The sequence below is a fragment of the Artemia franciscana genome, chromosome 20 (genome assembly GCF_032884065.1).
Source record: "Artemia franciscana chromosome 20, ASM3288406v1, whole genome shotgun sequence".
In the NCBI taxonomy this organism is placed as follows: domain Eukaryota; kingdom Metazoa; phylum Arthropoda; class Branchiopoda; order Anostraca; family Artemiidae; genus Artemia; species Artemia franciscana.
This window is the reverse complement of record NC_088882.1, coordinates 24,512,457-24,656,635: the sequence shown is the minus strand read 5'-3', so window position 1 is coordinate 24,656,635 and position 144,179 is coordinate 24,512,457. Positions and strand designations below refer to the sequence as shown.

At 35.2% G+C, this 144,179-nt stretch overlaps 5 protein-coding genes across 9 annotated transcripts in view; 1 reads left to right on the top strand and 4 right to left on the bottom strand.

The window, feature by feature from the left end:
* Nucleotides 1–22,627, bottom strand: part of LOC136040030 (guanylate cyclase 32E-like) — a 265,444-nt gene extending 242,817 nt beyond the window's left edge. Inside the window, exons 1-2 of the mRNA XM_065724096.1 lie at nucleotides 21,484–22,627; nucleotides 5,949–6,086 (exon numbers count right to left, since the gene is read on the bottom strand). Coding sequence (XP_065580168.1) covers nucleotides 5,949–6,086; nucleotides 21,484–21,846 — 501 coding nt within the window. The 5' untranslated portion in view covers nucleotides 21,847–22,627. The remainder of the gene's footprint in view (nucleotides 1–5,948; nucleotides 6,087–21,483) is intronic.
* A 9,002-nt stretch (nucleotides 22,628–31,629) lies between these two features.
* LOC136039949 (uncharacterized) lies at nucleotides 31,630–38,861 on the bottom strand. The gene is made up of 3 exons (XM_065723956.1): nucleotides 38,705–38,861; nucleotides 33,939–34,045; nucleotides 31,630–31,856 (listed from the first exon to the last, which is right to left on the bottom strand). The coding sequence occupies exons 1-3, from the start codon at nucleotides 38,814–38,816 to the stop codon at nucleotides 31,689–31,691; spliced, it is 387 nt and encodes a 128-aa protein (XP_065580028.1). The 5' UTR covers nucleotides 38,817–38,861; the 3' UTR covers nucleotides 31,630–31,688.
* On the top strand, nucleotides 38,848–45,735 carry LOC136039948 (uncharacterized). Its single transcript, XM_065723955.1, has 3 exons — nucleotides 38,848–38,954; nucleotides 41,013–41,144; nucleotides 45,434–45,735. Exons 1-3 carry the CDS (start codon nucleotides 38,934–38,936, stop codon nucleotides 45,704–45,706), a joined length of 426 nt encoding a protein of 141 aa, XP_065580027.1. The 5' UTR covers nucleotides 38,848–38,933; the 3' UTR covers nucleotides 45,707–45,735.
* Nucleotides 45,736–56,087: 10,352 nt separating this feature from the next.
* On the bottom strand, nucleotides 56,088–65,425 carry LOC136040277 (uncharacterized). The gene is made up of 3 exons (XM_065724520.1): nucleotides 65,268–65,425; nucleotides 60,389–61,143; nucleotides 56,088–56,290 (listed from the first exon to the last, which is right to left on the bottom strand). The coding sequence occupies exons 1-3, from the start codon at nucleotides 65,330–65,332 to the stop codon at nucleotides 56,160–56,162; spliced, it is 951 nt and encodes a 316-aa protein (XP_065580592.1). The 5' UTR covers nucleotides 65,333–65,425; the 3' UTR covers nucleotides 56,088–56,159.
* A 3,658-nt stretch (nucleotides 65,426–69,083) lies between these two features.
* Nucleotides 69,084–133,232, bottom strand: LOC136039947 (poly(A) polymerase type 3-like). 5 transcript variants are annotated; one of them, XM_065723952.1, is made up of 14 exons: nucleotides 133,191–133,232; nucleotides 124,178–124,529; nucleotides 117,371–117,605; nucleotides 109,959–110,109; nucleotides 103,985–104,196; nucleotides 102,286–102,497; nucleotides 94,705–94,872; nucleotides 93,068–93,168; nucleotides 90,888–91,012; nucleotides 88,828–88,920; nucleotides 86,187–86,267; nucleotides 78,090–78,167; nucleotides 75,176–75,295; nucleotides 70,767–71,106 (listed from the first exon to the last, which is right to left on the bottom strand). In XM_065723952.1, the coding sequence occupies exons 2-14, from the start codon at nucleotides 124,519–124,521 to the stop codon at nucleotides 71,017–71,019; spliced, it is 2,010 nt and encodes a 669-aa protein (XP_065580024.1). In that variant the 5' UTR covers nucleotides 124,522–124,529; nucleotides 133,191–133,232; the 3' UTR covers nucleotides 70,767–71,016. The 5 variants fall into 5 exon arrangements, 3 of the variants coding, with proteins under 3 accessions (XP_065580026.1, XP_065580024.1, XP_065580025.1); XM_065723953.1 differs by having other exon boundaries at nucleotides 133,151–133,212; XR_010620598.1 differs by lacking the exon at nucleotides 75,176–75,295 and having other exon boundaries at nucleotides 69,084–71,106; nucleotides 78,033–78,167.
* Between the last annotated feature and the right edge of the window lie 10,947 nt (nucleotides 133,233–144,179).

The window sequence follows — 144,179 nt, the reverse complement described above, 5'->3', positions numbered from 1 at the left end:
ACCGGGCACATCGATATTAGTATCCTGTATTTTTTTTTTCAGTCATTTTCTAGGCTGATTTTTAAGACATGTCCCGGGAAGGAAATTTATATCAACATAAAACAAAGAATTAAGGATCTATATAACGTTTTTAATGAAAATAAACTTATTTATAATACCATTATTCTACCTACACAACAAATGATCTTTTTTAAAATTTCGATTCATTTCTAAGTAACCAGTGCCTTCTCAAACAGTTCGTGGTAACGAACTGTAGTAAGGAGCGACCCGGCTGAATAGTAACCGAAACTTAAAAAAACGAAATTTTAACACAATTATATGTATCAAAAGAATTGCATTTTTATTCTGATTTTAAATATATAAGTTTCATCAAGTTTAGTATCGCCCATCGAAAGTTACGAGCAGGGGAAAATTTGCCTTATTTTAGAAAATAGGGGAAAACACCCTTTAAAAGTCATTGAATCTTAACGATCACACCATCAAATTCAGCGCATTAAATAACCCTACTGTAGAAGTTTCAAGCTTCCATCTACAAAAATGTGGAATTTTGTAATTTTTGCCAGAAAACAGATCACGGATGCGTGTTTATTTGTTTGTTTGTTTTTCAGGGGTGATCGCATCGACCCAGTTGTCCTAAAATGTCGCGAGAGGGCTCATTCTATCTGAAATTAAAAGTTCTAGTGCCCTTTTTAAGCGACCAAAAATCGGAGGGCACCTAGGCCCCCTCCCACGCTCATTTTTCCCAAAGTCATCGGATCAAAATTCTGAGATAGCCATTTGTTCAGAATAGCCGAAAAACTTAATAGTCATGTCTTTAGGGACGACTCAATCGCCACAGTCCCTGGGGGAGGGGCTACAAGTTACAAACTTTGACCTTTGTTTACATATAGAAATGATTGTTGGGAAGTGTACAGACGTTTTCAGGGGGAATTTTTCGTGTTGAAGGGGGGAAGGGGTTACGTGGTAGGATCTTTCCATGGATGAATTTCCATTTCATGAGAGAAGAGAACTTCCATGAAGGGGCTGCAGGATTTTCTAGCCTTATTTAAGAAAAACAATGAGAAAATAAATAAATAAAAAATGTTAGCTGGAAGTAAGGAGTAGGATTAAAACCTAAAAGGAACAGAACTTAAATAAGGGGGTTCATCTCCTCCACAATACTTCGCTCTTCACGTTAAAGTATTTTTAGTAATTTCAACTATTTATTCTACGGCCTTTGGGATTCAGGGGTCATTCCTAATGACCTTAATGATCATCCTAATTCACAGAATTATGACAAAATCTAAGCTTTAGTGTCAAGAGCGAGGTATTGACTAGGGGGCGAACCCCCTCATGTACGTAATAAAAATAAACAAATATTGAAGTTCATTACGTAAGTTAATTTTTAAGTTACGTATAGCCTATTTATTACTAATAAAAACGTTCGTAAAAAAAATAAAAGTTCTAATTGCCTTTTTAAGTAACCAAAACCGGAGGGCAACTAGGCCTCCTCCCCCACCCCCTTATTTGTATCAAAATCTTCTGATCAAAACTATGAGAAAGCCATTTAGCCGAAAAAAAAAATTATATGCAAATTTCGTTTTAAATGTTTATGTGCGGTGAGCCAAAATCAAAACATACATTAATTCAAAAACGTTCAGAAATTAAATAAAAAAAAAGTTTTTTAACTACAAGTAAGGAGGGACACTAAAACTTAAAACGGACAGAAATTATTCCGTGTATGAAGGGGTTGTCCTCTCCGCAACGTCTCGCTCTTTACGCTAAAGTTTTTATTGTTTTAAAAAGTAGAGTTGTGAGAAAGAGTCGAACTTTAGCGTAAAGAGCAAGGCGTTGGGGAGGGGACAACCCCTTTCATATACGGAATAATTTCTGTTCGTTTTAAGTTTCAGTGTTGCTCCTTACTTGTAGTTATAAAAAAACTTCTTTTTTTTATTTTCTATTTAGGGACAGGTCAAATAACTCCCTAAGCCTAAATACGCATTTCTGCTGAACTTGCAAAATTTACCACAAATATGTCTGAATATACAAAGCTGTCGACTTAGTTAACCTTTTGCCGAAACTACTCGCCTGGTGCAACTTTCTTAATTGCTACTAAATTTAAGTTTTAAAAACAAAGGAAATCTATTTTAATATTAAAACAAAGAATGAAATATCTATATCTTGTTTTCTAAAAAAAAAATTCATGGTTGCAGTAGTAGCTGCAACCTAGTAAAAAGCGAAACACAGCCCATAGTAACCAAAAGTTGAAAAACGTGTGTTAAGAAAACTACCTAGTGAAGACATATTGCCGTCTGACACTGAATCAGGAATGGTAACTGTTGTTTTGGTAAATCTTAAAAGTAAAAGTTGATTGCGAAAAGAAATTTATGGTTCTTTCAAAAAAGAGCCTGAAACCCCTTTAAAACGGTGTCAGATCGAAATGAAAAGTGCACCATTAGAAGCATAATGATTAAAGATCTTTAGTAGGACAATTAAAGTCCTTCGCCTAGAACTCCAAGGAAAATCCCTTTTTTGCATGGGTAGCACTGATGTCTCCTTTTTTTCTTTCTTTTTTTTTCACCAGCGCTAGTAAATGACCAGAACACCATAGAGATGTTTAATGGCTCATTTGAACGGAAATTAAATTGGCTAGTGCCTTTTTTAAATGACCAAAAAGATTGGAGGGAAAATAGCCCCCCTCCCTAAAAGACCCCTCCCCTTCCAAAGTCGCCACATAAAAATTTAGAGATAGCTATTTTGTTTAACATAGTTCAAAGGTCCAATAAATATAGTTTTGATGATGATATGACCCTCCATAGTCCCTGGGGAAGGGCTACACGTGGTATTGGGTGCATCGGTATCGTATTATCGGTATTGGGCGTATTGGCATCAAATATATGTTATCAAATATATCGGTGTCGGTATCCTTTGTTTTTTTGTTTTTTTTATCGGTCACTTTTTAGGCTCATTTTTAAAGCATGTCCCGAGAAGGAAATTTATTTCAATATTAAAACAAAGAATGAAAGGTCTATATCATGTTTTTCAATAAAAACAAATTTATTTTATAATATCATTTATCCTACCTACACAAAAAATGATTCGTTTCTAAGCAATGAGTGGCTTTTCTATTTAGGGACAGGTCAAATAACTCCCTAAGCCTAGAGGCGCATTTCTTTTGTAGCTGCAACCTAGTAAAGAGCGAACCACAGCCCATAGTAACCAAAAGTTGAAAAACTTGTTTTTCTGCTAGCAAAAGCTATCAAAATTTGCCACAAACATGTCTGGATACGCAAAGCTGTCTACTTAGTTAACATTTTGTGCCGAAACTACTCGCCTTGAGCAACTTTCTTAATTGCTACTAAATTTAATTTTTTTAAACAAAGGAAATCTATTTCAATATTAAGACTAAGAATTAAAGATCTACACCTTGTTTTCATGGCTGCAGCAGTAGCTGAAATCTAGCAAAGAGCGAACCACAGCCCAAAGTTTTTCTGAGGGATGTAAAGAACGAAATTAAAACTTAAAAAGAACAAAAATTATTACTTCCCGGCCTATCTAATATATATCAATAAAACTAGTGCAAATAAATTAACTGGTGATATTTCCCTATGTTTGTAGGATAACAGAAAACAAGTGCTTTACTGAAAACACAAAAGCCAAGCATCAAAAACAAGAATATTGATTTAGGACTCAAAAGTAAATACGTAGCTTTACAACAAAAAACTAATCTATAACGGTTTTCATAGTCTTACAGGAATTGAGATATCAGCAACTTTCAGTATATAATGAAAATTAATTTAAAAACTTGGGCATAAAAATAATATGTTTAAACTCATTAAACTGCATGCAAAATAATCGATTGATTTGTCAGGTAACATTTTGGTTTCACCCAATATTACTCGAAATGAAGAACGTATTAACAGTAATATGAACTCTGGAAATTCAGTTATTTCTCTCTAAGAAACGGAGAATTTCAAGTTGAGATACAAATTCTAAAGCGAGTCCGTGGTCTTAATACTATTAAGATTCCTTCAGTTCGAACCTGTCTACAAAAAAATCATGAAAACTCCTTTTCAGATCCGAAACGACAGTCAATCATTGAACTGAGCTCATTGTGTAGAAGTGATGCCAAATTAAAAAAAAAATAATAATAAAGCAACAATCTAAGAATGCTTTACTTTTATGCTGTTAAAAGTCTCCTTAAATGGTTTACATTCACTGTACCATAACTCCTACATTGTTATGTGTTTTCAGTAAAGCGCTAGTTTTTTGTAATCCTACAAACGTAGGGAAATATCACCAGTTGATTTATTTGCACCAGTTCTATTGATATATGTTCTATTAATATAAGCCATATTGATATATGGCTGGGAAGTAATAATTTTTGTTCGTTTTAAGTTTCAATTTCGCTCTTTACTTCCCCCTGAAAAACTTTTTTTTTCAATTAATTGAAGTCAGCTTTAGATGGCCAGGGCAGACCTACTTGGTTTAAAGGTAAATTGGCCCTGTTTAAATACAAATAGATAGAACAAGTACAAGTGCCATGAATAGGATTTTGTTTAAAAAATTAATGGTCAGCAAAAAAATTCGACCTGCATCGACTTAGGAACCACTTGGGAAACATGAGGCAGTTACATTCTACAAATTGATGAGCAGCAAGTATTTGTTTAGAAAAACTTCAAAAATGTGTGAATATTAGCAAAATTCAACAAAATTTCGAAATCCATGCGAGAAATGGACTTGGTTCCATTTCCATGGAAATAAAAATGGAAATGAACTTGCTCTTATTCCACTGATTTGTGATGTCTGGAAAATTGCAAGAGCTTGCTTTTTATTTATCCTTGTTTAAAGCTACACTATTCACTACCACTTATAGTGCAACTTCAAAACTTTAAACTGCAAAGAAATTTGCTTTGATTTTGTAAGGATTATGCCATCATTCTGCCATCATTCTGTCATCATTTAGTTTCGCTATGTCAGAGTATATCCATTCACAAATAACTCAGGTTTCATTCAGGCTCATCCACAGAGAAACAGAGAGTTTTCTACTAGGGCCTTTCAAGCTTAAGAACTTCTATTTACCATAAGCACCACTGCATTTTAACTTTGAGATGGAGTGTTACCACTTACTTAAATGACAGGGCAGGCCTACGCCCAGAAATAACGTGAATCAGATAATTTTTTTAAGTTTAAAGCCCCAATACAGTCAACACTATCCTCTAATGATGATAAGCGGGTGAGGTGCTATCGTCCTGGTCTCCACGTGTCATAAAATTAGTCCCTTAAAAAATTAATTGATACCGGTTCCCAAAAAAACTGGACTTTGGATACTTGTGTTGATCAAGATTATATTTGATATTTAGGTTTCTTCTCTCAGGATGTATTTCTTTGAGCTGCTTTTCGATCCCGCATAATCTTTTTTTAGTTGCATTCTCTCTTTCCAAAGCAAACATTATTGTTACGACATCCCTCCCTTCGTTCACTACTGATATGTAACACTCAAAGCTTACACAAGAGCTTAAAGAGCTATCAAAAACAAATAAATGCAATCGCGACGGAAGAGCTACAATCTTAAGGAGAATTAAGACAAACGTTTCGAAGTGTTACGGGCGGTGTATCGTCACTGCAGGAATAGTAGCGTTATATAAGAGCTTCAGCAACATTAAGCGTTCATAAGAATTTTGAGATTAAATCTACCGCTGGCAAAGGATTGATTGCATGACATTTATAAACCGCCACCAAGGAATAAGTGATTCTCTTAAAACACTTCTTAAAATTATTCAATTGTTGTAAGCTTATATATGAAATGATAGCTTAGAGAAATGATAGCTTATATATGAATCCAAAATCAGTCTTAAGGCCAAAAGGTTGTCCATGTGGCCACGACACGACTGTATGCAACAAGTAGAATCTGAAAATTTCCATTATTGCAGAATTTATTATACTAAAAAGAGGGGAAAAGATCTTACAAAAGTAATCATGGGCAAGTTCCATGCCGCAGCAACAAGTGCTTCAGAAGTGCATGTATCCTCTGGTCCAATAAATCCAATCGCTCCATTATCCCGCATTTCTGTCATCCTTTTGATGGCCAGCGAGGCGAGAGACTCCTAAATAAAATGCAAAATAGTTAGAAGCATTAGAAAATACGGAAGTTTATTCAATACAAGGTTGTCGATTTGTGGATGAGCTTTGCATAGCTTCTTATCAATTAGTTACATGTATGCAAAGACACCATTTGGGGGGAGGGGTATTCAACACCCTCTTATTGTCAAAAACTTTATAAGAAGCACAAACGAAAAATAGCCTTCAAACTAGCAATTTGTTACGATTGAGGTCCTCTCACTTGGAATAATCGTGGTCCTTGATCTTTTCAAGGACAACTTGGAACAGGATTTCTTGATATGCAACCGTCTTGACTTAAAATTTACTTGTAAAGTGTGCTTAAACGTAATTTTGTAGCTCTCGTTGATTCTTTAATTTACAAAAAACAATGGACGGATATTTAGGCAAACACAAGCGGGGAGGGGGATTTTTAGTGGTACTTGTTAATTTTTCAGAACACACACGGTAGAAAACCGGTTTCATAGCTACAAAGACAGGTGACGAGAGACAGAATGCATTGGACTTAAAAACAATTTGGGCTATATATTTCCATATTAGGGGAAGGGGTAAAGTATTTGGACAGCGTGGAGTTAGAAAACAATGCTTACTTCATAATATACAGAATAATTGTAGCTAATACATTTTGCATGTCGACCCACTACATCTTACCCACAACCCTCCTAATGTGCAAACATATCGCCCAAATTATATAAGTCCAATGCATTCTGTCATCCGTCACTTGTCTTTGTGGCTATGAAACAAGTTTTCTCAGATATTACATTAAGATCAAGAACTTGAGTGTGTTCTGAATAATTAACAGGTCCTTTTTGGCAAAGAATCTCCCCTTAGAGGATTTAAATATAATAATAACCGTATTAGTATTATACCCTACCTCCCAGCAATAGAAAAAATGACGATTATAATATTAACCTAACCGAATCCCGAATCCGAATCGAATATTAACCTAGCCCAGACTGACATTAGATTCTGACTGATGTTAAGTAACACCATGGAAGAATTCTGGTTGTTAGAAAGGTCTTACTGTTGGCAGATATGGGCTTGATTTTCAGGTTTGTTTTGGATTTCGTTTTGTAAGTCGTTATGGTTCTATTTTTTTATGTTTTAATGATTAAGAAGGATAATAGTAATATTTAAACCGGTCTAACGGATATTGGTAAATGTACCTGTCATTGTTTTCTTTGCCGAGATTATATCACCCCTCTGACTTTCTTTAAAAGCACTTTATATAATAAAAAGTTCCAATGTTTACTTCTGGGTAATGTAAATTGTAAAACAACTAATATTATTTATCTATTGGAATATAAAATCTGTCGTTTATGATACGTGGGGGAAAATATTAACAACATGTATATGATATTTTCGGGACATAAAAGTACAATTAACGGGAAAAAACTAATAATTATCTAGTGCAACACTGTAATAATTGTACTTACTCTTTAACTATTCTAACTATTACGACTTTAGAAAATCTGGATTTAAATAATTTAACTAAAGAAGAGAAAAATAATAAATTGCATAAACGGAAGATTATTGAATCCATGCTCTTGGTACAACTTATCTTTTTGGGCTGAATGGTCGAGTTGCTAAATATGGAGACATGCCTTATGTCATTATTAATTGTATAAACGGATTAACGGATCATCTCTCTTTTAATCACCCCATTAAACGTAAAAATTACATAGGAAAAAAAATATTGATTTAAATAATTATTTGATGAATCTGTGCCAGCTATTTGAATCTAATGGTATGGCTAGTACAATAAAATGTTTAAATAAGTTACCAAGGAAAAATTTAATGAAATTATTTTGGATTGTGAATAATAATAAATATAATCCAATAAAAATAATAAAATTGATTTTTAATAATAAAAATTGAATGTAATTCAAAAATTAAATCTTTTATGATACGGTGTGTATTTTTGCTAAAACTAAATGTGTTTCAAATTATAGAAAATCTGAGAAGAATGTTAATAAGGAAAAGAGACTATATCTATAAAATTTAGTAGTAAAAAAATAGAGGATATAAATTTACGTGGAGTTTTATACCAGCAGGAGGTGAAACATGTCCTTCCTAATAATTTGAATTAAGAATAATCCAATTATAACACATCAGTTCTCGAAAATGTTAGGGCAAATGATCTTTAATTATAATTTAATACTTAAGAAATTTGATAATGATAGTAATTGCAGACCTGTTTGTAATTGCGAGCAATTTTTATCGTTTGCAAATCCAACTTACGAACATATTATGACAGGTAATTTGGCAAAAATAAAGCAACTTTATATTCAGAGTATAAAGAAAATGGGGGCTAAATTCCGTCTGTCTAATCATATAAAACCCTCAAATATTCTTAGTGGCTAATATAATGATTTAGATTTATTTGTTGGTAAATGGTGCAAAAAAAAAGAAAATTAATCAAGATAGTTTTCAGAATTGGAAAAAGTAGAAAATAACTAAAGTTAGAAATACGATTTATACTAATGCAAACAATCTTAATAATGGCGCAATATTTTATAATGCTAGATAAAACAAGCAATCGCTAATATACAGAATGAATTTGTAATTAGAACTGTTGATAAAGCTAATAATAATTTTGAAATAATTTGTCAGAGACACTATTGTGATATTTTATCCAAGGGTTTACGTAATGAAAATTAAATATATTAAGTAATATAGAATAAATTAAATAAATATTTAATATAAAATAAATAATATAAAATTACTAAGTAATATAAAATTACGCGTTGATTATATATGAGAAGGTTCAAGACGAGAATAATAGTTTAATGGAAAAATAGAAGATATACTTACTTAAAAATTTAATAATAAAATTAATTATATAAAAATGTTCCTTTTTTGTACTGGACGGCAAAATTTCATAAGAATCCCCCTAAACCACGCTTTATTGCTGGTGCAGTCAGGTGCCCAGTAAGAGTTGCGGCGACTGACCTGTCGTGTATTCTAGGGGAAATTAGAAATAAACTTAAGGTATATTGCTGGGGAATTAAAAAAAATTCTGATTTTAATCCGTATTGGAGTGTCATTAATTCATAACAAGTAAGAAAATTAACGCTTATAATAAGAAGGCTAGATAGACTAACTTCTTTAATAGTACTATTAGTTCAAGATGCTATAGCTTGGACATGATAAACGATTTACTAGAATTTGTTCTTTTTAATATTTTTTATAAAGTTTGATGGTCATCTTTGTAAGCAAATTATTGTAATTCCTAAGGGGGGTAATGCCAGTCCATTTGTTCCAAACTTGTTTTAAGCCAATTAGAGTACGTGTATATGATTAAAAAAAAGAACCCAGCTAATGTTAAATATTTACTTTCAAATAAAAAACTTAGATGATCTTCTGATGATAAATTGTGAAGAGTTAATGGATATTTCAAACAATATTTATCCACCGAGTTAATTCAGGAACCGAGACATGGATAAGGTAATTCTGACCACTTTTTAGATTTAGATATTAATGTTTTGCATAATAATAAATTAGTTTTTTTAATATATAATAAACCGGATGGTTTTAATTTTGAAGTAGTCAATTTCCTATCCCTTAAAGCAATATACATTCAAATATCACATTCAGCTTTAAAATATTCAGCTTTATCAAATATTCAGCTTTATCAAATATTCAGCTTTATCAAATATTCAGCTTTATCAAATATTCAGCTTTTTTTCCCAACTTTTTAGATATGCAAGAATTTGTAGTAACTACTTGGATTTTAAAAATAGAAGTCAAATACAAATACTTAGTCATAGATTAATCTTAAGAGGTTTTTCCGCCAATAAACTTACTTGGTAATTCAGAAAACTTAGTTTTAGATACTAATCTTGGAAATAAATATAATAAAAGTTATCACAAAATATTTTTCCCGTAATTTTTTTAAATTAGGGTAAGTTTCAACTCAAGCAGGTGTTTGTTACCAGTGGGTAGGGTGAAATAATTTCTTGGGAGGTTTTGCATGAAAGTGAAAGGGGATTTTTTGACGAATGGTTGTTATGCAAATAGGAAGGTAAATTGGCCAGGATGGTATTCTTTCAGATTAGTGTATAAACTATTTCTGTTTAGTTCTTGGTGAATGGTGTTGATGAAAGCTGCTCAAAATTGGATATATATATATATATATATATATATATATATATATATATATATATATATATATATATATATATATATATATATATATATATATATATACATATATATATATATATATATATATATCTTCAACGCCCCGCTCTTTACGCTAAAGTTTCTTACTGTTTTAAAAATAGAGTTAAGAGAAAGAGTCAAACTTTAACGTAAAGAGGAGGAGGAAAAACACCTTTCATATACAGAGTAATTTCTGTTTGTTTTAAGTTTTAATGTTGCTCCTTACTTTCATTTAAAAAAACTTGTTTTTTATTTAATAGTTAAAAGAAACGGAAATCAAAATAAAGGAATAAGCGAAACCTAAAACGAATAGAAATTCAAATAAAAAACCCAAAATGAACCTAAGAAATCAGAAATTCACAAAAAGGCGTGGCGCTGAACCCCTCCAAAAAACAAAGGCTAGATGGTTAATTTCTACTTTATTAAAAACAAAAGGTATTCTGAATAATTTTTCATTTCTCTTTATAACACTGAAAAGTTCCAAATCGCCAGTAATAAAACTTAAAGTAATTCCTTTTTTTATGCATTAACATATTTGAAAAACAAATTTAGTTTTACAAGTAGCCAACATTACAGAATAAATTTCATTCAATATAATCTTCTTTTTAAATCTATTCCGTACAAGTGTATAGAAAATCAGTTGACAAATGACTAGAACTAGTCAGAACGCTTTAGAAAATACCAGTTGATGTTTTAAAAGTTTATTTAGGGATCAATCTTTTATGCTTTTGAAGGAAATGCAATCAAAATAAAAAAATTTGTGAAAAAAAATGTATCCTTTTGAAATAATAAAATTGAAGGCAACATCTGTTTTTATTCTAAGGACATACTTTTTTTATTCCCAGTAAACTTGATTACTAATCTATTCTGAATTTGGAATTCTATTCTGTCAAACAGTTCGTGTTAGCAATACTGTGAGTAAGGAGCGACTCGGCTCAATATTGAACAAAACTCTAAAATACAGAATTTTGGTAAAAGTTTATACATCACAATAATTGGCTTTTTATGCTGATTCCAAATATATAAAGTCCATTAAGTTTATTCTAGCCTTCAAAAGCTACAACCCTGAAAAAACTGTCTGGTTTCAAAAAAGTTCGGAACACCCACAAACAGTCAAGCGACCTTAATGAGAATCACACCGTCAGATTCAGCACATAAGAGAACCCTACTGTAGAGGTTTCAAGTTCCTTTAGACAAGTTTTTTAATTTTTTTTTTTTGCCAGAAGAAAGTTCACGGATGGGTGTTTTTGTATTTTTTTTTTTTTTTTTTTTTTTTTTCCAGAGGTGATCGTATCCAACGAGTAATCCTAGAAGATCGAGAGAGGACTTGTTCGATCAGAAATCAAAAGCTCCAGAGCCCTCTTTAAGCAACCCAAAATAGTGAGAGGGGGCAATGCCCCCCTCCCACGATCCCTGTTCCCAAAAGTTATCCGATCAAAATTTTAAGATAGCTATTTGATTCACAATAATTGAAAATTTCATTAACTATGCCTTTGAGGATGACATGACCCTCCATAGTCCCTGGGAAAAGGGCTGTAAGTTGCAATTTGTCCATTTACTCATATACGTTATTTATTACTGGGAAATGGACAATACATTTTATGGGGTTGGGAGGAATTTTATGCGGGTAGGGGGGGAGGGCATGGGAAAATTTTTTGGTGGGAGGAAAATTTCCAAAGGAATTCTCCAAGGCAAATTTTACACGGGAGAGAGGGAAGTGGATTTTCAGGCAGTATTTGAAAAACAGTCCGAAATTCAATACATATAAAACAAGTCTTTTCAACTGAAAGTAAGGAGCAACATTAAAACTTGTTCCCTTTTTTTCAATTCAAAAATCAACGGACTCGGTCGAGGCCTTCGGCCTCGACCTCGTACAAAAATTATTCAGTACATGAGGGGGACTGCCCCTACCTCAACCCTCAATCCTTACCTTGAAGCTTGACTTTTTGTCCCATTTCTTTAAGAAAGACTGTTTAAACGCAAGGGTTGTTGAATTTTAATGAACTGTATTTTTAAAGAACTTAAGACTTCAGCGTAAAGAGTGAGGGCTGAGGAAGAGGCAGCCCTCCTCATATACGGAATGATTTCGTTCGTTTTGATGTTGCTCCTTACTTCTAGTTGAATAAAACATGTTTTTATTTAATAGTAAATAAAGAACACACTATCCGAAGCATATATCGTTTTCAGTAAATGACATTTCAGCCTTTGAGGGTGTAGTTGCGTAAGTTTCTGTTTGTTTTATAGTAGACTTAATTGTTGATTTTAGTTTCTGTTTGTTTCGGGTTTTATTTATCCATTCATAGTGAATTCTGTTCGTTTTTTTATTCATTTTAACTTCCGTTCGTTTCTCGTTCCATTTTTTCACTCAAAATAATTTCTGTTCGGTTTAGATGTAACTTATTAAATAACTTTATTTCGCTCGTTTTTGGTTTTAATATTGCTACTTTGCTTTGAAAAACTTTTTAGGAAAAGGTTTTTAAATCAATCTTGAGATATGCATAGAATAGGAAACAAGTACAACTTGGGGATCCATAAAAAAGTTTATTTTTACATTTAATATATTCTGTGAATAAGATGCTTCCAAGAAGTTCCGATAAAATAGTTCGTGATAAAAAAAAAAACGGTTGGTGAGCACTGACGCAGCTCAATACTAACCGAAACCTTTAAAGATTAGAGTAGATACATCAGAAGAATCGAATTTTAATGCTTATTCCAATTATACTAAGTTTAAATATTTAAATTGGATAAACCCGTCCAAGTTAACAGCCTGAGAAAATTTCCCCAAATTTTTGAAAAAGTAAGAAAACTTCCCCGAAAATTCTCATGGCCTTAATAAAAAAAAAACACCATCAGTTTCAACCTATCAGAGAGACCTACTGCGGTGGTTTCAAGCTCCTATATACAAAAATGTGGAATTTTGCATTTTTTGCCAGAATATAGATCACGGGTGCGAGTTTATTTGTTTTTTTTTTTTTTTTCAGGGGTGATTTTGTCAAACCAGTGATTCTAGAAAATCGGGTGGGCTCATTAGATCGGAAATCAAAAGTTCTAGTGCTGTTTTTAAGTGACCAAAAAGATTGGAAGGCAAATAGCCCCCCTGCCACGGTCCTTTTTCCCAGAAGTTCTTCCCGACCAAAATTGTGCAATATCAGTATCCATTTTGTTCGGCATAGTTTAAGGTATAATAACTATTCTTTTGGGGATAACATGACCCCACACCTGGATAAATAGCTGTAAGTTACGAAATTTGCCCATTGTTTACGTGTAGTATTTCGTATTGGAAAGTATATAGATGTTTTTTTTCTTTTGGAGGGAGTTTTCCACGGAGAGGATTTTCCGTGAAAAAAATCCGCAGCAAAAATTCTCCATAGGAGAATTCGCGGGATAAATTTTCCGGGGGGTAAAATTTTCCAAGGAGAAGGGAGGATTACCGGCACGGTTTGAATAACAATCCGATATGGAAGTCTTTTCAAATGAAAGTATGCTAAGTAGAATTATTAAGGTGTAATCTTGCGCAAGAAATCTTCCACAGGGAATTTCCAGCGAGGATAGTAATGTACAAACGGGGGGAATTTCCCACGGGGATATTTTATGCGTGAGAACCTCTAGGTGGAAGAAGTTTCCGTGGAGGAAATGAGTTTTCAATGGATGAATGATAAATTTAAGTTTTAATGTTACTCCTTACTGTCAGTTGAAAAAAAACTTGATTTTGTTTATTTAATTTTGAAAATGAAGGAGAGCAGGAAAAGGAAGTTGGCGCTCTGTATCATTCATCTTGAAATCTTAGGTGGGACCTACAGTTTGAGCTGAACCATTAAACAATACTCACATAAGAATTTCGTGACCCTTAGGCATGTAGGCTACTCATAAATTTATTGCGAGGAAGGGGAGTAAAATTTAACAGGGGGGGGGGGAATAAAAACAACGCAAAAAAGGTGAGTTGTGTGAAAAATATAAGAGACATAAATATTAAGAAATATTTCATAAGACATGTGTTTATATATAAATAAACTTATGCATGAAAAAAATATTGCCCGCATTAATACTGTTTACACTGGCTCAGCGGCCGTGTATCACGATGACGCACCGTTTGTAATTAAGCAGTCCGGGGTCTCAAACCTATTTAGTTTTTGGGTCTTTTAGGCAGACCATGCTTTATTGGCAAATGAAATTATATGCACAACAGAGCCTAAAAAGAGGTTCCTTACCTAAAGTTTGGGATTTTAGGTTGAGATCAATCCTTTCCAATAATGGATCCAAATTGAGGCCAATCATTTTAATAGGATATTCACGTGTACTAGGTTTTATTTTTTAAAGAATTTGTATTACTTTAAAGTATTCTATTAATTCGTAGTCCAAAATAGAGACTATAGCGCTAGCTACATCTTGGCACTTGTAAAATCTCGTTATGAATAGATCTTTACCGAAAGATGTAAGCATTTGGTTATTTTATCAGCCTCGTTTTAGGAGAGAAGCAAGTTGGTATGGGGAGGAGGGTGGTTACCAATTTACCTTTCCCCTGAAATTTTTGTCCAACTCACCAACGTAACAAAAATGCATATAAAAGGTTTTTGATGCGTCTTTGATGTTTTTAGAATCCCCCTCCCCCTAAAGGAAAATCCTGGACAGGCTCTTTGAAATAAGTGAAACTGAATAAGTATTTTTGCTTGGGCTGCAGATTCATTCCCAAAAGCATTAATCACCTAGCACATAATACACCCAAATTAATAAAAGCTTACTGTCCTTGAGGGGGTTGAGGGTGGTAGGTTAATTGAAAATGTCCTTCCAGCATTAACTTGTGCTATAGATCCGACCTAGAATTTTATCTATATCTTAGAAAACTTCTTGATTTTCCCTTATTAATCCGGGACTGTCTTCTTTGTTTTTCTTTTCGTTTGTAACCCCTGTTCTGTGATCGGTCTCCTCAGTTCCAATTTATAATGGCTCTTTTTTTAGCATTATCTTTGATATGAAGTCGATTTTTACTATTATCTTTTCTCTCTCTTCTGCTTTGCTAGTTTCATTAATTTCTTATTTCTGTTTGCTGTTGAGAAAGGACCTCACAATTGTTCCCAAAATATCTTGGTGTATTTTTTTTCTTTTCTTTTTTTTTTACTGTCGAAATAAAATATCTTATATGACCCAAAATTTCCTTTGCACGACCATTTTAAAGATGGAGTGGCCATTCATTGGTACAATTTGATAGTATTGAAGCAGCATAAACGGTTATGATATCAAACTACAAAGAGTTTTGGGTGAGAAAACACAAATTAAAAAGTTAATAAATAAACTCAAACTATAGTTTAAATTTGTTTATGATTTACTCCACATCAATCCTCCAAATAATTCTAGTGTTTGCAAATACATATAAATACATTCGAATTGCTTCTACTGGGGGATGATTCCAAATATCATTTGTTAGTTGCATGTAATTTTATGATAAATAATCCCGCGTAAAAGCTTCCTGGTTGTAAATGCGAGTAAATTACGAGTTAGGTTCATTGCCTAACACTGGTACAGGTTATGTTGGACATTTCCTCAGAAACCCACTACAATGACTCTTGAACCAACTATCAGGGTCTCGCGCCGTCTGAAAGGGCCCCACGCCACCATTAAAATGAACAATTGATTTTCGTAATTGTGAAATGTTCTTAACAATTCCAGTAAGTGTTGATTCTGGAGAGAGATCATTTTCCAGGATAAAACCAGTAAAAAAAACTATCTGATATCAACAATAAATCAGGACAGACTAAAAGTTTAGCAATTATGTTGATTGAAATAAAGAAGACACAAGGAAAATAGATTTTAAAACCGTTTTAAAAGCATTCACACACACACAAAATTTGAAATATCTAAATTGATGGACCCATATTCGGTGATGTAAACATCAAAAGGCATTTTCAGCAGTTTCGTAATATCTAGGGAACAGAAATGTAAATTAATATAAGCACAAAATCAGTACAAAGAAGAACAAAAGAGGACAAAATCGTAAGCTCAAAATGAACAAACTGGACCATCCAACGAGACAAGAACAACACAACGACCTGAGAAATATAAATGTAAGACGGTTGATAATGAACAACGTAGACCATCAAAAGTGACGAGACCAATACAAGCAGCTAAGGCAAAAGGCACTGAAAAAATGTCTGAAGTAATGATAAACGAAAATAAAGATCAACGAGATATGTAGTTAGAATACTAGTGAAACGGTCAATTAGAACAAGTCAAAAACGAAATTGAATAACATAGAAATATGCAGTTAAAAGATAAGTGGCAGCGAGAATCACAACGACTCAAAAACGAAAGTAAAGACCAAAAAAAATATGGGGTTACAAGACACGAGACAGTGAAGATCAGAACGAAACAAAATAAAAATTAAGAACAGAGAAGTGTTTGGTTAGAAAATATATGACCACGAGAACAAAGAAGCATGCAGTTAGAAAATTATCAGCAGCGAGAATCACAAGCAACAGTAGGAATCAGAACGTGTCAAAGATGAAAGTAAAGAGGAAAAAAATGTCATGTTAGGACAACAGCACCATTACAATCTTCGTTGCCAATAAATTATGGCGTAAAAGACAGTAAAAAGATACAAAGATGCCGTAAATTACGCAAATGTTATTTACAAGTATTTGGGACCCTTCAACACTATATGTATTCACTATGGAGTCCTTCATTCTCCCCCAGGAAAAGTAGCCAACAAAGCTAATTTATCTGGGGACTACTGCCTGCCTGGTCGAATTGCATTCTTGCATGAACAATTTCCAAATGTATTTGTTTGGCCTTTTATAGGATATCACTTGCTCTCTAAAGAGTTTTACAAACAAATACTGAACTAGAACTCGTGTTTTGCTTTAGCTTCATTCAATTTAAGCGATGATCGAACCAAAAATAGTCGTAGTGTTTTAAGCATTAACATATCTAGACAAATTTATCACAAAATCAGTGTAGCGACACAGCCAACACAGACACCTGAAGGTAATTTTGAATCACCTTCATTTTCACCTTGATTTTGAATATATATATATATATATATATATATATATATATATATATATATATATATATATATATATATATATATATAGTAAAATATTTTGTTAGATCATTTTTACTTAAATTTTAGTAAAAAGAACCTTTCCCCTAAGTCCCTATTTAAGAAACATAATGATTTATTTTGAGTCTAATCTCGATTGATTGCCGAACCACCTTTTTTATCCCCAAATCATTACTTGTGAGAAAAGACTTTTCAAAAAGTATTGTTTGGCTCGGGTTATCAAATATATAATTAGCTAAAGCAGAATCAAGGGAGTTATTAGAACTATTAGACATTCATGCTAATTAGCTGTCTTCTTTATGCTGGTGTAGCCGTTTTTCAAGATTTTAATGAGTTCTGTCAACATAGTAATTGCCACAGTCATATGGTATTTGATAAGCCCCTCTTTGGCAAGTAATTGGGTTTTATCTCTACCAGAGATTAAGAAATTTGCGATTTTAAAATTATTAGTGAAAACTGGATACAGATTATTTTTTGCGCAAACATTTTTAAATTTTATGTGATTTTCGGGATGAACGGAATATAGATTGTATTTGACGGCCTGTCAGGAGCCTAATATTATTAAACATCTTTGGATGTACGGGAATGTGTTTTAGTCTATGGTTAAATTGTATTATTGACAAAAGAAATGGGGTATCCGTTACCAAAAAGAATATCTCTTATAAAATTTATTCCTCCTTTTATGTGCGAATTGGAGCGAATTCAGGGCACGACCAATGAGAAAAGTTACAACTGCTCTTTCAACTTGCGGAGGGTGATTTGAATTAAAATGAAAATATCTATTGTTTTTCGTTGGTTTTCTATAGATAGTAAAATCAATTTTATCAGTATTACGAATAATTAACACATCTAAAAACAGTAATTTATTTTCAATTTCTAGGGTAAACTGCAAATTTCTATCATAAGTATTAGGATCATCAAAGAAACCCCGAAGCTCAATTTCCCCATAATTTTAAAGTGAACTACGTCATCCATGTAGCAGTCCCAATAGACATATTTATAAAAATAAGAATTTAATGCCCAATTTTCTAGGTTCTTGACATAAATATTTGCCAGTAGCCCGAATAAAGGCGCTCCATTGATAGTGCCCTGATATTTGCTCCGATTCGCAAATAAAAGCAGAAATAAATTTCATCAGAGATATTCTTTTTTAAGGTTTTTTAATTGTTGCGAATCCCTTGTTAAAATATATGCCAATATTTTTTGCAATTACCAGCCAAAGGGCCTCGGCACTCGGCACGCGGCAGGCTTCTATATATGGATTCTCATTGTCACTTGTCTTCTAACCGCTGACAATTTGTTGTCTTTTCATACTCTTTCAAAGTCTTTTCAAACTCTTTTCAAACTCTTTTCAAAGACATTTGATCATTGAAGCTATTCTGATTTCTAACAACGATATGTACTAAGCTTCAAACTTTTGGTTTTCAATTTTAAGGTTTTTGAATTTTTGCAATCCCTTGCCAAAATAGAGAATCATCATTTTTAATAATCGTAAATTTTTTTAGGAGGGCCTTTCTATTGTAATTATGTAACTGATGGCCTTCAAAATGTTTTCTTTCTTAAGGCTTTTGAATTGTGGTAATCCCTTGTTAAAATATACATAAATATTTTTGCAATTTCACTTTTTTGCTCTTTACTCGATTTAATGCCTTCATACTGTTATCTTTTCAAAGATGTTTGATTATTGAAGCTAGTCTGATTTCTATCAAAGATATATACTAAGCTTGAAACTTGTGGTATTCATTTTTATGAGTTTCAAACTGTTGTAATCCCTCTTCAAAATAGAGTCCAGTGCATTCAATCATTCGTTATTTGTCTTTGTGGCTATGAAACCGGTTTCCTTAGATCTTACATTCTGCAAACTTCTCGAGTGTGTACTGGTTAATACGGAGGTACCAAGAATTCCAAAATACTTACTTACATCGATCAAAAATATGATTGAAAAACTGGAAATATCAAGGAGACACACTCGTGCCTCTATAAAGAGGCGACACACGACAATGTTAAGCGATCTTCTGTTCCAGTGGTCGCAGAGGGATGGGGAGGGATGCATTTCGTAGCCCGAGCTCCAACTAAGAAACCTCCCAAATTTCATCCCCCTCCAACTTTTCCTTCATGGGGAAAATCTGGCCGAAAGTTTCGACCCGTCAACCCCAGCCCCCCTTTAACGTTGTCCGATCGGGCTGAAATTCACAAGTTAAGGTTCCCTAGGGCCCAGGAGCTTATCCACGAAATTTCAGCTCGATCCGATAACTCCTTCCCTGTTTTCTAGAAACCACGCATAGGCACTTAAATTTCATTTTCTTTTTTTCCTCGACGCCTACAGGTCACAGCCGACATCGGATCTGGGTGTACGAGGACTCATTCGATGCGGAATTCTCCGAGTAATTTTCCTGGAAAGTTTCGTAGGAAAATCTTAACCCCCCGAAAGTTTCAACCCCCAACCCCCCCCCCCCCCCCTTTTAACGTTGTCCCATCGGGCTGAAATTCACAAGTTAAGGTCCCCTACGGCCCAGGAGCTTATCCGCGAAATTTCAGCTCGATCCGATAACTCCTTCCCTGTTTTCCAGAAACCACGCATTAGCTACTTAATTAACGCATTTCTCTCCATAAGAGCCCATGTTAATTTGAAATTTTTAAAAGTTATTGAGAAGTTATATTTACACGCATGCAAGTGATTAGCTCAGTCGGTAGAGCGCGGGACTTTTAATCCTCTGGTCAAGGGTTCAAGTCCCTGACGGGCGATTTTTTTAACAACATCAAAATAAAAGTGTATAATTTTGATAACACCTGGACAGCTTATCAATTGAGAGATAACAGAATATTAGCTTCTTATGAGCAAAAGAAACATTTCGGTCATTCTATCTATTTTTTTTTCTATTTTATACAATGATTTAAAAGCGGGGGGGCGGCAGCCACTCAAGTTCCTCTCCTAATTCCTGTACGAGGAGTACAGGAATTATTAAATTACATCCACCATGGATTGTAGAAAACCGTACAGAAATAATATGAAAAAAACTTCGTTTTCTTAAAGAGTTAAAGAGGCTGCGTCCCAAAGTCGAACCTTAAAACGTACAGGAATTAGAAGAGGCAGTTGGGGGGCTGCCGCCCCCCAAACCCCCAGCTTTTAAAGACTCTTTTGTACAGGTTTTTTGTTTTTTTGCTAACCCCCCGCTCTTGGCTTCGGAAAGGCCCTCTTTTAATTAACAAAAAATTGAAATGAATGAATAATGGAATAACCTCGAAAAATATTAAACACAAGAGGACAGGAGAACCATTGCGCCGAAACTAGTAATTAGTAACAATGAAGTCCCCCCACAAAAAAAACCTGTACAAAAGAGTCTTTAAAAGCTGGGGGTTTGGGGGGAGGCAGCCCCCCAACTGCCTCTTCTAATTCCTGTACGTTTTAAGGTTCGACTTTGGGACGCAGCCTCTTTAACTCTTTAAGAAAACGAAGTTTTTTTCATATTATAGTGAAAGAAGTGAAGATAAAGGTTCTCCCGCTGGAAAATATGTTAACTAGGATTATTTTGTATATTAAGAAGTAAGAATTGGGTTCTTATCATGTCTCCTTATGTACGGACTGCTCATGCATTTACATCCTTATGTCATTCCTAAGAACACTTTACTTTAGACCCAGCCCCTCCCTTATAGTCAAGCATATAGCCCAAATTATATAGGCTATTCTCCCTGATTTTCCCGTCAACTGATGTAGTCAGGTTGTTTATTTGCAGTTAAATTAATTTAAAAAAAAACAGTCACGCATCGAAAATTCATTGAGAATGTATAATTTTGACTGTTCAGAATTTCTTAGCGTTTCCTTCTAGAGAGGCCAGTCCCTAAATCCGTACCTTTTAAATGGCGTAATTTTGTCAAAAGCCTTGGGGGGGGGGCAAAGTTTGAGCCAATTTTCATAACTTAAGTGAAAATGACAGTGAAAACTGAAAAATGAGCCATATAGTGGTTGATGCTTGAATTATGCTGGCTTATCTAAGCTTTGACAAGATTTTTGAAGAAACTAAATTTTGGCTAGGAGGTAAACTGGGGTTTGTTAGGGAGGCAAACCAAGGTCTTGGAGGAGCAGCTCCCCCCACTGACCCATAGCAAATTACACCCCTGTCCGCAATACATCACAATGCTCTCAATTTAAAATTCTAGACTACCTTTTCTTGGCTCCCTATGTCAGCGGCATAGAATTTCAAAGTTCTTCCCGGCAAAAGACTCGGGTCAGCGTTCACAGCTTCAACGGCCAAAGTCAAAGCACCCACAGCCACTTTGTTTTTGATATAAGATGTCAAAAATCCAATAGTTATATCCATAAGATTCTCGTCACTTCGGTCACATTTTCTAATCATGTTATTCTCGTGTTTATGATGTGCAACTTCTTGACATTTTTCATCCGTTTCAAATGAAATATTTTCATTTTCATAATCAAAATTCAAAAAGTCAGAATAGCTTTCCCAATCGGAAAAATACTGTTGACACAAAATGTGATCCAATGTTAATAATACGATCAACAGTTGCATAACTCTACATATCCTTATTATGAAACTTTTCTGGCGGTTGGATTTATCTTACACCAAATGCCAAGAATCACTTTTAATTGTAATTTCAGACAATATTTTCTTCGGTTTTGACAGATAATGTTATTCCGCAATCGAGACAACTGCTGACAAACACAATGACAAGTATCCCTCTTCGCCCGTAAACTAATGACCAACTTAAGCGTAAACAATATTACACACTTCAGCTAGTGGGCCAATGTGCCCTTCAAGAGTAGGGCCAGTATTTTTAGGGCCCTCTTCAACGTAATTGAAGCTTGATGTAAAAAAAAATGTCTTGTATTCGCTCTCTTTACTCTTAGAATAAAAACTTTAGAAAGACTAGATGGAATGGATATCTCAAACTAGGCGATCAGCTTAATTGTAAAATTAAAGACAGGAGAAATTCCGATCGTGCACCATCGCAAGAAGCTATATCCAAATGGGAGTCAAATAACAGACTATAAAGTTCTCCAAATTTTACTTTTTACTACCTTCATATTAAAGTCTGGTAATATTTCTAGATACAGAGGTTCCAAAATGCCGCGTCTGACTTTAAACTCTATGCTATCTATCTTCAAGATGTGCCAGCTTTTGCATAAATCCTTAGTGTGTCAGTGTAATTTTTATTTTGAGATAAGACTTACTTCTACACAACTTATGGTTTCACAATTAACAGCCTTCGAAATTTCCTTTGTATTCTTTCTTAAGGTGATAGTTCGTTAAGACACAAAGTAATACTGAATCAAACAAGATGTTCATTCAAGTTTTTATAAACCACTAACTTGGTGAGAGAACTTTGTCCACACCTTTTTACTCGTCCACGGCGACGCGTAAATGACTTGAAAGCCAAAGTCTAAATCTTAGGAGACAAAAATTTCCAAAAAGAAGAAATTGGTCTTGTCAAATCTGTTTTGAGATTGTCACTCTGGTACAACTATGGGAGAGATATGGGTTACTAAGAGCGCAGTTCCCTTTTTTAAAAGGGGCCGTGGGTCGCCAAATTTATTGTAACAATATTCGATCGTGATAAAACCAAATCAGTTTTAGAGCCAATAGAACCTTTACAAGCTTTTTATAGGAGTTTTGTGCCACCAAAGGAGTGTTTTGGAGGAGGATGTATCCCTTAGCTTCGTCTTCCCAAAGTGCTTACTATGCATGTAATAAACAAGAAACAGGGCCGTTCCTAAGGTTTGTGGCGTTTGTGGCAAAATTAATAACGGCATCCTCTAAAATAAAAAAAAGCCCCAGCCACATCGTTCCCATAGCTTCGGCGCCTAGGGCAGCTTGCACCAGTCATCCTTCTTTAAACATCCCTACCTACAAAGGTGAAAAATTACTTTGCTTAATAGCAAATATTGTAAAGAGCAAATTTAAACTAGCTCAACTCAGCTTATTTAAGATTAAATAGAAAATCAAATTTTTCAACTGAAAGTAAGGAGCAAGCAACATTAAAACTCAAAAAGGACAGAAATTATTCCGTATATGAGGGAGTTTCCTCCCCCCTCCTCGAATCCCCACTCTTCACGATAAAGTTTTTTAATACTTTAAAAATACTTATTATTCTACTTAAACAGTTCTTGGGTTTCAGGAGTCGTTCTGAAAGAACTGGACAAAAAATCAAACTTTAGCGTAAAGAGTGAGGTAATCAGGAGGGGGTAGCTCCCCTCATATATAACTTCGAATAATTTTAGTTTCTGTAAGTTGTACGGTTGCTCCGTATCTTCAGTTGAATTTTTTTTTTTTTTTAATTTAGTTTGTGATCAAATAATTTGGAAAATCCACCTCTTGCCCTCCAATAAAAAACTCTTTGTAAAATCCCACCATGGAAATTTTTTCCTATTTAAAACTTTCCCACCTCCCCCCCTAAGACAATTAAATTCTTTCTGAAAATTCCCACTTGAATATATCCTGCGGCCCATTCCACCTAGAAAATATTCCTTGGCCTACTTTCATCTAAAAGCAGCTTTTTAATTTCTAATCACTTTCAAATAATTCCAGCCCCCCCCCCCTCTCTGGAAAAGAGTTCACGGAAATATCTCCTCCTCTATGGAATATTTCTCACGCGGAAGATTCCCCGTGGAGAATTTCTCTCACAGAAAATCTCCCATGGGGAATTTTTCCCGCAGAAAATCACCCCTCTTGGAAAAGTCCGCCAGATAAGTCCAAACCCGCTGAAATTCCCCCTCGACAATTCCCCAGATAATCTGCACATGTAAAAATGAGTTGCTCAAGAGAAAGTAGGACAAATAAAATAGAAAAATCTTGTTTAGGAATTCTGCCAAAGTACCTGGTGTAAAGTTTTCCTGGAAAGTTCATCCCTGAAAACTTCCTTCCTCATGGATAATTTTCCATGTAGAAAATCCCCCTTATAAAATGCCCTCCCCTGTAGAAACATCTTCCTTCGAAAAAGGTATGTTTACTTCCCAATAACAAATACTATATGTAACCAAAAGACAAATGTAATAACTTAAAGCCCTAGGGGGTTATGTTTTCCTCAGAAGCATGGTTATTGAACCCTTCAACGATACTGAACATAAAGTCTACCTCAAAATTTTCACCGGAGGACTTTGGAGGGGAGGGAGTGAAAGCGGACTAGATGCATCCAATTTCTTAGGCTACTTAAGAAGAGCATTTGAAATTTTAATTACGGCTCAAATGAGCCTTCTTCCGATCTTCTAGAATCATTGATTCGACACCATTACCCCTGAGAAGAAATAACAAACAATAAAAGTCGCATCTGTGATTCTTTCTTCTGGCAAAAAATGAAAGATTCCACATATTTGCATATTGCAGTTTGAAAACTATACAGTTGAGTTCACTGATTCGCTGAATCTGATGGTGCGACTTTCATTAAGATTCCTTGACTTTTTAGGGTATTCCCCTTTTTTTGAAAATCAGGCAACATTTCTAAGACACTTAGCTATCCATAGATAGCATTAAACTTTATGACTTTTATATATCTGGAATGAGCATGAAAAATCAATTCTTTTTATGCATCTATTGTTGTGAAAATTACACTATTAGGATTTCGGTGGCTATTGAGTCGAGTCGCTAATTGGGCTTGCTTAGAGTTTGTTACCGCAAACTGTTTGATATTAGGTTTAGAACAAACAGAAATTATTATGAATGAGTCAATGAAATCTAAAACAAACAGAAATTGCAGTCAGCATTGAAGTCAAACTTAAATCGAACATAGATAACGACCAATATGTTTTACGATAAATATGTATACTGTTGCCCCTCTCCCCACTTTCGAAACCCAAAAGGCTGCCCTATAACCTACCTGTATCAGGAAACAAAATAGGCCCATATTTATTGCTTAAATTTGAGATTCTGTTTTGCCAATTGAGGTTTCTAAGGAATAACTTTAATCGGAGAAAACGGGAACGAAATAAGATTTTTTTTTTTTTTTTTTTTTTTTTACAGCATAACTGGATTTATCTTTCCAAAGACTTTTAAATGGAGTGATTTTGTCTTTAAAGATTTGAGTACTTTCCTTTCCTATCGCATTTTTATTAAATTACAAATGTTACTTTAGCCTTTTGAAGGTTTCTCGAGTTAGCAACCCCGCTCATGCTCCTTGTGATTTTTATTTGTTTCAAGTTAGACTTTATTATCAAATGTTTTGCTCAATAAATTGTTCCAAGCACAGTATTACGAATTGATACTTCGGCAAGTTGTAGTGAATTATTTTTTCATTTGGACAAAAAGGACTTAAAAGGAGAATTGACCTGATGAAAATTAGGCCTTTTTAAAAATTAAATTTAAAAAAAAAACAAAAGGAATTTTTTTTTGAAAACAAAAACACTGAACTGATTGTGACAAGGTAATCAAACTTGTGACTTTTTTGTGGGGAGTTTGATAAGGTCGAACAAAATACATTCAAGCATTTTGTAATGTTCCACGGGTTCAAATTATGCATAGGTCTATCTAAGATGTGACGGGAACAACCGTATTCATAAATCTCCTCGTTTTGCTGTTAAAATATATATGTCAATACTTATAAATCGATTGGTGGCGTCCTAAACTAGTGGCATAAAATATGCCTGAGGATTAACACAATTTATCGGAAAATAAATTATTTTATGAAGTGTAGTGACTAAAGCGATCGAAGGCATTCGAAAAAAATGACAAGAATGAATTTAAAACTGATGTCAATGCACGAATGAAAGAACATAGTTGCGAAAGTTTTTCCCTTTTTTTATAAATTGGATCAACCCCTGAGGCTCGTTACATAAGTTCGGTGACTTTAAACCTAACGAATCTTATATTTTCGCAATTACCATAAAAATTAGATTCTTTTAAGACATGAATTGCTATTAAAAATTCTTTTTAAGTTTTGCTTACTAAATGCGTCAGTCGCGCCATACTAACAATAGTTTGTTGCTGCAATAGTGTTTAACATATCAAGGCAGCGCAACAGCGCTGCCTAAGTAAAGAACGGTGTGGGCACAATATATTATTTGTTTACTCATTTTTTTTTGTCTTAGGCCAGGGGACTTCGTATCGAAGGACTTGTCGTAGAAACTTCTAAAAGGACTCATTCGATTGGAAATTGAAATGGCTAGTGCCCTTTTTAATAATTGAAAGTGATTACGGGCAACTAATCCCTTCCCACTCCCACCATTCCCCAAACACATCAAATCAAAATTTTGAGATAGTCATTTGTTCAAGGTAGCTGAAATGTCCAGAAATATGTATTTGAAGATGACACCCCCCGCCCCCTCACAGCCCTCGGGGCAAGGATTGTAAGTTATGCTCTGAGAGCATTTACGACTTATATAGAAAGGGTTATCGTACAAACAGAGAGGGCTCATTGGACTGGAAATCAGAAGTTCAATTCCTTTCTATAAGATTCAGAGTGATCAGAAGGTGGATAACCTCCCCCCAAACCTCGTATTTTCCTGAAATGCACCTGATAGAAATTTTGATATTGAAATTTGTTATCGTAGAAACTTCAAAAAGACTGATTCGATTAGAAATTGAAGGGAATAGTGACCCTATTATTAGTCGAAAGTGACTAGAGGGTAACAAACGCCCCTGCCAAGCCAACCATTGCCCAAAACACATCAAATCAAAATTTTGATATAGTCATTTTGTTCAGAGGAATTGAAAGGTCTGAAAGTTATGCCTTTGCGGTTTACAGCCTCCCTCTCCCCGCAGCCCTCAGGGCAAAGGCTGTAAGTTACACCCTGGGAGCATATGAAGTTTTTATAGATAAAATGGTCGTAAAAACTTCGGAGGGGGGGGGCTCATTGTATAGGTAATCAGAAGTTCTAGTACCCTTTTCAAGATTAAAAGTGACCAGAGGGTGGATAACCCCCCCCCCCACACACACACACACACACCTCATATTTTGCTGAAATGCATTTGATAGAAATTTTAAGATGGCCATTTGTTGTCGAAGAAACTTCGAAAAAGACTCATTCGATTGGAAATTGAAAGGACCCTTTTCAATAGTCAAAGTAATTGGAAGGCAACAAGCCCCCCCCCAGGCCGATTAATTCTCAAAGAGCATCTAATCAAAATTTTGAGACTGCCATTTTGTTCAGCATAGATGAAAGGTCTGGAAATTATGTGTTTGAGGATGACAACCACCCCCCGAAGCCCTCAGCGCAAGGGTTTTAAGTTATGTCCAGAGGGCATATAAGGTATTGATAGAAAGAGTTGTCGTATGAACTCAAGAGTGGGCTCATTGGATTGGGAAAATGTTCTAGTTCCCTTTTTAGAAGTTACAGTTACCGGGGGTACCTGTTCCCCCTCTACATTGAATCTTTCACAAATGTATTCGATTAAAATTTTGAGATAGCCATTTGTTCAAAAATAGTCCGAAGATCATATAATAAGGCCTTCGAAGTGAACAAAATTCACCAGAGTTTGGGGGTAAGGGTTGTAAGTTATGCCTCAGGGGTTCATAGGGTTTTTATGCAAGGGGAGGTCTTGTGAACTTTAGAAGTGGCTCGTTTGATTTGAAATGTATAGTTCTAGTCCTTTTTTAAGAGCCAAACATGATGGAGAGCAGCTAACCCCCTCCCTGACATCCTCTTTTCCCAAAACGCATTCAAGTGAAATTGTGAAATAGCCAATTTGTTAAAAATAGTCCAAAAACCTATAACAATGTCTTTTGGGTGAACACAGTCCTCCAGAGCCCGTTGACAAGGATAAGTTTCTTATGGAACGGGTAATCGTATAAACTTTGGATCCGATGGAGCTCATTTGACTGGAGGTTGAAAGTTTTACTGCCCTTATTAAGAGTCAAAAGTGAGTGGAGGGTAATCAACCCCATCCTTCAAGCCCATCACTCCCCAAAACATATCTGATCAAAATTCTAACAAAACAATTTTGTTAACCCTTGTTGAAAGGTCCATAACTATGTTTCTGGGGATGTCAACCACCCCACAGTCCTCAGGACAAGGACTGTAAGGTAGGCCATTCGTTCATTGTTTGCACCTAGTATATGTTATTGAGAAAGGTATGCATGTTCTAACTTTACTTTCCAAGAAGACGAAGGATATTTAGATGAGGCTTTCAGAGAATTTTAAGGGGAGTGCTGAGCTAAATCAAAACACATTATTTGGATATGGATTGTCAAAAGGGTGCAACACAGGAATAACTGAGTATATTAATTTCGAAAATTCGGGATATTATAAAGGAGATTATCAAAAAGGCAATATTTGAATGCTAACAATACTACTAAGACTACAACCACTACTACTACCACACTACTCCATTTATAGTAATAAGGGGATATTTGAACTAAATCAAAAGACGCTATGTCCATGCATTTCGTCTAAATAGTGTACCTCAAGGATTTAATTGGGTATTAAGTTAGAACTTCCAGAGAATAATTTAAGGGACGATCATCTCACCAAAAGGCAATGTGTGCACACTTCTGCTAATACTAGTGCTACTGCTACATTCACTATTACTGCTACTACTACTACTTCTATTGCAAATAATAGTAAGGCTAAAAGCATTGAGATGAAAATTTCAAGAAGTATATGAGCATACAGGTTATCAAAAAGACATACATGCAATGTCATAGCAATGGCTAATTGTGTTAAGTTGAAACTTCCAGGACTCGATGAGAAGAATGTTCAACTGACCAAAAGGCAATAGGTTAATACTACTGCTACTAGTAGTACTACCGCTATTCAATACTATTACTAGTAATATCAACACTACTACAATACTATTACTACTACTATTACAGCTGTGCCTAAGAGCATGATGGTGAAATTTTCAAGAAATTTTGAGAGGGGAAGATGAACTGAATCAGGACTCGCCCTCTGTATGCAGTTGTCAAAAGGGTGTAACAGTAATATCTTAGGAACAGACTGGGGTGTGAAATTCAAACTAACAGGGCTTGTTGTGAGGGATGTTGAACTAACCAGAGAAGAGTATTTGCATCCTAATGCTAACGCTTCTACTCATACTACTGCTACTGTTACTATTATTACTACTTCTACTAATAATATTGCCACTAAAGCTAATGTTACTACTACTGATTCTACTGCTGCTACTACTACTACTACTATTGCTGTTAAAACTAAATGTATTAAGGCAAAAAATTTGGGATATATTGAAACCGTAAAGAACAAAATCGAAACACACTATGCCCACACAGGTTGTCAAGAAGAAGAAAAAGAAGAAGAAGAAGTTTTTTCAATACAATGCAATACAAAACACAATACAAAATGGAAATACAATACACTTATTCCCCCTAAAAAGGCTCCATGGCCAGGGATACAATGGGGATACAAGAAAATACAATATAAGCAACGAACAATAAAAAGAAAAAGAGAACAATAGCAAAATAACCCATAAGATGAAAAAGAAAACGTATCATCAATGCTTCACGAACGGTGGATGCATTAAGTTGAAAAGCGCATACTGCCACTAAACCGAAACAACTATTGCTACTGTGCAGGCTAAGAGTATTAAGTGAAGATTATAAGAAATATTAGGTAGACGTTAGACTAAATCAAAACACACTATGAGCTCGTGGACTTTCAAAAAGTTAGCAAAGCAATATCTGAAGAGCAACTTGAATTATAAATTCAGACCTTTAAGGGTAAGTTGTGGGGGACTTTGAACCAGCCAGAAGGCACTATATGTGTATTTTTAATACTACCACTACAGTTACTGTAACTGCTGACTCTAAGGGTAATAAAATGAAGCTTATAGGGAACGTTTAGGAGTTTCAATTAAACGAAAAAAATCTATGCATGCAGGTTTCGAAAGGAGCATGTAAGCAATAAAAGGTTCCAATGCTCCACCTCCTATCCTAATATTTGTTGTGCATCTACACAATACTACATATAAATTACTGAAGCCTCAAATGAATCAACTCAGTCAAATGAAGCTTAAGAATTTTTTATAATTACAGTTCATTTTATATAGACTGCATACATGTTTGGGGCAAATGTACCACCACACGGCCATATCACCTCTGAAATAGATGTTTATAAATAGATTTTTGATAGCTCTATGTTGATGAAGCGTCCCACAATTTTCACTCTAAAGTATTTTCGTCCTAGTCCGGAAAAATTTTCAGTTTTATGGCACTAAATAAAGGATTATGGCTAAATACTGCGGTGCGATCTTTTTTTGTATGAGATGCAAAACATTAAATTTCAGTTAAATGACTCCTCTTCAAGTAATTCGTGGCATCCAAGTCAAAGCGAACTCGACAAAAAAAGAAAAAACTAAATAAATAAACATGGTAAAATACGAAATTTTGAATCTTTGTCAAAGGGGACTCGAAAAGCCCGATTGAAGATTCTTTGGCATGTACAATATGATGGTGTAGATTTAGTCAAGTCACCTATTTTTAAGATATGTTCCCCTACGATCGCCCCTTTTTATACAACCGGATAAATATCTTGTGCTAATACCTTTTAAATAGTCATTCACTTAAACTTTATAATCAGCCTGAAATGTATATAAATTCAGTGAGCATATTGTTTTCAAATAGTCATTATTCAGAACTTGGTTATTATTGACAAGGGTCTTTCTCTACTTACTCTGTCTGGAACAGGGCTGCTGCCCCCCCTGGATGCTTTTGAACTAAGAAATAAAGATGTACCAGCTATCGATGAATTTTGAAATATCTTTCCCAGATTCCTTTTGTTGGGCTAGTTTTGTACTTTTAGTGCTGATTTACGTTTCGTTTGTTTTTCTTTATATTTTTTAGTGACTCAGTCGGTCATATTTCTGGTGGGAAATAAAGTTATACATAAATCCATACATATTATTTATTACCGTAAGACGGTTTTATTTTTTGAAATCAGGCAGATTCTCATCAAAAAAGGGTAAAAAAGAATACAGAATACAGACTTCAACATTACAGGTAATATTTGGCTTTATGTTTTAAAAGGAATATTTTGACTGTATTAGTTACATTAGACAGCGTTGGTTATATTATTCTGGTGTGAGTGAACTACATGGGTTTCATCTCTTATCAGTTTCTTACACCCTATTTAAAGTTTTAAGTGTTTTAGCTTTAAGACTGAACACTATGTAAGGAACAAGTAGATTAAGCATATGACAAGGCCTTTGTACATTTATCTAAATTATTTTTTCTTAATCTTCAGCCACAAAGCCTACTCCGAAATTTGAAAATTAATGTTCTATTTTAAAAACCATAGATTGCTAGACCCAAAATCCGTAGCTTATCATAAATTTTGATAAATTACCATTCTATTGATGAGTGGCTTATTTTTTCTTAAGTACATCTAAATCGAATTTTGATAATAAATCACAAACTTTCCAATAATCTTTTCTTAACTTTTGTAATAGATATAAAATTTAAAAAATATAATTTAACTGGATTTGCAATGACACTTTTTCCTGTTTCCAGACCATTTCTCTCTGTAAGATGACATTCTTTTTCGAAATTCTTCTTCGAATGTCTCGTAAAGAACTTTTCCACTAAAAGGTAATCCTCCTCTATTCTCCACAAGGTCTTCTGGGTATTCTGAGTTGTCAACCTGAAAATTTAAAGAAGCCTTTTGGACTGAGAGATTGTAAGTGAGATTGACAGACATAGAGGGAGAACGAGAGGGGGGAAGAGAGAGAACAAGAGATGTGGTGGTGAGGTGATATTCTTGTCTTCTCTGTCTTCTTTTCAATTTTCAGCCAAGTAACCTATCAAGATTCTATCATCCATGATGCTTGGGTAAAAACAGTGGCACATGCAGCTAGGACTACTGACAGCTCACTGCAATACTACAAACACTTCTATGCATCCTCTTCCCTTATCCCAATTTATTACAAGCCTCCGTCTTAACACAATCCTAAGAAGCTCCCACTTCCCTTAAATCTTTCCTTACGACCTCTTCCTATCCCATTCGGGGACGACCTTCATTTCGTTTGGCACGCCAACAAGGGAGATTTTTGCTGATCGGTTATAATCGGTGGTAACAATTCACGGAAATATTTCTAGGGAGGGGATCAAAATTTAAATATAAAATCAGTTTAAGGTTTTAAAATAATAACCGTGCACATATGTCTGAGCATTAATTTTTTTTCAATTTTCTTTAATAAAAATACCAAAAATGTCATTCTTCAATGAGAACACAAAAAAAAATATTTCCTTCAATCCAGAGGGATGGGTGAAAAATCTAGGGGGAGAAATGCCTATCCTATAATTGGTCCGCTGTAACCTTAAAGAAACTTAACCCCCCCCCCAAAAAAAAAAAGAAAGAAGTAATAATGGAAGAATTAAACTGGGTACTTGTGCCTAATCATAGATGTGTAAATACATGAGATTTTTGCCTTCAGTTTTTGAGCTAGTATAAATAGCAAAGGCTCTCTTTTTGAGTAGTGCAGAACTAAAAGCTTGGTAATAGCAATTCATTATCCAAAAAAATTACACAGACAAAATCAATCGGCAGCACACCAAAAGCGTCGCTTGTGATGGTGTGCTACAAACAAAAAACAACAAAAAATAGACGAGAAAAAATAACAAAAACAAAGAACAAAAAAACAAAAAACAACAACAAATAAATCTATAATAAGCAGAAAGGTGAAACCGTGTACTGAAAAAAACTTACATAAATAATTCATATACAATAAAACATCAAAATATCATGATCCTGAAGCAAAAAAAAAAAACAATTATTGTCATTTTTAATTCCATCAATCTCAGTTTGTTTTGAAGGTATACTTACCAAACAACCCCACACGCAGCTTAGCTTATTCCACAGCGTAACCCCTGTGTAAATAACTGAAAAAACAGTCCTACTTTGAAACTAGGCGAGGAACCTCAGTATCTCCACTTGTCCGAGTTCCATGACTATGAAGTTTAGACCTTTTCCGAAATATTCCTGTAAAAGAGTCTGGAACGCACCCATAATAATACTTGTACACAAAAACCAGTGTATAAAAATCACGCAATCCAGCTGCAGGCATTATATTGACTATACTGTAAATTGACCTGACCAAATGCCGGTTCCCTATTCCAGACCTAATCTAATGGTCTAATGGCATTATTCTGCAGTACGCGGATTGGGCGAAGTATTGAGGGGAAAGTAACAAGCCATACAGACGAACAATACAAAATATACGGATGTATCAGAGATAAATATAATAACTGTAAAACATATGAAGGAAAAAGTGTTTTAATTTACCGATAACCCCTAAATTCCAAGATAGTGTTTTACTTATAGTTTTTACATGGTACTTAAATGATAAATTATAGTCAATAATAATCCCAAGGCACAAAACGGAACTTGACCATTTAACAATGCCGTTCGCGAAGCTATTTCAGTAATTCAAGAATAATAATTTGGAGACGGTGAAAAGATAATAAAATTTGACTTACTTACATTTAGGTCAAGTCAGTTTACCTTCAACCAAAGACATGTCTTAGTCATTGCTGCATTAATTGTAGAGGTAAGTTGTTGTTCAGTTGAAGCAACATACATCAATGTCGCATCATCAGCAAATAAGGGTGTAGTGATCCAGGATCCAGAAGGTGCAGGATCGACTAGATCCCTAATTCTAGAAGTAGTTGAAACAGCATTTGGCATATCATTAATAAAAATAAAAAAGGAGTTGGATCTAATTACCAGAAAATCCCTAATACTCTCCGTCATCGGGTCCAAATAAATTCTTCTGCTAAATTCTATGTCTTCGGCAAGGGTGTAGGCTATACAAATTCTTGGCTCAGGAGAAGCTATGAAACAAAAGACAATTAAAATTAGTATATCAAGCGATTCCTTTTACAGAAAATATATATTAAATATCACATACATTTTCAATCACACTTTTGTGACTTGTTGGCAAGTTATACAATTCAGCATTACAGTATTATCATGGATAACTCATTTATCTACGAACTTTTTTTTGTGTAACGTACATTTTAATTGTAAATCAAAAAACTGTTCAAAGGGCAATCTGACCAACCCCATAAGACGGACAGTGGAGAAAATTCCCTACGTGGTAGTTTTGTTATACCAGTCATCGCGCGGAAACAACGTTATTAATTTTTAATGCTCTCTTATGTCCATGAGGTTGAAAAACTACCTCTCTATGGAATTTCATAGTGGATGATTAGAGCTAAGATACTAGAAAGTACTTTAATGAAAAGATGTTTAAAAAAGATGTAAGCTTGGTTTGATTGGCATTAAATGCACTTATGTGGGTAATTTTCTGAAAGCATTTAGCTTCTAAAAAGATTGGCAAAGGAAAATAAGGATCTGAAGAGAATTTTATTTACATCCATGTAGCTCGAAGCTAAAAATTAATAGCTAACAAAGTTTACAGCCTTTTCCAATTACACCAATAGGTAAAAATACCCATTGCACTAACACGGCGTGCAGCATAGCGGTGCAGAGCAAAATTAACCAAGTCCAGTCATTCCTAAACGTTTTTCATAGTCGTCCATATTACAGCTAAAGGTATTGTCTTATATTTTTATATTTTCTGGGATAATTGCTAAGAAAATTGTTTGCTACGCACAAAGAGAGGGGTTCAGCAGGGCACTGTCGATTAGTGCAATCATAGTGTGATTGAACATATATTGGCCCTTCCAATCTTTCTCTTGAGAGTAGCTTAGTAGGTATTTTTTCAGAAACTATCATAGAATTGTAAAAATTTCAGATACGCCCTATAAGCATGACAGGGACAATTTATACTTTGTACCATTTTATTCTCCGAAAAAGGAGGAGGGGCAAAAGCGCTATTAATTATTCGCTCAACTTATTTGGTTTTATTGTGATAAGCTCTTTTTCATCGTCTTCCCAGTCTTTTCAAAAACTGAGATATACTGATCATGAATGATGAAACTTACATAAGGTTAATCACATAATGTTTATGGATTCTGCTTGAGCCTCTTCTAGTTTAGGACTGAACAAACTTCAATGTGTAAGGAATACATATACTAATATATTGAAACAAATAGTTACTAGAACAACCCAAATAAAAAGGTTTATAAAGAAAACAAGCTATTATACAGTCAATATAACCCTTTAAATTACCAAGGACAGTGAAATGAAGTCGGGTTGCTTAAACTTGCCAAGTGGAAACTTAAACCACCATAGATATCTTGAAAATTACAAGTAAATTATTTCTTTTTTCAAAGTCTTCCATACAAAACTTTCTTGTTTCTCGCCCTAAGCTAAGTAATAATAACCGGGAACATTTTATTTTTTTTTTTAATGTTTTAACTCTTGGATCGATTGTTTTTATTATCATCAATTTTAATCTTTCTATTTTGTTTTATATAACTGGCGAAGTTTGATATCTACACGTTACTGCAGTTAAGTCTCCAAAATCTGTGTACATATGTTACAAATGAAAATTTTGTGTGGTTTTTCTGTGTACCCCCCCCCCAAAAAAAAAAAAAAATCGGGAATACACCTTGCCTTCTGGTCTTCCTTGTCGGTTGGAGAATCGGGGCACAGTACGCGAAAGCTCTAGAGAGGGAAGTGAATTTATGTACTTATAGAGAAAAGCGGATTTATTTTAAGTAAAGCAGTGACAAGAGTACTAAAAACGTACTAAAAACAAGAACAACAACAAAATAACACTTAATAAGAAAATTTCGAATATTTATCGAGAGCCTTTATCAACAGGAAAAAAAAGAAAACAAAAAAGGAAATAAAACAGTTAATCATCTAAAGAAAAGACAAAGAATAGCACAAGCAAGAGAAAAGAAAAAGAGAGAAAAAAAAGAACAACCGACTAAAAAAATAAATAAAATCACATCTTAATAAAACTTCCAAAGTGCGGCAAAACTGTTTAAAACCCTTGAACTATTTGGATATGGCAAACAGGTCAACAAAACTGATGCATTACAAATTGAGTGAATTTTTTGATTTGCAAATTTAGCTGCTATCCAATGACTCCTGCCAGCCTTGACTTCTTCTTGACTTTCGCTTACACGGTTGTGACCTGTTGAAGGGCTGTCATTTAAATTACCACTGTTGGAAAATTTTACCTGTCCCTTATTAAACTAATTCTAAAATCTCCTTCGTCTCTACTAGTACTAACACCCCCATAGATAATTTTTTTTTAATTTCAATAATCATACAGTTCGTGGTAAGGAACTGTAGTAGCCTAAGGATCGACCCGGCTCAATGGTAACCAAAACTCTAAAAAATGAAATTTTGATACCAATAGCTACATCAAAAGAATCGCATTTTAATGCTGATTTTAAATATATAAGTTTCATTAAGTTTAGTCCTACCTATCAAAAGTTACGAGCCTGAAAACTTTTGTCTTATTTTAGAAAATTATTTTAGAAATATTTTTTGCCAGAAGGCAGATCACGGATGCGTGTTTATTTGTTTGTTTTTTTGTTGTTTTTTTCCCAGGGGTGATCGTATCGACCCAGGGGTCCTAGAATGTTGCTAGAGGGCTCATTCTAACGGAAATGAAAAGTTCTAGTGCCCTTTTTAAGTTACCAAAAAATTAGAGGGTACCTAGACCCCCTCCCACGCTAATTATTTTCCCAAATTCAACGGATCAAAATTCTGAGATAGCCATTTTATACAGCGTAGTCGAAATACCTTATAACTATGTCTTTGGGGACGAGTTACTCCCCCACAGTCCCCGTGGGAGGGGCTACCAGTTACAAACGTTGACCAGTGCTTACATATAGTAATTGTTATTGGGAAGTGTACAGACGTTTTCAGGGGGATTTTTTGGTTGGGGGGAGGGGTTGAGAAGAGGGGGATATGTTGGGGGAACTTTCCATCGTGGAATTTGTCATGGGTGAAGAAAATTTCCATGAAGGGAGCGCAGGATTTTCTAGCATTATTTAAAAAAAAATGAAAAAATAGTTATGAAAAAGTTTTTTCAACTGGAAGTAAGGAGCAGCATTAAAACTTAAAACGAACAGAAATTATTACGGATATGAGGGGCTAACCTCCTACTAATACATCACTCTTTACGCTAAAGTATTTTTAGTAATTTCAACTATTTATTCAACGGCTTTTGTGATTTAGGGGTCATTCTTTACGAATTGGGACAAAATTTAAGCTTTAATTTAGAGAGCAGGGTACTGACGAATGGGTGAACCCCTCATATATGTACTAAAAACATGAGAATACGAAAGTTCGTTACGTAAGCTAATTGATAAGTTACGTATATCTTTTGCTAATAAAAACATACGTAAAAAAATTAAAAGTTCTAGTTGCCTTTTTAAGTAAACAAAAATTCGAAGGGCAACTAGGCTTCCTCCCCCACTCTTTTTCTTCTCAAAATCATTCGATCAAAACTATGAGAAAGCCATTTAGCCAAAAAAATAAATATGCAAATTTCGTTTTAATTATTCCTCTGCGGAGAGCCAAAGTCAAAACATGCATTGATTCAAAAACATTCAGAAATTAAATAAAAAAAAACAAGTTTTTTAACTGAAAGTAAGGAGCAACATTAAAACTTAAAACGAACAGAAATTACTTCGTATATGAAAGGGGCTGCTTCCTCGTCAACGCCCTGCTCTTTACGCTAAAGTTTTTACTGTTTTAAAAAGAAGAGTTGACAAAGAAGAATGACAAAAAGAAAGTTAAAATAGTGATTTATTGTGTTGAACATGTAAAGGACTTTTTTAGCAAAATACCAAATTATTAGTACTTAAAATCATTCTTACAAACGCTAACACTTGTCAAGGAGCTATGGTTCTTCCACAGTGGACCGTAGAGCCTTTCACGCTAGGATAACTTAAGACCCTTTGGTAGGTTGTGTAATCTTACGGAAATAGGCAGAGATTTTGTCCGTAGCATTGGCTCTGCCAAGTAAACATGAGCTCTACATACAATTTTATGTTACGTGAGTTTAATTTACAGTATGGAAAAGTCAACACAGCAGCAACAGAATGGAATTATTCGAGGAGCAATTGTTAGTTTGAAAATAAGCTGATAATCATTTCCTGGAAAGCCCTATCTCAACTCCACACTTTTAATTTGTGGACTGTTTGCTTCTGATGATTTGGGAAATTTTAGATTATGAGTATGTTGGTATTATAGTCTTTTATGTTAGTCTAGTGTTAACATCTTGTGTTATTGTGTAATTGTTTTGTTAATTTTGTTAACTTGATAGCACACTAAAGTCTTAAGTTATTAAGTGTGAAAGGAAAGAACTATTTTGCATAGAAAATTACGTACTTAGTGTGAAAGTCGCTTTACTGTCCAAGAAGTTTCCTATCGCTAGTGCATTTGCTTCTTTATTTGGCCATACACTACAAATGGCCTAAATTTTTAGCAGCCTAAATTTTTATCTCTGTGGTATTACTATTATCTTCACGATCATTCAGGATTCAACATTGAAACATTCCTTAGCTTCAAAAAGACTGACAGAGGCTCAGTTGACCAAAGTAAGAATTTCTACCAACCTTTATTCAAGCTTTCTATCAAGGGATTCTTAATTTTGCAAACTCTATCACTAGCTATTAGAGTAAAAACAACAATTAAAAAAAGCAAAGGAAGTTTTGCTATCCAAGTCATTTCAAAATGTTATTTGGAAACATTCTGAAAAAAAAATCCATAAACTGTTAGTAATATTAATAAAATACGATCAACACCTGTGTGTTTTCCATCTGCTAAAATAGTCTTACTAAAAAGATGAGGCGAATATATCTACTTGTGAGTTAAATTATCTTATTTTTCCACTTTTTTCAATCAATACAATTTATTCTATTTCAGAAGGAGTTATAATCGCGTTTTATATCATAAATATAGTCAAACTGCTCGTGACTACGATTGGCAAGTAAATACTGCCTTATTTACCAACCATGTTGACTTCTTTAATTTCATTGGCTAAGTTAAACAAAAAAATTTTGTAAGGTTTATAGCTTGTACTTAGAACAAAATATTTTTATAGGATTAAAGAGAAAAAAAAAATAATTGCTTTGGAGAATACGCAAGGTATACCTTCAAAACTAGGTCAAATAAACTGACTCAAGATATTTCTCAATATCTCTACAATTTTCAGTAAAGCTAGCGCTTTACTGAAAATAGATTTGATTGAAGTTTCTAGAGAATTGTAATTTCATAGTAAGATTTGTTTACATCACAGCCACTGAAGGACTATAAACAGTCTTATAAATTACTCTTCTATTTTCTGCAGGCTACTTAGGGAATTTTCTGTCCCTGAGAAAACATTTTATCTTCTGGGTGTTGGTTCTGTGTTTTTAGTATTGTAAATTTTTGGAAATCCACAGATACAGCTGTAAGTGTTCTTTTGGATAACCAGAAAGTCGAACCAACGGCTATAGCCCTCATATGTATAATATTAGGCTATACAGAAACACACTTCGCAAAAAGCGTCCAACATGAAAAATATGAAATTAAAATTAATAGTATTTTCACCTTTTACTGCTCGATGTTTTTTTTATTAGACTTTATAATTACGTCGGGGCCTCTAACCCCGTAATTTTAAACGTGGGGTGTAGACCCCACCGTTGGGGCATGGCAATAATTTGGTGGGTTATCGGTAAGACGTAAAAGATATTTCGTACAGGCAATATTTTTCGTTAGATTTTCGTTAGCATATAATTTAAGCACAAAGGGGTGGATACCAGGATTTTTGAAACTCCTATATAGTGTGGCATGGCCTGAAATCGGTTAGAGACCATTAATCTAACCCCAAACGAATTAAATTATTTACCCTAAAAGAAAGCATCTAATGCAACAAAAAAGTCCCCAACTATAAAATTTTATCGTTTTAGACTCAAATTAAAAAAAAAATAAGGAATTTTGGCTCTTTAGAAAGTATACATCCAAAACGAAATATCATTTTAGTTTTTTAAGACAGGATCTGACAAAGTATAAAGATATCTAACTTTCCCATCGTCGATGCTAATGAAGAGCAATCCTTGTCAATCGAAACTGAAGCTTAAACTTGAAAAAATATAAACTGAAATATTTCGATTTTTATCAAAACTAAAGTTACGCGTTAAAAGTTGATAGCATATGAAAGTCCGCGTGGTTTCATCAAAGGAGGAAAATATATTTACAAAACGGCAGACAGTAACGCAGGGTAGTAACAACCCTTACTGATTTGTCACTATTTCTAGTGATTTTTATATTGCCTAAATAAAAAAATCACTAAAGCAGCACATAAATCACTAGTTTATTGAAGAAAATCACTAAATTAATCAAAATGTCACTAAAATCTAGCGATTTTTTTTCCTCACCGGGTGTCAAATCTACAGTGACACCGTACATTTTCAGGAAATGACAAGAAATCACAGATTTTGAAGAAATTACTTCAAAATAAAAGTTCTGTACCTGAGGTAACAAGGCTCGCTCAAAAAGGATACGAAATGTTGTATTTTTTCTAAGAAGTGCAGTAACGGATATGCGGGTTTTTGCTTTTGCCTCACCAGGGGACGTTTTATAAACGCTGATTTTATCCTACGAGTAAAAGGCTCATATGAACCAATATTTAAGATGTTACTGCCTTTTCAAGTAGAGAAAGTAATGGCATCCCAACTAAGTGCTAATTTCTACTATTTGGCACCGCAAAGCTTCACCTTTTACTGTAATAAAATAAGTCGTGTTTTAATATCGACTTTTTCGAGCAGAGTCGGCTAAAACAACTTTTTATTCAGAAAATATCACTTTTCCTTAAAAAAGATATCACTTTTTCCTACAAATACTTGACGCCATCTAATAAGTTTACCGAAGTGGCTTTTTTAGGCTCTATTTCTACATATCTTAGTAGCAGCCTCTAGAGCATTACCATGTTTGGCTTTTGACCGAAACGCAGGTGTAGAAACACTTGACCAATCAAGAGGTGCGTCAGACGAGTCAGAGAGTGACAATAGCAAGGTAATTTTAGTCCTTAGTTCTAGTTGCAATTTCCCTGCCCTTCTAGCAGCCTTAAATGCAATGACCCCTTTTATAGTCTAAAATTCCCAAAAGCAGAAAAATTAGATGGGGGAAAATGTATCATGGTTAAATTATTCTTTCATTTACTCAATCCTGCATCGATATATTACCTTTTAAGTGATTAATTGAAAAACAAAATATAAAGGACAGAAATCTACAAAAGTTCACCAGAAAGTTCGAAGGACAGAAATATAACATATAAAAGATAGTAAAAACCTAAGAACATATAATTTGCGACATACGAAAAATAAAACTGGATAAATTTTCATTTATAAAATTAAATTTCTTATTTTTTTCGTCAGCTTTCTCCATACTTTCACAAAGTTCACCGCAGCCATTGAGTGGAAATTATTTTTTGGAGGATTTTATTTTCTTCTATAGATTCCTGAAACTTACTAAGAATTACTCCTACTAAAATCTAATAATAGAAAAAAATGGCCATTCCAACATTTCTATCAGATGCATTAGGAAGATACGAGGTATGGGGGAGGGGGGCATATACCCTCATATCACTCTAAATCTTAAAAATGGTATAAGAACTTAGGATTACCTAATGAGCCCCCTCCGAATTTATTCGACCACTCTTTCTATATATACCTTTATATGGCCTTCGGGCGTAACTTATAACCCCTGCCGTGAGGGCTGTGGGGAGGGGTAGTTTTTATCCTTAGAGCCATAATTTTCAGAGCTTTCAATTGCGTTTAACAAAATGGCTATCATTAAAATTTTGATTTTAAGGGTTTGGGGAAATGGTGGCCATTGTTTGGGGGTTAGTTGCCCTCCAATCACTTTCGACTATTAATAAGGGCACTAGCCCTTTCAATTTCCAATGTAATGATCCTTTTGAAGCTTCTAAGACAACTCCTTCGATACGAAGTGCCCTGGTTTAAAACCAATAAAAAATATTTGCCCCCGCATAGCTCTTATTGCCCCATTGCGCTGCCTATGATTAGAAAACCACTAGGAAATAGAAAACCACTGTCTTATCAAATTTTGTTCAGTACTTTCACTTCATTTTATACATAAATTGAAATATAGTGTAGTCTAAGAAATTATTATCGAAGAAAAGTATATATGTGAATGATAATGGTCAGGGGAAGAATGAAGTCAAGAATGGGGGGGGGAGTTCGGGTCATCTTTTGCTGAAAGTTATCCAGGTGAAAGGATAAATACGGAGAGAGGTAGCGGCACTGTTCTTAAGTGTGAAGGAAAGGCAAAGAAGTATAGCTGTGGGAGGAATAGGGGCCAAGGATTCACTGGCTCCAGCCTTAATACAGATGAGAGGGGAGCAGTGACAAAGTTTACCCTTGGTCCAGAGTTGGGTGAAGGAGTGTGAGTTGCAAGCTCAGGGGAATAATTATCAGCCTTCAATAGGGGAGTGGGAGTTTAATTTTTGGTAGGGTATCTGAAGTTGAGGTTAACGAAGCAAAAATAGGTGTATGTTGAGTGGTGTCATTTCGTGAAAAACTAGTATCCTTTGGATTCTCAACTGAATCAGTTCCCTTTTGGATTTTCACATGGTTTTTCATGTTTGTCCCGGCCTCTAGCCTCTAAAGGGAAAATATCCTCGTCATCATTTGAGGTTGAAACCAGGAGAGAGTGAGCTAATGTAGATTTGCCAGCCCAATCCTGACTCTTTTGATTGAATCTAATCAGAATGTTGACAGGAGTGAGTTCCACTTTCTTTTTAGACCCATAAAGTCTTATAAAAAATCCCTCCACTCTGTCAGTGTTTAATACATGCTTGTTGTCTCAATCTATCAATCAGTCAATATTAGTTGAATATAATGTAATAGTTATTAAATAAATAAGACATAAAGAGCTAATGGTTATCTTGAGAGGGATGAAATAAGACAAAATAAAACCTAGTGAAGGAGAGAGATGAAATTGGAGATTGAGAGGGAGGGGGAGAAAGAAAGGAACCTAGGGATAGGGAGAAGAGAGAAGGAGAAAGAGAGAGACAGAGAAAGGGAGAGAGAGATAATGGAAACCACAGGAGATTCAGAAAGAGAAAGAAAAGAGGTAGAAACTGAAAAGCCAAAGAAAATGCCTGCAAACAAAGAAGCATAGACTAAAATATATTCTAAGAAAAGTGACATGTCAAAAATCTCAGCAGACCTAATTTAGAAAATTAAAAGGACCATTTAGACTATCCGAGTTGCAATTCAAAAGATGAAGAAAAGGCACAGTGATCGAATAGCAGTATTTTCAATATCCCCACATTTTTGAGGGTTTACCTGAATTTTTTCAAGATTAAATTTGCTTCTCCAAAATCTACCTAAAAGCAACATTTGTAAATGAGTGAATATTAGCGTGAAATACAAATCGATTAATTTTAGTGAAGGTTATTTTCAAGGAAATCTCTGAGAACCCAGTTTTCAGTCCTGTAAATTCGGGGAAACCTAGATAATCGAAGATGATTATCATTATAACCCCAATACCTAATGAAATAATTATAACAAAAACTAAACTCTTAGGGGTCACACTGACTAGCAATTTGAAATCGGATGCCCACATTCGTTTTATTGTTAAACAGGCTAGTACATCTCTGTCTCTACTTAAGATATTTGCTAAATTTTCGTGCCCAAGAGCACATATCATCTGCCTTTATACAATTTTATCCGTCCACAGCTTGAGTATGCTTGCCCGGTGTGGCATTTCAGTCTTACGATGAATCAATCCGATAGACTAGAATTTATCCAGAAGATAGCTCTGAGAATTATTTACGGTCAGAGCAAAGTGCTTTACAATTTTCCTTCTCAAGGAATTCCACCTCCCTACCTTAGCAGCCCTACGTGTAACTCTTTGTACCAATTTTGGAAATAATCTGCCTTGTAACCCTTGGCTTTCAATGTATACTCCCAGCCCATTGTTGCCCTCCCAAGCCCCGTTTACCTCGATCAAAAGCACAAAAAATCCCATTTTTAGATCCTATTAATGGAAGAACTGAGCGCTATAGAAAGAGCTTTGTGCCGGCGTTTGTTGAAATTATAAATAAATGAAATTTGTAATTCATCATGTTAATGTGTCATTTATATTGTTAATGTGTTAGTTTTTTGTTTCGTTTTTATCTGACAAGCCAGTTGGATTTATCGGTGTATGTTTTTTATAATGTACTTATGGTTTTACTTATGTCCCCATTTCTTTTTTTCACTTTATTCGTTGTACTCGCTGTATTTGACAGGCCAGTTTAATTGACAGGCCATCGCTGCAGGCAATGTAATAATATTTCACTTATGTGCTTATGTAGGCTAGCTGACTGAAGGCAACAAGTTCGGCAGTTTTATGCTGTGAGAGTTTGCTAGATAATAAAGTAGTTCTATTCTATTCCTATACTCATTTTTATTCATTTTACTTATGTCACTTATTTTTTACTTATGTGCTTATGTTTGTGTGCTTATGTGCTCATTTTTATTCATTTTACTCATTTTTATTTAAAAAGCCAGTTGGGCTCATTGCTGTAGGCTATGTTTATATATTGTACTTATGTGCTTATTTTTTTTATATACAATGTAGGCTAGCTGACCGAAAGCAACAAGTTCGGCAGTTTTTGATGTTGTGCGAGTTTGCTTGGTAATAAAGTACTATTCTATTCTAAGTTCTTTCTATTCCAGTTCTTTTAATATTGTTAATCTGCAACAAGCTACTTGGTAGCTTCTTCCAGAATGAAAATGTTTTTTTTAAATATTGATGATTTTGTAAACTAACCTTTTAGATTTCTGGACGAAACTAAATTTTTAAGAAAAAAATTAGTAAAAACAAAATATCACAAGCTACGTATCTATAAGGAACTAGAATCTGCGATCATCCAGATGCCAGCAGGTCTCATGCTATTAGCTTGTTCAACCTACTAATAAATCTAGCCTTGCATGTTGTATACATGATGAATTTAAAGGCCGAGATATAGGAGTATGTTGGAATTCAAGGTTGAATTTGAACATTCATCATGAACAATTATCAGTGATAGTTAAAATTCATACTTCTTGATGTTGACGTCCACCAGTGATAGTTGACATTTGGCAATTTCGGTCTTTCAGTGTAAATTGTTTTGTAAATAAAAGTGCGGTAAAGGTTGTGCTGACTTGTATGCTATTCAATTTTTCAAATTGATCATTTTGTTTTTTTAATGCACGTAAGCTTCAGTATTTTAAAATGATTTATATCTTTTCTTCTCAGTTATTCAACTTAGTGTTTTTTCTTGTTTAATGTAAACATAATTTTGGCTTTAGGAACGAGGTCTGGTCATATTTTTTCCATGGAGGACGAAAAACAGAATGTCTAAGAAAAATACTGCTGACAATATAGATGATTCGAAAACATTAGCCAATGTAAAAACGACTTTGTTTGAAACTGAAGAAGAAAAAGCAACAGAAAGCCAGTTAATGAGGGAACCTTTGGTTACAGAAAATATTGTTAATATAAATGACATAGCTGCTGGATTTTCAAATTGGATGGCCAACAATGAAGAAGAAGTACCATTTAACCTAATCATTGTCCCTTAATAAATGGGAAATATATGTCTTATCCTATCCATCTTTGATCTCTTTTGGTAAGATTATATAAGGTATCACCGTTGATGTTAGATTTACTACATAATCGTATTCATAGGTGCTTTCAATTATAACCAGAGGAAATATTTCTTATGGATTCAAGACAAGATCAGAAACAGTTCATGACCGTCAGTTGAAAAGAGAGCATAGAGAGAAGGATATTTACCCTAAACTTTCTGTATCCCTCCTGTTTTTTGTATTATCCATGGAAAATTTCTTTTTTGGTATTCTTGTAAGAAACAATTAAAACATTGAAAAAAAATTGTCCTCTCTTATATTTTCATTTATTAATGCCACCATTACAGTTATGGATTAATTTAGATGAATTCTTCGATTTTCTTATGCCACCAACATTGATTAGAAAACATTTGCAGAAAATAAAGACCTGAACATTCATTTTGTTTTAAAAGACACTTTTTTTCATGGCTTATAGGTAAACTTTATATATGATCCTATAAATGGATATTAAAAGCTATATAACAAGTAAAGATAACGACAGAAAGAGGAAGTAATAAAAATATCTGGTGTTTACATCGCCATTCTGTAACACAAACTACTCAGCATGAGAACCTACAGTGGATTATAAGTTCATAAGTTCAATTTTTAAAATTATTTCAGATACAAGTTCAATTTTTCAAAATCTAATGGAAACAATTTTGCAGATTTTTTAATGAAAGTACCAATAAAAATGTCATTTTTCAAGGAATATACCAAAAATAGTTTTTTCCACAAAATCTAGGGGCTCTCTGAGGGTTGGAAAGAGGAAGTAATAAGAATCCCATGTGTTTACATTGCCGTTCTGTAACAGAAACTACTTAGCGTGAGAATGTCTTTTAATCAAAATTCAGTTCACATTTTCCTGTAGCTTCAGTGGCGTCAATTCATAGAAATAAGGGAAGGCTAAAAATCAATTTTTCGAAATCTAGTGGAAATAATTTTGTAGTTTTTTTCAACGAATGTACCAACAAAATGTCATTTTTAATGAATATACCGAAGAAAGTTTTTTCCCAAAATCTAGAAGCTCTCTGAGGGTTGCCCTATGCCTCCCCCTAAGCTGATCTTTCTGTAGATTTTAAGTAAACAACTATCGTAGACCTCCTTTATCAATGCGAAATAACTGTTGTTATGCAATCACAGCGGTGAACTGAAAAATGCACTTTTAATTTTAAATAATACAGTGCCATCTATTCTTTCTGAAAACAGAATCGCTTGTTAGACCCCATTATGAATGAGAACATCATTGCAGAACTCAACTTTCGAAAGTCGCACATATTTGTGGGTTTTCTGAAGTTATGAGCATAATGTAATACACCTTTCCAAAAAAAAACTTCAACACCGTTGAAATTTATGTTAATCTCAGAGAAGAAGCAAAGTTCGTTGTATTTTAAAATTTTTGTATAAAATTCATCTACCTGTAATTCATTGAACTTGTACTCTTAAAGAATACAAATTTCTTTCAAGAAAATTCAATATGATTAGAGTCCAATATCAGTTGAGATTTTCCAAATTTCTAAGTTCCCAACGGTCTGTACTTCCTCTTGAAAACGACGACAAAATTTTGAATTTGATGAGGGTCTATTGCAGCAAAGTGTACAACCTACTGCAGCACCATCTGCTGATCGTATTGTAGTTGTATCAACATTGTAATCCACCCATATGATACACATTTTAAAAAATTTATTTTAGACTTGGATTCGTTAATCTTTCATATTTTCCCTCAACTTTTATAATGAAACGATGTGACTTATAATTACATTTTTATTGCTCTTAGGGAAGTTAAATTTGACGTTAACCTTACAGAAGATAGAGCAAGGACGCAAACAGCGTTAATGTGTTTGTGCTCACTTACACTCTTTTCTTTAGCTTTGTTTTACTTGAGTAACTGTCTAAGGTTTCTAAAGTGGTTCGGCCACCAAGACCGTTTTCAGCGGAGAAATTAGAGGTTTGAAGCCCCTTCGTCCCTGCAATTTTTGCACGACTTATTAAAACGTAATAAAATGCGCAATAACTCATTTTTGATGCGTTTTTCAAAATTCTTTGTACACCCCACTAAAATCTACGCCCCCCCTGAACAAAAATCTTGGATAGGACCCTGTTCTATGAAAAAAAAAATAACAGAAGAAGCGCTGTTAAAGAACCGGGAGAGAATGTTCTATTAAGATTTTCACTCTTAGATTTAAAAATTACAATTATACGAGCCATCAGACCATTTCAGTTGTCAGTTATGTAGAGTATGAAAAGGCATTTGACTCAGAAGAGCTTTAGTGTGGTTTTATCCCTGCATGGTATACAAGATGAGAGCATTAAAGTAATTAGTGCTATATGCGAAAGCAATAATGCCCCACTTAAGGTTGGAAGTCTGGAATCGTGGTCGTCCTTGAATAGGGTGGAAAGAGACCACAAGGAATAACTTAAAAGAAATTGAAACTTCATGAGAGGGGCTAAAGAATAAAACTCTGAATAGGTTGGGGTGGAGGTGGTATGTGCAAAACTATGTTAACCTCGTGCAGCTTGGCGCCGCAGTGGGTTGCTAGTAGCAGTACTAATAGTATAATGCCGGCTGAAATTACTCATTGACGCAATTCACAAATACTGCTATCCCCAGTAATTTTTCTATTCAGTCCTAAAGTTAGGCTTTCAATATGCATTCTTAACAACAAAGACTACTAAAGAAGTTTCAAGGCCGCAATTTATAACTTGAATATCGCTTTGTTCAAGTAAAAACAGGTGTTAGATGAAATGCCACTATTTGCGGTGTTAGCTCTTTTCTTAACATATGAGAAACTTCAACTCAGATATTATAGATGCATTATAAAATGCATGTCTTCTTAAGGACTTCATTTATTTTTCTAATTTCTAAGACATTGATGACAATATCGTGTACCTTTCATAGTAGGGGTGCCAATTTAAGGCGAGGACAATTTCCCCGTAGATTTAGAAAAATACTTCTTCTTGTTAGTTTGTTAAAAAAAAAGACAAAAAAAAAACTCAGTTCTCTCGTCCAAGATTTTGAAAAATACCTTTTTTGGTATTTTCGTGAATTTGTTTCTAAATCCTTGCCTACCCCCCCTCCAATTGTCATGAATTTGTGCCCCATCCATTAAAAAAATTACTTTATAGTTTGTCCCGTGTAGATTCTTTGACTCTCAGCTCGAATAATCTTATAAGAATTAACGCGACTGGCCTAGCTATGCCATCGGTGCTTCAATGAAAAAGGTTTAATCCGACAAAAAAAAGGTATATGAATTTCAAGACCAAACTCGATAGACATGACAGTGAATACAAAGAAAGGAATTAAGAAAATAATTGAACAATTATTTCCTCCGTCTTAATTGAAGCGTTTTTTTTTTTTTTAATTCAAAGGTCTTTTTCATCTTTTCAGGTCAGTTTTCTCAGGGAATTCTGTTTTTTTTTTTTTTTTTTTTTTTTGCTTAGAACAGGTTTCGCTTTCTTCGTCTTGCCTATTGTTTTTTAAGCTCCAAGCGCTGAAAAGGTTTTAGCCCAGCACTTTGGCAAAAAATTTATGCTTTTCTAAAATTCTCACTGACAGTCAAGTTTCCATTCACAATTTTGCCAACAATTTTGAAATTCTGTAAGCAATACAGCATCAACAGTAGAATTTTATCGGTTAATTCATTCTGGGAATGTGATTTATGTCTAAGCCAAAATAAAAAATATATATCCAAATTTGTTTTAAGAATTCTCATGGTGAAAGCAACGCCCTAATTTTCAATTTCACTCAAATTTTGTTATTATTTTCTTGTGTTTAATTTTTTGTATAATTTTTATACTGATATATTCAGTATTCATCAACTGGACACCCTTCATTTATTTTAGCAGTTTTGTTTTAAAGGGTTTCAATAGCTTTTTCATAAAGAGAGGTCTGCTGAAACTTTCAAAAATCAATTAAGACATAAGTTATTTGTGACAGGAAAACACTTTAATCGTTGGGGGAGGTCCCAGGCACAAGCAATTTTCTCATGGATACTAAGACACTTAGAGTTTCTCTAGAGAAAGGACAAATTCCTGACTGTGAAAGCTTCCAATTTCATTCCACCAACGGAACATATGTTATATTGCTTCATTTGACTAATATTATTTGACTTGACTAATATTTGACTAATTTATTTAATTTTAATATTTGACTAATTTATTTGACTAATATTGTAGGTTTTCAAATAAATAGCTCTCTTTAGACAACGATTGTTTCTGGAGATTCTTAGAATTGATACTTTATAATAACATACCATCATGAAGCGTTATAAACTAAAACATGGTTAATAAAACATAAAATAAAACATGGTAACAAAACATAATTTCAAATTCAGTTGCAGCATTTATTTCTTACGAAACGAAAGTTTACATAGAGTTACTTTAATTGAAACAACTAAATAAAATTTATGTTGCTCAAAATGTATAAAGCAAATGAAAATTCTTAAGCCGAACTGGCCAGACATGACAACAAACAACAAAGAGAGATAAAACTCAAACGAGACTGCGGCCAGTAGAGAGAAAAGAGATGAAAGTCTAAAATAACGCGGATATTTCAATTGTATCTAAACTATGCGTCCTCAGTATAAAAAACCCCCACTAAAATAAAAACAAATAAAACCACCACCGATAATAATAAATACAATTGTCGCTACTGATCCACGTAAAGAAAAGAAGCTATTAGAGTTACTTAAATGAGAACATCAAAGTAACTGAGGAAGAATTATGAAAATTGAAACTAAGTTAACTATTCTTTTGCGAAATAATATTCTTGTTAGCTAATATTGAAGCAACTCCTTTTGGTCCAGTAGGTAATCTTATCCCCTAGTGATAATGTAAAATTTTAATTCCCTTATTGACTATTGGTTCTTTTTTCAAAAGACAATCATAGATTGGGTCAATATTTAAATTCCCCGTGTCTCTATTTATTGAAGGATTAGCAAACATATGTTTTTTAATTTCTATAGCCTCCCTCGCCCATTGAGAAAAAGCTGTAGCCTCATCAAATTGCATAAAATGTTCAGGATGAAAGAATGTATGTTCAGCTAAAGCCGAAACAAAAGTTTCAGGGGGCATTCTTAATTGTAGGGTTTTTTTCTATTGAGTTGCGATGCTCAATAGATCTTTCAATAAATTGTTGGTGAGTTCTACCAATATAAAACTTCCCACAAGAACAAGAAATTTAATGCACCCACTAACTAAATCTCCCCGGGTTAAATCCTTCCCAGAATTAAAGAAACTACCTAATGGTCTCACTGATTGGAAACAAGTATCAATGTTATGTCTATGAAAAATTCGCTTAAGCATCTCCCCCCAAAAAAGGTACATAAGGCAAAGAAATGAAACTTTTCGGCATATTTAATTCTGTACACTATGAAACTCCAATAACCCTATTGTTATGTTTAGTGCGTCTATTTTCTATTATTTTATCAATGAATTTAATCGAGTAACTGTTACAAAATAATACTTACCCGAAATTTATGAATGTTTTTTGAAAAAAGAAACAATTGTCAACAAGGGAATTAAAATTTTACATAATCACCAGGGGACAAGATTACCTACTGGACCAAAAAGAGTTGCTTCAATATAAGCTAACAAGAGGATTATTTTGCAACAGAATAGTTAACTTAGTTTCAATTTTTATAATTTTTCTTCAGTTGCTTTGAAGTTCTCATTGAAGTAATTCTAATAGCTTCTTTTCCCAACGTGGACCAGTCGCGACAATTGTATTTATTATTATTGGTGGTGGCTTTATTTGTTTTTAGTTTAGTGTTTTTTCTTTTTATCGTGTGCTGAGGACGCCTAGTTTAGATACAGGCAAAATATCCGCATTATTTTAGTCTTTCATCTCTTTTCTCTCAACTGGCCGCAGTCTCGTTTGAGGTTTTTTTTTGTGGAGTTTTATCTCTCTTTGTTGTTTGTTATAAAGCAAAATTTTTTTCTTTCTACAATGTTTCTACTGAGAGTTCGAAATTGGGTATAGTTCTTGTCTGGCAGCAATTCACTTTATATAATCTTAAAAATTTCTTTAAAAGCGAAAAGCAGAAAGAAAGTTCATAAGAAGAAATGAATTGATAATAGTAGCAAGTATTATAAAAAGTCAAATGCCAATAGCATAAATTAACATTGCTACTGCTAATAACAACTCACCGAAGCACCAAGCCGCCTGAGGCCAACACAAGTACTTACTCTGCTCCTCCATCCCGATTTATTCAAAGCATCCCTCTTTGCACCGTCCCAGAAAGTTCCCATTCCCTTTAAATCTTTTTTTATGATATCCTCCCATCCCAAACGCAGATGAAATGATTATAGGAAGAGGAATACTAAAATCTGAAATAAATAAAGATCCATAGAAGATATCTGATGAAAATATGTTCTGTCTGAATAATCTTTAATAGAACAAATATTTTGTTCTCATTTTTTTCTTCATTGTCACATGTTCGTACTTACTTGTGCTTGTAGCAGAACCAGGCGCTTTCCCCTTTACACCCTTCCAAGAAATTCCGATTCCCCTTAAATCCTTGCTTATTACCTCCTCTTGTCCCTTTCAAGGAAGACCTGTTTTTCATCGAACCCTAGATGGTTGGCCGAAAAGGATGATCTTTGGAAATTTGTCACCTTTCATCCGCAGAACGTAACCTAGCCATCTCAACTCCTAAGCCTTTCTCTCATTATAACCCTAGAAAGCGGAATAAAACCACTTCTTTCAGACAGCTTACTATTTGAAATACGGCTTATCAGACGGATACCCAAAATAATCCGTTGAAAATTTCTTTAGAAACATCCAATAAATCTTGCTCCTTCGGTCGGAGCTCCCACGTTTCGGAGCTATGCTTGACCACTGTCATCACTGGAGCTTCCAATATTCTAATCCTGGTTTTCAGACTTATCTTACTATTTTTCGAAAAAAATTTAAACCATAGAAAAACACACTGGGCCTTGGCTATTGTACTTTTGACATCTTCACTGCATTTGCAATCTTTACTAATAATACTGCCACGGTGTAAGAAGCCATCAGTTTGATTGATCTTCTCGTAACCCAGAATTATCTCTTCACCTTCACTTATTCCCAGTCTGAGCGACTTAAGTCTTCTTAATATTAATTTTTGAACCTGTTCTTGCGCTCTGAGTTCTCAAAACATCCAAAAAATCATTAATTTTGCTAACAGTTTCATCTAGGACGCTCAAATCATCAGCATAATCAAAGTCTATGAAAGTCTTACCTTCCCATTTGATTCCATGCTATCCAAATATTTCAAAAATAGCACTATAGCTCGTATTGTGTACACAAATTTAGCTTTGAAATTTAGCTGATTATTTTAGCTGAAATTTATTATTTAGCTGAAATTTTAGCTGAAACACAAATTAGCTGAAATTTAGCAAATTCAGATTAACTTTTTTTTAAATAAATACAACTTGCAATATGAAAATGTGTACTTTTTGGGGAGGAATAGGTTTCTGAATTCAGAATAAAAAAGAGAAGAAAAATGATGCAAGATTATTGATAATTCTTGTATAAATAAGACAAAATACAATAGAATTTTCTTTGAAAGAGGCCTGTTAGAGACGCATATTTAAAAACAAACTAGAGAGGCCTCACAAGCTAGTGCAAAATTATCAAAATGTTAAAATCGTCACTGAGAATTGGTACCCTTACTATTATCACTAGTAACTGCAGTCACTAATAAAAAACAAAATTAGACTTAACATGTAATTGCACATTTCTTGGATTCCTTACTTATAGTAATCATTTTATTAAGAATGAATTATGGTTAAAAATTTTGATTAAATTTAAAAGAAAATAAATTAATTTAATAAATTAAAAACAAATTTTAATGATATTTTCTTCATGCCTGTAAAGTGAAATTCCCTTAAACTAAGAGAAGGTCTATTAAGCTTAGGATATCTTAGACTACACTACATTAGATAATGTGACCTTTGGAGTATGGTTTTGTCACTGAAAATTGGATTGAGTAGGAATTAGGCTGTCACTCGTTAGTTACTAAGATAGCTGATGAAATAACATTAATTGTATACTATAATTAAATAAGACATTTTTAATCATACTTAAGAAAAAAAGATGAAATTTAGAATATGAACATTTTTAACCATGTTAAAAAAAATTAGGCAAGTTAAAATAAAATCTTTCCATTTTGATTCTTTTTCGTTACTATGGCGACGCTTCTACCTGGAATTTTGATCTGAGCAGGGTATGATGATTGATTAGCCCAATTCTGGGGCGATAGGGGTATTAATCATGGAAAAATTTTATTGGGTCACTTGAGCCATTTATTAACTAATTTGCGCTTATTTTACGCAATTTGGATATGGATTTGACAGTGAGGCTAGGCTCAATTTTTGTGAGTTATTAAATAAAAAAAAAACTAATTTTTTAGCTGAAAGTAAGGAGCGACATTAAAACTTAAAACGAACAGAAATTACTCCGTATATGAAATGGGTTGTCCCCTCCGCAATCCCTCGCTCTTTACGCTAAAGCTTTTAATTGTTTTAAAAAGTAGAATTGTGGCAAAGAGTCAAACTTTAGCGTAAAGAGCGAAGGATTGCGGAGGGGACAACCCATTTTATATACGGAGTAATTTCTGTTCGTTTTAAGTTTTAATGTCGCTCCTTACTTTCAGCTAAATATTAGTTTTTTTTTTATTTAATTTCTGAACGTTTTTGAATTAATGCATGTTTGGTTTTGGCTCTCGGCACATAAATTATTAAAATGAAATTTGTATATCAAATCTTTTTTTGGCTAAATGGCTTTCTCTTAGTTTTGATCAGACGATTTTGAGAAATAAGGGGTGGAGAAGAAGGCCTAGTTGCCCTCCAATTTTCGGTTGCTTAAAAAGGCAACTAGAACTTTTAATTTTTAACAAACGTTTTTATTAGTAAAAAATATACGTAACTTATAAATTAGCAACTTACGTAACAAACTTTTATAATCTTATATTTTTATTATGTATACAAGGGGGTTTGTATCCTCGTTAATACCTCGCTCTTTACACTAAATCTTAAGTTTTGTCCCAATTCTTTAAGAATAACCCCTGAATCAGAATGGCCGTAGAATAAATAGTCGAAATTACTAAAAATACTTTAGCATAAAGAGCGAGGTATTTATCTCCTCCTAAATACCTCGCTCTTTATGCTGAAGTATTTTTAGAACCCCTCATATGAGTTATAATCTCTGTTCGTTTTAAGTTTCAATACTACTCCTTCCTTTCATTTGAAAAAAAACGTTTTCATGTTTATTTTTCATTGTTTTCTTATAATAATGCTAGAAAATCATGCGCCCTTTTCCTTGAATTTTTCTTCCCCCATGACAGATTCCTCCAAGGAAAGATCCTCCAACATAGCCCCCTTCCCTCAGCCCCACCCCCCAAACAAAACAAAATCCCCCTGAAAACGTCTGTACACTTCTCAATAACCATTACTATACGTAAACACTGGTCAAAGTTTGTAACTTGCAGCCCCTCCCCCAGGGATTGTGGGGGAGTAAATCATCCCCAAATACATAGTTATTATGGTTTTCGACTATTCTAAACAAAATGGCTATCTCAAAATTTTGATCCGTTGACTTTGGGAAAAAAATGAGCGTGGGAGGGGGCCTAGATGCCCTCCAATTTTTTTGGTCACTTAAAAAAGGCACTAGAACTTTTCATTTCAGTTAGAATGAGCCCTCTTGCGACATTCTAGGACCACTTGGTCGATACGATGACCCCTGGGAAAAAAAAAAATAAACACGCACCCGTGATTTGTCTTCTGGCAAAAAGTACAAATTCCACATTTTTGTAGATAGGAGCTTGAAACTTCTACAGTAAGGTTCTCTGATACGCTGAATCTGATGGTGTGATTTTCGTTAAGATTCTATGACTTTTAGGGGGTGTTTCCCCCTATTTTCTTGAAAAAGGCAAATATTCTCAGGCTCGTAACTTTTGATGGGTAAGACTAAACTTGATGAAACTTATATATTTAAAATCAGCATTAAAATGCGATTCTTTTGGTGTAGCTATTGATATCAAAATTCAATTTTTTTGAGTTTTGGTTGCTATTGAGCCGGGTCGCTCCTTACTACAGTTCGTTACCACGAACTGTTTGATCACTCAGTTAGCTTTGAATAGAGAAATAGAAGTAGAGAATTTTAACGTTAAAACGCTGCAAAATTTAATTTTTTGCTAAAATAAATAATACTTTAAAGGAAGAATTGCGTTTCCAGCTCTGCGTAAGAAAATTCAAAATAACAGTTGAGGTTTCAGGTTAGTGTTGATGCTCCACTAGGTTTTACAGATTTTTTTGCCTTCTATTTTTACATACTTTTTCAAAGGAATAAGTGTCAAACTTGAAATGAGACTATTTTTATTTCTAACATTATGATAAAATCCAATCAGAAAATTCAAAAAGAGAGAATCAGCTATCCAACATTAAGGAACATGGAAGCAAAAGCTGCAAGCGGGCTCTCCTTCATGAGTTTGGCAATCTCTTCTGCATTAATTCCATTAGATTTCACAGTTACTTTTTTTGCAGGCGCGGTTGACTCTTCGCCTGAAATATAAATGTTTTAAAGAAAACAATATTTAGAAAAATAGATAAATACTTTAATAATAATAAGAAATATTTATTAATGATGAGAAGTCCATGATTCACCTGAAGTGTCTGATCGATTGTCTAACTGTTTCCAGGTATCCCTTTTAATTTTTAAGCTGTACAGTTTTGATTTTTCAGACTCGGGTTTTCTTTTCCACATAACTTTAATTTCTTTTAACTTTTTGCTTTATTTCAAATTTAAGCGGATGATAAGATGATTAAGCAATAAGACTGCGGATGACCTTACAACAAGTGCTGCAACGTCTAGGAAGCACGTTTTACACCGGATGTTTATCAAATAATTCTACCGGCGTGGCGGTCCAAAATATACATCTGGTTTCATAAGCTGGTAGAATTAAAGACAGTGAGAACAGAGGAGAAAGAACAGAAAAAGAGACCGAATAAAAGAACTAGAGAATATATGAAACAAAATATTAAAACACATAGGGCAGCTTAATGAAAAGGAAGCATAATGAAATGTGATTAGAAAAGAAGCGAAATTGAGAATCAAAACAGCTAAAGCAAAAGGAATGGAAGAAAACGACAGCGAAAATCACATGGAATTCCAAACAAAACTTTTGAACCAGTGACCTGTGAATACAAACTGGAAAAGACGTTTTGTGGCACCCATGACGTCTTAAGAAATTATATAAAATGATGCATGAGTCTAAATGGCAAAAGGCATGAAAAAAACATCGAAGGTAATGATGAATGAAAATGAAAAAAAAAATCTGCGGTTGTAAGACAAGTGATAGCGATGATCACATTGGATCGTAAACGAAGTCTCTGCTTTGAAGAGAAGCAGTGAAAATCACAACGAAACCCAGAAGAGTACAGATCATATAAAATGTATGAATCCCTGAAGGATTAAGAGGATGAAGGAATCGAATTATTGCCGATATTTTGTAATTTAATTGAAATTACTGATTTGACACCTCATGACTTAAAACTAAAGAATAACACGATGATTATGCCAAATTCGTTTCTATAAAATGGATGATTCATTTCATTCATTAACAGGAAGGAGGAAGTGAATTGAGACCAGAGATTCTTAGCTCAATTATTAATGCTTATTTTACACCTCATGACTTAAAAATAAAAGAATAACGAATATACATACTCCCTTTAAGCAAACACTATTTATTTAAAACATCTTTTTGTTAGAATTATATTCATTGTTAGTATTTTCACCGGAGTGGTTGAATCAAACCCGACCTGAAGCCATGGCATCGAGAAGAAGTTCACATTATCTGTAGTTACAAGACAAGCAACTAGAATCAATATATACAATCCTGCCGAGTTCCGAGGCCTGACCTTGAAATCGGCTACATAGTTTGTTTCTTTCATAAACTCCATATTGACATTTTTGGCCACAAAAACGATCTAAATAGGTCACACCTCTAATGAATAAGCCGTATTTTCTCACGGTGGTTGTAGCTAAAGCTCAGAATTTAAGGCTCAGAATTTAGAATAGCAATGTCCTGTCCGTCCTTACATATGGCTGTTAAACTTCGATAATAACTGTCTAAGATATATTTTTAGTATACATTGGCTGGAGAAAATAAGGAATGGTAAGATTTATAGCATGACAAATCATGCCCCCATCCTTGATGTCATTAGAAAGTGACGATGGAAGTATTGGGGGCACAAGGTGCGAATGGGTGATGGAAGGCACCCACATGATATATGGTGTTGGACACCCCTGGCCTCCGCAAGTCAGGGAGACCCAAAATTACCATTGGCAGGATGTTAGAGAAGGAGGCGAAGTTGGCGAGGTCTTCGATGGAGGAGCTTCGGTCAATGGCTCAGGGCAGGTCGTCGTGGCGAACCACTGTTGCTGCCTTATGCGCCTTCAGGATTGGGAGGACCTAAGTAAGTCTAAGTAAGTGGTTGTATCAAACCTATATGACGTTATGACATCAAGAAGAGGCTCACATGATCTACGGTTAGAAGACAAGTGACAAAGAAAGTCCATATATAAAAGCCTTCCGCGAAGTCGTGCCGAGGCCCACCGGCAAAGCCGCTGGGCTCCCAGTACTATCTTAATAAGAGAATAAGGAGCTGAAATTACAGTTTCGATGCTAAAAAAATATAATAATCAATGGTCTCATTTGAAAGTCAAGCTAGATGTAAAATATTGTATCAAGCTATGTGGTGCAATTAATTGGTGGGCAAGTACAGGAGTTCCTGATAAAAAAATGGAGAAAAATAGCGTATGATAGTTAACACTCAGATCTAGGGTGACTAATAGCAAAATCAGTATTTAGATCTAAATGCATAAGCTTTAGGTGAAGGATTATTGCCTAAAATAAATCATTCTGTACAGTTTCAATGGGTTCCAAGTAATTTAAAGCAAAGAAAAGCAACGATATTCTTCCTTCTGGAAAACTGACTTTACGACCAATATGACGTTCTGGCCATCTGGCTTTTAGTAGACGTGAGTTATATGGCTACTACTTTTGCCATATGCTCATTTTTCCCATGTATACCCGGAAAGGAAATCCTGCCTACATAGCCACATAGTGACGTCGAGGTGGATCGTTTATGAGTTGTATAGCCTAAAGCTCTGACTGTGGACGTCGTTGCAGGGTGACCTTGAGGAGTGGTTTATCTTAAGGAAACTATAGCCTTGTTAACGACACAACATTTTGCTGGCTTTTGAGTAATAGGTAGTTCTTCTGGATTTTATTTCAGTGGAGTGGCTAACCTCTTCTTGCTGTATTATTTGGGTTGCCTCTCAATCCTCGGAATTACTTCTGAAAATCGTCAACTCATGCTAATAAAAGTCAACCATTAACTGCTGAAAACCTTTAATGTCCAGGATTGGGTCAGGCTTGAGAAGGCCACAATTTAATTGAAAGTCCCATGGACTTCTTACTGTTGTGCTGTGACCCATTGTAGGCACTTCGTGTTGAATTGCAATGAACTTATTGGTTTCAATTGTTTTATTTAATTAACTTAATGCAACAAAATAATACTCTGCCGATGAAGAGCTAAATTCAAACTACAAAAAAAGAACAAAATCCGACAGTGGATAAATTGGGCATGGAAGATAAATAAATGGAGACCAACAAAAAAAAAATTATATTATAAAATATTTTAGTATTCGGTCATTGACGGTCAATAAGCATTCTTTAACAAACTCTTACTAAAATCAAACAGAGAATCTAGAAATGACTCATTAGACTTCTATGTTTAGCGCTATATTTATTTAAAATTAACAATATCTGATTTATAATTTAAACATTTACCCAGAAATTAACAAAAGAAAGTCGATAGATTCTTCAACATTGAAGAAGGAGGATGAATTTACAAGGATTCTTCAAAAGAAGAGATACTTGCCTGGTAAAATGCAACATTGGAATATTTACTTCTTTAATAAGTTCCGAACTTGGCCTATTCAACAGAAAAATATTTCGCGTTTTCAATGTGTCCTTAATTTTTGATGACCAAAATAAAAATTGACCAAATATTCTTATTACTTTACTTTGAAGGCTACACGGTTGTTTTATAGAGCAACTATTGAAAATTGAACCGTGTCCGAGTATATGCTTAGGAGAAACCCCATAGTTTGCAGACAAATCCCAAGATGTTTAGTGGCAATATATACTCAATATACTTTTAGAGGGTAACGTTTGATGTACGTAAATACAGTAGGCTATATACTTCTCGCAAGATCGCATATTACTGTTTTTTTTTGCCTTTTTGAGGTGATCTTTATGATTAACGTATAAGGTAGGCTAAGACATAAGATGATCTAGGAATTTGGGAAGTTAATCATAATTTTTAAGTAATAGCTTATCTTCTAGAAAAAGTCATCATCCTTTTGTCCCAATGCTCAATGACTCTGTGTATCTATGTTCAAACTACTTACAAACTACTACCACTACGCAATCAACAGAATAACTTTTGTGCTTGAGAACAGAAATTACATTTCAATATTTGGTATCGGACAGTAGCTCTGCTGTATCAAATATCGACAACGATGAATGCTTCTAATATTCAATGTATTTAGTAACCGTTCTCTTTTTAACATTCAATAAAATAGATACGCACCTTCGGTAGTCAATGTCGATTCCGTGGTGGTGATCACAGGAATTGTAGTTTCATCAGCTGCTATTTGACTTGTCACAGTAGAGATTGCGCTGGCCCTTCTTTTCGGAATTCTTTTCGTAGCGACTACATCTGATAAAGGAACGTGTGAAGATGATTGAGGGATATCCACCACAACTGGATTTAGTTTTTCATTTTCTTCAAATATATGAAAGACCTTGCTCAAGTCAGATGGTGCGGTGACAGCTACTGGACGCTGATTGGGCAGAGTTCGACGAAATGGCCTTGGTCTTGCAACTATACGGATTCTTCCGTCAATGTTATGTAAGAGCAAATCATCAACGCTTGGAACAGATAATGAACCAGAATCGTTAAAGTTCAGGTCTCTTCTTGCTCTATACTTGCCATTACGTTCTACATAATGCTCATTAATTCTACCCGTAAGAGGTAAATACTCATCAAGACCCATAACACCATCAAACGGTTGAGGATACATCTCGTAAGACGGAAGGGTTCCAGATTGGGGTATATTTCTGTTAATAACAACCCTTCTTGTATAAGGCTCATATTTTTGTTCTGAATTATTATTTGACGTTCTTCGAACTTTGTTAGAGCTAAATTGAGATTGCAACACTATTATTGGGCTTTGCGCGAAGTTCGAGAATGTCGTCCCACTGCTAAAAGGACGATTAATCGTAGATGCTGAGGGAGGGACTTGAGGAAAATTCGGTATAAAAGCTTGATTTATGGGGACAAACCTGAAATAATTATCAAAATTATAAAAATTTTAAGTTATATAGAATATCCAAATACGAAAGTGAATTCAAAGTAAGTTGTAAGAAAACAACGGTATTTGTATGATATACGCACTATCTAGTGTCATTCTAATATGTTTCTCTGACGCACAATTCTAATGAAATATACCAAAGTAAGATAAAAATATAACACTTTATAAACAAATTTGGGCTACATTTTTGCACATTAGGGGAGGGGGGTGTAAAGTATAGCGGATCTGAATGCCTTATGTGTTAGGTACAATTATTCTGCATATTATATAGCAGGAATTGTAAAATAACTTTAAAATGTCCTAACATTTTACTCCCAGCTCCCTCCCTATCCCCTAATGTGTAAATATATAGCCAAAACTATATATGTTCCACTTATTTTGTCACTTCTCTTTGTCTTGTCTCACGCTAAGCTGAAAAAAAAAACTAAGGAAAAAAAAGTTCTATAATGCGTCTTGAGAGGTGGGGCGTATATCATGCAAGTACCAAAACAACCTTGTACAAAAGCACCGAAAGAGGATTCAGACGTAAATGCAGCATTTCAGATAAAATTGTACACGTAAACTTAAAACAAAAAATGTTCCATTCCCTAATTCGTATGTTTAAAGGAGTTAGCCAGAAACAATCCTGGAAAGAATGAACCTCTTCATGCTTTTTTTGCAAAAAATTGTAGGCTTCTGGCTATGGTTTGTTTTTATGCTCGTTTCTGGCTTTGATTTATTATTGCTGCACTTCTTGCGAAGCATCAATCGAAGAATTTCAATTTTGCAGCCTTAGTACCCGTCAAAAATAGAAACCTGAAGCATTTCCTGAGATTTCATATATTTTTCTTATAATTCTTCTTCTTTTTGTAATCAGCCTCCCACCAAAAATATTGCATCTATTCCGACAAGTTCACAAGCCGGCATCAGTCACATATTTAGAAAATATAGGTAAAAGTAGAAATAATTAAAACTAAAAAAGCGAAAAAAAAGAAAAATAATACACTACACGAGGATGGTACTAGGCCAAGATAAATATTAAATCATCCCGAAAAGACGCAAAAAAAATTCCTGCACCTCTACCACATAACCTTTTTTTTACAATGAACCAGCTATCCCAGCAAAATTGCCAAGAAAGAGGTTTTAATTTAGGATATAAATAATTTTTTGTATCAAACAGTTCGTAGTAACGAACTGTTAAAAAGGAGCGACTCGGCCCAATAGTAGCCGAAACTCTAAAAATTTTATGAATATTGATTCGTCAAAAGAATTGACTTTTTATCCTGACTCCAAATACATAAAATTAATTAAATTCAACGTTATTTATCGAAAGGGACGAGCCTGAGAATATTTGCCCGATTTTTGAAAAAAAGGGGAAATACACCCAAAAAGTCAAGCGATCTTGATAAAACTAATACGATGAGATTCAGTATATCATAGAACCCTATCGTAGAGGTTTCAAGGTTTCATGTACAAAATTTGGAGTTTTGTAATTTTGTAACTAGAAAGATCACGTATGCGTGTTTATTTATTTATCTTTTTTATCCCCGGGGTGATCATATCGGACGAATGTCTCTAGAAGATCGGAAGCTGTCTCATTCGAACCAAAATCTGAAATTCTAGGGCTATTTTAAGTGATCAAAGATATTGGAGGGCAACTATCCCTCTCCCATGCTTCTTTTTCTTTTTCTCATTAGATCAAAATTTTGAGATAGCCATCTCAAAGGATGGCTGAAAGGATAATTCAGCATAGTTGAAAGGTCCAAATAGTGTGCCTTTAGGGATAATATCTGGTTTGGATCATCCATAATTCACATATAGTACCTATTTGTTATTTGAAAACATGAAATTTATTTATGGCGAAGGAATCTTCTGCGGGGAGGGGGGGGGGGGTATTTTCGACGGAATGAACTTTCTGCGGCGGAGGGGAGGGTATTTTCGACGGGATGAATTTTCAATGGGAAGGAAGGCTTCCAAGGGGAATACTCAACCCATAAAATCCTTGAAATTTCAAATATAGAGCCGACATTATACGTTTCCCATGTATTTTAACTCGCGCCACCCTTGTTTAAACCCATGTACCGATAAACTGAATCAAGTAAAATTAAGAAACGGAAAAATTCATGGGAGTATACAATCTGGAATATATATTTGCAGTTTAGGGGGTTGGGAGTAAAGTACAGTGGAAGTTCAGTCAAAATGTGTTAACTACAATTTATTATGAAGTAAGAACTGTTTTCTTGACATGTTTCCCACTCAACGGTCACATTTCTAGGCTCAAAGCATAGTAGCAAGAAAAGTCTGCAAGAGAGGGGGAATTACCCTAAAAAAACTGTAAATGAAGACTATCTATTGAGGAAAAGCAATTTTTATGGCTGTGAAACATGCCGAGTCCTCACAATTAAATTTTTCTCACATCTTTTACAATAAAAGACTAAGGTAACAGTCTAGGAGAGCGACTCTTCTTAAGGGAATACTGTAACAACAGAAGAGGGTACTTACTTATTATCCCGACTACACTTAAGAAGTTTAATCTATTTAAAAGCAGTTTCTCTGTGTTCACTCTCATATAATCAGCTTAATCAAAGTGAGATTAACTATAATGCAGGTAGATTTTAATTAAACATGTAATATATACAGTTAGTTAGGTATTTAATTTAATGCGTTGGGATTGGGACTTTAATTTGTCCCAATTCTTTAAGAATGACCCCTTAATCACAAAGCCATAGAATAAATAGGTGAAATTAGTAAACATACTCTAGAGTAAAGAGCGCGGTATTAAGGAGGAGACGAACACCCTTATACACGTAATAATTTCTGTTCTTTTTAAGTTTTAATGCTGCTTCTTACTTCCAGTTGAAAAAACTTTTTATTATTTATTTTCTCATTTTTTAAAATAATGCTTGGATATCCTGCGCCCCCTTCACAGAAATTCTCATCCCTCGTGATAAATTCCTCCATGGAAAGATCCTTGCACGTAACCTCCTCCTCCTGGACCACCACCCAACGCGAAAAAGTCCCCCTGAAAACGTCTGTACACTTCCCAACAACCATTGCAATGTGTAAACAATGGTCAAAGTTTGTAACTTGCACCCCCTCCCCCGGGAATTGTGGGCAATTATGTCGTCCCCAAAGACATAGTGATTAGGTTTTTCGATTATGCTGAAAAAAATGGCTATCTTAAAATTTTGATCCAGTAACTTCAGGAAAAAAAATGAGTGACGGAGGTGGTCCAGGTGCACTCCAATTTTTTGGTCACTTGAAAAGGGCACTAGAAATTTTTAATTTCCGTTAAAAAAAGCCCTTTCGCGACATTCCTGGACCTCTGGGTCGATACATTCACCCCTGGAGAAAAAAACAAAAATAAAAAAATAAACACGCATCCGCGATCCACGAAATGCAAAATTCCACATTTTTGTAAATAGGAGCTGGAAACTACTACAGTAGGGTTCTCTGATACGCTGAATCTGACGGTGTGATTTTCGTCAAGATTCTATAACTTTAAGGGGGTGTTTTAACCTAGTTTCTAAAATAAGGCATATTCAATCAAAATTCCGTTTTTTATAGTTTCGGTTACTTTTGAGCTGGGTCGCTACTTACTTACAGTTCGTTACCGCGAACTGTTTGATCAGATAATGCTATTGATATTGTCAAGAAAACAACTACCCGCTGTCAAAGAAATACAATGTTTCAAGAGATGAAAAACAACGAATAAATATATCATTTAGAGCTATATCTGCGACTATTAAGGGAAAAAGTCACTCTCCTATACTATTACAAAGAGTAAATTAAGGGGCGTAGTACTCGGTCACTTGTTTTTAATACTAAGGTGTTTTTCCGTCATATTTTCCCTAATGTTATTTTCCCAAAACTTTATGATTTTTGTTTATTTCGGACCTAGTATGGGGGTTACGAGCCATACGTCTACTTCATCCCATTTTGACTTGCGTGAAAACTTGACCACTTAATCAATCTAGAAGCACACATTTTCTAAAAAAGATTAGAACATGAATTCCCCATTATTAGTTTCGAGCTATTAACTATATTGAAAGTGTAGCTCTTTGTTTTCTAGGGTTATTTGTTTTTATTTATGGTTAATATTTTACTGAAACTTACACTTGTTGGCATACAGATGCTCTCCAGAGCAAAATGAGTGTAACTAAAATCCCCAAATAGTACATTGCTGTTTACACTTCAAGAATTATCCGCACACTGATTCATTTCATCGTTGGTTCACTTAGTTCTTGGGTCAAACTGGTTTGACCAGACATTATGACACAATGCAGTGCAAAAAATAATCCTATATTCCTATACAAAGAGAGAATAAATTGGTTATTTTCAAACAGTTTGTGGTAACGAACTGTAGTAAGGAGCGACCCGGCTCAATAGAAACCAAAATTATAATAAATGGAATTTTGATACCAATAGCTACATCAAAAGAATTGCATTTTAATGCTGATTTTAAATATATAAGTTTCATCAAGTTTAGTCTTACACATCAAAAGTTACGAGCCTGAGAAAATTTGCGTTATTTTAGAAAATAGGGGGAAACACCCCCTAAAAGTAATAGAATCTTAACGAAAATTACACCATCAGATTCAGCGTATCAGAGAACCCTACTGTAGAAGTTTCAAGCTCCTATCTACAAAAATGAGGAATTTTGTATTTTTTGCCAGAAGGCAGATCACGGATGCGTGTTTATTTGTTGTTGTTTATTTTTCTTCTTTTTTCTTTTTCCCAGGAGTGATCGTATCGACCCAGTTGTCCTAGAACGTTGCGAGAGGGCTGATTCTAACGGAAATGAAAAGTTCTAGTGCCCTTTTTAAGTGACCGAAAAAATTGGAGGGCACCTAGGCCCCCTCCCACGCTAATTATTTTCCCAAAGTCAACGGATCAAAATTCTGAGATATACATTTTATTCAACGTATTTGAAAAACCTTATAACTATGTCTTTGGAAACGACTTACTCCTCCACAGTCCCCGTGGGAGGGGCTACAATTTACAAACTTTGACCAGTGCTTACATATAGTAATGGTTATTGGGATGTGTACAGGTGTTTTCAGGAGGAATTTTTGGTTGGGGGGAGGGGTTGAGAAAAGGGGGATATACTGGGGGAACTTTCCATCGAGGAATTTGTCATGGGTGAAGAAAATTTCCATGAAGGGAGCGCAGGATTTACTAGCATTATTTAAAAAAAACAATGAAAAAATAAATATGAAAAAGTTTATTTCAGCTGGAAGTAAGGAGCGGCATTAAAACTTAAAACGAACAGAAATTATTACCCATATGAGGGGCTTACCTCCTCCTAATACCTCGCTCTTTACGCTAAAGTGTTTTCAGCAATGTCAACTATTTATTCTACGGCTTTTGTGATTCAGGGGTCATTCTTAATGAATTGGGAAAAAATTTAAGATTTAGTGTAAAGAGAGAGGTACTGACGAGGGGGCGAACCCTCTCATATGTGTAATAAAAACATGAGAATAAAACATTCTTTTCGTAAGCTAGTTTATAAGTTACGTATATCTTTTACTAATAAAAAGATTCGTAAAAAATTAAAAGTTCTAGTTGCCTTTTTAATTAATCAAAAATTGGAGGGCAACTAGGCTTCCTCCCTCGCTCTTTTTTCTCAAAATCATTCGATCAAAATTATGAGAAAGCCATTTAGCCAAAAAAAAAAAAATAAAAATATGCAAATTTCGTTTTAATTATTTCTCTGCAGAGCCAAAATCAAAACATGCATTGATTCAAAAACGTTCAGAAATTAAATAAAAAAAACAATTTTTTTCAACTGAAAGTTGAAAAATATCAAGACGAAAAACTAGCAATGATTTTTGTGATTACCTGATCTATTTTTTCTGCCTTGTCAAGTTTGTCTTCATAAAGGTCAAAACGTACGTAATAAAGATTTAAATGCCTGGAACTCATGACTGAATCATTTCCCAATTTCGCATCCTTCAGATCCCGTATTAAGTTCTAGAGACAATAGGGCTATGATTCAAAATGTTCTCATAGCATGACTGAGATAAAATATACTTAAAATGAGCCGCAAATTATCTGATTTACATTTTCTATATATATATTGCTTTAAAAAAAACTTTGTCAGCAGCTAATTTGTAAATATAGATTCTTAAAATTTCGTGGATTAGATGCATTAGACTGCATGGATTAGAATTCCTGTCTTCATTTCCCAGCTCAAATCGCTGTCCGGAAGTATCCAGCTATTTGGAAAACAAAGCTTCTCCTCTCTTTACTTATTCAAAACGCGGGTTTTTACTAAAAAGGGAAAAAACTGACCTGAAAAATGCGTCTTTTCAAAGTACTGCTACTAGAAGGTGGGTCATAGGATGTAGTAGGTAGCATTAAGAACGGGCCTAGTGTCCTACGGGTATGTATTATCTTTAGAAAACTTGTGAAGATAAATGAATTAACAATGTCACCTATTGTCTCCATGGAACATTTTTTTTGTACATGGTTGTCCCATGGCCACGTATCTTTGTCTGCTTTTGTTTAAAATATAATCTCTGATCTTTATTATACCAAAAGTGTTGATGGTGCCATATGCAAATAAACTCCTTTAAACTCAACCCCTCCTTACCAACAAAATAACCCTTCTCGGGATATAGGCATGATGGAGTTTGAGAGGGCTAAAACCTTCCGCCAAATAGGGAAAATTTTTACTTCAGGGCTGTGTAATAGCTACAATTAGAATTTTGAAAAAGCTGAGCCCCCCACCCATCTGGGCCCCTTGAATAATGCTGAATATACATCTGTTATGGCTACAGATTTGGATATACTCAAATAAAATAGACATTTTTGAAGGGGATTTTATTTTTATTTAGAAAAAAAAACAAGATACAAAAATACTTATAAATACAAAATTGCACAACACTCAAAATTAACTAGAACAAAAGAGTGAGAATACATCAAATATAAAAAATGATATATCTATAAATATATCAGACTCGCATAAAAAACCAAATTCCCAGTTTATGAAATTATAATACGCAAAACGTTCAACTAGATTACATTTAAGTATATTTTTGTAAAGGCCCATTCATAATGAGATTTGACTAATATATTAGTTAACACTAATTTGAGCCAATCAGAATTTTTATTGTTTTTAGTCTATCAGAAAATTCTATTAAAAACCTGATTGGCTGAAACCAGCACTAACTAAATCTTGGAATTAATAAACTCTCACTGTGAATGGACCTTAAGCCCCTTCTTTTTCTGCATTCTTAACTAACTTTTAAACACTAGAAAACTAGAATACATAAACAAAGAAATAAAATGTATGACACGGGAGAAGAGTTTGCGAATCTGCACCAATTTTTCATCCCCGAAAACTCTTTGGATATAAAATAATATTTCTTATACAAGAGAGTAAAAGGGGAAAGATAGTAAAAGTAGCCCCTCCAACACCTTTCTAAGAAAATTTTGTTATAAATTACGATTTTTTTGTTAGGATCACACGAGTTCATTTTGTAATTCCGATTGAATATTGTCCCTGAAATTTTTCTTTCTCAATTTTGACAATGATATGTGTAAATGCAGATGTATTGACTAGTTTATATTTCATAAAAATATTTTTTTTTTAGTTTCTTCTTAGGTATAATAATCTTGGAAGACTTATTTATTTGTGGTACTAACGAGCTACTACTTGAGTTCCTTAACTCAACCTCTGATACATATTTTTCCTCAATTGGTAATTTTTAATACAAATGTTAATCAATTGGCAATTTTGCCAAAATAATTCGGAATTATTTAACCCTTTTTCTCTTGTTTATTTTGTATACAACCGAAAAATGAAGAAAATTACAACAGCTAAATATTTAAGAAAAACAGCAATTATTTTGAGCTTTTAGCTGCAAAAAACAAAGAAACAAGCATTCTATAACATGTTGACTGCTTTAGCTCGAACGGTGTTGGCAATTTATTACTTATAGAACGGATATTTATGCTCCATCCTCATAAATTGACCAGGCTGCATAGTTTATTTTGTTCTCTAGCATCTCTTTTGGCTCTATAAATTCCAAAATATGGAATTTCTATTTTTATCAATTTCAAGTATTATTTTAAAAAAATAAAGATCTTGCAACATAAATATTCCCTCCCGAGAATTGACAAGCTCAAAATACATCTTGGTTCCAGGAAATGATCATGAATAAGGTTGAAACCAAGCCCTTTTTCGGCTTTTTAGGTTCTAATATGAAATTTATATCTTACACCTTGAAGTACAGCTGCCAAAGTGCTTTAGACGCACTCTTCATTATTCATTTTACAGACAAACCTGAAAACGAATCAGCCAATTAATGTGCAGAAAAACTGTTTTTTCAACACGGCACAGGAAAACAGCGTTTCCCATTGGCTCATTCATTTGGTGCTTTGTCCATATAACATAAAATGAGAACATGGCTTCACCCTATATTGTGAACACCTGTAATCCCATTACAAAAATTAAATTAAACAAATTTGACTATTATGCTAAGAAGATAAGTTTGTTTAAAGCATTCATAAGGTATTTTGCTTTTTACTTTCGTCCTAAGGATAAGACATACAGGGTGCGTTCACAACTTAAGCCTCAACTACTCCCATGTAAAACTGCCTAACTTGTATACTCGCTGGAGCACCAGAAAGTTAAAACCCGTGGTGATAATAAACAACACCACCGTTAACAGCAATCAAAATAATAAATTGCAGCACCTGGAAGGACAAAAACATGTATAGAAATTTCCATTACTGAATCCAATCAATCATTTGCAGTGGCATAGATGGGGGGACACCTTTTCAGAGGGGTATTTTCATTGAAAAATTGAACAATCTCCCCCTAGTATTTGAAAAACACATTTCTCATAATTTATTTTTTTTTAATTGAGGCCACTGATTATTTGTTCAAAATTTTTCCCATTGGCGCTATCTTCCGAACCCCAGTTAATTAATTCGCTCGATGGTTATTGAATAAGCCTTTTTTTTCAAAAAGCAATCCTCTCTGATAAATTCTTCAAAATGGGAGTTGGAAAGAGGTAACTCAATTGTGTAACCTTCTGCGATTCAAGATTTTTTTTAAACTCTTACCTCCGAAATGGATTTTAAGCTTTCGGGACGGTCAGAAGTTATTCAAAATAGCTCAAAGTTAACAATCGAACACTGTCAGAGATTTGTTTGTAGTTATTAAGAACCATTAAAAATGAGTTTTTCCTGTAATTGATTTAGCCAGCATTAACTTTAGCCATTAAGAATTTTTACAGAATTTTTCAAATCAGAAAATTCTCCAAAAACTCTGATTGGCTCAAAGAGTGCTAGCTAAATCGCGTTGCAAAAGTCAAGGACCGTCAATATTATTCTACTCTTGAACAGAGCAGCGGTAACTAAGTTAGAAATAATACAAAATTACTAACCAAATACCATATATATTAAACGGACTCGATACAACTGCTCGTTATAAAAAAAAACTATGGTTTCTAGTATTCTTAAGGATGTTAAGCAGAATATTTAAATGTCATGGCCTTTCTATTTTTTTGTGATAGGGCCTATACTTACCCCTACTTTTGAGATTCATTAATTGGAGGTGGAGCGATGGGGAGGGACTACATGTCTTTTTCTATGGTTTAATAGTTTTTTTAAGGCTTATGTAGTGATTTATTTCTTCGAGCTGTGATCACCCTGCCAACAAAATTTCACAGTTCATAGGGAAACTTTTTAAAACTGGAATTTAGGGCAGATTTCTATAAAATTTTGCAGAATTTTTTTTTATCAAAAATCATATTTTTAATTGCAAACCCTTCATCGCGCATCAATCAACAGAGGACAACACCCAAAACAACATGGGAATGTGAGTTAATAGAAAGAAAAACATTATCAAATATTACTTAGAATTCCACTTGAAAACTACATTTGAAGGCGGTTCTATTGGCGCTGGAGTTGACGCATCCTTTAATTCTGAACTCGACAGCCTCTGAAAAGTTGTAAAAAGAGACGAAATTTCTGATATTCAATATTTCAAATAACAAAAGACATATGAGCATGCACAACACACATATAAAAAAAGCTATGAAAAAACCTTAGTAATATTCCCATAATTCCTACAAAACAGCATTCGGCGGCAGCTATTCAAAACTCGAAAATTGATTTGTACTTTATGGTTTGTCAGTGCGTGAGTTTTTCTTCCCTTGTTTTTCATTCGCTTACGTTTTCCTTATATTTAATGTGCTATCTGCGAACAAATATTTCTTATGAAAGAAATCGTTTAGCCACAAAACCCCAACTCTAAAGGAAAGTGAAAAAAGAAAAAAAAAACTCCTTTTCCCTCAAGTTTAAGATACTTAATCATCTTTAAAAAACGAGAAATATTCGCAATTTTTAAAAAGCACAAATGACAAACACAAATTTTACAAGCAAAACACACACTAACAGATGCACACAAAAATCATAATTTATATTTTATGTTGCAAACTAATGGATAAGTAGAATCCGAAAAAGAATCATAGTCCAAACCACAATTTTTTAATCACTGATGTGTTTAGAATTATAGATTCACTGTTTTTGTATGTGCCGTTTTAAGATGTAAAGTAATTGACTCCATAGTCAGAGTTTTAAGTCTCAGCTCCGAAAACAATTGTTTGGTGTTATACTACAGGGACACAGACCCCCCCCCACCTATCAAGCTAATAATTACCTTTATACAGGTAGCCGATCCTAACAAAATACCATAAAATGAAGTTATCTCTTCCTTTTTATGCCTTAAGTTTTTTCATTCTTTTTAGGTTTCACTGCTACTTATTACAGTTCTTCCACTTCTGCTATATTTTAAAGTAAACTACTTTCTTTTGAACTTTCTCTTCTTATTTATTAAAATTTGCATTAATACTTTATTTTAATTTCAAATTTGGAGTTTCCAATTTTTTTTTCTTCTATGGCGAGGCTTGGAGATTTTAGCTGCGGAAGTAGGGATTTTGGACATGGCAGCATGATTCTCCGTGAAATTTGAAACTAAATAAAACAACGTGGAAAGACGTATGCCATTATGCGAGATATTGCACTAGTCAATTGCGCCATTGGACTCAGCTTATTCCTCTACTCAAGTCCCGTGAAGTATCGCTAACTGGGTTGGCTTTTGCGCAGATACAACAAAGACGATGGCAGGCATCAAAAACAGTGTGACGACAAAAATAAAAGCCAACCATAATTGGATTGCCATTATTACATCTTTATACCCACTGTATCATCTTTGTGCTCAACTGATACTAGTAATCTATTGACACTGAAAAATCCATACCGTACAGTTCTTTCTTAATTCATCGAATATGCTTCGGATACATTCGATGACTTTGACTCTCAGCAGGCAGATGTCACGACTTTACATATTGAAAAAAGAAATGCTAGACTTTGTGAAGAGCCTCTGTCACAATTTCTTGGTAAAAGACTATATAAAACAAATTGTCTGCTAGGTATATAAGCTTACTGGCCTATAATGGTTTACTTTGGGTCAGAATAGACTGTCCATTTATTTCCCCAGCAAAAAAAGATCCACCGAGAGTCTCACCCGACGACGACAGTCCATCAATACGACCTTTTTTGTCAAATGTTTGGTCATCACTTGTGCAATGTTGCTTAGTCCTGACAGTGGTCATTGGGTGGCGTCCATCAGGGCATCAAGAGGAATGATAAAGTTCGGTAAAAGTCTTTAAATGATTCAGTTAATTTTTCGGCCTCTCTGCTCAATCGAGACTGCGGAAAAACTAGTAAAAGTTTTGAAAACAGTAAAAAATGAAAAGACGAATGGGTTCGGAAACGTGACTTTAACTGTGACGATGTCCATCAAGTACGGAAAACAGCACATAGGTCCCCTGATGCACACAGGAGAGTTTAATAAAAATATTAGTCCGTGAAATCTATTGGGAATGAGTCAGAATATGTCGCTTTTTTTAGTATCTGGAAGTTTGAGGCGGATGGCGATAAAGACTTGTGGACTTGGTCCATAAAATTATACATAGAAATTCTTAGATCAATTCTTAAAAAAAAAAAGAATTAACCCTTAGCCACTGAATAAGAACTGCATGTTCTAAGATGGTTTTAGCTTATAAATGACTATTTTTATCATCTCATTTTTGAATTTTTTCGAGTATATGCCCAAAATTCAAATGAGCAGCCCCTCTGTCTTGATAGTCATTAAACCTTAGTTATATGGACAACTTACAACTTCTACTTTATTTATAATTTTCCCAGAAAGTACCCTACCATAGTTCTGCGTGTTTTGGTAATCGAATATTTTAATATGACATTAGTAGACTGGAAGCACTCAGTTATTCATATATGCGCATATAAACAAAGACAATTTAAAACAAAAGTCAAATCGGGCTAATTTTTGCCAAGATAGTTCCGCTATATCGGTTGTAAAGATAAGCTTCATTTCATTGTTTTTCTAATTTTTATTTGTTTAAATGACAGAAAGGCAGTATGGTTAGAGTAGTTATTTACATAATCTGTAATCTAGAATCTAACTTAAATGTCATACACTGACTTCCTACAAGATTAAATTAATTCAAAAGAAATACGAATAATAATTCCGCACTATTTTGCTTCCGTCCTAAAATGAGATACAAATTAACACACAATACAACCGAAATAATGATTGTCTAAAGAGGATGATACATATATATATATATATATATATATATATATATATATATATATATATATATATATATATATATATATATATATATATATATATATATATATATATATATATATAAAACAACATCCAACACCAAAATTATTTTGACTTAAACTGAAGTTACCTTCGTCAGTAGTAAGGGATTGGAATAATAGATTGTATTTTATTGATTTTTCAACATCAAGTGTTCCTACCCCTCAGTCTTACAATGTGATTATTGAAATTAGAAAAAGTAATTTCCGCCTTATACACAAAATATAATAATGGCATTTAATAACAAAACAATTGCACCTATTTAAGCACGTCAAAACCCATTAGCCAAGGCCGTATCCAGGGTGGTTAAGGGGTTTGACCCCCCTCCCCTCCCCGAAATGTTTGTACGACTCGTAAAAAACGTAGGAAAAATAAATGTAAACAGATTTTTGATTTTTTTTTCTAAGATTTTTGTGTACCCCCTCCCCCCAGAAAAAAAAACGAGCATAAGGCCCTGTCATTAGCTTTTATTTTATTTGTTAGTGAACAGTTGAATATAGGGCATATAATTTTTATTTGCATGTATGCAAAGAAAAATGACCAAGAAAATATGCCGCAAACAATTTTCAGAAATGAGCACAGTTATAGAACAAATTCATAATTCCTGGCACCATTTTCAAATAAAACAAAATATATTTGAAAAATCCCTGTGTTTGAGAGTCAGTTGAGCAACGAACAGCGTGTAAAAAAATGATACATTAATAATGACTGGTGAGAAATAACAGCACGCAGTAAAACAGACATAGTTTCAGATAATAATAATAATAATAATAAACGGAGATAATTCAAAACAAATATTTTGGTGGTTTTGACTTACACCCAAATCTTATGATACGAATTTCTTTTTTGACATTTTGTGTGCTTCCTTAGGGGCGTAAATGTTCTTTGAATTAACTTAGACTTTGTTGTTTTCGTTTCGTAGGAGGGGAGGGGTATTAATCCTTACTTCTAGAGAATACCCTATAGACAATATAAACATAAGAGTCAACCAAGTGATTTAACACCAAACCTATGAAAATTAAAAAAGTTTACTTGGTTAGAATGGCTTTTGGAAAGCCTAATGTCTATTCTTAACTGAAATGAGCCAGCATCTGTAATAAAACTTGAAATCTAGCAGTATCTGTGTTGGCAACAAAATCATGTATACTAAACACCCTCCTCCCCCACACACGCCCATCTATAAAAAATAATTATATCGAACTTGTCATTTTCGAAAAACGTTTGCCATTTACTAGGTTATTTCTTTTGAAGGCAAAAGTAGTTTCTAAATACTAAAAGCAAAAAATACAAAAAGAAAACAAACTGCAAAGCTAACCTTCTTCAATAGAAGGTGCAATGGTGGCGGGCGCGTAGGCACATCACAAAAGCTTAAGCATGACAAGCGGGACATACACAGTGATTCATCAGAATCAGCATCACTCTCCAGGAAAAGCAACTGAAAAAAGACCATTTCCTGAAATCAGCAAAATAGCTGTGTTGCTATCTACTTTGCATCGTAGTTTCTGTCCCAAGAGAGGTTTGTCGCGCTTCTAATTCCTTTTTTACACCAAATCTGAACATACATTTAGAATTTTGTATCAGCCTAAGTTTTTGTGAATTTTTTTAATTATTGTTTACATTAATTTTGTTAGGCAAAGTATCGCAACAGTGAAGAACAGCATATTTTTTTTAATATTTTTTTTACGAATTTAGGTACAGGTATGCCACATGATTGAACTTCTGGGGGAATTTCCATAGCCGTATTGATCCGAGAAGGAGCTTTCAATTTTCTACTTTTGCCCTCTACACCACTTACATCTGATGACCTTAAACATTTTTTAAAGGGGAACAATACTTTTAAGAATTGAGGAGCAAAAAGTTAGGGTCCGGATTAGTCTTTTAGATCTTTTACCTATACTCACTCCCCATCTGTAAGATTAGAAAGAATTTACAAAAACAGAACCGATATTAGAAAGAAGGAAATGTCAGATTTGGCTTGGAATTCAACTCAAATCCTGAGTCATCAAAGCTGAAATTGTAAGAAAAACGGTCTCTGATTCAGTTTTCTTGCTATTTATGACCTGTCTTCGAGAAGTCTTTCGAGCCTTACAAGCAGGAAAGAGGTTGCGATGGAAAAATACAAAATACCTTCTTGGGCCCTAATTTTTGATGTTCGTTGTAAGAGACGGACGTACTGAATAAATAGATGCAATTCCATTCACACAGCATAACAACTTTCTAATTTAGCAGAAAGCCTATGTTCAGCGCAAGCACACAAATTATATCTATATTCACAAACATAGGTGGCATTTTTCACTCAGGTGGTCCCCTAACAACTGAAGCAACATTCTTTCTGATCTATGGTATAATAAAAAGTATATTCAATTGGCAGTCAAGCAAATCATATTAATAAATAATATAAGTTTTACAAGTACGTAGAAACAAGTGTGCTCCAAACCACTAAAACGCTCATGACCATAATCTGTGTTTAACAGTGGCATCAACCGGGGGGGGGGGGGGGCAGGGCATTTGCCCCCTGGTCCCTTAACTGTAAAATAATACCCTTTTGGGTATTTTTCAACGGGAAAACCTTACAAGTGACAAATTTGCCCCCCCCCCGCGTGTTGTTATGCCACTGTTGTTTTAATGACTTGCGTCTTTCATGCCATCACGGAGTTTTTTCCCTCCATGGAGAAATTCTGAATTACGTTTTACAAAGAAATGTTGACAATACAATAATAAATTATAGTTTAGTCGATAATATGTAACTTTTTTTCTCTGTTTTTGAATCAGTAAGGAAAAAAATTACACAATTGTACTCAACTATAAATAGTAAAATACGGTAAAGAAATTTTTCCCATGCGGATATCTTAAATTCAAATCAAGTCAAGTAATAGCAAATATTTTGAAGGTAAATGAAACTGAAACTTGCACATGTTGCAACCACATTTTTTTTAGTTATAATAGAATTCAAGTTGTAATTTGACGATTCAGCTAATCTGTTCAGAGAACTGAATTGAAAAATAAAGGCAGAAAAAGAAAAACACGATAGCAATGCCAAACACAAATAATTTTTCAAAGCAGAACAACCAGAAACCGCCTAATCAAGCAGTATTAGCTACTATCAGCACCATAAAAAGAACTGAAAAAAACTAGTTAACTTAAAATTAAAAACTACTAAGAAGCAACATTTGATACCTGATATGTAGCAAAAATATAGTGGTAAAAGTGGGGAAAATATAGTGGGGGAAAGTGAAAATTATGTACAACACTATGAATGCATAAAGGAAGGAATCTATTCACTCCAATTTGCTAAAATTCAGCTAGCGGAAATTACATCAAACAAATCCTAATTAATGTCTTTTCCATTTTATTTTAATATATAGCCTATATATATATATATATATATATATATATATATATATATATATATATATATATATATATATAATATATATATATAATATATTTCTGCATATGCTAAAAAAGCAGATCTTTTTTTATAGCCTCGAATAATAGTTAAGAAACCAAAAGCTTAAAAAAAAACGGAATCTACTCCTGCATTTCACCAAGTCAGAAGCTTCAAAGATCAAAATAAAAAAGAAAACAGAAAATAGAAAATAAAAAGAAAAAAACGATAAAAAGAAAAAACAGATAACAGAAATACGTCCAGCATCCCACCCGGTCCAAAGCTTCAGCTTTTACCATCTCCCAAGACATCCCTGAAATACTTAAATCTATTTTATAGCCTCATCCCTCCTTAATATGCGGAGTGCGAGGGGGAGGGGGCAAAATAATATCTTATTCTTTTAAATGAATAAAAACGAAAGAAAAGTGAAAGTAACGATCGAATCTACCAAAGAAGCTTTCACTTTAATAGCAGCATTATAATAATCAAATTATGAGAGCTATTCTGTAAACGCGTTCGTTCGAACCTTTTAAAATTTGTAACTAGATATTGAGCACCATTAATAACTATAACTATTGCTTTTATGTATACAAATTACTTTATAAAGTTAAAAAAAAACCTAGACTTTGATATGCACCAAATATAAAACACAAAATATTGCCTAGGGATTAGCAATACCAATCATAAGCAATTCTATCGAAAAAAAAACCCGAAAAATCCGGAACACATATTTAGTGACCTTAAAACAAGCGAATTGCAATGGAAAACGAAATGTCTCGCTTACGCAGAGGTCAAAATCACTCTTCTATGTATGTCCTAGACAGATTTTTAGCAATCATACCCTTTCAGATTGGTGATCAGTCCCATTTGCCATTGGCTGCGACTCACTCGAATTTGGGGTCACGAATACGTCATTGCTCTGAAAAATAAATCTTTACTGCCATTTATTCCTTTAGCATTTAGAGAAACAAGATTAGAGTTAATACTGCAGATTTCATAACTTTTCATGAAAAGGAATCAGAAATCGATTTCACCTTTTGTCATTTGAGCCTTTTGTTATTACTTCGAGGCTGAAGGAGGCTCGAGGACATTTTTATGGGCATGCCACCAAGAAATGGTCACACGAAAAAAGTAAAATTATTCCTTTTCGAAGCAATAGCTTCTCAGGGAGCCCAATTAACAAATTCCCTAAATAACACCTCATTTGATGACAAAATAAGATAATTAATTTAATTCAAACGAAAAATAAAAACTACCCTTCTTTCCTCCTCTTCCTTTCCCCCAGTCCAAGACCCACAAAATAAAAACCACAAACAACCAATGGAAGGTTTAGAAAGCAACTGGAGGCCCTCCTCAATAGCAAGTATTGTCCATACTGTTATGAATGCACTAGACGGGTATGTTTTTTCCTCATGCTTTTTAGCAGGGTTTTCTAGCTTTTTGTCTTGCTAAATGGGTCATCAACGGCACAATGTCCAAACGATAGAAGGACGGTCATCCAACTCCAACATGACTTCGCTTCTTAATCCCAGAAGAGAAATCCAGCTTGCGCGCCACTTAGCAGCGTAGGAACGGACCTCCGACAAGGTTACCTACCAGGACCGTGATAGTGAGCAGCGTTGGAGGGTGATCTCAACAAAATTGTCTCTACAGGTGAACTAAAGCATTGTTAATGACACAACACTGCGTTGAATTTTATTAATGGATAATTCTTTTCTGAGTTTTGCTTGTTTTGGTGAGTAATGTTGGTTTGTTTGATCCCCACTTGTCATGTTATTTTATTTTGGGTTGCCTCCCCATTGTAATATAATATCTGGAGCCATTCCTATGTAATACGTCAAAGATTAAGGGCCTGGAAAACACTTGAAAAGGACGTCAACTCTTGTTGACAGTAGTGCGCTGCCGAGTGCTAAAATCAGCATAATAACCCCGGTGACCTAGTCTTGCTTAAAGCCACTACACATCTGGAAGTCGAAGAGACTTCTTAGCGCCCCATCGAAAGCCGGTTGACACCCTTGGGAAGGCGTGGTAAGTTATTGCTCAACAAACTGCACTGGCAGGAGCCTTAGCTTTTTTGGACACTTCGGTGCTTTCAATAAAATCATAATGGAATTGCTCCATGGACATTACGGAACTGAAAGAAAATTACCATAGAAACCTTTCACAGACAAATTTATACCTTTTGAATACGGCTAGTTAAGGCTACCAGACAATCATCTACTAGGGCTAGGAAATACAAAATTAGCTGATTCGGAACTAAATAATTAAGATAGGAAGAGTGGATTGTTGAGACACAGAGCACGCCTTATAATGATTTTGTTTCCTTATAATAAATTTGTTTTCGTCCTTATAATGAATTAATGATCTTATAATGAATTTGTAAGTCTTGTTTTGCTTAAGATACATGCCTCGGACAAATGCAGTGGAAAACTTTTCAAATTTAATTTCTGCTTCAAATGATGATTCTTCATAGGTTCGAGGGCTTTATGAGCTTCTTTCTCGTTGGGATCCTTAGTATTTATTTCGAGTTTTGGTTTGGACTGAGCGTTAAAAAATCTTACAACTAACTATGAGTCCCCCAGACCACTATGGACTATTTTCTAACCATTTAGAGCATGCCCCAGCTTTCTTCTTTTTTTGCTGAACTTCTTTTTTTATTTTTTTATTTGATTCTTTTAGTAGGAAGTGCCAAATTCTTTTTAAAACAGGTTATTAGGGGTTCTCAAATATGCAAGTTATTTGAGCTTAGTGTAAAATTTATATTTGTTTCTCTTGATTTTGGTTCATAACAGCTGGGTTTCACTAGCGGTAAAGGTTGTGTCTACGCACACACTGCCTTGTCTCAGATTATAAGCTCTTCTTAGGTCAAGGAAGACCCGTTTATATTCTTTTTTATTGATATTAAAGAGGCATTCGACGATCTTCCGCATGTTTCTGCGTTGCTCAGCTTGCCAAGATACGGTTTAACACATAGCCTGATTAAAGTTTTTCCTCCATTGTGTTCTGATCTTAAAACAAATGTTGCTTTGTGATCTCAGATTTTTTCGGAAGAAATCTCAGTTAAAAAAGGGGTTAGAGAGGGAAAATCTTTATCGCCTCCATCTTTTAATTTATAATTGAATGATTGTTTCGCTTCTTTAAAAATCTAATTTGTCTAACGGTTGAAAATTATATGGCATAAGCTGATGATATAATTATTTAGTTGGTCTAAAGGGGTATTAATTGAACTTAATTGAAATATTAATTGAAATAACATTTTAGGGATTGAATTAAAAAAAAATGTCTGGAAATTAATGTTGCGAAAGTTCAATCTTTTGCAATAAATGATCCCCTTGGTTCTCCCCCTTTTGATTTTGGTAATGGTTGGGCTTTCCATGCTTTGGATTTGGTCAAGTACCTGGGCGTTTCGTATTCTTCCACTAAAAGAGTTTAAACTCATTTAATAATAAGTGATTTAGAGGCTAAGTTCCAAAAAAAACTTTTAGTTCTCTCATTCATCTGCCTGGCTTTATAAAAGACATATTATATAGTATATTATAATATAATAATATATATAAGCACTTGTAATACATAGTCGAGAAGTATATACGGGATTAAAGACCCACTTGAGGTAGCAAATGATAGTGTGACCTCCTAGTAAGAAAAGCTAAAAAATTATTTATGTGACGGGTATCTCTTTTTGAAAATCTTGAAATTACATACATCATTCTACTTATTTATGTTTGCTATTGATCATGTTTGTTTTGAGTCTTTTATTTTATGTTGATTTGATTTTAATTTTTTTTTATGAATTTTTGAATTTATTGGGGAAATAAAATATAATAATAGTTCGTTCCGTTTTACGGTCATATTTCGATCTTAGAAATTTCCTATAACCAAAAACAAACTGTTTTGTTCTTAAAACATAGCTCACATTTATAAATTGCAGAAATTAACACCTAAGTAGACATTGAGGACGGACCGTGAATATTGATCCGACATACATTTTAGAATGGAAGAGGCACAAATTAAATCACATGGGACTAATCCATTCATAGCCGGATGAGATCCATGAATGAGCATAAGTCAGAAGAGGCGAAACACATCTAAAATTGCAAACTTGGGGGAGAAAAAGTTGGAGGAGGCCAAGTGCCTCACTTTGACCTTCCAATCATACACACTGAAAATTCTGCATTGCCCTGGTTTCATCAAGTTTTAACATGTACAGATTTCTATGAAAATTTATCTATGTTGTCTCGGTTCTATACGGGCTACTTGCACAATATGGGGACCTGGCCCCTTGAGATTACTTCTCAACTCACCCCCAGAGTCAGATGTTTTACCCTTCGACCTTTAATCTAGTTTACATGAACTATATTGATGGATTTGTCCCTAAGAGAAAAGGCCAAGTTAGAAAAAAAAAGCTAAAATGGAACAGGTACTATACAGGCAGGCCAAAGACTATGCATGTCATTTAAGCCTCCTGAGTGAATTCATAACCTAGAGATAGGTAATTTCTTGATAATTCTTACATAAATTAAAATGAACAAGTGACGTTGTGTACTGAGAAAACTGTGCAAATGGACAACTTTGGCTACCCAGGTAGCATTAAGTGAAAACAACTTTTGTTACCTCTGACCTTGAATAACTTGCGACAAAAACACAACATTTTGGAAAAGTCTTGGAGCGATAAAACGGAGGTGCGTACGAGTTTCCACTTTACTGGATCTTATTCCGGATCCGAATCCATTTTTTGCTCGTCTAACTGTTACCATTAAGCTTAGTAAACTAAACGCTATGGTGGCGATAGTTGTTAAGCAGGGCTCTAATCAGTAATTTCAATATCCTCGAAAACAAAATTGGGTTTTCTGCGGTACCCCAAAAATTATTTTTATCAAAACATTTTAATTTTTATTTCGTGTTGACGTTTGTGTATTTACGAGCCTTAATTTCGGATGAGATCGTAGAGAACCCAATGCTCTTTTGGGGAATATTTGGGGAAACAGCCCAAGAAATTCGCTAGCAGTGGAAGCATTGTTCAAATACATACATTCTTCGAAAACCTGAGGAGGTTACAAAAGATATTTTAAAGCTGAATTTAATAACGATAGCTTTAAGTATTCGCACGAGTAGCTTTTCATAATTAAAAAAAGCTGTACGTCCGGCCCCGCAGTCTAGGTGAATAATACGATGAAGCAGATATGTTACCAAAAATACTGCTTTTTACAAATCCAGCAGCGGTCAAGGCCATATTCTGGATTTTTTTCAGGGGCTGGGAGGGGGACAATAAAAAACTTTACATAACCCAACAAAAATTTTTACGTGTATTTTTGCTAATTTTGTATGAGTTGAACAAAATTAAAGGAGCGGAGGGTCATACCGAGTAAGTCTTTAAGTCTAGAAAGGCTAAAGTGGTTAGCTTACAATTAATTAATGATAAATTGTTGGAGATCTTGCCTTTTGGCCATCTAGCTGGTACCCACGGAAAGCTACGTGCGACACTAGCTGGTGGCCAAAAGGACGTCCGTGCCTTTTGGCCATCTAGACGATCAACTTTGGCCGTCATCATCTAGACATCATCTTTTGGCCATCTAGACGTCCGTGCCTTTTGGCCATCTAGCTGGTACCCACGGAAAGCTGTGCAACGTCAATTGGGGTGGGAAGAAACAATAAGAACAAACTCAAAGGAAGAGGAATCACACGAGAGGGAGAACATATTAGAGCTCTGAACAATTTGGAGAATTTTTTTTTTTTTTTTTTTTTTTTTTTTTTTTTTTTTTTTTTTTTTTTTTTTTTTTTTTTAGAGGCTTATTCAGCCATCCAAACTCCATCTATAACAGATCATAGTCCGCTTCTTTTCTTTTTTTATATAGAGTTTTTTTAGAATATCAAACTATATGTATTCGATGCTAGACCTAAGAACATTTTTTACTAAAATACGAGCTTTAAACTGCCGTATATCGATTTCAGACAATTCAAAAAAGACATTTCAAATTTTAACAAGTGAAAAAAATTATTTTCAGCCATTTCTTGATGTAAACTATAACTTTCATGGCAGCCCCCCTTAAATAAAAACGAATAATTTTTCCCTCCCAAGGATATTCCTCCATGCGCAAAATTGAGCAGACACAGGGTAAGTACAAAATAGGTACCTCAAAATGTCGATGCCCTAAGGGGTAACAAAAGGATCGGGTATCAAAAGCAGTTTTAGGACAAAGGCTGGTTGGCCACCAATCACTTTCGACTTAAAAATATAAAGGATAGAACTCTCAATTTCCGATCAAATAAATATCCACCAAAGTTTCTACGACGAAGAGGAAGAGGATGGGGAAGAGGCAGTTCCCTCCTGTACGGAATGAATTCTGCTAATTTTGGGGTTTAATGTTACACGTGTAGACCAGAAATAGTCCCACAAATCAAGAGGGATTAAATACCAATATCTACCTCCCCCCACCCCTTCCTTAGAACTATTTGTATTTATCTGAAGGCTCAATGAAAGTTGGGATGTTTCGGCATTAAAATGTAACCTTTGAGGTATCTATCCTCTCCCTAACAACGGTAAAAACGATGTTAGAAGGAGGTAATTGTCCTAAGATCACTTTTGAATCTTAAAAAGGGCACAGGAACTTTCAATTTCCAAGTGAGTGAACCCCAGTCAGAGTTAATACGACGATCATTTCCATATAAACCTTATATATTAACAATGGGAAACTTGTTTGGCTTACAGCCCTTGCTCCGGGGACTGAAAGGGGGGTTGTCAAACCCAGAGGTAATGTTATTTGACCTTTGGCCCATTTTGAACAAAATGCCTATCTCAAAATTTTTATCAGATACGTTTGGGGGAAAAAACGGTGTAGGTTGTGGCTTGTTGCCCTCCAATCACATTTGACTCTTAAAAAGGGCACCAGAACTTTAATTTGCAATCGAATGAGTCCCGTCCGGAGTTCATAAGACCACTTCCTCAAGTGCCTCAGAGAAAAATAAATAGGCAATAATACACTGAGCCCTTATGGCTCTTTATAATAGGCAGCACTGTAGATTTGTCGAAATAATCCGAGGGGAATATGGAGGGGGACGACACCTGGACCCAACTTTCATAAACTATCAATAAAAAATATTTTTGTTCCTGGATTATTTTCAAGAAGACTATATGTTTAAAAATTGAAAAACACGACAAATCATTTAAAGTATCAAGTTCGGGAGGCTTTGAATAGACTGGGATAGAGGAGAAGCGTGCGTAGCCGTGTTGGCCCCAGTCAGCTTGGTGTTGCAGTGAGCTGCTAGTAGTAGTAATAATTCAGGAACTGCTTGAAATTTTGAACTACTTTAAATGGGTTCAGGAAATACTCAACAATATCTTGCGTCTCTTAATCATTCGTATTTATTTTCCGATTGCCACTCGCACCTCGACATCCCAAGATCTTTCCGACCAGTTCTTTCTCGCATCGTTAAGAATACCTTCTTACGATCTCCATTACACTTCGTAGAGTTTTATTTGACACCATTCTCAATGGCTTTCTTACTCCTTTCCAATTAACACTAAATAGAAGGTAAATACTTCCCCCCCCCCCATCAAGCTTTGATCAAAGCAAACACAGGATATCGCAAAAAGGGCGCTTTTAAAGCTTGGACCATCGAACATGGAGCAACAACCTATACAATTGAGATCAAAGACAATTCATTCCTTAGAAGTACAAACTTGAGATAGAAAACAAAGGTTAGTGTCTGGCCAAACTGCACTGAACCTCGAAGTGACTGAAATGTTAATAAATACAATTTTTGAGTACCATGACGTGGAAATCTTGAATAATAATGCTTTGTTACTAGGAGGGGATAAATTGAACTGTTTTCGTAGTTACTAAGGAAGAGTAGTCTGGAACCAAGATTGTCAATTTCTATAGTTCAGTCTCACGACTTACTACCCCCCCCCTAATGACTGAACATGCTTTTCTGTACTATCAAACCAAACAGAAAGTCATATCATACAAAAGAATAGCTCGTACTCTCTTTTCGATAAGTAAAGACGAAAACTAAGTTAAGCAACACAAGTAATGTTATCCTCAAATCCAGATCAAAAGTTATTTGTTTGGTTTTAAGAAGTTTTAAAATTTTTAATTCAAACTGGATTTCTAGATTCATTTGCTAGTATTATATTTATTGATATCTTAGTTAGAAATTAAATATAAATATTACAACCTACTATATTGGATCTTAAATAAAGAGTCGCCTCTCTGTCTCCTTTGTATAAAATTTATGAAAAAATCGATAACCTTTATCGATTCATCTTCTCGGAATAGTCCACATTTATTCAGGAAATCGAAACTTCCAGAAATTTGATAAATAAAGAAAAAGACAATGACCACGATTACATGAACGATAATGACCAAGACCTGACAATGTCAAGACGATGGTAAAGACAGTGACCAAGATATTCTTGAGAGTGCACGGCGTGCGCAAATGTAAGCAGAGACGGTAAGGGAATCCATTTACACTTTGATCATATAATACATAGCAAAATACCTATTCATGGTTAAAAAGAGCCCCCGACACCCCCCCCACCCCTCTCAACCGAAAAAATAATGAATTGAACCCTTCTCAAATGGTATTCTGGATACCTACCTGTAACCTCTTCTAAAATACAAAACTGATCAATTGTTTTGCTGATTGAGCGGGTCATACAGCATTACATCTGGACTACATTGTATGGGGTTGGCCAAGGGCCAAGAAGGTCAGCCATGGTCAATTGTCAATATCTTATCTCAGCCATAAGAAATAAAAGGGAACTTGGAAAGGGTATATTTGTCAAAACAGTAGAAAAATAAAGCAATAAAACGATGTAAAAACATATAAATTATTTCTAATAAAAGCAAATATCAAATTCAGAAAATAGGGATAAAAAAAATTATAGTCAGAGTTGTCAACTAAAGCAGGTTACCAACTAAAACACTGGAAGACTTACAGCACTGTCGTTTCTCTCTCGCTTGGTCGTCAACGTAGGAAGGCTGGCATCAGATGATCGCTTTCTAATCTTGGCATCACCCTTAAAAAAAAAGAAAAAATTGCATATGCATACATAAATAAACGAACCCCCCAAAATCTCGGAGAGGTCTCTACAGATTCTAAAAACCAGAATTAATTAAAAATTAAAGCCACTTTAAATAATAGATAATGAACGATTATCCATTTTAAGAACTATAATAAATTTGCCCGTTACAACTGATGTTCAAGGCTGGAACATCACTTGTAGGAAGGAACAGGGAGCTATATCCCCTCCGCTTTAAGATTGAAAATAAATCAAATTGATGTTAAAACAGAAAGATCCTGAAATGCTCTGGATACCAATTAATGCTATTTTACAAATTTTCATGCGTCTTTTCTTGTTGGGCTGAACGCCAGAAGAGAGGAGAACAGTATCCATAAAGGTAATCATGTACTTGTGCTTGTCAATGATACGCTTGTCATGTACGTGTGCTAATCAAGGGTACTTGTATGAAATACTCCCTACCGCTCAAGCTGTTCATGCACTGAGGCACTGTAAACCGCTTTTTTTTTCCAGTTGCTTTCACCTTAGCGTGAGAAAAGACAAAGAAAAGTGACAGAATATATGGGAAATGTACAGTTTGGGCTATACATTTGCACGTTGGGGGGGGGGGGGTAAAGTATTTAAAAAACCATGTGCACGAGAGCTGGGCATAATGGCCAACTTCCATCCCCTTTGAAAGAACTTGGACAAACTCAAGGTTCCAGTAAGCAGCTTCTTTATATAAGATACCAATACTGCAACCTTCTGCTAAACCTGTCAAAAAACTTCCAGTAGAGTCAAAACGTATTAGTAACTGCCCTATTTTCTTGAGAAAGGTCTTTGTTTTTTTGTCTTTAAAACTAAAAATATATGTTGTATTTCATAACCGTAACTGTTTTTTTACAATAACACTACCAGAAATAATATTTTACGATGATATTTGCAATAATTCAAGATAAAGTTTAAAATTTAGATATAAAATCTTTAAATTAAGCCTAATTTAGGAATTCTAGCTTTTAAAGAAGACGAAGAAGAATAAGGCCTATTCATGTCAACCGAATAGGAAGGACTGTTTCCCCATTTTGCCCAAATTATGAGACACATTTGGAAATCAAACAGCATCTAAAAAAAAGAAGGTCTCGCCTCGATTCGATACTATTTAGAGGCATTTCTGAGATGTAGATGCAGATTTCTGAAATGTAGAGGCATTGAACTTTAGTGGCCACAGCCTTCACTCAGCTTGGTGAGTATATTAATAACAATAGAAATTACTTCATCATGGCGAATTCTAGAGGTGGATCCCAAGACTTTAACAGTGAAGTACGGTCGGGCCGAAAACTAAAGAAAGCATTGTTTTTTGTTTTTTTTTTATTGAAAATGCGTTAAAAGAAAAATCGATTCGTCGGTTTCTTCTTGGTCGATTAGTCACATATGCAGAGGCGTATCACTGTATTGTCTATCTGTACTGTCGCTGTAAATAGTACTATCACTAGTGCTGCCTAGAGGTCATATTTTAATGCCTTATTAGAAGTTGGAGTCGAACTAGAAAGATTGGAATGGTGGCAGAGTGGGCGTAGCTGTGTTGGCCTCTAGTGGCTTGATGCTGCAGTGAAATTGCAGTAGTTGTAGCAATAGTAGTAGTAGTAGAGGCAGAAGAAGAAGAATTAGAAAGAAGAGGGTTAATTTTAAAAGGTCCTTAGTTTTGTAGATCTGTTTGCCAAGATTGATTTTCTACATCTCGAGCTCGAAAATAGCAGTTTTATGCACTAGATACCCAGCTGAAACCAAGTTAATTAAATACTTGTTCTTATTTAACAATTGTTATAATCAACATTCACGAAGAATAATTTTTTAAAGAAAAGATTAGAAGTCTCTTTAATGATTATAGAATTGTCACAACTCTTTTTTGGGCAAGATAATAAACATCAGATTATTCGAAAGTCCCATAGGAAGATTAATCATTAACAAATTTTCATCATAATTTGTGTCTTCTGTTCAATTGACGTATCTGTTTTTATTATTTAATCAAATGATTAGATGTCATGATACTTATGCCTTCAATTCTTTTCATTTTCGATACCAAAATGAGTACCAATTCTAAAATATTTAGGAATCACTGATTCTTGCCATTTTTTAAGAAGGCTTTGTTCTTTTATTGTTCTTTTACTAAAGACAAATAACAATTGACAGAAACGGCTAAGGGTTACCCGTAAACTTGACAAATAAAAGATCTAAGACCAAACTGGGCTATCTAACAAGACAAACAGTGAAGTCTTGAGAAAACAACGTCTGGGCCCAATAACCCTGTTGTTTTTTCTCAATGTTTCTCTCTATCTCTGATTACATTACACACAATGCTACGTCAGGTCGCTTTTCAATCTGAATAAAAGTTATACATAACACAGAAATTTAAATAGCTACCAACCACATGACTGGTTATTTTATGCAACACAAACTGATTCTCCACACGCAAATCGACTTCACACGATAATAAACGGTTAACGACCTTGGCGAAGGTCTAGTACCGGTACCCTTCAGCACGTACTACTCTTCTACTAAAAAAAAGAGAGCAACTTACACCTGGTGGTGTTCCTGAGGGTAGAGTTGTTGCTGACTGGCTGTGGTGAATATCCCCAGTTGAACTATTGAGCGATGTGGAAGAAGATACCGCCTGCAGAGAATAAGTATATTTATTGAAAAAAAAAGAATAATAATTATAAAAACTCCTCTATTAACCTTGTGTATCAACAACACAATAAACGATCTTCTTCACGCTGTATTGATAAAACATTTTTAATGACAGATTTTGTTTGAGTGTTAACCGATATGCTTTTAAAAAAAGCAAGCTTTTTTAAAATTTTCTTTCGTTTTAATTCTTAGCGAAAGGTAGGAATTTTCTTTGGTACTTGCGTATTATAGCAACCACACTCAAGAAATAAAGTTAGTTTAATCATAATGGAATATATCAAAATATGAACGCATTATATTAAATGCCTAACCTAACCAACTTTATGTATTAAATATTTATTAAAATGTACCTGCATAGTAGTTTATCTCACTTAGGCTAAACTGATAATCTACGAGTGCATACAGAAACCAGTTTTACAGCACATCAAGAATAACAGTGTGGTCGCTGTAGTACATTAGCACCTTTTCTTGTTTTCTCTCAAGAACTTTATTTAAATCATAAACTATTCTTACAATATAAGGATATGAGAGACCAAGCAATTCGACAGTTCTTTCGTAAGAAATTTAGGTCTATTCTTAAATCTTTTTGATAAGAGACCTAGCCATGCTAAAGTGGTGGCGAAAGACATCGAGAGGTATTTATACAAACTACTCTGATCAGAGGGACCTAGCAATGAAAAAGTCAGTTCGAAAGAAAGTTAGAAATATGCGTAAAACTTTGAGACTCGAACAGGACTGAGAAAAGACCAAATCTGCAACAGTTCTTCTTTCTTTCACTATTAAAAAATACTAACAATCTTTTTCAATATTTACAACCTTCCAATTCATTCTAGAAGCTCAAATTTAGAAACTGCTGCATGCACCCCTACCTTCTCAGAAGAACATTCCGTAAATAATTAATATATTTCTCAGTTATACTCAAAAAAGGAATCTTGTACTTCTTGCTAATTTGTAGCGATACAAGAGAACTATTAATAAGAAAATAAAGAAAACTTTCTATACCGTAAAATACGATAGAGCACCTTCTACCACAAATAGCAATAATATAACTAAAAAAAAAGGCTGCCAGTCCGATTCGGGGAATTATCAGGTGGCACAACATATGTTGTGCTGAGTCAGCTAAATTTTACAGAATTTTCTGTGCAAACTTAATACTGCAGCTGAGCATTGCCATATTGATTTCTCGTGAAATGGTAGATAAATGACAGCGGAAGTAATTGAAATAGAATTCACCCGAGTTCCATTTTGTGTCACTTGCACATGATAAATAAAAAAAAAGAAAGATAAAGGAGTACCATACTATAAACCATATATTGCATTATAAACGCCATCTACATAATATAAAAGGAGCGGAATTATAGTTCAATAGTTTTTGAACTATAAGCATTAGTTTTTGGTTTCCTAGTGATAACCCATTTTGTGTTCTTGTCTAAGGTCACTAAACGCTACTTGATTACAATAATCCTTAGGTAGGCCATTGGAAGTTGGAACCGAACTTCAGGCTATATGTAGCCGGCCATCCATAGTGCCACTATAGGCTTTCATTTTGAGTTCTAGCATTGGTATATCTCTTCAAAATACATAGGACAAAATGAGATTTTATGATATAGTCTGTCTATGCGCATAGATAAGGAAAATATTTGAAAATTTTTTATATTGAATTGCTACGATGCAATGTTTCCAACTGAAGCATCTCTTTTAGCTTATGAGAATAATAAATACGTAAAAATAGGCATTTAATTGCATCTTAGAACTTATTGCACATTAAACATTTATTGTCCTAGTCCAACTATTTAGCATTAAGCAAATATTACAGCTTAGTATTTCCCAGCCTATTTTCCTATGAAATAACAGATGTCAGTAGAACTTTAAAAAGCAGAATTTATGCAGACAGAAGTCTTGTAGCTTGCCTATAATACTTTGGCAGTACTAGACTAGTAGAGTACCTACCAGTTTCTTATGTCTTTGTAGCACCGACATGGGTAGATACTTCACCAACTCTTTCCTCCTTACATGTTTGGCATCTATTTTCATTCCTTCTTTGAATTTTTGTTGCTGAACAGCGGACATATGTACTGCAACAAATAAATGACAATATATAAAAAGAGAATTTTCTGTAAGCTAAAAACTTCAACTTTAATGTACAAATAGAAAAAACGCTTCTTGGAGACTTTAATACATAATTTGAAAGGGCCATTCATTTCACTCACCGACTTCCAGTGTTCACGACCTTGGCCAGCGTAATGGAAACGGGATAGCCTGCTTATTTCTGTTTTCCAAACTACCTTATACTGGGAGGGATCCTATTCCCCCAGATAAATACACATACACACAAATATTCATGCTCGTCTCCGAACAGCCCAACCCAAAATAAGATTGCCTACTGCCTTTTCATCGGAAATTGGTGTTATTGTTTAATAGACGTCCACGTCTATAGACGAGCTGAGTCCACCTTCTGTAGAGGAGCTGAATTCGCCTTCAATAAAAGTTCACCGCAAAGAGAACAAACAAAAATGTAGAGGAGGTACCCGCATGCCCACCTTTGATTCAGATAAGCTGAAGGGTATAGAAATAAAGCGCGTTTTTAAAATAGGAAGCTTTATACAACCTTCTACAGGACTCGGAATTTGATTCTGATGATGAGATTATACGAAACTGTCTCCATGATAATCCAAACAAGAAGAAGTAGAAGGAAACTCTATCACTGCCAGAAGGTGCTGACTCCAAACACATTTGGAAAAGCATGAAAGTATGCTACCATGAAGTGGTAAAAATCTTTATTGGTTAGTGTAAGACCCAAAAGATCAGGGCCATCAGACCAGACTTGGGCACACACAGAAAATAGAAGAAAATACCTCGTGTAGAAACCAGTCCGTGATCGCTAGAGGTTAAAATAGTCATAAAAGAGTCATATAGATGACGACACAACCCAAAATATAGCACTAAACCGGCAAACCAAGGGATCAAGCTGTAAAGATAGACAAAGTTATAAATATGCCATTGGGCACATCTACCACAAGGATTTGTAAAACGTCCACCCGCCTTCCAGCCTCACTTTCAAAATCAACTCTGAATTAAAATGGAATAGTTGTGGGCATCAAGTCATGGCTAATTGTAGAAAAAGTCAAAACAGATAGTCCAACTGAGTGAGAGGCAATTCTCGGTCGAGACAAATACACCCGCACAGGTCGCCAAAAAAGATCAAAATTACTGTCCGGACTTGGAAAACACATAGACGGAGAAGGGAATAATGTCTTGCTTTTACTCACTTTCACTGCCCGTGTCAAGAAATTCACAAACAGTAGTAAAACAGTCTTTAAGCTTTAAAGACATTCGCTTCTGAATGTCCGAAATACATTTTTTTGTTCTCCTTGGATTTAGTCATCGTTGTCAGTCAACTTTTCAGTTTTATGCAAGGTTAGATGGTGACAGGTTAGCATGGCTAGATTGGGTTGGGTTTCCTCACTGGTGAAATGGTGATAAAGAAACGGTGAAATATCCTGGTTTCGGTGCGTTTCAACCTTTCCTTAAGATGTTCTTAGAGGAGAGAGTTGCGAGGCTTGTCAAGGTGGGTCTTCCCGTTATCCTTTCCTAAGAGTAGTTAAGGTTATTGTTGACTTTACCATTCTTGAATCAGTGTCAAACGACAACAAAAATTATTCCCTAAGAAAGGGGGGTTAATCTTTCCTCAACTCCCTCCCATTCCGCCCTTTACGCTCTGGACTTTATAATCAAAGTTCAAAAGTAGTTAAAAGTTTATAGTAGTAAAACGGTCTTTGACTTGCAAAAATGGTCATGATATTTAAGAATACAACAGACCATATAAAACGCACGAAAAGAGTATAGCCAATGTGAAAACAGGAAGGAAAAATGATCAGATTTTCCTACGCGAAGAAAACAATCAACAGTAATTAGACAGCAAAACAAAAGGACAGTCATTAATGTTTTCTAGGCAAACCAAGTGTTTTTCAAGTGAGGAAGAGGGTTTTTCTAGTAACCTGAATTTACCATTATACAACATCCTGGATTTTAAATCAACTGACAGGACACAAAAAAAATGTTAGTTTCTTGTTATTAAGAGCTTGTCCGCTGAACTATTGAATAATAACAGACATAAATAGATAGCTTACCTAGTTCAATGAAATTCTGAATATCAAAGGTCAGATCTATGCTAAGATTTTCAGTTTTCTCAAATTCGAGGCCAATAAACCATATTGTTGTGACTGAATCCCTGCAAAGAAAAAGAACTTTTTTACTAAAGCTACTATAAAGGGCTTCAAGTACAAAGAATTCCTTTGGCAAGACATTAGAAACACCATTTTACTGTTTTGAACTCTTGCTCATTAAGGTATTATGCAATTAACAGACCAATATGAGACCCAATAATAACTATTGGATTAAGATGCGGCTTTTGAATCTGATTTATCAACTGCGATACTTAACAAACAAAAGTTGCATCTACGTGACCCCAGGTTCTCTTCTAATGAAGTTTTCAACCTTCGCAAGCTTAAATTTTCCAGCTTCCTTCCCAAGGAAAAAGAATTATGATTCATGATACAAATATTTATTTCTACCCTTTTCACTGTCTTAAATTAAAAAAAAAGGTTTTCTCTGGTTTTTGTCTCATTTCCTTTTTGGTTTACAGTTAACTAAATTACTAGGATGAGATTGGCGTTAATGTTAAAAACATTAAAAACTAGGCAGCAGAGGTTTTAATTATATTTTTCGGTGGAGCGAACCCAACAATATCAAAGCACCAAAAATTAGAACAGATTGCCAATATTTGGATCTAGACCTCCATTCAACCGTCCTCGATTCATGTTCCATCCATTATAACGGGAAAAAGCCACAGAGTATAACAAACAAGCTGGAAACCCTTTTTAGATGACGAAAATCCGAAAATCTCAGGATATTAAAGTTTGGCTCCGTGACATTGCTAGGTGAAGTGACCCCCCCCTCCCCCAAGGTTAAATATTCACAAAACACATAAAGAAGAAATAATTCTTGCTGATGAGAAGATTTTCTTCAGTCTTGACACTCTATGAAAACTGCTGGCTTTGCTCCTCCCCCACTCACAATAAAATAAATTGTAATGTTATTTTTTACTCTAAGATTAATTTTCCATTATTATTGAAACCTCCCAAGCTTCCAGGGACGCAAGGACCAGTGTTGAAATTTTCAGAGCCTCAAGACTATTATGGACCTAGTGTTCACTAGTGTCTAATTTAGTCAAATTTGAAGAACTCTAAGCAAAATTACGCAAGGGAAAATAGTTTCATATCTTTAAAATAAGAGGGTTAAAATAAGAACCACCTTATCTGAAACAAGGAATAATAAATAGGAATGTTTTCTCTTTTTCTTATTTCAAGGTTGTTTTTTCTTATTTAATCATTTTGTTTAATTGATTCTTTTAATTGTTTTCGTATGCTGTTTTCTCTTTTTTTTCCCTTTTTTTGTGTCCTTGGCCCTGTGAGTTTTGATGTGTCAGAAATATTACTACGAGTATATTACAATAAATTTAGAATCTATACTTTTTGGGCTTTTGCTGATTTTTTTTTTTCGTGATTTATCTTACTACAAAAAAAACAAAACAAAAAGAAAAACAGAAAATCATCATTTAAACACACACACAAAAAAACACAGATGGAAACATAAAACACAACATGCACAATATACCTAAATACGAATCAACTAAATAATCAAAGAATTATACTAAAAAGTTAAACTGGGAATTACAGAGAAAAAAATAATAGAAAGGATAACTCACTTTTCAGACTCCAGAGGTTCAAATTGTTCTGGACTAATGTGTGCCAGTTTGATAAGGGAATTTTTGTCTAAGGTTTGAATCAGGATTCGAATCTTAGATTCAACAAGACCCACCCATTCCAGGAGGTTGTCTTGAGTTAAGGCGCTTGCTAACAATACCACAAAATGCCTAAAAAAGAGTATTAATGGTTTAAACAGTCTTTCTTTCCTGATGCACAAATTTGCAAAAAAAAAGAAAAATTACTTTAAGGTCAACGTTCCCTTTGAAACACACTACTTTGCGGCAAACCTACCGCTGCAGTTTGTACCAAAAGGATTGGATGCTCATATTATTCAATTTATTAGTTTTAGATATACTCATTGACTATGCCAGAATTAAGATTTTGTATAGACTTTTTATTAGTCATCCAAACTTGCTTAGAAGAGAAAATTTTTCCTATTTTCACTTCTGTTTTTTTTTCACGCCTTTTCAATGTATTTTTCAATCAAACGATAAATGCAGATCAAATTTAAAAAAATGAGACCATACAGAAAAAGCTGGGTTTCTGTTCTAAGAAGATAGCAATGTTGTCTCACGATGAAACATTAAAAACAAAGGACAGCAGAAAAAAACAGCTGGCATAGGGAACACAAACCTTTAGTATATGATCTGAACAAAGAAACAAACGAAATAATGATCGAAAATTTGTCATTACACATAAAAGGAAGAAAATGGTGTATGGAAACTACAAAAACAAAGACATGATGTACAAACAAGAACCATACATTTTTTAACCATACATATTGTTTATCACTAAAATAAGCAATAATTGGATTTTTTCAGCATTAAAAAGTCCTCCAGGACAAATGAATTTTCAAGCTTGTATACGAACTCAAAGTTAAGACACTAGAACTGAATCTTTTTCTATTACTTCTTATTTTTGTAGAACCAGTAACGATCGAAACTGTAAGGCCTATTCACGACAAGAAGTATAATAGGTTTATCGTGAAAGATAAGATTAATTTACTAAGATAAAGCCACCAATAGACAATCAAAGGAGAAGCTATAATTTCACTTGGTTTCCTTGCAAAGAACCAAGGAAATTAAGTATTTTGTAAATTTATTGAAAATGTAAAGTTTGATATTGGAGTACTAGGACTTCAAATATATTAGAAATAGCTATAACTTTAATACTGAACCTTCAATTACTCCAAAACAATATCATAAGTTCCAATTATTAGCTTACTTAGTAGTCATTAGCCTAAGCTGAGTTAGCTTAGCATACATCATTCACGTAGGAGCCCCCCACCCCACCCCCACAAGACAGAGACTATATTATAACAGTATAAACCAATGGGACACCATCCTTTAACTGATTGCTTGTCTAAAGGGCCAGATTAATTCACAAGAAAACAAAATAAATTCCGACTTAAAATCGGGCCGAGGCGTCAGTAAATTCCAAAAACTATGATTGTTTCCCGTCTCAATAAAACCAGGACTTTTGACATACAGTTTTTTGCCAAAGGACATTCTATTTTTAAGAACTTTACGCAAAGGACGAGCGCAATTCAATTCTGCTTTAACTTTGGCCATTCATTGACTTCAAGAACTTTTCCCCCGGGAAACAAAGACAGTAATTTCAACTATATTTTCATCATCGACATTGACCCTAGTGTTAATTTAAGGTATAACTACCCTGTATCAATTTGCCGTGTAAAAATCCTTTATGCTTGTATTTCCATTTACTTCAGCGCAAAATTAACAAAGAGATACCATTCAATAGCAAAAAGTATACTCTTGAATACCTTGATTTTTTTTCAAAAATACTTAAAATCTTTGAAAAGTATGGTCTACTTAAGAGTCTTGCATGTCTTTATTCTGAATTGAAATGAAACAATATCTATATAAACGTTTTCACCACTTCCTGGTCTAGATAATTATGAGGTCAAAATTGTAATGTTTCTCAAACTTATGAAAGCAGTGTGAACATTTTGGAAAAAAACACAGAAAAAACACAGTACTTTAGACAGCGTGTAATAGCTTTTTTTCGTCAGGAGACTGAATTATGTGGGTGGCATGAGGTGGGAACATGTTTGGTTGGAGTATTTGCCTGCTTCACGCTAGACAATTGAATAATTTTGAGTTGACTTTCTCATTAGACTTTTTTTGCAAACAAATACTGAGTGAAAATGAAAAAGGGTAATGGGGAACAAAGAACTGGCAGAAATTATTAAATGAGGAAAGTTCCGAAGGTATATTCATTTTCTTTAGTATTCTATGATAAATATGTGCACACTTTAACTGTATTATTAAGTTTACCTTGTTCTATGTCAATCCATTTAGGAATCCAATAGAAAAAAAGCTTTTGGTACTTCCGCATTAGCCAGTACACGCTCGAGAAGTTCGCTCTCTTTGATGTGCGAGAACCGGTTTTTATCTGTCTGTATTCAGAGACAATTAGCTTAAGCTCAGCAGAAAAACTACGACGTAGTTACATTTTAATTAAATATTTAATATATAGAGCTAGTATTTTGGTTTGGTTAGGTTACGTTAGGTATTTAATATAATGCGTACATAATCCTTTGTTGTAGTTTCCATAATTTTGTTAATAAAATATGTTATATTTTCATCATATTTTGGTATATTTAATCGAGATTAACCTATCTTTCCTTCTTGAGTGTGTACTGACTAATAAGGAAGTACCTAACTTTTGTCAAGAGGAGTGAGCAGCCCTCTTATGTAAATATGGGCACCCAAAAAGAGGGCAGGAGCAGGTGGCACCAGCCCCCCTGCCATTTACATTTTGAAAGGGAAAATAGTGTTTGCACAATAAGATGCTCTGTAATGTAAATAAGTATACACGATATATACGTAAATAAGTATAATAAGTATATACGGATATTCAAGGATATTACGTATTTTTCATAGCTCCTCACCCCTAAAATTCAGCTTATGGACGCCCATTTATGTAAGTACTAAATTATGTTCGTCTTAAATTTTGATGTTGCTCCTTATTTTCAGTTTAAAAAACTAGTTTTTTAATTACTTTCTCGTCGTTTTCAAAATGCAGAAAAATCCTTCTGCATTTTGTGAGCTTTGCAAATGAGAGGTGCAAAATCAAGGCTTGCTTGCTGGTCAACAGATTGTTGGTCAACAATGTGTTATGTTGGATAAAATATTAGAGTCTTTTCCCGACAAAAAAGAACAACAAATGGGAGGATGCATAAAGTGCACAAATCAGACCACCGCTCCTCTTCAATCCCAATCTATTCAGTCTCCCTCTTTACACCCTCTTAAGAGGTTCCAACTTCTCCTAAATTTTTCCTCAGTACCTCTTTCAATCCTGTTCGGGGACGGCCTGTTTCTTGCTTGGCACTAGATTGTTGGTCAACAAGGAAGTTATGATTGGTCAACAAGGAAGTCAACATAACACATGTGGCAGAACAAATAGATTATATAACCAGGCTAGAATATGACGATTAAATCTTGTCTTATTTGGGACAAGCCTTCCATATGCACTATGAACTTACATTTTACATTACAGAAAAATCCTTCACCCCCTTCTAGCCCCCACACCCTCCATGGGGTTCCTCCTTGGGAGAAACACTCCTTTGTACAAAATTCCCCCTTGAAAAGTTCCTTCCGCATAAAATCCTCCTGGATAATACCATCCTCAATACAAGTTCTCCCCGGAAAATTTCCTGATGACAATTGTGCCTGGAAAATTCTCTATACTTTCATTTGAGAAAAATCTTGTTTAGAGTTAATTCCTGATCGTTTTTCAAATCATGCAAAATCCAACTCCGTAGAAGATTTTACGGTTGCCTATTTACGTGTTATCCCGACCACACTCAAGAAGTTTGATCTGTTTAAAACCGATTTCTCTATGTTTCTCTGTGAAAATTACTTGATCTGAGTACGTTAATACTACAATGTAGGTATAACTTAATTAAATATTTAATATATAGAGCTGGTTAGTTATGCTGGGTATTAAGTATAATGCGTTCTGGGCGGCCTGCTTTCCATAATTCTCTGTTGCAGTTTCCATAATTTTGTTACTAACGAATTATTTTTTTATTATATTTTGATGTTTTATTACGATTAACCTAACTTCACTTCTTGAGTGTGGTCGGGATAACATGGAAGTACCGATTTTTGTATTTGATTGAGGATTTCATGAAAAATGGAGGGGAGGGTACATGGCCCTAAGCCTACTTGTTTAAATCTCATAGGTGAACAGTTAGAGGTACTTACGTATTAAAGAAAACAAATTCAAGTTCTTGATCTGAATTTGGGCTACATGTTTGTACATTAGGGGAGGGGGATGGGGGTAAAGCATAGCACGTCTGCAAGCAAAATGTGTTTTCTTGCAGACTAAAATTATTCTACATATTATGAAGTAAGAATTGTTTTCTAGCTTCACGATGTCCAGATACTTTAACCCTACCCCCTCCCCCCCAATGTGCAAATATATAGTCCAAACTATATAAGTCCAATACATTATATCAACCGTCACTTGTATTTGCGGCTCTGAAATCGGTTTTATCAGATCTTACATTCAGATCGAAAACTTGAGTGTGTTTACTATAATACATAAGTATACAAAAACCTTGGAAACTGACGTTTCAGCCAAAGGAAGGCTATATGGGCAGCTAGAACCATCTGTTCATGGTTTAAAAGTCATAAAAGGGCCAGGAAATCTATCGAATATCCAAACGTAAACATCGATATCGAACACGATATTTGAAGATTTTTGACTATTTCCGAATTTTTCTGCTATCTACTGGTGAATGTTCTGCAGAAAAGATCCAGCATAGAATATTGCTTCGAAAATGGCCGAGAAGAAGAAGAATGATGTATAGCCATTGACTAATACATGCTGATGGACAGCATACACACCGGTATCCACAAGTTGGCATAGCCTGTTCTCAGACTCTTTGAGGGCCTCCTAAGGACTTGGCTGTATAAAATGCTTTCTAGGCTTACAGGCATTGCTCGATCACATCCATGACGATTGTCATATATCTGAATCCGTGTATATTTCCCCTATCGATCTTCTCCAAGTTGAGAGTAAAATAGAGAGATATAGATTTGGCCTTTCTGGCTTCTGAATCTGTATCAATAAATGCAAGTACCGTGACAGTCCCTGTGATTCAGCCACGACAGAATCAAGCTAGTTTTTGGGGAGTATATAGCATTCAGTAGTGAATGCAATGCATACTCAGCCAGCAGCCCAATCTACAAATGCTCTGTAGGTTTTTAATATGGAGTCTTTAGCCCCAAGAAATACTGTTCCATTCAAGTAATGGAAGTCTTGTAATATGGGTGTCAGAAATATGTATACGAAGTAATCTTGAAATTAATGTCCATGTCCGCCACCAGTGTTCTTCTGAGAGGGTTTTTCAAGGCTGATCAGTTAATAAAATAGTTTGTGGTAACGACCTGTAAGTGAGGAGCGACTCGGCTCAATGGTCAACGAAACTCTAAAAAATGTGATTTTGATAACAATATATCCCTCAAAAGAATTGGCTTTTTATGCTGATTCCAATTATCCAAAATTCATTAAGGTTAATGTACCCACCAAAAGCTGCGAGCCTAAGAAAATTTGAATCATTTAAAAAATTTGAATCATATTCCAAGAATATCGGGAGAGGGCTCGTTTGAACGAATTTTAAAAGTTCTAATGCGCTTTTAAAGTGACCAGACACATTGGAGGGTAGCCAGCCCCCCTCCCACACCCTTTTTTACCTGAAATCGTCCGAACAAAGTTTTGAGATATCCATTTTGATTACCTTAGTAGAAAGATCAAATGAGTGTGCCTCTAGACAGGGTCGTACCCAAGATTTTCTTTTTTTGCGTGGAGGGGGTTACAAAAGGATTTTTCTCGAGGAGAGGTAAAAAAAAAAACACATCAAAATTTGTTTACGTTCATTTTTGTTACGTTTTTACGTGCCGTGTAGACATTCGGTGGGGGTTCAAACCCCCTACTCCCTCCTCTGGATACGGCCTTGCCCCTAGAGATGACATAGCCCGCCATTACTTAAGGAAGGGTCGTAAGTTATGAATTTTGCCTACTGTTTACGTATAGTGTTTTTTATTTGTTAGTAGACAGATATTTTTGGGGGAGGTGAATTTTCTGAGGGGGATTTTCCATGCGTACAATTTTCCATGGGCAGGGAAGTTTCCGGGGATGAACTTACAAGGGAGAATTTGTCAGAACTCCTATAAAAAATTTGTCCTACTTTCTCTTTGCTGATTCAATTTTTCATATGTATATTCTGGGTAAAGTTTTGACCCCTCCCCCACAGTGCATGGGGGAACGGCTATAAGTTATGGATTCAGTCTATTGTTTAAACACATTATTTCTTATTTGGAAGCAAACAGAATTTTTTTAGGGAGGGGGAATTTTTCGCGGGGAGAGGACCCAAGTCCTTCTCTATGGTGCTGAAACTTGGCCGGCTGCTGCTTCTGTCCGTGATCCCATAAATGTGGCCCAAACAAACTTCCTAAGACGAAACGAAGGGATCAAGTGGTATGACTTCGTCTCTAACACCCGACTGCTGGCATTAACGGATCAGACCCCCAACTCTCGTCATCTCGTCGTAAGAACCACTTAATTCGCATACCAGTAGAAACATCTGCCAGCACACTTTTCGATTTTGATCCCCCTGAACATGGCTGGAAGCGCCCCCGTGGAAGCACCTCATATGGAGGGACAGCCTTACCTAGCACCTCTCCATGATCGGTATTGACCTCTAAGAAGCAGTCACGCTTGCGAAAGACCATTCGGAATGGTGGCGAAGAGTTACGTCTCTCTCTACGCTCGACCACCTGCAGGAGCTTTAAGCAAGTATTGTTGTCTCTCTTAAAACCTCTTATAAGCTACAAATAAATCACAACACAAATTCACCAGTATGCAGAAAGAACTGCGACTCCTGGAGACCTCAAAGCAAGCCAAAACTATATAAACCTCTTGATAATAGACCTAAAAACGAGATTTTCAAGCATTTGGGAAATAACTTTATTTTTAAACATGTTCTTATCTCCGTCAAGGATGTGGCTGAATCCGCTCAAACTCGTATCACACCTTGTGCATGGACTGATTTGTTTTATTTCTGAGTGTTTCTAATATTCAGTGTATTCTCGTTTAGTAATTCGTTAACATCACTCAAGAAAATAAACTAAAAAGACGAAAGCCACCAGCATTGCCAACAGAAAGATGGGACTCCCCTTGCCGTTCAAGGTGGGGTAAAGTAAACTTTCAGTCAAGGGCTTTCGATAGTAGTAATTTCAATGGTGTACTTTTATTTCCATTTGAAATAATTTTCCTAAGAATTTGGATTCTTTTTTCAAAATTGTCAAAAATCTATCTCGTAATTACAAATTAGTTTTCCCATGAATCCAAATGAAAATTGCTATTTTCTGAATAAGGTTGCATGGAAAATATTTGTCATTAAGCATTTTCTTTAAAAGCCCGTTTCTGAAATTTTGTCTAGTATTCCTGGCTAAATCTTAACTAGGTTGCAACTACTACAGCAACAATAATCTTTTAAATACTACTTTAAAAACAAGAAATAAAAAATATTAGACAATTTGCCTTACCTATATTTGAAGAAAAAGGAGGATGGCTCAAACAAATTCTCCCACGTTATTCCAGGCCGTCCAATCATTATGTCTTCCGTCAAAGCCAACGCATTTCTGAAAGCTTCTTGCATAACAGTGCGAGTGCTTATCGTAACGTTAAACGTTGAATTTTGCTGAGGATAGGCTGGCGTGATTATAGGCATGACGTGACTCCTATCACTTGGATTAACCTGGAAAAAAAACTCATTTTAAGGAGGCGTTAAAGTATAGTTTTATGTTATTTCTCTCATGATATTTTGGCAAAATTAAGTCAATCCAATAATTTTCGCTTCTTAAAAAAAAAACAACGCTAGAAATTTTAATTTCTAATTGAATGAGCCCCTTTGCAAGTTTTTACGGCCTTCCCTTAAAAGTGGCCCAGAAAAAAGGAAAACACACAGAGGCCTCATCATTCTTTACAAAGTGCGCCCAAGTAGGTGCAACTTATAGCACTAAATAATGTTGCTGGTTTCAAACAGCATGAAAAACGTACGTTTATTGATTTAGAACTCCAAAACCCCAAATACTTTTTTATATAAAGCCTTATCACTATTGTACAATCCTTTCTACTTCTTTCTTTTAAAATCAAACAATTCGTTCTAAAATAAAAAATTTCTAAATGTTCTGGAAGACCAATGCTTTTTCCTAAAAGTGACAATACTACATAAGTAACATTTTGTTTTGAAATAAAACATTTTGAGATTATAGTAGTGAAATAAGTCTTCGCAGATCTGAAAATGTGATTTTTTACCAATCTATCTTAAAATTACTAAATTTGGAATACGTATCAAATGTCATAAGCAAAAACAATAAAGGAATTTTCGGGTTTTGAGAGTTCAAGGTGCAAACGTATATTTGAAAATTGATATAAAGACAACTAAGCCAGTCAAATAAGCAGTAAATGTATACGAAGAGAAGATATTAAGACACCTAAGTAGCATTATTAGTAAAAGAGTGGATAGGTGACGATGTAAGAAGTAGAATGACCAGGGTACGGTTTTTTGCATTTGAAAAAAAGATTCGAAGAATAGGATGATAAGTTTTAAACTAAAATTTCGATACTGAAGGCCACGGTAATAGCAGTTAGCAAGTATAGATAGAAAACGATGGCACTTCAGAAATCTGAAGAGAACAAAAAAATTTCTACAAAAATTGGATAGGGACTGTTTTAGGTTCAAACCCCTTCCCTTTTCTCCTTGGCAGAGCCTTATAAACAACAATAAAAAACAAATAACAAACAAACAAATTAAAAAACTGAAAAAAAAAGTTCATAGAATGGTAGAAATTTTTGGATTATTATTTGTTGCATATCCACCAGCATTTGTTAGATTATAGTAAGTCATTTTTACTTTCCTCTAGCATGAATAATAATTATTCCGATTTTGCATCCGAAATTTATATTTACGATTACTCTATTCTAGATTAATTGCATGATTTAATACCCTTTTCATGATAAATTCGAATATGGGCTTTAAAAAATCAAAGCTCGTCCCTTTTATCCCTTAGGTTCGTAAATTTCTTTCGTAAATCCGTTCGTAAATACGTCTCATGATAAATGAGGGTACAGTTCAATAATTGAACTTAAAATTCAAACCCGCTCATTTTTTTTCTCCCACTTTCGAGAAACCTATTCAATAATAAAGATAACAACAGCCTATAATAATAGTGAATGACTTACCCTAGGGTCCCAGACAGGGAAACCTAAATCAGTGTTATCTGGCTGCTTTAGCAAAATAGGTTGTGGCCACTCCCACTTGGAAAACACTAAGAAAAATTTGTGAACCAAGGTTGCAGCTACAGCATTTGGGTAGAGTTGACACGTTCGAGCAACTAGCATAGCCCAAGAAACCCCACCCAAATAACCAAGAACGTTGCTGTAAATTCCTTGTCCTAAAAACAAAATATTTTAAGACTGAATAATCGGAATCCTTTTTTTAACAGAAAGGCATCAAATATTGATGACGTGTATGTCCAGAAGGTCTTATAAAATCCAAAACTAGTACACTACATTCATCGACGTATTAAAACATCTGACGGCCGAATTCCTTAGGCCCTTTTCTCTATCCCACCCTTTTTAAAGCTTCCCCTTTGGATAAAATCAAAAGTCACACTTAAAAAACACAAAGAAAGGTTGTCAGGAATTGTTCAGAAAATATTCCACATTCAACCTCAAAGGCCATTTAGTTTTCCGGTTTTTAAAACGGCACTACTTCTTTTCCATATTTGAAATTTTATCTCTATGTATTTATTTATTTAATTGGTAATGACATATGAAAAATCATATGAAACAAACAGTTTTAATAGTCTAAACTAAGTGCATTTAAAACCAAAATAAAAAAATTACAAACACATAAAAAATTAGTTTGACAATTCAAGTGGTAAGCCTACTAAGTAGTGTCAAAACTGCCATCCCAGTAAGTTGCCCGTCTGTGAGTTAAACTTGCAATAAAAAAAAGACTACTTGTTTTTAGTGTTCTAGGTTTTTTTTCATAGGATTAACCCTGTTAAGGTAGCATCACACAAGGATGGACCTTTGGGTTAAGTACCTACACGTCCAAGTTAAGTACCGGTTAAGTACCAAAGGTATTGATTCATAATAGTACAATGGCATGTATTACCGTGCGATTCACATGCCAATTTCAGTTAGGTTTAAGCGAATTATGTCATACTATAAAATAAAATAAAACACATTTGTACATTTTATTTTGACAAAAAAAAGCTATTAAAAAAAGAGCTAAGAGCTCATATGGCACTTGTGACGAGGCAAGAAGAGCTAAGAGCCAAGAGATCATATGGTATGAGCTCTAGCAAAATTATATAAATCAATAGATTGATTTAAAAAGGAAAATAAGAGGCTTAATGCCGGTCAAGATTTAAAATAAGAGCTCTGAGTCACACAGTCCTTCTAAATCAAAATTCATTAAGATCCGATCACCCACTCATAAGTTATAAACACCTAATTTTTTCTAATTTTTCGTCTCTCTTTTGCCCCCCAGATGGTCGAATCTGGGAAAACGACTTTATCAAGTCAAATTGTGAAGCTCCCTGGCACGCCTACCAATTTTCATCGTTTTAGCACGTCCAGAAGCACCAAACTCCCCAAATCACTGAACCCCTCCCCTCAACTCCCAAAAAAAAGCGAATCCAGTATGGTTCAGTCAATCACGTATCAAGGACATTTGTTTATTCTATCCACCAAGCTTCATCCCGATTCCTACACTCCAAGTGTTTTTCCAAGATTTCCCCCTCCAACTCCCCCCAATGTCAAAAGATCTGGTCGGAATTTGAAATAAGAGCTCTGAGACATGAATCCCTTCTAAATATCAAATTTCATTACGATCCGATCACCTGTTCATAAAATAAAAATACCCCAATTTTCACGTTTTCCAAGAATTCCAGTTTCCCCCTCCAACTCCCCCGAATGTCACAGGATCTGATCGGTATTTAAAATTAGAGCTTTAAAGCGCAAGATCCTTCTAAATATCAAATTTGATTAAGATCTGGTCACCCTTTCGTAAGTTACAAATGCGTCAATTTTCAAAATTACCCCCCCCCCCCCAATTCCACCAAAGAGAGCAGATCCGGTCCAGTTATGTCAGTCACGTATCTTAGACAGGTTTTGATTCTTCCCATCCAGTTTCATCTTGATCTCACCTCTTAAGTATTTTCTAAGATTTCTGGTTCCCCTCAACTGCCCCCCCCCTCCAATTACGCTGGATCCGGTTGAGATTTAAAATAAGAGATCTGAGTTACGAGATCCTTCTAAATATGAAGTTTCATGAAGATCCTATCACTCCTTCGTAATTTAAAAATACGTCATTTTTTCTTACTTTTCAGAATTACCGCCCCCGCAATTGAGCGGATCCGTTCCAATTATGTAAATCACGTATGCAAGACTTCTGCTTATTTTTCCAACCAAGTTTCATCCCAATCCCTCCAATCTAAGCGTTTTCCATCATTTTAAGTTTCCCCACCCCAAACTTCCCCCAATGTCACCAGATCCGGTCAGGATTTAAAATAAGAGCTTTGAGACACGATATCCTTCTAATATCAAATTTCATGGAGATCCAATCACCCGTTCGTAAGTTAAACATACCTCCTTTTTTCTAATTTTTCAGAATTAACCCCCTCCCCCAACTACCCCAAAGAGAGCGGATCCGTTCTGGTTATGTCAATCAAGTATCTAGGACTCGTGTTTTTTTCCCCACCAAGTTTCATCCCGATCCCTCCACTCTAAGTGTTTTCCAAGTTTTAGGTTTCCCCCTCCCAACTTCCCCCCCCAATGTCACCAGATCCGGTCGGGTTTAAAATAAGAGCTCTGAGCCATGATATCCTTCTAAATATCAAATTTCATTGAGATCCTATCACCCGTTCGTTAGTTAAAAATACCTCATTTTTTTTCAATTTTTCAAAAATACTCCCCCCCCCCCCCAACTACCCCAAAGAGAGCGGATCCGTTCCGTTTATTTCAATCATCTATCTAGGACTTGCGTTTAATTTTCCCACCATGTTTCATCCCGATCCCTCCACTCTAAGTGTTTTCCAAGTTTTAGGTTTCCCCCTCCCAACTCCCCGCCCCCATCACCAGATCCGGTCGGGATTTAAAATAAGAGCTCTAAGACACGATATCCTTCTAAACATCAAATTTCATTGAGATCCGATCACCCGTTCGTAAGTTGAAAATACCTCATTTTTCTAATTTTTAAGAATTACTCCCCCCAAAAAAAAACTACCCCAAAGAGAACGAATCAGTTCTGATTATGTCAATCATGTATCTGGGACTTGCGCTTATTTTTCCCATCAAGTTTCATCCCGATCCCTCCACTCTAAGTGTTTTCCAAGATTTTAGGTTTCCCCCCTCCAACTCCCCCCAATGTCATCATACCCAGTCGGGATTTAAAATAAGAGCTCTGAGACACAATATCATTCCAAACATCAAATTTCATTAAGATCCAATCACCCACTCATAAGTTAAAAATACTTCATTTTCTCTATTTTTCCGAATTAACCCCCCCCCCAGATGGTCAAATCGGGAAAACGACTATTTCTAATTTAATCAGGTCCGGTCCCTGATACGCTTGCCAAATTTCATCGTCCTAGCTTACCTGGAAGTGCCTAAAGTAGCAAAACCGGGACCGACAGACAGACCGACAGACAGACAAGACAGACCGACAGAATTGGCGATTGCTATATGTCACTTGGTTAATACCAAGTGCCATAAAAAGCTATAGAACCAATCTATCAATTTCAAATAGCAATTATTCTTGAGGTATTATTATTCCTAATAGAAGCTCTTCTCGGGATTTAACTCCCCACTACCCACTAACACACACGTTTTTTATATTTCATCTTAGCTGAAACCATGGCATAGAATAACAATTTTAGCACGGAAACCTTAATTTTCTATGTATTTTTGTAAGCAAGAAGAGGCAGTACAATGTATTTTGGAGAAGCTAAAAATACTAAAGTTTATTCAAACGGAGTGAGATATGTATTTTTTTGAGAGGTTAAAATCTTTAATTGAAGCATCTTTCAACTTACGAGGTATTTAGTAAGACTATTCTTGAATTAAAAACATCCAAAGGAGGTATTTGACTCAACAGATAGCAAAAGTTGACAGAAAATTATTTTTATCATCGATCTTCCATTAATAATTCCATCATAAGCAACAATTCAAGTTTCTTTTTTAAGTGCACTAATAGATATACTTAAAACAGCGGTACCCTTGTTCTTAACAGTAGTACTTTTAAAATCAAACTGGCGTTTTCTACACTTGGAACGATTAACCTGATAATTGAAAATATTGAGTCATACAATAACCAAGATCCTGCAATGCAAGCAAAATAGAAAATTAATTCACTTTTCAATATTATTAACTTTTATGGCATTCAACCTCACTTATTAAGTATTTCATTGATTTATTGTGTGATCCTGGGTCGATACATATTTCCAATAAATAAGCAAACACGAATGTCATGCTCATTGAATAGCAATGCTCCTATTACACCGTCTCTTGTTCTGATTCACTTCTAAATTTGAAAGTCAGTTGTTCAGATGAATGCCTAGCTAGACTGACAAGCAAGACATAAAACAAGTTACAACCAACCAGTTTTACAGCCGCAAACTCCGTATCCGGGGTAGCCTAATTAGCCAAACAGGAAGGTTCTGCTATGACACACACACGAATACTATCACACGCATCTCTAGCAAACCTTCTATTCCCCAACGTGTGCTTTGCCAAACATTTATGTTTAGCCATAGAAGTCTAGTCAGACCTGGATGTCAACACTTCGAAGATAAGTTTATATCTCATATATGTAGTATTTTGTTTTCTTAAATGTAGCACTTAGTTTTCCACTAAAAAGAATTCTAGGTACGACTCGAAATGTTGGGCATTCAAGACCGCATCAAGGGAATAGGGGGGGGGGGGTTAATCCCACCCCCTAAATTTTTGTCTGACCCGTAAACACCTAATGAAAATGCATATAAAATAATTTTTAATGTGTTTTTTAGAAACGTTTTTGTCATCCCCCCCCCCGGACAAAAATCATCGAAACGCCCTTGCGGGTATTACAAGTTATTTTCTTCTTCTTGTTCTTTAGGAGAGCCTTCTGGGAACCGCTTTAGTCTTGTTTCGCCTTTATGATGACTTGCTAAGTTACTGAAGATGTGTGTCAATAGGTGATGCTAATGCAGGTTCTGTGCAATGTCGTGTTGCCACAAATGCTTCTATACATCATTTTCTATCATCTCACAGCCTGTATTCAAATTTTTTTTTTAACATTTCACGTCCTTTTTCAATTTTGTGGATACTACATCAGTAAGAGATACAAGGCCCTGTTTATGGTACTATTGTAGTAGAAAAACATAATTACCTAAGTTCTGTATAGGCACGCCACCAAGGCCGTACCGGGGGAGGGGGCAGAAACGTTTATCTGACCAGTAAAACATAACAAAAATGAATATAAACAACTTTTTGATGCATTTTTAAACCTTTTTTTGTACTCACCCCGAAAAAATCCTTTGTAGACCCCCCCCTCCCGAAAAGAAATCCTGGATGCGGTCGTGCACACCAAAAAAGCTATATTTTATTACCATAAAGTTTTTCCAATTTACAACCCAAACTACCTAAATTAGATTATACACAAGTTAATTGATTGGAAATATCAAATTGAACATAGACAATTGAGAGATTCCACTGAACCAGCTAATTTTATCTCATCATTGTGTCATCAAACAATTAAATATTGTATAGACAAATAAGGCCCATTACTTGTTTTATCTGATGAAGATACTTAAACGCCAACATATGCAAAGTTTTTTAATCTACCCCCTAAGGGTAAGATCTTACAATTTAGTTAGCCAATGGAACCAGTTAAGAAACTCATGCTCGTACTCAGTAAAAAAAAAAAAAAAAAAAAAATCTTAGTGAATTATTATGCTTTAGTCAACATTAGTAAAACTAGGACAGCGGATTAACTCTGGTTCTGTTGAAGGTGCCCTTGCCCAGAACAATATTCGTTTTCAGAATGAGGTTCAATTCCATTGAATTTTGTCCAAAACATTTCTTCTCTGCATGACAAAACCTGAGTACTCTCAAAATTAAGTATCAGGTTCGCTGTTTAAAAACTTAAAATTAAAAAAAAACTTACTCTTGGCCCACAATTTAATTGCCCTAAGAGCCAATCTAAAAGTTTCCTTGTTTGGAACCAATCTGAGGATTTCGTCCGTGACCCGACAACCATTTAAGCTACGTACGCACTTTGGATCCAAGTTCTTCAAGAGGTTGTCATCTCTTAAGTCCTAGAAACAAACATTATTCAATTAAGCTACAGAAATAAAAAAGACGATTAAATGACAATTCCTGTCAAATCGCAATTTAACCTCTCAAAAAATACATATCTCATTCCATTGGAGTAAACTTTACTATATCTTGCTTCTCCAAAGTACATTGTATAGCGCCTCCTTGCTTGCAAAAATACATAGAAAATTAAGGTTTCCGTCCTAAAATTGTTATTCTATGCCATGAGAGTGTAAGAGATTTCTTTTTTTTTAAGTTTTTCATTTTGCAAAAACGTGCCATATTTAATAGCAAGACAATCAAGAATCTATTCGCGTTTTTCATTCTGCAGTAAAGATTTATGTTCTGCAGTTAAAGGCTCCCGGAATTACTGCAGCTCAAGAGATGACAGGATAGATTGTTTTACATATTTTTAATCTTGCAGGAACTCATATTTTCTAATTAAGAAATGAAAAAGATCTGGATTGTCCCACTCCCTCTTCTCGAAATACATTATGTGTTTATAAAATACTACAAATACAAAAAAATTATATATTCAAAGATTGCATACTGGCAGATACTTTTCACCATCTTTTTTTTATTAATTTTTACTAACGATTGCATCTTTACTATGGTAATTTGGTTAAAGTGGATGTTAATCATCAGATCAAAATACTTTTAAAAAATTGTGGGTTATTAATGCAATAGTAAACTCTTATCTTAAAAACACTTCGCCTTATACATAACTCAATTTGTTCAATAGCTTTTCCTCCAGTTCAGTTGTTTCAGTTAAAAATGAAAATATGCAGGTCTACCCTTTACATGCTCCAGGTGTGGACAGACTAGGGACTGGAGCCACAAAAAAAAAACGGATTAGATGGGTAAGAACCCTCGCAAGAAAAAATATTTGAAATATCTAAACTTGGTTTCAGCAAGTTCAGATATAACTAAATTAAAAGCAATGACATTCAGAAAATTAATTAAAGATGAAAATTTTATTCCTCTGAAGTTGATACCCCTATGAAATTGAGACCCCTTAGGTTCACAATTTCCGCATATATTATTGCATACATCCTAAAGATATATAATAACTGCTAACTCCAGACCTTAGGAAAACTTACGGGGAAATGATTTATAAACTGACCTACATTTGTCAGGAAAAACCATTTATCGGTTTTATGAAAAGCCATTCATCAACGACTTCGTTTGTCTCTTTAACAAAGTTTATAAGTGAAAACATCTGCAAAATTGCTATTCTAGCTGCTCCTTATCTCAAGAACTGCTATCTTTTATCAAGGGAGTAGTGGTGATAACCTTCTCATGGTGTACTTGAAAATAACAGGCACAAGCAGGAGTCTAATACTGTTGATTTCAGTCACCATCAAGCAATGGCCATCCTGCCCATTGCCTGACCAATAGGTAGGGTATTTTGTAGAATATACCGCAGAGATTAAATGGTTTAAAGCCAGTAATGGCTGCCAGAATCATACACAGGGGACAGTCATCCCGCTGGACAGTTGAAGTATAGACCATGGTGTGAGAAAAGATCCTAAGAGGAACAATTCAAAGGGAGGAAAAAATGTTTTCTTGATAGTACCCATTCTGAGAACCAAGTGATGCTTTCTCTTCATCGTTTGGGAATGATGGTTAACCCTCTCTATTTTTATGAATACATGTTGCCCATCCAAGCAGGTTCAAAGTTGCTATGTGGGGTTCTATAGGTGAAAAAAATAATCAATGATGGGCACCTTGACACTACCAAGGAGTCTTTTTACAAAGGAGAAAAAAAAGACAAGCCCGCTTTCAAAATACCAAGCCCCAAGGTGACCCATAGCCTAATGGCTACTGACCCAATATTTTTTTTTTGGGTGTAAAAGTAATAGGCCTTTGTGGTCTAAGCTACGACTCAATTTCGTGCGTCTGCTCATATCAATAATCTTTTATCAAATCTTATACTGAAAATGGACCTTTCATTGTTCAGATTGGGGCAACTACTTCCTCCTGTTCCTCTGGGATATAAGCCCACCATATACTAACAGGCAATATGATGGAGACTTTAATGGATATTCTAATAAATACCAATATTTCAAAATGTGAAAGAAAATTTACCCCCTCAAATAAGAGCAGAGAATGTTTGATAAATTGTACATAAATCCATATCTCTTTTTTTTAGAAAGTTCAAAAATGGATAACGTTTTATTAGGAGCCTATCTTCATTCCCTAAACTCAGCCTTGCTTAATGTTTTACATAATTTATTACCAAGTTCTAAAATCCAGAGCCTTACAGTTTATTCAGACCCTATGATGGGCCTCGAGCTCCCAGATTCGGCCTCACAATACAAGTTACATGGATACTTTCCTGGTGTAACACTATCATATGCACTTACTTCTATGGGAACGAATATTTATCTCCAGTATATTGCCAGCCACTCAGGCAATACGGATAACCATTGTGGATACAGAATTACTAAAAGTTCCCCTAATAATTACCAGCCATTTGGGACACCCATCCCCTTGAAAGATATTTCTCAGTAGAAAATATCTGAGGGACTTGCAAAAATAATAAACCAAACTTAACCCCTCCTTCCTTAAAATCCATTCCAAAACAAACCTTAGAATCTGTGCAGGCTCAAATGGTTTGATTTACAAGCTTTCTCTTAATAAATCCTTAGAGAGAGAGAGAGAGAGAGAGAGAGAGAGAGAGAGAGAGAGAGAGAGAGAGAGAGAGAGAGAGAGAGAGAGAGAGAGAGAGAGAGAGAGAGAGAGAGAGAGAGAGAGAGAGAGAGAGAGAGAGAGAGAGAGAGAGAGAGAGAGAGAGAGAGAGAGAGGAGAGAGAGAGAGAGAGAGAGAGAGAGAGAGAGAGAGAGAGAGAGAGAAGAGAGAGAGAGAGAGAGAGAGAAGAAGAGAGAGAGAGAAAGAGAGAGAGAGAAAGAGAGAGAGAGAGAAGAGAGAGAGAGAGAGAGAGAGAGAGAGAGAGAGAGAGAGAGAGAGAGAGAGAGAGAGAGAGATCGGTACATTTAAAAACTATCGTAGCATAGAGCTAAATTCAGTTTTTTCACAAAAATCATACGTTTAAACAAAAATCACACACTACAACTCAGCATTAAAAACTGATGTGAAAAAAGGCGAGTTCGGCTATTGGAGGGGCTGGTTCGGGTAGTAGTGATCGGTGGCTCTTATTGGCTAGGATGAATTTTCCAAATTGGTGAATAAGGTGTTCCAGCCGGACTTTAAGTGGAGATAAATTTAATTTAGCAAGGGCTTGATCGTAGGGTATGCCACGGTCCCGGAGTATAATCCTTGCTGCTCTTTTCTGGACGCACTCTATGTCGCGTAATAGGTACGCTGTGCGGATAGCAGATGGACCCCACACCGGGCACGCGTACTCGAGCAACGGGCGAACATAACACGTGTAGGCATGGAGAAGGCTTTTAGTATCACACCCAAAACGCCTCATTTTGGTAAGTGTCTGAAGGCTTGCATTAGCCTTGTGGACGGTTAAAATAATATGGGCACTGAAACTACAGTCACTAGTGAAAGTTACTCCTAAGATTTTTATTTCGTTCACAATCGGGAAAGGGACTAGAGGCATATCTATATTCCGCTTCAGAGGGTTGAAACGAATTATTTTCGACTTGACTACGTTAATGGTAAGATCATGACTTGAGCATTCGGTCTTTAGCTGATCAAATAACTGGTCTGAAAACTGCTTTGTTATGATAGTGTTTTCGACCAGGTAAGCGAGCACTATGGACAGATCATCTACAAACTTGTAACGGTCGTCGTGATGGTTAAGCAGGGAATTAATTACAGCCAGGAAAATTATTCCAGCTAATTTTGTGTCTTGTGGGGCCCCGCAAGAAGTATCTGACCATGATGAATCCGAATCGTTTTCGTGGAGTGCAAAGACTTTTTGTTTTCGGCCAGTTAAGAAGTCGAGTACAAGGCCAAGGGTGCATCGTTTGGCCCCCATTTCCTGGAGATTCATGCCTGCAGTCCGGTGGCGGATTAGGTCAAAGGCCTTTCGGAAATCCACTGCGCAAATGTCGACGAAACAGCTACCTTTTTCAAGCCATTGGAGGACGCGGTCAAACATCCGTACTAGGTAGATTGTAGTACTACACTTGGGGAGTCCTCCGTACCGGAATTTATCAATACGCCCATGAATTTGTTTCAGAAGAAACTTGAGTATAAAGGCCTCAGTTACTTTCGCCAAACAAGGTGTAAGTGAGACCGGGCGGAGATCGTCACATGCACTAGGGGCGCGCTTTTTTGGAATAATTCTAATATAGACCCTTTTCCACTGTGACGGGAAAAAGCCAGAAGCAAAACACTCGTTAATGATGCTGGACAGTGGTAATGCTATGAAGGCTGCATATTCACGTAGCAGTTTGGCAGGCAATTCACCAGGGTATGAAGATGTATTCGGTTTGATCTTCCGTAATTCCGTGTAAACATCAAACTCACTGACTATTATGTTGCTCTCAGGCTCACATTTTTCAAGTATGGTGGACTTTTCATGAGCCGTAATAGTTGGATAGGTAGTACAGATCTTGGTAAAGAATTCACTCACTTCTTCTGCACTGATTAAGGACCCGCCATCATTACTGATCTTTACACTGCTGTCAAAAGCTTGGCCGGCCACCTTTTTCACAGCGTTGTGCCACTTTTTGGGGTTTGAAGTAAGTAATTGGGAGGGCATGGTTTCACGACCATACCGAGCTTTGGCTTTCTTTACCAAAGAGACTATTTGATTTCGCAATTTCTTGCCGTTGATTATATCACCACGGGAGTAGAGGCGAGACCTCTCTTTTATTAGTGATTTAATAGCTGGAGATATCTATGGTTTGTCGTATTCACTAACAACAAATGATTTTGTTGTAAAGATCTTTAGGTATTGACTGTATAACGTGGCATTGAAATCGGATACCTTAGTTTCCAAGAGCCCGGTATTGTACACTTCGGGGAAGTCATATGTGCCAATCCATCGACCGTATTCACAGATGGCCGACTCCGTACAAGGACGAACAGTGACACGGGATAGTTTGGGCTTTGGTAAAGACTCTCTTGCTTTCCAAAGAATTGCGTTGTTGTCTGACATACCAACGGGACCAAGAGAAAAGGGAGGGGAGTAAAAATCATCACAATTTGTGAGTATAAGGTCCAATATGCCCCCCAAAGAGTGGGTGGGTATGTGTACTACTTGTTTTAAAGACAAACAAGATGATAACCAGCTCTTCTTGGTTTGGTTAAAGTCTCCTCCTATAATAAAAGCAGGGCTACTGTATATACTTCTCAGGTGATCAACAGTCGTTTGGAGGTAGAAGACCAAGTCACCCCGGTTTCTTGCACTTTCCGGATAATATACTGAAGCGACTATAATACAAGAAAAGCGCCGGGGAAGAGATTTAGGTTTGCAAATAGCCCAGATTACTTCATGAGCTGGATCAAATAATTCCGGTAATAATTTGCAAGGGATGTCTTTCCGTATGTACAAGGCAACACCTCCACCTAGTCTATGCTCACCTCGATCAGCACGTGTGCTCAGGAAAATTTCGTAGCCTGCCATATGACCTGACAACCTATCAAGATTCCAAGTTTCTGTAACTGCGATAACTGGGATACTATTTTGACGGACGATAACTTCAAATTCTTCCATTTTGTTACACAATGACTGGCAGTTTATAACGAGAAAATTCGGCATTCTATTTTTCGAATTAAAAGTCACTGACCTTAAGGAGGCAGATCACTACTAGTCGAACATACCGGAGCTTGATTGAAGGGAATAAGAGATGGCATATTGGCATTTGTAGAACAGTCTATCTTAACAAGGATACGTTGATGGGGTGAGGTTTTTGGAGCAAGACTAGTTGATCTTAATGAAACGATAACTGGGATCATCAGCTGACCTCGTTTTCCGCCACGCTTGCGGCATCGCTTCCGCTTCTTACGGTTAGACAGGAGCTCTTGGGGCAGTGGTCTGTCATCTGGCGTTCTTCCGAGTTACGAGTTTTGCAAAAAAAGATGGCGCCACAGTTAGCTCAGGTGAAAACAGTCCAATTAAGACTTCTTTATCATATTTGAATGGCATGGCACACACATAAGACTAACTTAATAGTGTTAATAACTATATTATAAATAGTATTCCTTCGTTATATTGCGTGAAACAGGTACAATTAAGCTAAACTTAGAATTTTTGCAAAAAAAAAAAAAAAAAAAAAATGGCGTCACAGTTAACTCAGGTGAAAACAGTCCGATTAAGACTACTTAATCATATTTCAATGGCATGGCACACACATTAGACAAACTTAGGAGTGTCAATAATTATATAATAAACAGTATCCTTTCGTCATATTACACGAAACAGGCACAATTAAGCTATACTTAGAAAGGTCTCTGGGACTGCTGCAAAGCGTCAACCAGAGCCATCTGAATTCAAAATGCAACAGGTCCCCCCCCCCTTATCTTACTAAAACATTAATGCAATAGGTCCCACCTCACTCATCGCCATATAAAAGATTCTGCGATATTAAGAATGGAAGTGCTGGCCATTGTATTTTTATGCGTAATGTGATCACACCACCATAGGAATATGGTGGTTCAAAATAAATATTAAACTGCCTCAAAACCCACAAACAACCACCTTCAACTAAAAACCTGGTTAACCATATCTGCGCAAAGAGTATTGAACTCGAGATATTGAAATTGATATTCCAATGCCTAGGATCCAAAGATCTACTACAAGACACAAAAACTGCAGTAAACAGTCAAAGTGCAATATTTCACTTTAAAACAGAACCACAAAGAGGGCTAAACAGCCTTCTGTAAAGCCCATATGCCCTAATAGAAGAAGTACATTACAGATTGGGAAGAGGATTTTGCCTAAAACAAGAGATGAATTACTTTAAACAAGTCAACAATTAAGCTAAAATGACTATCAAACCAATCACTTGAGAGCTTTACACTCATTTCTGGACTATTCAGTTCTAGCAAAGTGGAGTCATCTGTACTAATTCTAACAAAATAAAATGATGGAAGCATTTATAACTTAAAGTAAGCTTCACTTTGACAAAAACACATTCTAATATCTTAATTAATAAAAGCATCAATTTAGATCCTTGGGCAGACCCAACAAATCTGCTTGTACAAAGTAGAATTACCCCCCCCCCCCTCCATACTTCTCGATTACGTACACAATAACTTATTCTTGGGAAACACGCCCGGCCCCCTTTGATTTCCAGCACAGTATTCAAATATACAAAAGAAAGGAAAATGAAAACCTACCAAGTCCTCGGGAATTTCCTTCAATGCAAGCCTAGCGAAAAGCATATCAATTTCAATACAACTAAATTTCATTTTGATGACAGGGACAAAAGCTTCTTCAACAGCTCGGAGCTCAGTTACTTCCGACTGTTCTTTCAACAGCTCGAAAAATGAGGTAAAATAGTCCGATCTATCCATATGTCTAGGTGCAATGCATAGTGCATCTATATCTGCGCCCTTATTATGCACACCAAGTCTGAAATACAAGAATATAAATATAAAACTATTTCTTGTGTATATACATAAATTTCTATGGTATTTACAACACTACAGGGACAGAAAGGTTTAACCCTCACGGAGAGGAGAGAGATAAGTGAGGGGAAGGGGTCAAGATAACAAAAAAGGCGTTCCCTTGTCCTAAATTCATCCCCTATGAATAACTCATTCGTGTGTTATATATATGATTAACAAACTAAACATTCAGATATTAATCATTGTGAATAACAAGCCTAAAAAGGTAAAATCTGTCATTTTAGGACCCTGACACAAGAATAAACACTAAATGTAAAAGATAATTGACTTCAAGAGCATGCTGTTAGCTCGATTAAGTCAGTATGAATGGAGAGAAAAATAAAACTATTCCTATGATTAAGATGTTCTTGACTAAAAAAGAACATTCGTTTGCAACAGTGCAATATCAAACAACATATATATCATATTAAGAATCAAACACATTAAATTATATACAGTTACAAATATACTATAACAAAGATTGTATCATATGTAATTTTTATGCATATGATTTCACTAATAACCTACAAAACAAATCATTATTTTAAACGACTGGAGAATTTCCAAGAACCTCCCTTTGTTAAGACCTTTTTGTTGTCAAATATAAACTGGAACATCCCTTCAATCAAACAGTTTGTGATAGCAAACTGTAGGTAAGGACCTACATGGCTTAACAGCAGCCAAAACTCTAAACAAGAGCTAAGAGCTCATATGGTATGAGCTCTAATAAAATTCTAAGAATCAATAGATTGATTTAAAAGCAAATATCAGAGGCTTAATGCCTGTCGGGATTTAAAATAAGAGCTCTGAGTCACGATGTCCTTCTAAATATCAAAATTCATTAAGATCCGATCACCCACTCGTAAGTTATAAATACCTCATTCTTTCTAATTTTTCCACTCCCTTCAGCCCCCCAGATGGTCGAATCAGAGAAAACGACTTTATCAAGTCAATTTGTTAAGCTCCCTGACACGCCTACCAATTTTCATCGTCCTAGCACGTCCAGAAGCACCAAACCTGCCGAAGCACTGAACCCCACCCCCTAACTCCCCCAAAGAGAGCAAATCCAGTACGGTTACGTCAATCACGTATCTACGACATTTGCTTATTCTACCCACCAAGCTTCATCCCGATTCCTCCACTCTAAGGGTATGAAGGGTGGGAATTTGTAAAGGAGGGTTAGCCAGATTTACTGGCATTATTTGAAAAATTATCAGAAATCAAACAGTTCGTGATAACGAACTGTAGTAAGGAGCGACCCGGCTCAATAGTAAACGAAACTCTAAAAAACGGAATTTCGACGCTAAAAGATATATCAAAAGAATCGGATTTTTATGCTGATTTCAAATATATAAGTTTTATCAAATTTAGTATTTGTCATCAAAAGTTACGAGCCTGAGAAAATTTGCCTTATTTTGGAAAATAGGGGGAAACACCCCCTAAAAGTCATAGGATCGTAACGAAAATCACACCATCGCATTCAGCGTATCAGAGAACCCTATAGAAAAAATTTCAAGGTCCAATCTACAAAAATGTGGGATTTCGTATTTTTTGCCAGAAGACTAATCACGGGTGCGTGTTTATTTGTTTGTTTGTTTTTTTTTCCCAGGGGTCATCGTATCGACCAAGTGGTCCTAGAGTGTTGCAAGAGCTAACGGAAATGAAAAGTTCTAGTGCCCTTTTTAAGTGACCGAAAAAATTGGAGGGCACCTAGGCCCCCTCCCACGCTCATTTTTTTCCCAAAGTCAACGGATCAAAATTTTGAGATAGCCATTTTGTTCCGCATAGCCGAAAACCATAATATCTATGTCTTTGGGGATGACTTAACCCCCACAGTCCCTGGAGGAGGGGCTGCAAGTTACTAACTTTGACCAATGTTTACATACAGTAATGGATATTGGGAAGTGTACCGACGTTTTCAGGGGGGATTTTTTGGTTGGGTGTGGGGTTCTGGGGAGGGGGCTATATGGGAGGATCTTTCCTTGGAGGAATATTTCATGGGGGAAGAGAAATTCAATGAAAAGGGCGCAGGATTTTCTAGCATTACTATTAAAAAAAAAAAAAAATGAAAATATAAACATGAAAAAGTTTTTTCAATTGAAAGTAAGGAGAAGCATTAAAACTTAAAACGAACAGAGATTATTACGCATATGAGGGGTTCTAAAAATATTTTAGCATAAAGAGCGAGGTATTTAGAAGGATATAAATACTTCGCTCTTTATGCTAAATTATTTTTAGTAATTTCAACTATTTATTCTACGGCCTTTCTGATTCAGGGGTCATTCTTAAAGAATTGAGACAAAACAAGATTTAGTCTGAAGAGCGAGGTATTAACGAGGGGACAAACTCCCTCATATATATAATCAAAAATATAAGAATATAAAAGTTTGTTACGTAAGTTAATTCTTAAGTTACGTATATTTTTTACTAATAAAAACGTTCGTTAAAAATTAAAAGTTCTAGTTGCCTTTATGAGTAACCGAAAAAATTGGAGGGCAACTAGGCCTCCTTCCCCACCCCTTATTTCTCAAAATCGTCTGATCAAAACTAAGAGAAAGCCATTTAGCCAAAAAAAAAAATTAATATGCAAATTTCATTTTAATAATTTATGTACGGAGAGCCAAAATCAGACATGCATTAATTCAAAAACTTTCAGAAATTAAATAAAAAAAACAAGTTTTTTGAAATGAAAGTAAGGAGCGACATTAAAACTTAAAACGAACAGAAATTACTCCTTATATGAAAGGGACTTTTCCTCCTCGACACCCCGCTCCTTGCGCTAAAGTTTGACTCTTTCTCGCAACTCTACTTTTTAAAACAATAAAAAACTTTAGCGTAAAGAGCGGGGTGTCGAGGAGGAAAAGCCCCTTTCATATAAGGAGTAATTTCTGTTCGTTTTAAGTTTTAATGTCGCTCCCTACTTTCAATTCAAAAAACTTGTTTTTTTTATTTAATTAAATAAAAAGATCAGCTTTTTTTCCACTGAAAGCAAAAAGCAACATGGATGCTCCTTCAAATCAATCTAAGGGGGAGGTAGCCCCTATCAAACTATCAATTGGAAAGGAGGTTATATATATCACACGATTCAGAAATAACCAAATTATGTAAAATTAATTTCAAAAATAAGTTGCTTTACCAAATGAAATAAAACCTGAGGAACTAATGCACCTCACCTTCAAGTGCACGTTTTATATATATATATATATATATATATATATATATATATATATATATATATATATATATATATATATATATATATATATATATATTATATATATATATATATATATATATATATATAATATATATATATATATATATATATATATATATATATAATATATAATATATATATATATATATATATATATATATATATATATATATATATATATATATATATATATATATATATATATATATATATATATATATATATATATATATATATATATATATATATATATATATATATATATATATATATATATATATATATATATATCAAATACATTTCTAATAGTTTGTAAAATCTATTCTTTCTGCTTTCTTTTTTTTCAATTTGTTTCAAACTGAAACAGCAACAAAGCTGGTCATACATGGCGTGAAAGAGGTTTCCGCCTCACAAACTGTGTCATCAAATCTGTTGAACATTATGAAAAAAAAGCTGGAAATTAGTGACCTCAGCATAGCCGATATAAGTGATGTTCGAAAGATTGGCAACGAGACAAAGGAGAGAGGGGCATCTTTTGAGGTGAGCTTCAGAACAGTTTTGTTGGCAAAAACAGTACTGGGTGAAAGAAAAAAATTAAAAGGAACAGGTCTCTTCATTTCTGAGTCTTTAACTAAAGTCTTTGACTAAAACTCGAATGCAAAATCAAAATGAAAACTAATGACACAGGTAACACCTCCAAAACTAAAGAAACAAGAGACAATGGCAGAAATGCAAAAATCTCCGTCTGTTACATGTGATGAAGTAAAAAAACGCATTTGTGAAATTAAAGGGACAAGATCAACAGGCCTAGATAAGCTTTCTTTGCAACTAATACGAAAAGTACAACCAACAATCATTGAGCCTCTTACGGTCCTTATAAACAGATGCCCTGACGAAGGTATTTTCCCTACTAAACTAAAAGAATCCAAATTAATTCCACTTTTTAAAGGAGGAGATCCAACAGTAATTGGTAACTATCGACCAATTAGCTTACTTCCAATTTTTTCGAAAATATATGAAAAGCTTGCTACAAAAAGACTATATGAATACTTTGAAGCTAATAAAATTCTTTCTGATAAACAATATGGATTTTGGAAAAACAGATCCACTGAACTCGCAATTACGGATCTTATAATGAATATAAAATCAGCGCAAGATGATGGTTTATATTCTCTGGCGATTTTTCTAGATTTAACAAAAGCTTTTGATTGCGTTGATTTTGACATCCTTCTTGAAACATTAGAAGGATATGGGATAAAGTCGACGGTTCTTGAATGGATTCGGTCATATTTAACAAATAGACGTTGTAAAATACTTGCTAGTGGTATCTTATCAGATTCATTCGATGTAACTAGTGGGGTGCCCCAGGGATCAGTTCTTGGACCATTACTTTTTTTAATTTATGTGAATGAACTTTCGGCTGATATCCCCTTTGCATATATAATAAATTTTGCGGACGACACAGTACTATTTCTAATACATAAAAACCGTGAGCAACTAATTACAAACGCTGAAGTTTGCCTCCAGGCAGCAACCAAATTCTTTGAAGAGCGGCTGCTTTCCCTTAATACAAAAAAGACGAAGTATATCATTTTTAAACATGGAAATGACCCAGTTTACGATAGCAAGATAAATACGGCAGACCACGAAAAAATCGAAAGAGTTGACCACATTAAATATTTAGGTATAATAACTGATGAAAAGCTGGATTGGGCAATCCACATTAAATTTCTTTGTATGAAGCTGTCAAGAACTGTTGGTATTCTCCATAGACTGAAATTTATTTTTCCCCTTAAAATATTACTGATCCTATATTTTAGTCTATTCCACTCATATCTTTTATATGGAATAAGCATTTGGGCTTCAAATTATAAGTCAGAATGGAAGCAAATTCAAATTCTTCAGAATAAAGCTATACGTGCAATTTGCAAGCTTGAGCCTCGTCAGAGTGTGAAGGCGTTTTTAATAAGACTTAAGATATTAAATGTGGCTCGACTTCGAGAAAAAAAGATTGCCGAAACTTTATATAAAGTAAGCACAAATACCGCACCTGAGTCGTTTATGTCAGTTTTCAAAGGAATGATGAAATTCACCAACATGATACTCGGCATGCATTGCAACTAGTTACAGAAGCGAGACGTCTCCCGTCATCTGGTTTTTCAATTAGATTTACCGGACCGAAAATATGGAATTATTTGCCAAATACTTTGAGAAATGCTAATAGCCTACCAGAGTTCAAAAGTAAGACTAAAAGCTTCTTAATGGAAAACATTGAATTATATCCTAATTTCTTTTACCGATAGTTCTCTATGTTTTATTTTATTAATTTACGTTTGTTTCTTTTCTTTTCCCTTCTTCTTCTTTTCTCTTCTTACCTTATATTTCTATTCTTGATGATTGAATGAATACTGTCACCCGTTACGGGCAGTGCTCTCTTAGGGTGTAGTTAGTTTATAGTGTGTGATTTGTTTTTTTGTTATTAAACGAATTGAAAAAAATGAACTGAATTGAACACCAGTGTACATAAATTTTAAAGTAGAAATGATAGGATGTTTTTGGGAGGGGGGGTCCAACTCTAAACAAGTATATTTCAGGTTAAATATCCATTTTCCTGAAAATATAAAATATACCACTAAAAATTTATATGGGTGGCATCTATGCTTCTCAATAAAAAGAAGGAATCCATTTATAAAATTATTAACCAGTAAGTCTCAAATTCATTACAGTAAAAAAAAAATTGGAAATGCAAAGACAAATAAGTAGGGTGAATGTTTCAAATTCTATGTTGCCTAAAGGTGAACAATACATATAGTTTATACTAACTAGTAGAATATCCAGATTTTCTTTGGGGGAGGGACTTAAGGGTCTTTTCACCTGTGTTTTTAAAACTGATTTACAAATAGAATGAACATTTAATTGTTTTCTTTCTTTAGAAGAGATGGTTTTTAATAGCATTTTTATAGCCTATTTACATGTCAGAGAGGTGTAAATAAAATAAGCATTCATGCAGATAATTAGAAGGGGAAGTGTCCTATACATCCAAGAAACTTTCCAGGTAGGAATATTGATTCTGATTATGAGCCTTATTTAGAACAACAGTGGATATCAATAAGCCTACCTGTAACTGCCCCAAGACCAATTTTGGATTTTCAGAACCAGAAACTGCCCCTCCCCCACTTTATATTCTCCTAGTGAGTCTAGTACTTGGATTAAAAAAGAAAGTATAAGAAGCATTTTAAAACAAATACCATAAGAAGATTTTATAGCCAGAACATGGTACTATTTTAGGTGGAATTTATTTGTTATAAATAAAATCTTACCTGTAGGATCCAAAGGTATGAATTTTTCCACCAACATTCTCTACTACTGATGCAGGAAGCTTTTTAACATTTTCTGACAAGTCTCTAATCCAATCTTTGACCAGATCATTGAGCTTAGAAAGAACTTCAAGTCTATGCTTCATTTCATCATCTGACTCAAAACAGCCATGGGCTTTGAGTGTTTCTTCAAGCTCTGTGGTTTTCTGTATATCAAATGGCTTTGGTCCAGCTAGGCTAATTGCTGAAGTCATTCCAAAGGTTTTTGGCTGCTCATTTTGAACAACAGGTTTGCTTTGTAGAATATTCCCAGATGACGTATGGTGAAGAGAATATGTATTCCACATCTTTTTCACTATAAAAACAGATAAGATAATAAACAGTTCTAAAACTTTGAAACAGAGATTGGAGTAACAGTTCAAGAAATCAAAAAACTTCTAATTTTTGATTTCAACAAATATTTATTTGCCTAGTTCTTGCTACATGCTGAATTTGTAGCACAATTTTTACTCTGAGCAATGGAAAGGTGATGTTTTGTGAATTCATCATTGTGAAATGTTATTCCATGTACTGTAATTGTTGAGAAAACAAGTGGTAAAAGTCTTTGGATAAAATGGGCAAATATTTCTTTCAAATGTATATGGAATTACAAGTAGAGTGCCTCAAGGAACAGTCCTGAGCCCAACTCTAGTCAATATTTTCATTAATGATGCATCTCGTGAAATCAAAAATAAAATAAGCATTTGTGAAGATAATTAGAAGGGGAAGTGTCCTATACATCCCAGAAACTTTCCAGGTAGGAATATTGATTCTGATTATGAGCCTTATTTAGAACAACTGTGGATATCAATAAGCCTACCTGGTGAACCAATGTATATTGGTACGATTTACAGAAGTCCAAGTTCCTCTAATTAAGAGAAATCTCTCTATGAAGTTGTAAAACTGATTGACAGAAAATTTGCACTTACTGGAAACCTTTTCATAGCTGGGGATTTTAACCTACCTTCCATTCAATGGAAAGATGGCTGCAGCTATTATGGACAGAAATCAGTCAAATCATTTCTTGAATGCATTGCTAACAATTCACTTTACCAAGCTGTAAACTTTCCAACTAGGTACCAGGATAGCCAGCCATGATCATTATTGGACCTTGTAACAGTAGGTGACCATGAAGTGTTATTAAATGTAGCTGCACTACTGCCCTTTGGTGCAAGCAATCATGCTGCTATACAGTCCTCCCTTAGATTGTACCCTGAAAAATTAGTCTTTACCTAACATGTTTATAGAGATTACTCTCTAATGAGGCAAGAGTTGGCAGGGTGTGATTGGTCCTTTATCACTGAGAATGATAATAAAAAGAAAAGTATAGGAGACTACTATAAGCAAAATACACATAATAAGAATAACTGCTCAAAATATACCAAGACACAAAATCAAGTCAGAAATCCATCAGGAAGCTATTTGAACAGCATGAGGAGGCTATAGCAGCAGGAAGCAAGTCAAATCCAATGTACTTTTGGAATTATGCCTCAGCCCATAAGCCTGGCAGACATGGTGATGAAACTAAAGTTTACCATTGCTTTTACTGAAGTATAATTTTTGTTTTGTGTTTTGTAGTGTTGCTTTTGAGTTGTCATTTCTTATATTTGTATCGCAACAAGCCTATGACTTTCTCCTGTTTCGAATAAAACAAAAAAAATAAGTAGGCCTAAATAAAATATTTAACAGAGTATTTGTTAAAAATACAGAAGAGATAATAATGAAGACTTTTTTCCAAGACAGTGAATGAACAAAACCTATTTGAATTAATTGGCCTTATATCTAGGGGGCATCATCAGCAAAGAAAATAATAAAAAATAACAAACAAAAAACAATTACAATAAAAGTTATTGGTTAGAAATCCATTTTTTTTATTAAAATAGCCTTGGCATCATTACTTCTTACAGAAAAGTTCAGCCAAGACTGTGTGATAAAACCTAACATTTTACATGCTAAAAAGGCTCATTCATTTCACTAACTGTATTTATTAAAGATTGGAATATTTTCTGATTGTGATGTTTGCCTTCTCTGCAGCTAATCTTGTAGTTCTTTTTGGATTGGGCTTGTTTTTATTGGTTCCCATTTTTGTTTTAATTTGAATTAGATTATTTTCTTTAATTAATTTTATGTACATAGTAGTCAGAGCGCCAGATTCTGTATCTTGCTTATTTCGATTAGTACCCATGCTGGAAGGTACAAAAATGTTAAGGGTGGATTCCATGGTAGTCGACCATGCTGAAAACGAATATCGTAGGGCGCATGTTCGCCGTTGGGGCGTTTCTGAGATATAGGCCAAAAACATCAAATTTGGCCTATAATGGGGTTCGATGATTCTAAATTTTTTTTACAGATAAGATTGGTCAAATCCAGCGTACTCTTACATCAATAGAAAGAAGAGACTTGGGGCTACACGAATATGATTTCTGTTTGTAAAAAAAAAATTAAAAATAGTACACTTTTTACTGCAGTTTAAAAAAAAGTCAGATTTTTGTCAACGAATTTCTAACAGAAAAGCTAAAAACTCGAGATTTTTTCATTATAAAGTATTTTTTTATATAGAAAAAGAAAGCCCGTTTAATTCCGAACACATTGAGCTAAGAATAAAAGTTTAAATTATTATATCTGGGGGGTCTGCAACTTTTTTAGCGAGTGTACCCGATAATATGAATTTTGTTAAGTAACCTGCTACCTAGCGGGAAGTTGATTGATAAGCTAAGCAGAAGAAATTGATCAGCAGAAGATGAAAAAGAAAAGTGAGTCAGGTAGGCCAAGATAAAAAAAAAAAAAGTTACTTCAGGTTGATTCAACATGTGATTCTGACGCAAATACTGATTTGCTGATGGATGATAATGAAGAATATGATGCAAATTTGGAAGATCAAAAAACAATTTTTAAAGAAATAGAATTTTTAAAAGCACTTTTGGTGTTATAAAGTTTGCTGGAAAAATGAGTGTAATTTTTCTTTACAGAAGTAAGAAACTTAATGAAAGTAATTTACCAAATTAAATATCACAATAAACCAGGTGATACTGACTAATTTAGATTTATAAGGACTGATAAAAAGGCATGTTAAATTGATCAATCAGATTTAGTATTGGAACTTCCAGTTATAGTGAAAATGCTTGTCAAATGGAACATCTGTGATTTGAAATTGAATTGTCAATATTTAATCTAATATTTTGCTTTTCCTTCATGAAGCACCAAACAACCATGCAACAGTCAAAAAATCTCTGCGAACGTTCACAGCAATAGGTAAAGCTGTCGGATGTGACAATACGGTGGTCATGCAAGATCTCTTCATTTATCAACTAGCACAGGGAGTGAAAAGTAAATAACCGGATGACTTCAAAAACGTAATCCTACAGATGGGAGGCTTCCACCTCCTGCTCAACTAGCTCAGCTACTACCAAGATATCAATGCCTACTGCATACTGTACGAGGTCTTGCTAGCCCTCTACTGGGAGTCCTTGGAAGAGTATTACTCCAAAGCACAAGAAGACTTATCCTGTCTGGACCAGTTGGGTAGTGCCATTGAGTTATTCAGGACTTCATTGGCAAACGGTGCTAATGCGCATATTGCACTTCAGAAGGCAAACGATACCTTAATCACTTTGGCTCCCATAATGAATGGCTTTGAAACCCTTCGAAATGCGTCACCCATGTTTGCTTTCTGGCGGTAGTTCTTGGAAATACTTGAAATAGCGATGCAATTCAATCATGCTGAATGAAACTGTGACTGGGAGTCTCATTTGACAGCAACTGCTTGGATGTTGCCATACTTGGTGGTGGCTGACCATCCTCAGTATACAGGATGTCTCATACAGTACCTATATGACATGCAAAGTTTGCCACAAACCTTTCCTGATGTACATAGAAGGCTCATGAAAGGATACTTCACAGTGAAGAGAATGCACACCCGGTTTACAGCCACCTGTTCCGACAAGATACTGGAATGTACAGTGAACAAGGATGCAAAGACGATGGCTGGAATAATAGGAGAACAAATGGATGAGAGACAGACTGAAGCTTGGATTCTTACCTTACTGATTTCCACTGCCATCAGCAATGGTTTCCTGCAAGTAGTCAACTTATCCACAGAGACACGATATCACAAAGACAATCAGTCGATGACAACGCAATTACAACTTTCACAAGATAGAGTTCGAGACATTTTCATTAAATGTGGCAATCTGTTCAGCAGAGTGGACTTCGACCTAGTGGATATTGTGATGTCAGAAGCTGTGGACGATGAGAAGATTGTTTCTGATATTACTTGGATCCACAAAAAGGAAAAGAGGTGGTTGAGGACTTTCTGTGCAATAGGAAAGACAATGTGAAAAAGGTTGTACTCTGCACTTTCCCTACAGAGAGAAAAACTCAGAAAGTGAATGGTGTCCCTAAAACCGATCTCCTGAACTCTGAAGTAACAGCCTTAAAGAGAATCATTACTGCTCAGTTGAGCTACAGCAAAGAAAAGGAGAAAGCCCTTGCAAAGATTCTCACAAAAGAGATTCTTCCTTTCCCTCCATCCATTTTTGAATATCTTCTGCAACAATCAGCCAAGACATCCTCTGGCTGAAAAATGAGGGTGGGGAACAAAGCTGTGCTGTTGAACTGGCTAAGAAAAAAAGGAGGACTTTCAGCTTGGCCGGCCACTTTGAAATCCAAAGAAACAACATCAGCTACAGTACACATCATTGACCTAATGTCCAAGATAAGGTCATATCAGCCTGCCAGGTTTGAAACAGTCAAATCCTTTGTGGAAAGACTGCTTCTAACATTGCTGAATTATCTTCCAGTGGGTATTCCTGAAGTCCACATTGTTGCACATTGGTACAACGGGCTGTTTGGGAAGCTCATGGAGAGTTGATCTCTATGAAATCAGCATGCAGACTCCAACAAGGGAAAAAGAAAAACCTCCAGATTTCTGCTCTTAGCACAATTGAAGAATGGGATGCCGTACTTGCAAGCTCAGCATCTAAAAGCCGGCTCCTCAAAATTTTGTATGAAACCTGGGAGCAGATGAGTGATCAGCTTCCAAACGCACTCAGCCTTTTTCTCTCAGGTGGGTTCAAGGAGAGATTCAAGGTGTCTCTGGTCAAGCATGGCTGATGTCCAACTTGACCAGAACACTGTTACTACAAAGAATGCTTGTCCTCCAGCCACAAAGAGGCTGACCAACACCTTATGACACATGCCAAGTATGCTAGCTGTTATGCTTGTAGCAGCGTAGCATCGTTGTGCATGCCAACGACACAGACATGGCAGTAGCCTGTGTTCATTTTTTGGAAGAGCTTCAAGCTGAAGGACTGAGTGAACTTTTCTTGAAGTTCCCGACTTACATTATCCCAGTACACGAGCTGGCAGATGGAGTCCACTTGTCCAAAGAGGAGCAGATTATATTACCATTCGTGCACTGTCTGCCAGGTTGTGACACAATGAACTTTTTCTTTGGCGTTGGGAAAGCTTCTTTCTTAAACACTGCAGTGTTTCCAACTTTTGCCTCAAAAATGGTGTCTGTGATGGAACAGATCAAGGATGCAGAAGGGAAGCTTTCAGTTAACACATTTAGAGAATTTTACGACCTATCAAAATTCCTGGTCATTGTAAACAATACGGTTAACAGGCTGGATTCAATTCACTGGCCAGTGTAAGGGCTTACATTCAGTGCCAGAAACAAGATGTGAAAAGACTTCTCCCTTCTGATGACACCTTCAAGCCATGCATACGAAGAGCCATATTCGCTACATGGATAATCTGGTCATCAGTACAGACTTGGCCGAGCAGTCCAGATCCACTTCTCCTTGGATGGAAGATGGCTGAAGGGGGAGTAGATGCTGTTGTCTCAAACTGTAAAGAAGCATCAAGCCTGGAATATTACTGCAGATGCAAAAGTGGAAGATGCAGGAAAGGCTGTAGCTGCTCAAAAACGAAAGGATGCTGCAGCTTATGCTCCTGCTGTGGAACGAGGAGGACATGCAGGGAGTCTGACCTTGCCCCATCTGAATTCTCAGAAGAAGAAAATGAGGAATATTTGTGAAAATTTTATTTGATACCTTTTACTTTTAATTACAATAGGTCCCTAATCAGTTACTATTACCCAATTTTATGGGCAGGCCGAGTAAGACAACTCCAATGTGCCAACTGAATCCATCTGTGAAGCAGAATTCTATTATGTAGTAAATAGCTCAGTCGTATTACTGGCAAATCAGGTCCCAAAAAGGTAATTGCAGACGCCTTAGTACACCAGAAAACATATTCTTCCATTCTAAAAAAAAAAAAAAAAAAAAAAAAAAAAAAAAAAAAAAAAACTTTTTAGTCAACATTTTTTTTAAACCCATTTTTATTTTTAAGTAAAATTAAAAATTTTTTAAACAGTTATGAAGTTTGAAGTATTCCTACCCTTTGAAGAAAAAAAAAATATGTCCCTTCACAATACAACTAGTGATCATTTCAGTGACACTACAAAAAAAATTCGTAGACCTTTTAAAACAAAAATAGTTAATATGTTTTTAGCTCAAATTGTACAGAATTGAATGCACTTTCTTTTCGAATATGGAAAAAAATTTGTTACCTTGAAGAAATTTTCGAGTTTTTAGCCTTTCTTTGAGATATTTGTTGAATTTTACAGCACTTATTTTGAAACTGCAGTAAATAGAGAAAAAAATAGTGTTTTTTTTTTAATTTAAAAATCATATTCTTGTAGATCTAGATCTCTTCTTTCAATTGATATAACATTACGCCAGATTCCTCAACCCAATAAGTTGCAAAAAAATCCTGAATCATCACACTTAGTTATAGATTAAATTTGGCCTATATCTCAGAAACGCCCCAATGGTGAACATGCGCCCTACAATATTCGTTTTCAGCATGATTGACTACCCTAGGATTCGTCCTCAGCATTTTTGTACCTTCCAGCATGGGTGGGTGCACAATACAGAATCTGGCGCTCTGACTATAGGGTTGAGTGTGTACTCACCCAAGTCTCTATTTAGGGATGTATTATTATTTTAAGTTTTGTTTGATTTTGATTGCCTTGCAGACAGTTTGTTTGATTCCTAGGTCATTGCATTGTTTTGTCAAATAGTACATAATGGTTTGGATTTTCAAAATACAATTGCTTAAAGCTGAATCAAAAGATATGGAGATATTTTCAGATGTTAATACTTTTTCAATGCTTTCTTTGTGTAGCTGCAATCTTGTTCCCAAATTTTGGTGGTAACAATTTCCACAACAACATGGTATTTGATACACTCCTCTTAGACAAGTAATTGGGGTTTTATCCTTACAAGAATTTAGAAGGTTCATTATACTTAAATTACTTGTGAAGACAACACATAAATTATTTTTTAAACAAACTTTTTTTCAGTTTTGAAGTAACTTTTGAGATATAAGGTAGGTAAATTGTGCTTGTGATTTTATTGAAATCATTTACTAGTGTGGGATTTAAGGCTTTAGAAGAATGTATCTTTAATCTTTGAGCAATAAAATTATTTATTAGAGAAATAGGATACATGTTGCCAAAAAGTATGTATGTAATAAAATTTAATTCTTTTTTAACATATGGCTCTGAACAGATATTAAGTACTCTACCCACAAGAGATATTACCACACTTTATGCCAATCTATATATACATAATAATATACTGTTTGTTTGTCTGTACCTTTTTTAATCAACTGCAAAATATAAAACAAAAAAACTAAAAAAGAAAACAATAAAAAAACTAAATAAAACTATGCAGTCAAAAATTAGCACCTTGTATATGGGTGTTCAGTGCCTCAGCAATGCATGGCAGGGGTCAGCAAGTCTTTAATAAATACAGTTAGTGAAATGAATGAGCCTTTTTAGCTTGTAAAATGTTAGCTTTTATTACATAGTCTTGGCTGAACTTTTTGTTAAGAAGTAATAATGCCTAAGCTATTTTAATAAAAAATTGGATTTTTGACCAAGAACTTTTATTGTAAGTGTTTTTTGTGTTATTTTTTATTATTTTCTTTGCTGATGATAGCCCTTAGATAAAGTGCCTCATTATTCTCTCTTCTGTATTTGTATTATGGAAAGGTAGTGTGGTCTTTGTCATTATATAGTATTTGTTATTTAACATCTAGCATAGCCTAATCACTTAGGCTAAACCAGATATCTTGAATATATGCAGCAAAACCTTTAGAACAGATCAAACAATAAGAAATATAATATTAGGGATAGCCTATACATGCATCAATCAGGGGATATGGGTACATTTCTAGCATAATGATTGTTAGCCTATGCTGAAAAACAGCATAAGACAAGAAATTTGATTGTATGATTTTTATTCTATATTTTGAATATATGCTAAGCAAGGTAGAAGACCTAGCTTCAGTTTTGAATTGGGGTGGGTATAAAGAATGTAGACTACCAGCAAATGTTGAAATAATCTAAATAAAACTAAAACGTAAGCTAAATTCCAAGGTGTCAATGCTGAGTGCCAACACTTTAAAACTTTGTGGAGGGAGTCCTCTACACCTATACCCCTGAGTCAAGGACTAGGCTAAATATGGGACCATCAGAGGGTTAAGGTGAATTGCCACAAATGAAACTTTAAGCAAATAAATTATATAATAAATATGTCTGGAGAACAGTTAGGCTATTCTGTAATTTTACCAACTACACTTTAAATAAGCTTCAATGTGTTTTTACAGGCCAGCAGCTAGTAAGTTAGACCCATCCTTTATTATATATAGGTATGAGAGGGGAACTTAATTGTGACAACGGTAATCACTATGTTTACTAAATGAAAGGTTGAATGGAATATTCATCTTTCAGTCAACCTAAAAATTAGGCTATAAAAGGAAAAACCCAGAACTATTTTGTCAAAAGAAGAAACAAGGCACAAGCAAACGGAAGTAAAACTCAATAAGGCTGGGTAGACCAAGCATAGACAAGTCCTGTTTTTATACTAGACTATTATCCGAAAATATTCCGACAAGTGGGTCTTACAAATAGGAAGGCAAAGCAGACTAATTTCTTCTCTTTCTTGTGAAAACCGAGGGAAACAAATTATTGTAATAGATAGATGTCGCTAAAGTCGCCAAGAGAGATGCCGCAAAAGAAACTGTTAATCTTATTTACAATAAATATGATGGCAAAAAGGGCGTAAATCATCTTAAATTTATTCTACCATAAGGGTAGCATATTTTTAAAAGAAGCAAGATGGAAAACAATAAAGAAACTTTTAACTATTAAATTTAAGTCTTCGAAATCACCAAACATCTTGGGTAAGTAAGGCAAAAGTCTTTGCAGTCAAAATTTAAATTAAGTAATTTACCATAGTATACGATTATTCCTTGAGATCGTGTATATAAGTTTATTTTAGCGATTCCCAAGGTTCTGTCTCATATTTTCGATCTTTCATGATCATATGGAGTTTTAGTATATTGCCCTTTTGATATCCGCCAACGATTGTTTTATAGAAATAAAATCAATAAGTTTTACACGTCCTCCACCACGGGATCCATCGAGCTTGGGGCTCGTGTGTGATCTAAAGACAGAAAACTTATACCTTTAGAGGATTTAATTCTAGTTTGTCTTTCTTTGTTTAAAGGATAATATTTTTCAGCCAATTCTTATTGTAAAGGTAATAATAAGATATATTAAGTGGTAGTTCAGAATCGGGAAGGGCCAATTCGTAACTACCTACGGTTACAAATGGATATTGTTTAAATGAAAGCTCTTTAAAGACTCAAACTGGTATATTTTTTCTATCAAAATACGACTTAAAGCTGACACGGAATGCTACTGGTAAATGGGATAATAGGACTGATTCCCTTTCACAGTATCGTACAAAGAACAATTATAATTTTTTTCAACTTATTTTCAGAATCCAAAATTACTATGGAATGAAAAAAAAAATTGACCTGAAATTGTTCATTCTACAAGAAATTATGATGCGAAAATTACCAAGAATTACTATTTTTACAAAGAAACAATGACAAATTAATTTCCGAAGAAAGGTAGATTTGTTATACCTTGTTTAGCTTAGGATCTTACGGATATTTTGTCAAGAATATTTTACTTTTTACAACAGAACTTCACGGAAACAACCAAACTTAAACGAATATACATATTTATCAGTGAATTGAATTAAAAAGTTGAAAACTTTTGCTTTTCGTTGATATTTTAGGCGAACAAAAATTTAAACTGACAATTTTAATGTTTCAAGAGCCTTTATCTATACATTAGGACATATTCAATTCCTGTTTCCGAGGTCCAAAGATTTATGAAAAAGCTTTAGGGGAAGGTGAGTGTATTATATCATTTGGACTAAACATTAAGAGCACGTGCAATTCTTCATGATCGGCCTTAGTCTCGATCAATGGTGTCAATTCACGAAAATGTTTGAGGTTGGGGGGGGGGATTTGTTTAGATTTTGTACTAGAAATAAAAAAAAACAAACAATTCCTGCTGCTGCTAATGCAATCTGCACTATGGCAAATGGTTCTAAGCATTTCTCCTCCACCCTAGAAAATACCCCCTGCTGAAAATATCCTACACAGCAAGGCCAGAAGTAACTAGGAAAGAGTAGAAAGAGACTAGTTGATTACGATTTGGGCTGGTGTTAATACATTGGGAACAGTCCCTCCTTTACTAATTCCCCCGGAAAACAGTGTCCGGAAATTTGACTCAAGGGAGCTTTACCAGGAACCATCATGATCAGCTCAGAAAATGCTTCTGGCTGGGTGACTACCTCCCTTTTTTGCTTTACTTGCAGCATTTTATCAATCAATTAAAAACCTCCAAGCAGTCACCTGTACTTCTAAAAATAGACCACCAGATCAGCCGATACACCATTGAAGTGTTTGCTTCATCAAAATAAAAATAATGACATTATACTTTAAACTGTCCCTGCCCACACTACTCACAAACTACAGCCTCTAGAAAGGATGGTCATGGAAACCCTTAAGGCGTACAACAACCCTCACAATTTTTATGACTAACCATAGATATAAAACAATATCAGCGTATAACATTGCGGAGCTGCTGGGGAAAGCATTTCCAAAGGCTTTCACCTATGCTTTCGTTTTAAAGCATCCTCTGGCAGAACTTAATAACCCTGCCTCACGTAAGAATTTCTTGGAAAGTAAGTGTGGTGAGTCCTGCTCTCATATTGTAGATCTAAAACCAAGAAAAAATGAATGGCGCGTTAGAAAGCGGTTCAGGCACTTGCATCTGCCCTAGCAAGAGAAGATAAGCCTGGTGCTGTTAAAGTCTCTAATCCTTCGTTCTATGGTATAATTCTTTTCATTCCTGAGGATGTCTCCGCCGACGACCTCTCCACTCGTATAAAAATCTGTACCAAAACCGAGAAAATCCATTCCACTCGGATGCACAAACTGTACTTCGAAATTAAAGAACACCTGAATGAGGCTATCCAGTCTCCTCTTACGTTAGGTTATGAGAGACTAAGCATTTCCGAATATAAGTATATCTCATTGCGATGGTACAATTGTGAGCAGTATGGTCACCCTGCAAGCATATGTCCCAATCCTGTGCGTTGCTCCCAATGTGGGGAAGACATTCCAACTCAAAGAGACTCCCTGTATTAACGACCTTAAATGTGCCCGCTGCAGCTCAATAAACCATCCTTGCTACAGTATTAAATGTCCTGTTGTCCAGAAAAACCTTAAACAGTAACCTTGACGAATGTAAGCATTGCTAGCTGGATAGTAACGGTGGAACATTAGATAAGATTACCCTTATGGAGAGCCTCATCTTATGCAATGATTTCGTTTGCCTGCAAGAACATTTTTTCGTTCGTAAATCTTTAAGCCTGCTGCAACAGGGCGACGTAACCAAAGTGTTCTCAGTTCCAGCCAAGGCCTCGGAACGAGGCAGACCCTCCGGTGGTGTTACCTTACTTGTTAACAAGCGTCTGGAACCAAGCCTTTATGCAGAAGAATCTTTCTTTGTCCCCGTGCAATTAAACACGGCGGTGGTTTATTCCGTCTACATACCAACGGACTACCGGGACTTCGCGTCAGACGATAGATTTACCCCAGCCTGTGCCAGTCTTGAAAGATCAATAAGCTATTGTGCCTCTTTAGGTTTGTCCGTAGTAGTTGCTGGTAATATGAACTGTGACTTGTCCGATGCGGCCAGTCCCAGAGCGGAACTTTTGCTTGCTGTGTGTGTGTACAGACTCGACAGATTGACAATGACTCTCCCTTCACTTATATCCATAATTCCGATTCAACATCGTCCTTGGACTTTATGCTTTGTTCTCCTGTGTTTATTCCTCCTGAATCATACCATGTCGATTTTCTTTTGGAACTTCTGATCATTTTCCTACCCTGAACAGTTTTGCCGTCGATAGTTACAAGTCCCAAAACCGCGGTAAGAGTTGCAAATGGTCAGTAAAGAAGGAATGAAATAAAACCAATAAAATCTTATACGCTACAGTGCTAGATAATACACCTTTGAAAATCAGAATACCCTTCCAGTTACTCCAGCGGGCATCCAGTCAACCCAAAGAAGAGAAAAAAATCCTCTTAAAAATCTACTGTAGTGAAATAACTCACGCTCTTCGTTGTGATGAACTTGCGGCAGTGCCTTCTCGTCGCGCCACCCATTAGTTTGAAAGTAGTTTCAAGGTCCCTGAACCCTGATCTAGTGCTAGCTTGTCAAATATCTAAGTTCTGGCTCCGACTATGGATGGAGTGCCGTCGGCCTAAGCATTGAGTAGCCAACCAAGTTCGCGTATTTGCAAAGCGTCAGTTCGCCAAGAAACTTGCCAAACATAGAGCAAACGTAATTGATACGAACAGCCAGTCTCTTCACAATGATACCATAGCCGTTTGGAATTTCGTAAAGCGGAAGGCCAGTATTGTGCCGCTTAATCAAGCTGCTCCTACTATCTATGAGCTGGTAGAACACTTCAACAGGGAGTTCGCCGCTCCAAATGATAATCTCGAAAGAAAGTTCAACCTAAACCTCGATCAGGCCCTCGAGTCCCACAGTTTTGATCTTGGGTTTGTCGTGACAACCCAGAAAATTCGCGACGCGATACTGAAACTGAAGAAGAAACATTCTAGTGGCACTGATCAGTTATGAGGTATGCATGTCATTCAGGGGTATCCATCCCTTATAAATCATTTAGAACTACTCTATCAAATTATTTTCAATTGTGAGCAAGTTCCAGATGCTTTTTGTACCGGGGTCATTATGCCTGTTTGCAAAAAGGGTAAAGATAGGACCGATTGCCAGTCGTACCACCCAATCACTGTATTTCCTGTGTTGTGCAAGCTAATTGAATCCCTTGTGATCAATATGTTCAATCAGACTTGCTCCACGCCAGAAAATCAGTTCAGTTTTTTAAACGGTCTTAGCCGTGAGCACGTACACTCCATCCTTGCAAATGCTATACTTGAAACCGCCTCGTCTGAGGATCCACTGTTTCTTTCCAGCCATGATATCAGCAGAGCTTTTGACCCTGGAATCCACCCGCAACTTTAAATAGTGGCTCTTTTTCGTGGTATGAACAGTTCTGTAATAGATACCCTTCGAAACATGTATCGGAGATTAAATGTAAAGGTTAAGTCACTTTCTGGTAAAAACTGTGATTTAATTGACAGGTCCATTCCCGTACATAAAGGTATTCGAAAAGGTGCTATAACCTTACCACCATTATTTAACAACAGTTGTATCGATGCCCAGAAGAAAGTTGAAATGAGCTTTATTTTTCGTGGCTTGGACCTATCGCTCTTGAACTATGCTGATGATATTCTTAATTTGAGTAGAACCCTGGCTTTAATAGAGAAGAATTTTGCAAGTTTAAGTGAGGAGTATAACGATATTGGTCTAAATTTCAATCCGAGTAAGAGTGAATGTATTAAGTTCAATTTTAAACGACCAGGTGCTGATAGTACCACAGTCATTTTGGGTGATTCTGATTTCGAACTTTCGTCATCCCTAACTTATCTGAGTTTACCCCTTGGTACTGACCTGAAAAGTACGTGTGCAGGACTACTTGGGCATTTCAGCACGAAGGCTAGAACAGCTTATGGACTACTAGTTAATGCTAAAACACGTTACAGTAAGAACGTCTTGGCTAGAATCTATAACGCTTGAACAATCCCTCATGTCCTAGCCCTAGCTCCTTTTTGGAAGCTATTTACCATGGCTGATTTACGGACAATCCGTAAGCTATATTAAAAGTATGCAAAGTATCTTCTAAGTTTTCCTCTTTGGGCTCGTAACCGCAAAGTTACGTAATTATATGGTGTTACTGGTCCATTTGTACCTGTGGACCAACGACGTGCCAAATTTGCTTCATCTCTAGACCGTAGCCACCCATGTTATAGTGCGTTTATTTAGTATTGTTTATCATAGTCTGATTTTTTCTTTTTCTCTCTTTTCTTTTTAGTATTGTTTATCATAGTCTGATTTTTTCTTTTTTTCTCTTCTCTTTTTCCCCTTTATTCCATATGGGCACTTTCGTGTCATTTTATATGAGTCAATAAAATTATTGATTGATTGAATGGAAATTGAAGAAGAACCCCCTAACAGCAACTTCCAATTTGACAATGAGAAAGTCAAGGCAGGGGATTACATTCTGGTTGAGCTGAAAAGCAAGAAAGGGAATTCTGTTCGCTATATTCGTATTACCAAAAAAGTAGCAACTGAAAAACTTAAGGTCTACTTTCTGAAGGAGACTGGAGTAAGAGACTTTGCGCTAACTAACGAAATGGATAGTTTCTTAAAGACATAAGTTGAAATGAAACTGCAAACAGTGACAGATCAAACAGTGACAGATTTCAGAGTGAGAACATCTCAAATAACTGGATTATATTGATTCGGAGTTCAAAGTAAAAAGATTTGGTTTGAATTGGATATTTATGAACTGTGAGTAAAATCGGTCTACTTTAGTGTGACGAAAATAACGAATTCAGTTACTTTGAAAAGGATTATTTTGAAACTAATTTTATCGGATGTTAGCTGTTTGACAGCATGGTGAGTAATAATTTGATTTGATTTTGGACTTTGGCTAATTGTCCATATTTGTTGGTCATACCATTATGACGGAATATGTACATTCGTCGGTGTTGAATTTCGTGCAATCAAATCTTAAAAAAGGAGTAAGTGATGAAGTTATTGCTAACCATGCTGTTGGGTTTTTCGATGAGAAGTCTATTATGGCGGCTAAAATAGAACTTTGGTCTCATGTTTACGAGGGTGAACGTGTGCAAAGACGCCAAGGCGATCAAGCTAATTACCGTCACATTAAGGACATGATGGAAATCTTCCAGAAATGCGACAGCGAAAATTTGTCTTTGCCTACATACGTGATTATTTTACCTACCGAGGTTCCTGTTATTCCTGCTGTGGCTTATTCTAGCTTCACCTCAAAGCTTGTAAGCATTGATTCGGAACTTAAGCAAATCCGTGAGAAGATTTCGTCGTATGATCTTAAATTCCCCCTCTTAGCAGCCCTGGCGCTCAGTCATTGAATCCCGATCTGACGACCGTTGTTATTTCTAAAGTCCCATCAGAATTAGATAATCCTGCCAAGCGTCGCGAAATAATAGACTCTATTCCAGGTCATGAATGTATTCACAGCATTAAGCCCTCTGGCGATAAGCTAGTGGTACGAATTGACAAGATTGCTGCAAGGAACTTTTGCAATGCCGTTCCAAATGTAATGAGAGATTGTGACGTCAAAGTAAAAGAAACGAAATATCTTGGAATCATTAAAGGTATACCGACCAATTTTGATGAGGAAATGTTAATTGATTGCAATAATATTACTCATGCGAAGCGAATAGGCAATTCTTTGGCTGTTAGAGTGTTTTTTGAAAACGCTGTTGCGCTGGCTAATGCACTTCGACTTGGTATAAAGATTGGGTATGAGATATATCGAGCTTACGAATACCAACGCCCACCCAAATGCTGTTATAATTGCCAATCACCAAATCACTTAAAATCAAATTGTGATAAAGAAAAATGCTGCTCCCGTTGCGCAGGGCAACATGAATCCTCGCCTGATTCTCCGTGCCAGGCTACACCAAAATGTGCGAACTGTCAAGGCAATCATGTGTCATTTTCAATGAAATGCCGAATTCTTCGTGAACTTCTGTCGAAACGATCGTCCTATACTAGAAAATGAGTGCTAAGACTAATTTCACTATATGTTCGTTCAATATTAACGGTACTAAGAATAAAGACGTTTCTTTAGATCAGAAATTAGAAAATTTTGATGTTTTATTCCTCCAGGAGCATCTCCTACCTTTAGTGAGCTTAAACTCCCTACAGAGAAGTAACGAACACTCAGTTTTTTCTAAAAGTGCACGCAAAACCTCTGGCAGACCATCAGGTGGCCTAGCATGTTTAATAAAAAAGACGCTGTTTTCACCACCCCCTTTATACTATCACGAGAGTGATTGTTATATTGCTATTCGTCTTGCCAACCTTGTCCTCATTAATGTTTATCTCCCCTGCGACCAGAAATCCCTCCGAAGTTTAACTAAATTTACAAAATTTTGCGCATTAATAAAAAGTCTTTTGAATGGCATTGAGAGTAGTGGACTGGATTGGTTATTAATCGGTGATCTGAACTGTAACATTCACTCTTCATCAGTGCGGACTGAGCTTCTGTTAGATTCCTTACCGAATAGTTACAAAATTTTGAAGAAAGATGCCTCCCATTCCTATATCCATAATAGTGGCTCACTTTCAGACATTGACCATTGTATCGTTTCTTCTGGTCTCATCTGTGGCGAAGTCCATGTTGATCAGGATGAGCGTGATTACGACCATCTCCCCCTATCCCTCACTGTTACCCTTAATGCTACTGCGGAGAAGAACCTTCGTCCCAATTCTAGAAAATGGATTTCTAAAGAGAATGGAACAAAGCTGACTGGCCTCTTTATTTTTCTACGCTTGTTAGCCTTCTATCAACGATTAAAGTCCCTTTTAATCTGTTGTGTACAAGCGTTGGGTCCCCACAAGCCAGAATTCAGCTTAATATTTATTATAGCCACATTGTATCGTGCTTAAAGAGGTCTGAAGAAGTAGCTGTTCCCCTATGTCGCTTTAGAGCAAAAACAAGAAGTTCAATTTGGAAGAATGACCCAGAGCTCAAAACAATAAAAAATCGGGCTAAGTTGTGGCTAAGAATTTGGATAGCTTGCGGCCGCCCCTTAAGGGGTAATGTTTTCGATATTAAACAAAGAACAAAGCTTGATTTTAAACGCTATCTTCGAAAAATTAGGTACAATGGTGCTGAATTTCCTAAGTCTCCTAGCCAGTGGAAAAAAGTGATCAATGTCACGAAGTTTGATAGATCGCCTACGGCTGACCGAATCCCTAATGTATCATGGATCAATCATTATAGTAACATTTTCGATACAGTGATATATGCGGTTCATTTTCGTTTTGCCAAGCTCTGTTCTAATCTGTTGCCTAACAAAATCATTCAAGGTCATGTACCTCCCGTTAGTGTTGACCGTGTCAAAAGAAGTGTAGAGAGACTTAAATCGAAATCTTATGATATAGACGGGATCAGTGCTTTTCACCTCAACACCGATTCGGAGGAATTAGTTTATCACTTGCAGTTACTTTTTCAGATGTGTTTATGCTCTTCTTTAGTCCCTGATTCTTTTTTAGTTGGTAACATTACGTCAATTTTGAAACGCGGTAAGGACCCAACTAGTTGCGCTTCGTATAGGCCTATTACGGTTGCTTGTACTTTAAGTAAAGTATTTGAATATGTTTTGCTCCCTGATCTCCTGTCTAATGTAGATTATATGTCTAATCAGTTTGGCTTTAAGCCGTATATAGGATGCCAACATGCTCATCGTGCTATAGTTTCGCTATTACTTGAAGCGCATAAAAATGGTTTTGAGGTTCATTTTTGTGCACTCGATGTTTCAAAAGCTTTTGATTCAATTTGTCATAGCCAACTTTAGTATTCTTTAATCCAACTTGGTGCAAATGTGTCTATTATATCAACTCTTCGTTTTTGGTATGCTAATTCATATGTTCGACTCAAGTCAGGTGACACCTACGTTGGTAATATCCCCATCCGTTCTGGTCTTAGGCAAGGAGGAGTCTTATCCCCTTATCTTTTTAATGCTTGTCTTTATTCTGTTTTGCCACGTATTAATCCATCATGTTTTTTAGGCCTAACTAATCTTTCGTACATTGCATATGCAGATGATTTACTTTTGATCAGCCGCACTAAATCTAGCCTAATTAAGTCGACCCAGCTTGTTTCTAAGTCTTTTGAGGAAACCGGCCTCAAACTTAATACTGAAAAATGTGAATATTTAGTTTTTAATGCTAAGCATCAAAGTAGTGATCTTGATTGTGGTTATTTTTCAGTTAAGCTCGTTTCTTCGATTCGGTGGCTTGGTATTAATATTTGTTCATCTTTATCGGCTTTTCGATCCTGTGGGCTAAATGATATTAAAAGTAAACTTAAAAAAGGGTACGCGAAAATTGTCCCGAACCGAGGCAGATTTTCACGAAAGGCTTTATCCAGACTTTATTCTACATATTGCGATCATTCTATATTGTTTCTTTCCGGTTTGCGCCCGTTGTTTAATAATCAAGATTTGCAGGGCATAAGAGTTATGTATTTTCGTTATTGTAAATATTTATTGTATCTGCCGCGTTCTTATAGAAATCAGAAGATTATCAGAAAGTTTTGTGCCACTGATATTATTTTCGTTTATAAAAAACTCTATGCTAGATTAGGTGCTGAGGCCTGTCAACGCTTGGGCCCTTACCACCCTTTGATTAGACTGTATTAATTGTATTGTTTGTGTTATTTCGTTTTTCTTTCCTTAATGTTTTTACTCCGCTTAATTTGTCAAAACAAGCGGGTAACAAATAAATTATTATTATTATAAAGATTAGCGGAATGGCTTACTTTTGGTGTTGATCAGTCAATTTATAATTTGGAATTAATACTTTTTAGTAAACCATACAGAAATTGATTTTGCTGTTTTTTTTTATACTGATCACGTTTTTTCGTAATTTTATTGCCGGAAAACAAGTTTTAATGTGTCCCTGGCCACTTTCTGTTTCGGTGGCCGAGTTTCTGCTCAGGTGGCCGAACATAGGCGGGAGAAGGCGGTACCGGGGTGTCCCAGGTTGAACACTTTTGACCACTTGGATAGAGGTATCCATGTGGGGAGATGGTAAAAGTATTCCTGATTGTCTGTTTTTTCTAGGATGGTATTGAATAAGTTGCCTTTGCTTTGGCATACTCAACAGCTTCCTGTCGCTTGAGCCAATTCCTGGAGAATTAAAACCTCAAAACCTGATGATTGTTGGCCAGTCTCCTACCTATAGATCGGACCGAAAATGAATATTGTATATCAAAACGTAAATATTGATATCGAAAATGATATTTGGAAAGTTCTATTTATTTCCAGCTTTTTCAACCATCTACCAGTGAACATCCAAAAGAAGAACTCCAACAAATGAAAAATTTTCGTTAATATCTAATGCAAATTTCAAGTTCTAGAGTGGGAGGACTGCTGTCCCCTATTTCTATGCCTATGAATCAGTAGGAGTAGCAATCCTACTTCTGAAATAATTTGCAGAAACTGTTTACTGAACTGCATTCACAGGGAGGGTAAGCAAGGCAATACTACTACTACTACTAATAACTCACTGCAGCACCAAGCCGCCTGAGGCCAACACAGCTACGCACGCTCCTCCTCCAACCTAATCTATTTAAAGCCTCCCTCTTTACACCATCCCAGGAAGTTCCCATTTTCTTTAAATCTTTATTTATGACATCCTCCCAACCCAGACAAGGACGACCTGCTTTCCGTATAGCTTCAGACGGTTGGCCAAAAAGGACAATCTTCGGTAATCTGTCATCCTTCATCCGTAGAACGTGGCCTAGCCATCTCAACCTTTCTTTCATTATAGCCCCAGAAAGCGGGATTGAACCACACTTTTCGTACAACCTACTGTTTG

What these genes read in the sequence shown, in the direction of transcription:
- LOC136040277 (XM_065724520.1), bottom strand. Translation starts at nt 65,332, where the DNA reads ATGTACTATTTGGGGATTTTAGTTACACTCATTTTGCTCTGGAGAGCA. An exon ending in GCATCTGTATGCCAACAAGT is followed by an intron (nt 61,144 to 65,267) that starts GTAAGTTTCAGT and finishes TAATTATTTCAG; the next exon opens with GTTTGTCCCCATAAATCAAG. An exon ending in ATCGACATTGACTACCGAAG is followed by an intron (nt 56,291 to 60,388) that starts GTGCGTATCTAT and finishes TTTATATTTCAG; the next exon opens with GCGAAGAGTCAACCGCGCCT.
- LOC136039947 (XM_065723953.1), bottom strand. An exon ending in AGGAAATTCCCGAGGACTTG is followed by an intron (nt 110,110 to 117,370) that starts GTAGGTTTTCAT and finishes GTTTGTTTCTAG; the next exon opens with GACTTAAGAGATGACAACCT. An exon ending in AATTAAATTGTGGGCCAAGA is followed by an intron (nt 104,197 to 109,958) that starts GTAAGTTTTTTT and finishes TTTTGTTTTTAG; the next exon opens with GACAAGGAATTTACAGCAAC.
- LOC136039949 (XM_065723956.1), bottom strand. Translation starts at nt 38,816, where the DNA reads ATGACTTGGATAGCAAAACTTCCTTTGCTTTTTTTAATTGTTGTTTTT. An exon ending in GATAGAAAGCTTGAATAAAG is followed by an intron (nt 34,046 to 38,704) that starts GTTGGTAGAAAT and finishes TTTGTTTCATAG; the next exon opens with CTTCTCCTGAGCCAAGAATT. An exon ending in AGAGTATTAGGGATTTTCTG is followed by an intron (nt 31,857 to 33,938) that starts GTAATTAGATCC and finishes TTAAATTTTCAG; the next exon opens with GTTGACAACTCAGAATACCC.
- LOC136039948 (XM_065723955.1), top strand. Translation starts at nt 38,934, where the DNA reads ATGAGGCGAATATATCTACTT. An exon ending in TGAGGCGAATATATCTACTT is followed by an intron (nt 38,955 to 41,012) that starts GTGAGTTAAATT and finishes TGGCTTTTTTAG; the next exon opens with GCTCTATTTCTACATATCTT. An exon ending in CAGAGAGTGACAATAGCAAG is followed by an intron (nt 41,145 to 45,433) that starts GTAATTTTAGTC and finishes TTTTGGCTTTAG; the next exon opens with GAACGAGGTCTGGTCATATT.